This window comes from Tauraco erythrolophus, chromosome 4 (genome assembly GCF_009769465.1).
Source record: "Tauraco erythrolophus isolate bTauEry1 chromosome 4, bTauEry1.pri, whole genome shotgun sequence".
Classification (NCBI taxonomy): domain Eukaryota; kingdom Metazoa; phylum Chordata; class Aves; order Musophagiformes; family Musophagidae; genus Tauraco; species Tauraco erythrolophus.
The window spans coordinates 4,665,999-4,810,177 of NC_141468.1; the positions used below are offsets into that span (position 1 = coordinate 4,665,999).

Below are 144,179 nucleotides of genomic sequence, written 5' to 3' on the forward strand. Positions count from 1 at the left end.
TGGTGACTTTCCAGTTTAAGGCAAATTAGCTGTTTACCCAGAGTGAAATATTAATGGATTTTAGGTGTCTAACTTACTGAGAAACTTTGTAAATCCTATCAGACAATCAAATACCTCTGACAGTGTGGGTCAGGTCATCTCAGCTAGGACATGCATCTGCTAGATACTTCATCAAGGACAGGGTGTGTAACCATTTGCCTTGATTTCAGTGGTCACTGAGGGCACACAGCATCTCTAGGAGGTCTTCTGCGCCCTGCAGGACCAAATTATCAAGGGCTATGGCACATGGTTAACACGGTGGAGCTGGAGACCTTGAAAACCTTCTCAGAGCTGAGAGGCCATCACACCCCTGAGAGGTAGAAAAAGCCAGGGTTTGGTCATCCTGGCGTTGAGAAAAAAATGTGAGTGTGTATGGGAGCTGTGTTTTTGAGCTGGAAAGGGAAAAAGAGCTCTGAAACCAAAGGCAGCATTTTTCTTCAAGGTGGGAGAGAAGCATTCATGACAGCAGGAGGAAGGCAGGACAACCAGCCAGGGAACCATGGACACTCCCATAAGTTAACGCTTTAATCCAATTTCAGAGACTGGTGCTTGGGGCCTGCAGACCGGGAACTGGCTGATTCTGTCAACATAAGTGCTGAGGGGGCTGGGAAGGGAGCAGGGACCTGCCCATGGATCTGTTCAACCTGAATGAGTGCAAGCTCGAAAGAATCACAGAATCACAGAATGGTTTGGGTTGGAAGGGACCTTAAAGATCATCTAGTTCCAACCCCCTGCCATGGGCAGGGACACCTTCTACTAGACCAGGTTGCTCAAAACCAGTGCAGATGAAGATGCACAGGTACCACACACCCTTCAACCTCTTACTTTTGCTGCAGAAATGCCCATCCTTGGTCCTATGCCTGAAGAGAGGCCAACAACAGGTGCCTGCACACCCTTTGTGTGGGAGCAAAGTGGTCTGTGTCAATGTGCTGAAGTTCAGCATCCAACAGCCCAAAAGCAACAACAGGGTTGCTTCTCAGCCCTTCATAATGGACTTGGATAATCATGAGTTTAACACGTCACAGCGGTGGCCTTTTGTAGTTGATAACACAATAAACTTCAGGCCTGGATGCCAAATTCAGAACAAGGTGGGGAGAAGATGTGGCTTCACCAACATCATCGGTTTATCTGTGAAGTTGCATCAGCTCTGAATTTGACTCAGAACTGGGGCTGGACAAAAAAAAAAAACAAAACACAAACACTCTAGTGGCTTATACTTCTACTTAGCAAAGTAAAGTGACATTTTACCCTGACAAGATCAGGTTTCCAACATCTCCTTTGAAGTACATTACTCCAAAGCCTTGCTAATGTTCCCGAATTGAAATGAAACCCAGGCAAGAGTGAGTAGTTCCTTCTGATCTCTGCTCAAGCTGCAAGCAACAATCCAAGCATACTGTCCAACTAAACCACGCACAGTCCATTTTCCACTCGCTTAAGAAATTGCCCAAGATGTTCAGCTCTGCTTTTTTTGGAAGGCAACCAGTGCAACAGACAACAGTAGCCCAATCCCCTATTTCTTCCCAACCTGCAAACTGAAAGCAATAATAAAGCATTTACCACCCAAGGTAATTTTAGAATAAAGATTTCAGGTCATCATCTTCTCCAAAAGGACAGAGAGTGATAAACGAGACAACACCGAAGAACAATAAATTGAAAGACAAACGGTGAGGAGACAGAAACCTGAGGAAATAAAAGAGCTGGCGCAAGCTGAAATTAAAACTCTTTTTTTTTTTTTCTTTTTTTTTTTCTTTTAATACGTGAGTTTTAAATACGATTTAACTTCCCTGAACAATCAGCAGACTCCTGTGTTGCTCTCAGGGTCTGTGGCTGTCTGCTCCCCAACCATGCCTCCATGAGTAGTTAGCTGCCATAGGAATATCTACAGTTACAAGGACAATGGAGAAAGCAATGACATTTTTGCAACGTGTCCCAGGAAGAGTTAAACGTCTCTGACAAACCCCAGTGGACAGAAACTCTCAAGAAGACCAGGGCAGCAAAGGATGTTCAGAAGAAGGTGGACGTGGTAAGTAAAGGATCAGTGCTGGGATGCTATTTAGCAAACAGCCATTCTGTGTCCCTTCCTTGAAATGTCCTCCTGTGCCAGTGCTCCTGACAGCAGTCTTTTGGGAGCTATCACCTGCTGATAGATGTTCCACCAGCCATCAGAGGGACTGGGCTGAAGCGAGGAGCTGGGAGAAGCACCCTCCTTGTTTTTCTCAGCTGTGCTCTCATTTGGCTGGGCACAATCCTTTTGTCTTCAGAGACGAAACAAGAAGCAACATTTTTAGGGGACCCTAAGAGGGATTCAAAGCAGTTATCAAACCAGTTGCATGGGCGCAGTCCACATCCAGTCTAAACCACAGTTTTTTTGATGTCTGCACCACTACAGAACCCTATTCCTGGATTTCTGAGAAACAAAACAAAGCCATTTGATGGAGAGGTGACTACTTCTCTTCCCTTCAGTTGATTAAAACTTGAACAACAAGAACTTCAGTACAAGACAACAGCTGAAAACCGATCCGGTGCTGATCTCCCGCATAAGACATTTTTTGATGAAGTCTCAGGAGCTGGCAGGATCTGGTCCAGCCTGCAGTGGTTGCACCCATCACATTCCTCAGTGGCAAACCAGGAGATGCCTAAAAGACAGACTAGAAAGTCTCCAGTGTTGCATGGCAAATGGAGTCAATACTTCTTGCGTAACACATGCTCTAGGGCAGATTCAGATGTAGTCCAGAGTATTTATTTCTGAGGCTTTCCTTCTTTAATCCAAATAATTTAAGGAGGAAACTAATGAAGGAGAAAGCAGCAGCTATAGCCTGGTGTTGGTCAGTAGGTTTTTCTGAGCACACAGTGGTCAGCAGGATTATCTGATCCAAGTTTGCTGTCATCATATGGTAAGTGCTTGAGGTGGGGTTATCTGGCCATAAGAACTGCCTTCAGATTTAGGGCTAGAAATGGCATTTCTTTTTGAAGAGGTCTTCACTGAGTGGGCTTTGGCATCACAGCACTGTAACAGAGCTGTGTACAATTTCCAACCTGAGGTCCCTGAGGCCAGGGAACAGGGGCCAGTTTATGGTTTGAGAACCGAAGTCTGCTGAAGTCAGTGGCTTCCTATGAAGTCGGGCTAAATCTCAGCACGAACAATTCAGTTCACTTCTTTCAGGAGGGATTCACTTGCACCTTAAAGTCAGAGCAAAATTCAGACTTGGTCCCAGTTTGGTTCTTGGTTTTTGGAGAATTTTACACCAATGTGACGTCCCCAACCTCTGCTGAGTTACAACAGTTCAGGCGCAACACATAGAACTAATGGCGTCACACATCCCTGCAAAGTAAATGGAAAATACTTCTACAAATACAATTGAGGCAAATCCAAGGTGTCTGACCCACTTCTTCATCCTCTCTGGTGCTTAACCTGCTTGGCATGAAGCAAGCCCCCAGTTCCACTAGCCAGGGTGGCACTGGGACAATGTCAGGGCTTTATATAGACTGTGCAGGGCCAGACCTCAGCTGGTCTAAAGCATCGTGGCATACACAGCCTGAAAACATTGATGCTTTTTACTCCCACTTAGCAACCAGACTCATGAAGGTGCAAATGAAACCAGCACTCACTCAACAGTCTCATCATTAAATCTGAATAACCTTTTTGTTTTTCACCCCGTGGGGCTCAAAGTCAGCCCTTTAAAGTGACTTGGATTTCAGAGGATGGGCTTGACTATGGAGGCTTTCACGTGTTCCTTCACAAGAATGCAGTACTGTACAGACCCCATCACAGAGACTTTCAGCTCACTGTGCACAGCCAGCGCGGCTCAGGACGCGTTACTGCACACCAGGTCGTGTTCAACCCGTCAGTTCGCTGCAGCTTTGTCCGATACCATACAGATAAATCCCTCAGGAATAACAAATAACCTATGACTGGTATAGCATTTTTTTTTTTCCTTTTGTAAGACTGGAGAGACGGGAGAAAAAAAGCCCATTGATCGCCAAGACCAAATTTGCCGTAAATCCCAAGTTATGCTACAAACGATCACTTACATTTCAATATGAAAGAAGCGTGTCAGAGTTGACTAAAAGAAATGTTCATGTCCAGAAATTGACCTCGGCAAACCACGAGAGTTGTAGAACACTGGAACAGGTTGCCCAGAGAGGTGGTGGATGCTCCATCCCTGGAGACGTTCAAGGCCAGGTTGGACGAGGCCCTGAGCAACCTGATCTAGTTGGAGATATCCCTGTTCCTTGCAGGGGGGTTGGACTAGATGACCTTTGAAGGTCCCTTCCAGCCCTAACCATGCTATGATTCTATGATCATCATCCAGAAATGTCTGACCCTTCTCCTTGGGAATGCATCTTCCATCGGTAGCTTTGTTTTAACAAACAACAAACCATTGGATCCTTGCTGGCCTCGCACCACAGCGTAATGGGTTGGTGAGGCTCATGAGGAGAGATGCCAACAGTCTTTTGGTGTGCTTTACAAGTACAGAAAAATTAGTTCAATTTGTTGCTAGTTTTTTGTTGTTTGTTTTTTTTTTTTTTCTTCCTTCCCTACAGATTAATTCCCAGTGCTTCCAATTCCATGCGTTCTTGGAAAAGAAAAGCAATAGGGGGGGAATAAAAGACTTGAACAAGTTGAAGTGTTAAAAAAGAGAGGGAACAAGAAGGAGAAGAGCAAGAAACGGAGAAGTGCAGTCAGTTGGCGTACTGTGCATAGAAAGCAACTTTTACTCGCTCGATCTGGTGACAGAGTTTAATGGCTGGACCAAGCTTCAGCTCCATGCATTCTTGCACCGTGGGCAGTGTCAGCAACAGAAGGGCTTGGCCATCGATGTCCTGGGGAGGAAAAAACCAGCAATAATGGCTTTGTTTGTGGACTCTGGAGGGCAGAAAGCATAACCAGGTCTGGAGAAGCAAGAAGGGAAGTTTGCCCTAAAAATTAAAGGTGGTTTTGTCCTTTGCCCTTTCCTCCCACTTCGATGCTGCCCATACTAGGGGCAATGGATTTAAACTGAAAAAGGGCTGATTTAGATTAGATATAAGGAAGAAATTTTTCACTCAGAGGGTGGTGCAGCACTGGAACAGGTTGCCCAGAGATGTTGTGGTGCCCCATCCCTGGAAGTGTTCAAGGCCAGGTTGGATGAGGCTTTGGGCAACCTGGTGTAGTGGAGGGTGTCCCTGCCCATGGCAGGGGGGTTGGAACTAGATGATCTTTGAGGTCCCTTCCAACCCAAACCATTCTATGATTCTATCTCCCTTCTCTGGGATACATCATGCTTTTCAGAAGTGTCTTCATAGGCTCTCACCCTGCCCCCAGTTTGGGAAAAGCTTCCCAGCTGCTGAAATGCTGGATAAACTTCTACAGAAGCCCTGCAGGGTCCACAGAGATCTAATTAGTCCCATTTTATGACTGAGGAACTGAGGCAAGGGGGAAGCTGCAGAGAGCACACCAGGAGACACAGGAGAGAGCGAAATGAAGAAACTGAAGCTGGTCCGACTACCAAGTCAGACTCTTCCTTCACATCTTTTGGCCCATGATTTGCTCACCACAGGTTCTTATCTGCCTTGCTCTATGCTGTGTCCCCTGGTCCACCTGGGACCTGCCTTGTTCCACATCAGCTACCGAACAACCGAGACAGAGGGGCCTGGACCACCCAAAGCCCTTGCAATCTCTAATGTCCCAGAATCACAGAATGGTGTAGGCTGGAAGGGACCTCTGGAGGTCACACCTTTCCCTCAGGCATATTTATGTACCAAACTCCATGAACTAGCACCCCAGACGAAAGCTGTTTTACTAGGGATTTCTGTTGGCTTTATGGTCCTTTTCTTAATTAAGAACTCAAGTCCTCTTTATTCTTTAATGGACTGAGAAGCAGACGAGCAGGCTACAAAACTGCTTTTCACCCCTTGGGGAGGATCAGAGTCTAAGTGCAGAAAAAGTACTGTAACTCACAGGCAACAAAAACTCCCCAGGACGGCCCTGATTAGGTACCATTAAACACCAGGAGGATTTGGACACCTTCAGCACTGCTTTGATCAAGACCGTCCACAGCTCAGGTTCTTCCTCCACTGAAGCTTGACGGCATGGCCCATTGCACCAGAGCTTCCTTGCAAATCACAAGGAAAAGCTCCAGTCATCTGTGTTTGATTAAAGCCCCCATAAAACTCTTTGGCAAAGCAGAGGCGGGGTTGGCCTTGGAGCCCTGGCGTTATTCCAGGCTGATTAACAAACGGTCGGAGACCGTTGAGTGGTTCAGCCTTGCTCTGGACTCCCACTTCCACTTCTCCCAGTTGAAGCAGCTGTGCTCATGTACAGGGTTATTCATGGTGAAGAACCAGAGATACTTCAATGTGCAGTTGGCCATACCACTGACTGCCATCAGCCATGGTCTAATTAACCACACTTGCTTCTTTCTAACTATGATTTCTTCCTACTGCCCTTTATTTTCAGCAGTGGCTGTTACTCATTAGCCAAGGAATGGCTGTTTCGACATAAATTTTACATGTTCACACTGACTTGAGATGAAGGGCATTGGCTTCTGCTCCTGCAAACCTATCTGCTTAATGGGGAGATGCTTGGCATCTCCTAAAATTAGGTCATTCGAGGGTCTGACTGCCAGATCTTCAGAGGGATGTAGATGGGAATTCGGTGTCTACATACTTGAAGCATGTAGGTGTTAGTGACAAAATTCAGACGGCCAGTTTTGGGTTCAAGCAGCAGTTTTCTGCTTCCCAGGCCAGTATTTTAAAACAAGATGGAACCCATGTGGCCACAAGAGACAGCTTGCTAGGTACCAAATAACCACTATCTGTTGGTGCCTGTGTGACACCAGGATGGTGCTGTTGACCTTGGCATGAACAAGAAAGGTCTAAACCTCCTGCTTTTCACCAAGCACTCCAGCTGGGGTGTTTCTGTTCTCTCTGAGGATCTGGCAAGGCTCTCATTCAAGTTTCCAAGGGTTTCCATGCCTTGCCAAAATTTGTGCTATAGCTTGGCCTGAGGACAGCTAAAGTCTGATCGTAATCTCTTTGTCAAAGCCCCAGGGCCCAGCCAGCAAGGTGGTATGTGCTGCTCTTTTTTTTTTTTTTTGTGGTGCGAATAAGCACCATGGACACAAAGAGAACAGTTACATGAAGACCTCTACCTGCTCCTGAAATATTTTGGCAAGGGGTGCACAGTCGGTCAGTTTAATAAACCTCACGACATCAGTCACGGTCCACTCCAACGGATTACTGTCCAGGATGAGCTTCTCTTCCTCTTCTTGCTTCATTTCCTACAAAAAACCAAAAGCTCTCATAAAGAAAAATACCTTGTGTGGAGAATCAGGGCAGAGATGCCCTCCTCAGATGAGGACAGCTTGGCACTGAAGGTTAATTTAGGAAGAATATTGCTATTAATAGGGAGTGAAAGCCTATGGGCATACTCACTTCCTTGACTTGTGGGCACTTCTCCGACTCATTGTAGGAGTGGGGCTGCGGTCTCCGGCTCCGTCGGGCTCTCTCCATGGCAGGAGGTCGGTCCGACTCGGTGCTGCTCCGCAAGGTGACTGCTCGCCGGGGCCTGGCAGAGGGGATCTCAGCAGAGGAGGTATCCGTTTGGTCATCACGGAGCTCTGAGCTGGTTTCCTCGCTTCCCGTCTCGTCCTCCATCGCGTCCGGCTCATCATCTTCGGTCTCCTGCACAAAGACCATCGGGGAAACAGCATCCAGGCTCAGAGATTAATACAGCAGCAAATCGAAAGGCACTGGGTCAGACTGCATGGCTGTGCCCATGCTGGTCCAGGGTAACATTTATTTTAACTGAATTATCTCATTTTCATTACAGCGCTAAGTAGATTAGCCCTCAATTTAGATTTGTTACAAAACGCGGAAGGAAAAAATACATGGTGGATAAATCCTTTTTCTGTTTCTTACAAAAGGTCAACGGCAATAACTCATCTGGCACGAAATGTTCCTCTGTTGGGCTGGTATCTCAAACCTCGTGGCACCACAGATGTGCATGAGAAGGGGAAATGGAAAATACTAAACGGATAAAACGAAATTCGGGTTGCTTGAGATGAAACAAAATCAGAAATAGGCTTGGATTTACACCTTCGCCTTGTGTCAAATTTTCACGGGTGCCACTGGTATTGAAAGGAAGGGAATTTTGGTGTCTTTCAAAAATATCTAGATGTACCAATGTATACTTGTACTTGACTTCTTAGCTGGCGTTTCTGTAAAACCCAAGATAGAAGATTTCACCCAGATTTCCCTGCTTTCAGCCCAACACCTAACTGCTGAAGGTGAAGCACAAATTTCCATTTAAAGGATATTACACCAGATTCTTGTTATTTCTGTCACACAGAGCTTGTAAGGAAACATCAACTGATGGAAACTGTGTATTTTGAACTTTACATATACATAAGTGGCCCAAATGGCTTCAACAGCTTAGTTCTGATCAAAGTGTGAGCATGCATCCAAGCCATATGCTCAGTGAAAGAGCAATTTTAGACAAAGTTAGTTATATTGGCTGAAAGGTTGAAAAATTTGGCTAATGATTGATTTAGGCTCAACATTGAGTTTATTTCAGTTTAAACTCCTTTGAAGCAGGTATAATCTAAGGAAATGAAGCACAACTGCACCTAAATGAGGGCCAAGTCATGAAAATGAAAGCAATCAACTGAAAGCTGCCTAGCCTCCAGCTGAAGTTAAGAGAATTTAAGTAAATCAGTTTTATTTCACGTTGCACAAAGCAGCAGTCACTGGCACTCAGCTGAGGAAGCAAAACACACATGAACATTGTCTTTACCATCATGGGAAAACTACCTGGGAACGGTCCACACAAAACTAGGTCTGCTCAAGGTTTTATCTGGACATGAATCATTGCTGAAGCTGGGATCTTGTCATATCCCACAGCATACTCGAACAATTGAGGCCTCAAATACCATATATTTGGGACACAAACCATTTGCTTGCTTTCTAAAGCTACTAGAACATCTATTGCTTGATGTTGTGAACCAAAAATATTATGAATGATTAATGAAAAATTAAAAGCCCTTGAAACCATAATGGCCTGAGAGTTATTTTTATTTATTATAATATTTAGAGATCTTAGACATGGATCACAGATCTCCCCTTCGCTCTGCTAGATGCTGCACAAAGCATTTAACAGGCTCATCTGCCTGCCTACAGGTTTATAAGGAAACAAAAAAACCCAAAGATGTAATGCTATACAGCACGTTAGCTAGTCAGTACTACGAAGGTGGAAGCAAAAACTCTATTTTCTAATACTAGAATGGACAAGGGTGAAAGTCCCCAAAGCGTCCAAATAAAGCCAGTCTGATCTTAGAAGAACAGAGTAGCAGGAAGGGAATCAAAATAGAAAATGGAAGCATTGAGCTTTGCTGCGGAGTCCCTCAAAAGGAAGATGCGGATGGGGGGACAAAAAAGCACCAAGGGGCTTTTGCTGATTTATCCCAGGGCAACACATACCTCTGCAGAGCCTGCAGCATTCAAATCAACAGCTGATGACCTTCTTTTCTTCTGCACAAAGATGGATTTCCGCCTCTTCCTGCGTCTGGCTGGCTTGACATGCCCACTCTTCATGTTGTTATTTTCCCCAATTGGTGGCTTAATGATTTTTTTCCTCTTTCCATAATAATAAGCTGGAGAAATGAAGCAAAACACTCATTAAAAACTTTAACCACCAAGAGGAGGAAACTTTGGCATGCTTCTTGCTACTGATTCAGTACTGCACTCTAGATGCACTTTCATAAGAAACTTTAAAATACATTAATTTGGAAAAAATGTTCAGTGTAAATATGTCATCTCGGACCAGCTCAGAGTGTTACAGCTCTTATGTACACACATTTATTGGTGATGAGTGACAAGTTCAGAATTTAACCTTACAGTATGTACTTAGGCAAAGCTTCCACTAAGCCGAGCAGTGATTTGGAAGTAGAGAGGCCACCATGTTTCAGATTTGATCCAATGCCCTTCTGCATGAGTTAACAATCTTAGATACACTTTTGGTTGCTAATGTTTTCAGCAGAGTGAAGAGGACCAGCTATCCTGAATTATGTATGTTTGTTCAATGCACGAAGGAACGGGCTTTTATTACCATTGACTATTTCATGGCCCAATTTGAAATTAAGGATGTGAGAGTCCTCTGACCTTACATTAGGTGTTTGTGTTAGATGCTTTTTGACATGCTCTACAGCATCCTCTGGGGCTGACAGATACTCAGCCCTTCACCAGCTAAAGTATCCCAGGACAACTAAAACGGCACTTAGCACTCACGTCAAAGTTCATAACTGAACTGATCCTTTCATCAAATCAATGGAGTTTTGAGGAACAACTCATCCAGTCACATACAACCATCAACTCTGAGATGAGACAATCTCAGCTGGAGCTCTCCTAGCTGTATTCCTCCAGCTCTCCATTTGCTACCAGCGGGAGCTAGGAGTCTAGCTCAGGGGTAGACTTCCACAGAAGCCCATATTCAGTGAATATTCAGTGATCTGAATATCTCCCTGAGCCAATTTCTCCTGCTACTCTGGCTCTAAACAGAAGCTAAGTAGTTTAAATCAATGATATTGGTTTCTTGCAACCTTTATGGAAGAAGGACAGGGCTCACTTCCACTTTCCTGACCTAAGAGCCAACAATATCAGTAACCTTGACAACAAAGTGTTGAACACATTCTTAACTTCAGCCTTCCTGAATAGGTAGGAACATGTTTAAATATAAAACACCCTGAGCAGAGATAGTCAATTCTACCAAACTCCTTCCAGCACTTGGCACTGTGGTACTGGCCTGTGCTGCTGCTTGTCCCAGAAACTCTTCTCTGAGTTTCTGGCACAAGCTGATGCACAAGATTAATCTCAACTAACAAAGGTGTCTCAGATGTAGCAGTTTAAATTTCAGCTGGCCACTGCAGGTTCCTTTTTTATGTGCCCCTTATATTAAATTTACATAGAAAGAAAAGTCAAGACTTCCGAAAGAACCGACTTTCAAACAGATATATTAGGATGGAGTGAGATGGGACAGTTTTCTGGAGATGCCGATTTCTCTGTATAGAGTACTAAGGGAGCCTATGGTGGCCTGGTCAGGATTAAATAACTGCTCTTAGATGAGATGAATCCTACTCAATATTAATGTATTACACAACTCCTGTTCTTCACTAAGCTCATGCAGTCTCCCACTGCTCTCATCCCTGGCTAGCAACAAGAAGCATTTTCGCCAATACTCACTGTACTTGGTTTTAGTATGAATGGAGCAGTTCTCTGGACAGACTTCAGCCACCAGAACAGGACTGAACAAGTTGGGGCAGCACTCTAATTTTGCACAGACTCTTCTGCAGAAATCCGCTACCTGATCCGAGGTTCGCACAATCTTAACAGTCGCCCTGTATGTCTTCCCTCTGTATCTACAAAAGAGTATAACAAGAACCCATGTCAACAATCAAGCAATGTCCTTCATGCTACAGACCAGATTCTCTCTTCCCTAATGACTTTTTTGGAAGAGTGTCTCTTTGGGAAGGCAGGTAGAACAGGTCTACTTGTTTTAGTGGCTCCATTTCAGATGGGACTTGAAAAAGGAAAGACAAGGTGAAATGATCCTGGAATCAGAGATGTGGACATGATTTGGGGAGGAATGCATGGCAGGCTGGATATATCTGTAGATACAGCAAGACAGAAAAAAATCACAGTAGGCTTGGTGAGGATACTACGCAGGAGAGCAAGCCCATACTATGAACTGATGCATAGTTTTGGGGAAAGGGATGTAGTCTCTCTTCATATGTTGACCTGTGGGAAGAAGCTCATACACCTTGCAGAGCTTTCTGGTCACCACCTTATGTTTGGGCTGCACTAGAGACTGTCTCTATAAGACCCCAATACACCTTTGGTCTTCTCCATTGCCATCTTTCTCGGGGCAGCTCTCATAACACGTTCCAGCTCACGACAAGCCCACAATTTCATTGTGCCAACTGTGGTTAGTGAGATACACGCACTGCGTAGAAGTTTCTGAGTGAAACTGTACTGTCTGCCATACCAGGACCAAATGTCTTCAACACTACGAGATGTGGGCAACACAAAACCCACGACTAACCACGAGTCTCTTGAGTTGTTTAACGAGGCTGCAGGAACAGGCTCTAAAAACAGATTCCTACAGGGAATGCTTAGAGTAGCAATCTGCAATGAAAGGCTTGTCTTAAATTTGTTATCCATGTGCTCCTACAACATTTATTTCAGTGTTTTATATGAAGTGTTTCTGAGCGATAAATGGCTAAGAAAGATACAGTTACATCCCTTCTGTAATGCATTGTAGATGTGAACTCTGAAAAACCAATTATCCCCATAATTTATTAAACAGCAGAACCAAGCTATTGTAAACAGTGAGATAAGGTTTTTAAAACATCTCTTACACGTCCCGAGGAATGCAACACAAGAGACAATCACGCGAGCGCCTGGTGTTAAGGCATTTACAAATGTGCTCAGAGGAGAGAAAAGTAACACACACAAAAGAAAAAGCGGGAGAGACAGTGAAAGGAAGATTATTGGATGGGAGGCACTGAAAGACAAAGATACAGTCATCAGGAAAAAACAGACAAAGCATTTGTGAGTGTATTAAGACTCACAGTTCCCTAGCAGGGAATCAGCTGCTGATAGTCGGATACAGAAGAGGAAGAGGAAGAGGTGGTGAAACAAAGGAGATGTGGTCAGGGAGTTAAAATATGCAGTGTGCACCCCATCCCCAGTAACCCCATTCCCTCTCTGAAGGTTTTACTGAGTTGCACAAAGCAACTGAGAAACCATCTTTTGCTGCTCTCCACCTCAAAAGCTCATTCTGGAAACACAAGGGTATGGGAAAAGGGTTTGAAACTGTGGTATATGAAGTGTTATAGAGGGGTGCCCAAATGAAACTTGGGTCTGAGAACAGCCCAGTGCAAACAACCCCATGTCGCAAAAGACTTGATCCAAACTGTTACCTCAATGCAAAACTCTTCCATAACTCAAATGAGCATTTCTGCAAGGCACCAGGCTCTGACACCCCATTTGGTACCTGACCAGGGACCCCAGGTCATGAAGACAGTCCTGGATTCATTCATCCTTATGAATGAATGAATGAATGAATGAATGAATGAATGAATGAATGAATGAATGACTTAATTAGCGAACTCTTCATGCATCCTGATAGATCTGGACAGATGATGTAAAATGGAAAAAGTGTTCCTTCCAGATACAGAGCACTGCTGTCCAGCTTCCCTGTGAAACAGCTGCACAGTCAGGCTGGCTAAAGGGGGTTTGGCAAAACCTCATATCAAAAGAACAAATTCCAGAGGCATTTAAATATATCTACTTATAAACGTTTTGTATTTCTTTTCAATGTGTCTGAAAGTGTTCAAGGCCAAGTTGGATGAGGCTTTGGGCAACCTGGTGTAGTGGAGGGTTTCCCTGCCCATGGCAGGGGGGTTGGAACTAGATGATCTTTGAGGCCCCTTCCAACCCTAATCTATGATTCTACGATTCAAGTACTTCTCCAGGAGCCATTAAGTTTAATGACAGCCTATATCATTAGGCCAGTAAGTGTGACTCCTGTGACAGGCTGCAGAATTTGTGTTACCTTCAACTGAGCCCCAACAACTTTGGTAGGACTAAAGCATCACTGCCAGAAAAGCACCAGCCTCCCCTTGAGGGTCTCCACACTGGAAGAATGCTGGCAGCAGGAGCACCTGTACCTATACCTCATGAGCCTAAGCATCATTTTATGTCTGGATGTGTCTGGATTTAACTTACATTTATTTGTCCTTGTTCTGACTTTCACTGCTAGGATAAAAAGACTGCATCTGCTTTTGTTTCCTGGCAAAAGCACTGTAATCAAATCGTCTCTTGATCTTCTTTCTTATAAGCTAAGAAAGCTGCCTGATGGGTATTATTCAAGCATGGCTGACTTTTTCTAACTGTGTGCTTCCTATTGTGTTTGGCTGCCCAGAGAGGACCCATTGTACTAAAGTGCCTGGTGAAAGAAAAAGATGAAACCAGGAAAACGAACAACTGATTTCACAGTGTGGTTTGAACGCAATACACATGGCAATTAACAGAATGGATGGCAAAATGGAGATCAACATGGCTGCAGCAATCAGTCCCAATAACCCAAGGTGTTAGTACTGGCTGCAGTAATATTTTTTACATGATTTTGCCTTTGGCAGCACCTCTTTCAACTATAAACCAGGTTTTACTAATATTTTCCATATTTCTCGCACACTGAAGATTTTTAACACAAACACCACCAAATGTAATCCAAGCTGTTGTAGGACAGCCATGTGGAAAGAGGTCCTTTGGATATAGTCAGAAAACCCTTTTCCACTAGCATCACTCAAAAAATTACCAACTATTGATATTCCTATTGAGGTTTTTCATACTAGGACTCCTATCTTCCTAACCACTTTTAAGCAGTAACCAACCTGCATGCACAGCACGGCAGCACTGGAGATGGAAAATAGTTGTTTCAGTTTGCTTAGAAATCATTGTTCTTTTGAAAAAAAAAAAAAAAGAAATCAGCTGAAGTCAAAGAAATCCTCCTTTCCTCTCCCCCTTCCTCTGTCCTCAGATCTCAAAAATTAGAGCAACATTAATGGCTGGAACTACTTCCATGAAAAATACACTTGGGTTCTTTCCTGATCCATGAGCAACGATATGAGGCTAATAGCACTTTCCTGGCAATGCCACCCTTCTGTTGAAGCTTACTGTGGTCATAAAACAGATGAGAAGTTCATGAGAGCAAAATGTCTTCTAGGAGCTCCAGCTAGGGACCGTGTGTGATGATGTGAAAAGCCTCATGCTGAAGCCACTTCAAACAGCAAGAGCATTGAGACTACTCTCATTTTCAAAGGTCTTATCCCCAGTTCTGACAATAGTTGAGACTATTTTTAACAATTCAGTGGCTAAAAGCCTAAATTTCCTTTTGAGGGATCAAAAACGTCTATCTGTTCTTTTGCAAGAAATTTCCAATGTGTCTTACTAGCTTAAAGTCTGCCAAACATGAGGAATCTCCAGGAAACACTAGCTACCCACAGCACACAACTAAGCTACCCACAGCACACCTCTAAAATCTCTCTGCATCAGATCTACTAGGAGCAACTTACCAGCACAGCAGCAGAAATTGTCTACCATGCACTTCATCACGTTTGAATCAGACCCTGCCTGTATGGACCACTGCAACTGCCAATGATAGAAACCCCTAAAGTTTTCATTAAAAACCTGACATCCTTGAAGCTACTCAATGTATCTTGAATATCAACGATGTTGCAAATAATCTAAGTTTAGGTAAAATCAATAAAAATGTAGTAGTTATCTTCCTCCAAAGCTGTTTAATCATCCAGTGATATTTTGTACTCTTGAATGCAGGATTCAGAAAGGGCCCTGGAATTATTCTGGTTTTACGGACATGTCTCGTTATGTTTCCGCCTGATTTTAGAAGGAAAGGGTTTAAGTCATTCCACTGGTGCTAATGACTTCTGTCTCGAATATTTGGCAAGAAAGCCACCTGATCACACTCACTCACCCTTGCAGTGCCTCAAGAAGTATTGTGGCAGAGCTGATGCGGAAGACAAATCAGATTATATCAGCTGTAGCTTTGTACTGACCTTTGAGGAGCACCGTTAGTAAGTGACTGCCACTTGGACTTCATATCATTTCATTGCAACCCTCTGGGTTCAGTTGTCCAGCCAACTTTCCACTCATCACAAAGATATCCAATCCACATCTCCACAGCTTGGCTATAAGGACTCTATGGGAGACTGTGCTGAGAGCCTTGCTAAAATCAATGTAAATAACTTCCACTGCTTTTCCCCTAACCTCTAGTGACCTCATCACATCAGGCACAACTTGCCCTTCGTAAATCCATACTGGTTCTTCCCAGTCACCTGTTGGTCCTGCATGTTCTTGGAACTGGCTTCCAGGAGGATTTACCTAATAACCTTCCCAGGAAGGGGAAAAAGGGGGCCTACAGGAAAGTTGGAGAGGGACTTTTACAATGGCATGTAGTGACAGGACAAGGGGCAATGGCTTTAAATTGAAAGAGGGGAGATTTAGAATAGATATAAGGAAGACATTTTTCACTCAGAGGGTGGTGAGGCACTGGAACAGGTTGCCCAGAGAAGCTGTAGATGCCCCATCCCTGGAAGTGTTCAAGGCCAGGTTGGATGGGGCTTTGAGCAACCTGGTGTAGTGGAGGGTGTCCCTGCCCATGGCGGGGGGGTTGGAACTGGATGATCTTTGAGGTCCCTTCCAACCCAAACCATTCCATGATTCTATGATTCTATGAACATTAGGTTGACGGCCTGTAGTTACTTGGATTCTCCTTCTTGCCCCTCTTGAGGAAAGGTGTGATGTTTGCCTTTTTCCAGATATCAGGAAACTTCCCTGATCACCATCAACTTTCAAACACGACAGAGTGGCCTTGCAATGACACTAGCCAGTTGCCTCAAGAAGAGGTGGCTGCATTCCATCTGGCACCATGCACTTGTGCACATCCAGTTGGCTTATAGCATCTCTAGCTTCTTATCCATCTACCGTGGGTAACACTTCACTCCCTCAAACAGTAACAGGGACCTGGGAGGCCTGAGAACAACCTTTGCTAGCAGAGGCTGAGGCAAAGAAGACTTCGAACACCTCAGCATCACCTGTCACAAACGAAAGGCAGTATTCTAAAGCATCCATGGCGAAAAGACTTCCTTTGAAATTCAGCCTCATAAATAAGCAATGGTGTCTGTGATTCCTAGAGTTCAATTGCTGGATTTGGGCAACGCTCAAAATTTCTTGTAATGAAGGAGTCTAAGAACACTCATTTTTCTTTTTTTTTATTAACTGGGCTCCATACAAGACTCAGGAGAGAACTCTCTGTGCACACTGGTACTGTTAAAGTTCAAGGTCCTGCAAAATTGGCTAAGTCCAAACAGCCCCACTTACCGCCTTAGAAGTGAAAGCCCTTCCAAGGATAAAGTCCCTCAAGCATTTTACGCAAAATTGGGAAGCCAAATCTGGATGTTGGCACTGAACTTAAAAGTATCTATAAGAGTTGGATGCCCACGGCTTTAGCTGGCCCTCATGGGAATTCAGAAGATGGGGCCTGACACTTCTAACTCATCATCCCCAACAAATCAGGTTTGACTATTTTTCACGGGGAGCCAGCAGCGCTGATGGGAAGCGACTGCCATCACGCATTGCAGACACATCTCTTTGGACAATCTGGATTGTTTATCTTCTTTGCAAGGCTAGTGTAATTGATTCTGCGCCGGTCACTCATGACAGCAGAGTCAACTAAATGCAGGTTGCCTTAGGATGGAGATAATGCATTCCTGGCAGTGCACGATTTGGCGTTTGGGCCAGTGAGAAAAACAGCCTTTGATTCCCCGTCTTCCTCCCTCCCCTTTGCTCTACCCTACTGCAGCCATCGCCGCAAACAAACGGCAACATTGTCAAGATCCAAGGAGTTGTCAGTTTACATCAGAAGGAAGGCAGTGACACGCCATGTCACATTACAGCACAGACGCTCCAGCTGGCTGTAGAGCTGTCATCATTAGTGGCAAGACACCGATTGGAGCCGGTGTAGCTGGAACTCGGTGGAGACAGGCGTTTTTGCTCGTTACGGGTCTCTGTTTAAGATTCTGGAGCACAACTGGCTGTCAGACCTGATGTAATGTGGCATGTGCCGTTTGCGCATCCCAGGGTATCTGATTTCATGAGCATGTTTTCATTTCTGCTTCTGCACAACCAAATGCAATTAAAACCCCGATGTGCTTCTTGATGAAGCAGCTGAACCAAACTCAGGAAGGAAAAAAGAAGGAAGACCTAGGTCTTAGACATGTCTACCCTCTGTCACTCACTCTTACAAGTACTCAAACTACCCACAGGCAAGCTGGTATGACCAGCCAGCACCACTCTGTGAGCAGAACTCCAGCCTCAGAAACCAGAGGACAACGCCACACTGAACAAAAATACATTTCTATGCTTAGAAGTCGCTCCAAAACATGCTGTCCCAGCTCTGAGCCTGTAGTGACCCATTCTATGGCTTGATAAAGTTGAAAGATGCTCCTTGACTCCCTTCAGCTCTCTTCAGAGCTGAGATTGCTGTCTCTTGGGTTAGCCATCATGCAGGAACACGTAAACACGTACACAGCCTGTGACTGGCTGACCAACACAAAAAGCAAAAGCTCCTTGCTGGAAAGCACTGGTATACTTTTATCTGGCAGTCAATGTGGATATAAGGTATATTCCAGCAGGCTGGCTGCCCTGCTAAATAGACGGGAGGAGGAAACAGACAGAGGAATGAATGGGTAGAAGCATCATGGGGGAAGATAACGGAGATGGACGTGCTCGTTACAGTGAGATTACCACGAGGCAACAGTGAGGGAGGATAAGTGGTTGACGTGATATGGATGAGCGACAATCTCTAGCGGCCCATGTACTCATAACTGAGTTGGTCTTCCTGGTCTATGCACACCCCGGGTCAGGAAGCTGCCTGGGGTCTCAATGGATTGGGCTGTAGACACAGATGACTATCAGGAATAAGACATGTCTGCACTTGACAGTCAGTAAAACATTTGCCAGGCTGTCTCTCATTAGAAATAAGGATTGCAGCAGCCTCAAGAACTACATACTGCTGCTTTTGCGCAAGGTGCATCTCCACATTCAGATAAGAAATTCCAACAGTCCTCTTTTGGATGCTGCTAATAGGAAAACTGCCTGTAAGCTCAAGTCTTCGCAGGACAGGACATTAAGATGGAGCAGTACAACTTGATTTAACAACTGCTAAGTACCTGTAGAAGTCCATTATCTGTTTGCTAGTAGAAGGTGTGGGAGCCTGGAATCAGTGAAAACCAGGTCATGGACGATGACTTGCTTTTAATGAAAATCTGCATGTGCAAGGATGACTTTTAGATCTCCATCCACAAAATTTCAGTTGACAAACACAAAACCACATGGATGAAAGAAGCGAATTAAAAATAGGATTTTCTAGTAGCTTTTCATTTCTAATTGCAATGCCTTAGAAAAGCAGTTTTGAGTATGCAGAACAAAAGGTTCTCAATTCTCTCCCTCAACCAGAGCACACATGAGCCTTCTGCAATATCTGCATGGCCAAAGATCAAACACAATAGAAATCAGTAGTGCCATATTTGACGGCCAATCATTTCAAACAACTGAGAGAAAATTGCTTTTATTTGAAAAGGAGTAGCGGCGTTCAGTACAAATGGTGAGATTCACTGCATTTAACCTCAGTACTCAAAAAGTCAAGGTGACCAAGTTAGTTAATGGAGAGAGCAGTCTTCAAAGAACTATTTGCTGACATCTGTCTTGAAGTGGGAAGAATTGCTCTTTGGAGGGACCCTGGAGAGAGCTTTGGTGAGACTCTTCTCTTTCAGAGAGACAATGGTTGTTGAAATGCATCCTAAGTGTAGTGCTCATTATATAAAGAAGACATAAATGGGTAAATTTTGAAGTTGGAAGGGGAAATTGAGTATTTTCTAGATACGTAGTTTTCTTGAGTGTTGTTCAGAAGAGAATTGAAGCATATATTCTAGAAAGGCCTCAAATCTTGATTCGAATCCCAGATTTGTTAGTATTTTGTCCTAATCCCTTTCCTGCTTAAAACTGTGTCCCTGCTGTTTTGTTTGCACTTTTTTTGTGCCATTCATTCTTGCCAGGTTTTTCTGCATCAGAATGACAGGCTCTATATTAAAAGCAGTAATACTCCTACATTTAGGAAGCCAGGAATTGAGTTAATTCAGTAACAGCCAAGCTTATAGGAACGGCTTATCAAAAACCTCAGGACTTCACTGAATAAACATGGCATTTTTCATCAAAGTCTGGATGGCTGCTTGGAGAAAGACAATAGAAATGAACCATTCAGGTGAATATTTCATTTCTTCAAGTCACTATAGAACGAGTCAAACAATTCAACACAGCAAAATGATAATTAGAAAAGTAAAACTATCACAATAGAAAAAAATCTTTTGTTCTCCTTCTCCCACCCCCCACAATCAGTTCCTTTTTTGAAGCCTCTCAAATAAAACAGCACATGCTGAAGACTTACTTTGCTTTAAGGGTTTCTTCTTGGAAATTCCACTGAGGGTCTTCCACTAGCTGCAGTTCTCGTAAAACACTCCCTGGTTTGTAAGCTGCATTGATCACCATGCTGAGAACCTATGGAGAGACAAAACTGACAACACTGATGGGTTTAACAGCAGTCCTTGACCACGTCGAGCATGATCCCAGGTGCTGCATAGACAGGAGCAGCTTACAGGTGTCATCTCAGGTTCAAGGCTGCAAAGGGTGAGGGCTGGATGCAATGAGAAGAGGTCCCAGATTGGATCACTGTGCCAAACATATTGTAGATGACACATCGATCTGATATGGTGACTGCATTAAACGCTGCTAGCTAACCTCTGTTAATCAGTAATTTTTTTTTTGAGACAGACCCTCTCACTCAAAGCAGATTCCATTCCTTGCATTCACACTGGCTCAATTTAATAAAACATGAAAACACTTCTGATAGCTCAACCAGGTACAAAGTCATGTGTACTGTTACACACCAAATATTACAGGGGAAATTCACATACTTGAGGTCAGCAATATGCTTAAGCATCTGAGTGCTGCGTGCCTTAACTGTATTAACAGAATATTAATGAAGTCTACACAAAAAGAGTTCACAGGAGGTGTGCCTGAAACCCAGTGTGTATCCACTCTGTACAACAAAACACATGTGCCAATCCATTTAATCCAAAGTCTCTGAGAATAAAAATGATTCCTGCTATTGGCTCAGGGAATCCAAGCTTTAATAGTCTACACTTGGCCTAAGGAGATAAATACAAGAAAAACAAATCTCTTAACAGCACCAGACCATGTGTTTGAACACTCTGCATTGTACGTACATGAATGACCTCACAGTGAGTCTGGATTGGTTTTGATATAATTTAGCTCCTTACCTAATGCCTGTTCTTAATTCTTTGTGGGCGTGCAAATGATTTTGGTGTGGTGACTGTTACATTTCCCCAGCACCCATGAACGTGGTTCATCAGAAATGAAAAACTGGCTAGGTCATATTGCAAAGACTAATGTGTTTATGTTTGGGGTTTCTTTTCAGTTCTTTTTTTAAAAAAAAAAAATAAACCCAGCAATCTGAGGATTTGCTAGCATCTTAAAAACCTTGTAGGATTAAGCATTTTCAGGCAAGGGCTTCACTTAATGCTGCATAGTACCATGCAAAATGGCAGTGGTTTGAGTTGCTTGGCTAGGTTATTTACTAGAAGCAAAATTTGACTTATCGTTGGGCCCTTGGAAACGTTACTCGAACTAATCTTCCAAAAAGCACAATTAGAGACGCCTAAAGCAATGCCCAATAACAGCACCAATGTCTTATGCAGCTCTGACCATCTGCACTCTACCAGGAAGGGCAGGAGCAGACTCCCTATCTCATACAAGGGGAAACTCCAACACAGATTTACCCACAGCTCTCCAGTTGGTTCTCATCTCACCACTCAACCCACTATACTAGTTACTAAGCCATACTGATTCCCAAGAGAAGAAAAGAAGGCTTCTAGGTGAGCCTATCCAGTCGCTCATCCACATCTTTTCTTGCCTCCCTCTCACGGTACAAACTGATGGGGCACTGGCCTCTGACACAACTGACACCAAAACCAGATGCAGAGAAACCAAAGGTGGGCTTTCAAAAAACATCAAGTGCCTGGGTAGCTCCCACGCTCATTCACAACTCATCAGGCATATTCCCCTCCTGATTAGTTATTTAACACCTATGCAGGAGCTTGTTGGGAAAGCTCTCCTTCAGCACACTTTGTCACCTACCCTGCTTGGCAGTGGGAAAGTTGGGAGCAGAAAGCAAGCGTCTCTTGCTGAGCAATTCCTCCAAACATTGCTGTCCTGCTCCTTTATCAGGGTGATGGCGTTTGTATGACTTGTCAGAACAGTTAGGAAATGAGCAAGAAAAGAAAACCCAGCCCTGCAAACAACAGTGTGGCCACGTCTGGGCATTATCCCAGGCACCTAATCAACTCCAGCCCTGCAAAGACACCCACAACAGCAGGACTTTTCTCAAAGTTGGCTTCTCATCAGCAGGACTCTGTAAACTTCCAAACTCAGTTTAAAAAAAAAAGTGTGTTTTGTAAGAACAATCATTTCCCTTTAAGGGAAGAAAAAATATCTTAAAACCTCTGGCTTTTACTCTTCTTGTATCTCAAATGAGTCACTGGGTTTGGCATTTTACCCTACAGCAGAAGTTCATCATCATGTTAATAGTGTTAACTTCTAACAACATTATCGTTTCATATTACACCCTATTAAACACTTGGGAGAAACAAGAACACTGGTTCTTGTGGAAAAACTAACTGTGATTAAAGGAAAAACAGTGAAGAAACCTAGACCAGTTTCCAACTTTCTCTGGAGATAGAAAGTTACTTCACCCATATCAGACTGGTCAAATATTCATCTGATTCACTAAATTCCCTTTGGCTGGAGTGTGATCAGTCTGAGATTTTGAAAGTTTATTTTCAGCCCTCTCCATCAGGAATGGTTTGGGTGCAGCCAGCGATGCCTTAGAGCAGAGGGGTGGATTAGATAACACCAGCCTTTGCTGCTATACATCTGTGAGGTTTCATTTTGGTACTGCTGAACTTTGGATTTTCAGAGTCAAGTAGGCTGGAGTCACATCAGTGAGCATGAGCACACAGCACCACCACAAGACTCTACCCAACCTTATAAGCACCTGACATCGTAGCTATAAAGTTTTCCATGTCATAGATTTTCAAGTGCACAAGGGCCCTTTTCTGAGCACGTCTAGACGTGTATGGGCAGTTCAGCACCTTTCTTCCCATCACAGCTTTTTGGTATTCACACATTTCCCATCTCTCCAACCCTCTTTGTTAATGGTCCCAACCCTGGAGGAAGCTTTCTCAGGCAGTTTAAAATACCATCACACCTCTTCTCCTGTTCTAGAGCCCAATGATCAGCATCTTTATGAGCAGAAACTCAATTTCTCTCCTCTATCTGACATATGAGGCCACATCTCTCACCTAACAGGAGGAGTCTAACTCCCAGGCTAGCCTCAGGCAGGACAGTAAACAGTTATTTTTTTTACTTGGAATAATGATGTGTCTGTGGGACGGAGAGAGAAGCAAAAAAAAGTTTTCTGAGATTCTTTAAACAGATGATCAAAGATCTAGAAGTGAGCTTTTATCATAGTCAAGGTTGTAGCACTTAAGTGTTGACACGCTTACGACAGTCCATGACATTTCAAAAATACAGATGTCCAGATCCTAAGTTGGAGGAACTACTACAGATGAGCTGATGTCCACAGAGCAGTCTTGAGGAGGACATCAGTGAACCCTCTTGCAGAAATACGGTTTACATCTTTCCAGACTACAGAGGTTTCTGCAATTCCAACACCGTATCTGATCACTAATGATAACGCTATCTGCCCAGCTCAATCATACACCTAAGGCTCAGTACAAGCTACTTAATTTTCTGAGCACCATGATTTAATTATGCAAATTTTCCTAAGAAGTCGTGCTGTGCTCCAAAAACTTCAAGTTGCAGAGTGCAATAGGCTTCCGTCACAACTGTTGGCTGATTTCTCGTTTGCATCACTTGGACAGTCACGTTACCTTTAAGTCCATTTTATTTTTAAATAGAAAAAGAGCAAAGTGTCTTAAAAACAGCAAGAACAGTTAAGCAATGAGGCTAATTAATCTTTACAGCTTATTTCCCTAAGATATGGTGGGTTATAGATCACCCAAAGTCTTAAGAAGACACCTCATTTTGTTTTAGAGTGTTGCCATGGTAAGTTTTTGGCGTAGATGGAAGAACTGTTCAGATTTTTTAGATAATCTGACCCAAGAACTAAACCTAAGGCTGACAAGGTGTTTATTTTAATTTAACTTAAAGTTGGCATTTATTACATATCTTAGCTACGATACAGTCACTATTTCTCAGCCCAGATGCAGTTGTTGGACGGCAATAGTTGATGTCTCCACTGTATTTGGCTCCAAGTTTCAACTTCTTTTCCAAACAAGTATCCCAGGAATGAGATAAACTTTGCAGCTGATGTTAAACAACAGTCATTTCCACCTCACTTGCCTCTTGGGGGGAAAGAAACCACAATAAAACACTGGTCCCAGCAGAAACTTGTGCTGGCACCAGGAATAATGAACAGCTAGGCTTTTAAAATTTTTTGGCACTAGATAGCACAAGTTACTTGTCACTCACCTAAGGCTTTGCATGGATGCAAGCACACATGCACACAAACATGAACAGAATTAAAATCAGTATTTTTGATCATACTACCAAAGAAGTGGCAATTGCTCTCAAGATTTTGCTGGGAAACCTTGCTCAAGGGCTGCCACTCCTGAAGGCACCTTAGCAATTTCCTCCCTGCAGAGCTCACAACCTCTGAATTCAACACTAGGACAAAGCAATCGGGCAGAAATCGGGGGGCATACGGTAACAATGCAGAGCTTGGCAGAAATGCCTGTTCTGTTGGAAAAGAGATGCTGCACAAAAGCAAATCCATCCGTGCTGCTTCTCTCCCAACACCCCAGGTGAGAACAGCCCATACTTCTCAAATGGAAGGAGATGCTCCTACTCCACACTACAAAGGTGTCCCCTGATGTTGTTTAAACCAGAGCCAAGCGGTATTGATCGTAGCTTGCACACTATTAGCATGCAGGTGAGTAGCACCAGTTTGTTTGGAGCTGGATCCAGGATGATGCTTCACTGCATGATGGAGGTGATGGAGGTAAGGAAGGACAAGACCTTGGGGGAAAAGAGGGCTGAGGAGCATCATGAACTACAATTATGCTGCATTTTTTGATATAACCCTCATGGTTGAGTGTGGAGGAAGGCAGAGGATGGGGAGCTACTCCCTCAGCATCCAGCCAGGAGCAAGATCTCCCATCACCTGGTGCTTGTGGGGAGAGGACATCTGCTCTTTTCTTGCTGTAGGTAATCCAGGCCAGGGAACATGGCAGGAGCTGGTTGTTCAGTTGGTTTTAGTCTGGGGTTTCCATCAGAGCCAAACACAACAGCATCTCCGTCACGGAGACTGCTGCCCGCTGTGAACTGGCTGGCAACTGGCACAGATGTTTAACTGAAGCGTCGCTAAAGGCAGAGAGTTATGGCTGGAGACCAGGTTGATTTAAAAAGCTCTCACCAAACTGCTACCGACTCCGCTCCTCCTTCATAGCTGTTGTTTCGAGTTGTCTCTCCCACCCTCCCCTGTGTGTTGCCAAAGTAAAGCCCATGTATAATTTATCTATTCCAGACAAGTTATGCTGATGCATAATTTACAATGGCCTGCAATTTTCCTATATAGTGAGAGAGAGATAATTATAACGCATTTGCATTCTTGGGGCCACATCATCAGTCAGTGTAAAGCGAGACAAAGGCACTGAGCTCAGCACCAACACTCAGTTCGGAGGGATGGGGACCCTCGTGAGCTCTGCAGCTGTGGAAAGCCTTGTTGCTGTGGGCCTGGGGTGAAGGAGATACGTCCTGCACTGTTCTCACCACTCAGCTCTGCAGTCCTTTTGGGTGCTCCGGCAGCTGCTACAGATCTTCACCCTGATGGAGGGATGTTGTCTTTGCCACTTATTGCCTCCTCCACATGGCGGGTACTCCCATCCTCATCCCAGCCCATGGTTCTCTGAGCTGCTGACACCTCTCTTGTCTTGGCAGCAGCTGATAGGAACCAGGTGTACCTCTCCTGCAGCACTTCTCTTCACCCTTTCCAGAATTCAGATCTGGTCCTTGTGGCCAGAACGAATTTGAATTTATCTACAAAATAACACTGAGCAATGCTGGGCCATTGCCATTGTCCTGCTCCTTGGGAAATCATTCATGTCTCCATAAGCAAGATGTTCATGTCTCGTTGACACTGCTACTTGCTCCTTCAGCAAGCAATTCTGTAAGGAGGCACAGCAAGAGAAAAGAAGGTTTCTACAGGAAACTCAGGCTGGTTTCCACAGTTGGTAATTGGTCCCATTCTTGAGGAATTTGGAGAAGCTGGTGTTGGTCTATGCAGCAAAGCTCTAAGATACTGGGGAAGTACCTGGCAGAAGCTTTGCACTGGTTATGTTTTTAAGATCCAAATTCCAGGAGGAAAGAAGGAAGAAACGCGAGCGTAAGTATTAATTGTGAATGCCTCCTGTTTCCCCTTGTTGCTTTTTCATTGCCTGTTTTCCAAGTAGTAGCAGACCACCAACGCTCCCCACCAGCAAGCTGCTATGGACTTGCTTTCGAATTTGGCAGCTGTCATCCTTTGCTCTGCAGTCACTTGCTCCTGCTTTCTGCTGAGGGCTACTCTGGACTTGCTTCTTTGAGACCCAAGTGTCCCACTTGCACAGGCAGCTGGATTACTGGGCTGTCTTCACAGCCCAGCTTTCAACCATGCAAGATAACTGTATATGAAGCAGTGCACGTAGATGATGAAGTGAATGGGGACACAGGAGTCACCCTACAGTACAGTACGGAGATGTTTTCAAAAGTGGTGGGTGATTTAGGAGGAATCTCACCTTTAAGGTGTTTCTCTTGAGGGCTGGGATTCATCTCCTTTCAGACAACTGCAAACACCCTGAGCTGGGCACTGCGGGTCTTGCAAATACATCAGATAAACGGACACCTAGAAGTTCCCACGCTTTTCCACCAAGGGCAGAGGGAGCTCAGATATGCCCCAGCATCCACATCAACTGGAGTTCATATAGGTACAGACTTGAAAGCTGGAAGATCTGGATTTCTAGAAGACCCAAGTCAAACTGAAATTGCGTCCAAGACACCAATGGCACCCTGCTTATCCAACAGTACCATCTTGCTGTCCTCTGCCACCTGCAGTCATCTTTCATCTGTACACGGACTGTAATCTTTGTGGAAAATATTTATGTGTTTTTTCCAACAAGCTAGCTTTTCTCTGAGGTCAACAGCAAGCACTCAACACTCTGGATTTGCCTCAAAGCAAGCACTGATTGGGTCACAATGAAGTGAACAGAGTGGTGCTCTGCCATCCCTCCTGCATGGGATTAACCCACCCACGTTCAACAAGAGCTGGGCACACCACAGCTTCCACTCAGCACATGGCACACACCCCTGCTTGGTTTTCTATCCTGTTCACTTTTCATCTCAAGTAGATTGGGCTCCATCAGACCATGGTCACATATACGAAGATATCACCCATGCTGAATCTGCTGGTCCAACGCACTGTTGATGCTGAGAAACCGGCTAATGGCAACAACCACAGAGGTCCTCTCTGGGGATGGCTCCGGTCAGAACATGAGTTATCTTGCACATAGTTAGATGAAACTTGCTCCCAACCAACAGAACTCCTCATGTTTCAAAAATGTCACCTCTCCCATCAAAACCCGCAATGCATATACCTACCCTCTCTTCCCAGCTGGCGGTTTTGACTTATGGAAACTGCTACAGAGCTCCAGGACAATTTTTGGTTCATTCTTTTCAAATTCTGGGCCTGGCAACCCCTGACCCATGCTTTCCCCTGAAATCCCCCCAAAAGATAGCTGAGCCGTACCTCTTTGAGGACCAGCACGCACTTGCCAGGCCCGACAGACTGAGGTAGCTCTGCTATTCTGCCTTTGTTTAAATATGGACCTGAGAAGCAGCGGTGGTTGATGTAGAGCTGGGGGCAGCAGTATCTCCCATTGATGGTGCCTGCAAGGAGAAAGTAGCATTGATGTGCGTGTAGCACTTTTGTACAATAGATCAAGGGTCCTTCTTCTTCCTCCTAGATGTGGGAAGGAGGGGAGAAGAGTAAAGGAGGCACAAAAAGTCTTCCCTGAGATAGAAGGTAGAGGAGCCTCTGCTACTTGAACCTGTCTGACACGAGAAAAGCAAATGATTTAATAGCAACTGATTTGGCTGCACACCTCTACTAAAAAGAGAATCGAGGAAGGATTTCATTCATAACTTGACCTGAGGCTCTTTCATAACTCGCATGACAGATGGATGCGAGTGACTGACTTGTAACTTGCCAGAAAGGCAACGTATTAGCTGCCTCTCACAGATACGGAATCGGCTCAGGGAGAAAATTCAGGTGGAGAGCTCTACAAACCCCTCTTCAGCTACTGTCCAACCCAGTAAGCACTGTGGTGCCACTCCCCTGACCCCACATGGGTCTACAGAACAGTTTTCTTTATCTGGGCTAATTACTCTGAGCTCCTTTACAGCCCGCTGAGAGAAGTGGGTACTTCTAGATGGGGTTCGTGTGCTATCCAAGTGGTTATCTGCTTTTCGGTTATCATAACCAAAAAGAGCCTGTTTCTCCCCATCTGATTGTAACGGGGCCCTGGGATGTTGGCTCAGATGCCAACGTGTGTCCTGCAGTCTGCTGAAACAAAATGAGTTAAAACCTGCCCCTCCTGCTGAGTCTACACAATTAACTGGATGACCATTGCACTCTGAGAGCCTCCTGCCATCGCTAAGGGGGACAAAAATCTGCCTTTAGCAGAAGTAGCAGCCATGTCACACAGTCTTGATGCTAACACAGGGACCCATTAAGTCCTGGTGTAAGCAGTTTCATTGATGCCAATTAAAAAGTCACATCCATCTCCACCAGGGCTTCATTAGCCTGGCCCTAACATCGTTAGCTGAAATGGGCAAGCTGAAGGGGAGCTCCAATAACCCCCACGAGACACAACGTTCACACATGGAGGACCAGACCCTGACACGCTGTGTCTTAGAGACTCCTCGCACTGTTGGTGGGTCCTCACCACCTCACACTCCCTGAGGATGTGGTTCCATCTCCCCACCTGTATGACACATTTGCTTCCTTTTTGGGGTCATCTCCCTCCATATAGGCAACGGGTCCTTGAAATAGGGACCCTGGTGGTGCCGAGCAGCCTTACCTGTTGTGTCTGGCTGAGGAACCGGGCAGAGGTCATGAGGTATTTTCTCAACAGGCACTGTGGATGGTAACCTGTTAAACAGCAATTCAGTGTATTTAATAGTGTCAGACAGGGCAACGGGGCAGAATCAGCCTTCAGGCTGGACTGAGAGATACACCAGGACCTGCCTGGACCAAGGAATGGAGATAACTCAAATGCAACCCCCCTTCCACATCGTTTATTATAGCCCAGGGCCAATGCATGGCAGAAGAAGGAGCCAGATCCACCTCTCTTCCAAAAATATACTTTGGTCTGTGAGCTTTAGCCCTTCAGGCTGCAAATATTCACGCTTAAATCCCTTCAATTCTAGTTTCTAGAAACTGCAAAGGCTAGAGATGGGGAAATGCCCTCCCGGTCCATCTTCCATAAGCATCCCTTACTGGCCATCAGACACTGGCTACACAGTCCCAGCTAGTAAAATATTTCTTTTTCAAAGGCTTTCTTACACGTTCACACACATTTTGGATTCAAAGGAACCCTTTTGTCGACTCTGCTGCAGCACCTGGGCAGTAAGCAAAGTCACTCAGCTGCTGTGTGTTATCTCCCTGGGAAGACCCGATCCATCTCTGTAAAAATATCCCCTTAAACAACAAAAACTTACTGCTTTTCTGGTTGCACAACTGCAATTCTTCTCTTCCTTCGCACTGCAAAAATGAAGCAAGGAAGAAAAAAATAGTTTTGTACTCTTCTGTCCTATAAAGTATACCCATAATGCATAAAAAGCTGTATAAATGCACTGACTATAAAATGACTTCTAACACAATGAAATGGTACTTAATTACTATCGCCGTCTTTTCTCCGTGTTTTTTAAGTAAGTCACTACATCATTAAAACCTACTTTAAAGATGTAATAATACATTTAATCTTTCCTCTGGAACGCTAATATCGTGGTTTATGGGATCAGTATAAAAAACAAAAATTGAAATAAAAACACAAATATTTTTCCATACAGCAACACATATGGATAAGATCACATTTTACAAGCATGATTACCTCCAGCATAATTTATCCCCAGCTATAAATTGCGATAAGGCTGCATCATGTTGCCATAGCAGTACTCTCCCAAATTAGGCCCCGGCTGCCTGATTTTTAACTTAAGCATATTTAACTCTTCAAAAGGGTTGACACGTTTTAAATTTTGCCTTTCAGATGTTAATTAATATAAACAGCGAGGCTAATTTTTCGTCTGGTGGCTTGAGATGGGGGTTGGATAGTTTCCGAGAGGAAGAGGAGAACACCAAGTCGCTGAGCACTCAACAACTGCCTTCAAATGCAAACGGAAGGTCAGGAAATCAGTCTTAATATGCACTGGAGGCAGGAAAAACCGCCAAGGGCTTAATTGTGCCCAGAGAGATTTAAATTAAACACTAGGGAAATCTCTGAGCTGGTAAGGGCAGTGAAATAAAGGGACAAATACCCTGGGAAAGGGCAGAGACTCCACCACAGGACGCTAACAAACATTTCTCAATTTAGATGGATCAGATCGTGTTTTGGAGAGGGACCACCTGGACGGCCTCTTTATGTCCATTCCACCCTGTATTTTATGGATTTTTTTCCAATTTGAGGTCTGGCATCCCTAATTCGCTCAGCTGCCTGAGTGAACTTGGCTCAGCGCAACAAAACCCGGTTTCACTCCAACAACTCCATCTCAAACCCACAACCCACATCATGCAATCCCAAACCACGTAACAGCCTTTCCCAGTGTAAACAATCCCAGTTTTAGGTGGACTGATCACACAGGCAAGTACAAATTGCATAATACCAGTGCTGTAGAGTCTGGTCTCCAATTAGATTTATTACTATTTATTACAGTGCACTTGCAGCCTGGTTACCAGTCTGCTAGTTAGGCTGGTAGTTTCAAAAACAAGATTACAGATGTAAGACAAACCCGTTGATGCAACATCTATGCTGCTTGTGGTTTCCATATACTTACAAACAGCTTTGTGTGGTGGCGTTAGGTTATAAGCATTTGCTTCACACCAGCCAACGGGGAAAATGTCCATAGATTCTACATCAACTATGTACTCTGGAGAGGGCATCTGTAAACCTATAAACACAAATTTATAATGTAATTCAGACATGGGAATACCGAGCTCAGAGCCATTTGAGCATTCATCACGAACCAAGGGAAGCAAACGATGGAAAACACAAAAATAAATCTGCTTCCCTGCATCAAAATCAGGCATCATTTCATCTTCAATTTTGCACAGACAGCGATGATAAGGCTGTTGCATTTACAGCGCAATGTGATTCCAGAGAAAACCCCCATTAAGAGCCCTCTAAGAATGCAGTGAAGCAGCCAAAAGCCAGTAAGGCTAAACATGCATGACTTTCCCCAACAAGATGGCCTGAACGACCTCTTGAATTTTTTGTAGAGTTGCACAAGCAAGTTAGCAGAAGGGCAGCTGGGTGCTTCCTCTTACTCGTAAGGAAGTGTATTTGCACTTTAACATGATGGTGCCTAATGTGATAAGCCTTTATGCCTCAATGACCCCCCTCGGAGATTTTTCGTGTAGTTCTGCCCTTGAGTCACTGTTTTTAAAGGTGAGAGATGGCCACTCTTCTGTCCAGAGATGCCATGAATTCTCCTAGGGCTCCTCACTACAACGTGACCTGATAACCCAACAAGGGAGAGGCAGTATAAAAACCCCAAGTGGAACAGATGCACTACAGATAGTGCATCATATCTGGCACAACAGACTCCCAAACCCCACTGAAAATCTCTGCTTAAAGCAAATCTCTTCCAGTGTGGTTATTATGTCTGCTCTAGAAGACAGTCTCCTGTCTTGGTTTATGAGGGTTGCACTCAAAGCCCACTGCATCAAATTGAAATATCCCTGCTGGCTTTGAGGTCTTTTGAAAACAACTCTGGGTCCTGAGTCAAGATACCATTTAGTTACTCCAACTCAAGTCCATCTGCACTGACACAAGCCTGGCCAGCAAGTTCAACCCCCCTCTGCCATTTCCACCATAAGACCTATAGTTCCAGCACCAGCATGAGATGATTTCCTAATAAAAGAGACCAAAGGATCAGCAGCTTCCCCCGCAGCATCATCGCCTTTGCATCTGTTACAGCATCTTTGCCTCCTGCTTAATGCAGCAGTGTTTGACTCTGCACAGCTAGATGACTACGGGGATCTTCCCACTAATGAATGTTCATCAAGGGCTTGCAGCGTAATTGAAGCAGTAATTGAACTTTGTGATGGGAATGGCATCGAGGCTGAGACACAGCGTTTGGATCAATCTTGTCTCTAGTAATAAACTTGCTGCACTTCGAGAGTGGGTGGTTGTATGAAAACCCAAAAGAAGGAGGAAAAGAAGTGCTGGTGCTCACACTGCTGGAGGAAATAATTAAAAAAATGAAATCATGATGTCTGCATAGATTCATGGATGTCTTCACAGTATTCCTCTGAGACCTACATCATGTTCACAGATCATACATTGAAGATATAGTCCTTATTTCACCAGATACAGGGAAAGGAAGAGGATGGGATGAAGGCACATGACAGTGGACACAACCTGCTCATATGAGAAGCCGAGCCTTGACATGAAGTCTCAGCAGCTGGCATTCCCTGCAAAAACCATTTCCCTCCACGAGGAAATACCAAGAGGTCATTTCTCAGTTTGAACCTGACAGAAGCTGCACTCTCCAGCGGGCAAAATTTCACCTAAGGTCACAAATCCAGCCAAGAAATTGATGTGAGAACTGCTGAAGTCAGTGGCAAGACATGCATAAAGTCAGCAAGCCACGGATCAAGGGCTAAACAGAGCAAGAGAGCAACACAGTCCCCACTGAACTTTCACCAGATCTGGGAAAATCCACTATTTCCATTACTGCAACTGTTCTACGATGTTATTCTGACCCAATAAACACATCGAATGTACTTTCCAATAGATGCAACGGGAAAATTTTGGGTTTCCAGTAGCAGCTGCCCTGATGAACAAGGAAGCACCATAATGGCTGCTCTCCTTGCAACACCGTTACTCCTCTTGTAAGGCATGTTCACAGCTACCCTGTCCTCCCGGGCACTGCTTCCCCCCTCCGGCGATTGATAACCCTGCCTTCCACTTCCAACATCTTACTGCTTCGTTTGGCCTCGCTCATAGGAGTGGAGAACAGCTTGTTTGAGACTCATTAGTTTCGCTTGCTGCATTTTATGCTGCCATCTTCTCGGACTAAGAAATGTCCATGAGAGGTAAAATGGAAAAGAAGGGAACAGGGATGTTGGCAATAGGGTGAGGAAAACTTCCATCTCCTGCTATGAATCTTATAGGATGGGCGGAATAGAGCAGCAACTGTAGAAAACTCTCAAAGGGAAAATTATGGAAAATCTCCCCGGAGAAGTGATTAACAAAAGGGTTTTCCCTCAAATTCCTAGGCTGTGCAAGAGAGCGTACATTATGACTTGTATAAATTCACACTGGAAAGCTTCAGCTTTAAAATCTAAAACGAACCAGTAAAAATTAACAATGCAGATGATGAGTAATAAAGCAGCAGAAAGGGATGGGATGGGATGGGATGAGCACGGTCTCGGATCAGCCCTACGCTGCTTTTCCACCACGGAGGAACTATACTGCTGCTCATTAAAGGCTCGCCCTGAAGTTTCCAGAGTTTTGCTACTGTACCAAGCGTGATTTATTAAGCAACGTTCCCTCATGTCTAACTCCACGCTGCTTAAACTGCTGCGTCCTGCTTTATGGCTGTAGTTCAGACCATCAAACAGCAAAACTGGGAGGGCAACAATGAAAGCTTCAGCCGTGCCCATGACGGATGGTGGGACCCGAGGTCTTCAGCGAGGGGCTCCCATGGTAGTTGGGGTGTCTTGCTGCTACCAGAATATAAATAATCAGTGAGAAACAATAGCGTGTTAATGGAGTGAAAAAAAACCACACCACAGTTCAAGTCACGTTTATTTTACAGCTCTGCAAGCAGGGTTTTGTGGGTTTTTTTAATGCTAGTTTTAGCCTAACGCTGTGCATACTGTAGTCATGTATTTCAACAGAAGAAAAAGATTTCCTTTCATTTTTTGCAGTCTTTTGCATCTTTTCCTTTTACTACAGATCATTCTATTCCTGGTATTGAGATATAAACCAAGCGTGAAGTATCTATATATCAGAACTCAAAAGGCAAGGAGATGCACACAGGTTTTTTTATGACAAGTTGTAAAAAATGTCGTTTAAAAAATTAAAAGAGTAAAAGGCAGGGAGAAAGAGATGAGGGAGGGGAGCAAGGTGGGAATGTCTGGCCCTCTCCCTGCCTTTACCCAGGGTCTGGGGGACTAGTTGATTTAAAGATCCAAGAAACAGAACTTCCTATTCGCTATAAGAGTTTAGTGAACACTATTATATATTATATAATACTGAAAGCATTACAGCTTAGGGAAAAAACAACAAAAGGATTCTCAGCCCCCATAAAATCTGCATATAAAAGCGAAAGCACCTGGGTATTTAAAAAAGGGAGTTGCCAAAATGGGCTAGCTTCCTTGACCAGATCTGTGTAAATTCGACAACAGCCTTCGTGAGAACTGAATTTCAAACAAACTCTGACTCCAGCTCTTTAACAAAAATATCTGCCCCGTGTCCAGACCAGGCTGCAGATGAGCTTTTGCTACCTCAAGTCAGAAGGCAACCAGTCATCTTGGATGAAAAAACCAAAATGCATCATTGCACACAGCTCTACCCCAAACAAGAACAGAGATAACTGCAGAGACGACAAACTTCCTGGGGTGACCACTCTATGTCAGGAAAGGAGAAGAAGGACAACCCAGCTCTCCTACATCCCCCACCTCTGCTGCATTCGGGCACATACCTGCAGCTCTGCTCTCCCCAGATCTTAGCCAGCCCAAATCACGAGGATTAGCAGCAAAGACACGAGAAGCATCAATTATTTGGGCTGCCAACCTTTAGGTCAAGAGGAATCTCTCTTTAGGTAGCAACTGAGTTACAAATCTCTGAGAATGGGATTTATCACAGAGACGTTGGGAAAGCCTTGACTACCATATAATGGTACTTTTGTGGAGCTAAACACCACAGAACATCTGCACTTGTTATATTTTAGAGCAAGCTGCGAGCACAGATGAGGTTCTTGACAATGTTTTTACTAACCTTAAGGGCTTTGATTAGAGACCTTTCCTCTTGTACCAATGGCACTGCACATTGTCAGATGCTGAAATACTTCTTGGGTTATTACAATCACTGCAGCATGATGATGAAGGTGATGTGCCAGGTGATGATGAAGCAGTACAGTTAGTATCAATCTGTCTTCCACTGTCTTCCAGCCCCAAAATACTGACAGCTGAGCACCTTGCAGAGGAGTGAAGACGACTTTTTGTGCAGCTCAGGCTTGAGACTTCATCTCACGTGGGATTTCTGCAAAAACTCCTTGTCCAGATCCCTGTTCCTCTGCCCTTTCCTGAAATCATGTGCTCAACTACGTTTTGAACTCACATTAACCCTTTCTTAACTGTTTTACCCTGGAAGGGCCAAAATAAACTTGCATTAATCTCTGAGAATGAAGGTTCACACTGCATTTGCAGAAACAAGCTTGACAGCAGCCCAGCTTTAATGAACTTCAGAATTACTCCTGAGCCAGCATACTGACACCATGGGCCATCAGAGAAGACATGGGTCACTCCTTTCCTCCCTCCCACCTCCTGCTACAGAGCTCCCATGGAGCAAGCTCGTGTCACTGACTTTGGCAAAGGAAAGACTTGCTCTGTTTCCTTTTGATTCTGCTCTCTGCAGGACAACTCTGTAAGCTGGAGCCCAGCACAAGCTTCATTTCTCCCCATCCTTTCCTCCTCTTAAGAGTCTGGGATACCAACAACATGCACTGCTCCCTGGGCTGCAGAATATGACTATGCCTTGCTTTCCTCCCAGCTCACGAAGACAACATGCCATTATATTTCCTGAGGGTGTACATAGCAAGAGTTTAAGAGATGTTGCTCTTTCATCAGCCCAATCTCTCAGGGATTCCTTGAAACATCTAGTGGCACCTACCAAAAACGCATAAGCAGAGTTGCACAGCATCAACCTATCAGCATATGATTGCAAACAAAGGGGTGGAGGTATTTTTACATCATGTCTCCCTGAACCATCATAGAATCATAGAATGGTTTGGGTTGGAAGGGATCTTAAAGACCAACTAGTTCTGCCATGGAAGTTTAACCAAATGCATTTTATTTTGCAAATGGGAAGGTTCCAGCAAGGCGTTGCTTTTCGACTGTGTCAGGGCTGAGATCACAAGGGACGGCACGTCTGCCTTATGCTTCATCAGCAGGCAGAAGCACAGATCTTACAGAGGTGGGAGATGAGCAGAACTAAGGGCCACTAGAAGCGCCTTTGATATTTTCAGGGTTCTACAGAAGAAAGCAAAGGAGCATCTTACATTTGTAGCTGATGCTGACCCAATTACTATTGATTTCCAAGCGAAACTGAAGCTCTTATATCCCTTACAGATGAGGCCAGTAGCTTCAAACAATCGTGTGTTACCTTGATGGGTAAAAATTAAACTATGTTGTGACAATGATAGATGCTACAACAACTTTATCATTTATCACAGTGCCCATTAAAATACTTCAATGAGCATGGCTTTCTGATCTTGGCGACTTTACAAATAACATTGTTTTTAAAGCAATCACAAGAAGAATCCCTGTGTTGTTCTAAATGACACTTACTTAAGATGTCCTTGCCCAGATGAATGGAGAAAGTCTCAAAGCAAAGCCACATAAAACATGAGCTCATCTGTAGCAACCTCATTGCAAGAAAGGTGGAAATGGGAATTTTGATGTGGTATTATGCTCTGCTAGTTTTTCAGCACTCTCCTAATACTGCTTGTACAGTGATGGTGTTCTCCATGGGGTGATGGCTTTCTAAACTCTATACAATAGAGTTGTTGCCTGCAAGAGCCCGTGATGGCCATGGAGAGGAACAGCATATAGGGAAGGGAAGGGGAAGGGGAAGGGGAAGGGGAAGGGGAAGGGGAAGGGGAAGGGGAAGGGGAAGGGGAAGGGGAAGGGGAAGGGGAAGGGGAAGGGGAAGGGGAAGGGGAAGGGGAAGGGGAAGGGGAAGGGGAAGGGGAAGGGGAAGGGGAAGGGGAAGGGGAAGGGGAAGGGGAAGGGGAAGGGGAAGGGGAAGGGGAAGGGGAAGGGGAAGGAAGTTGCAACGGGGCAAGAGATTCCATTAGAGCACATTGGGAATCACAGTGGAAGTCTCAGCCACACAAGTAAGGCAAACATCCATTTCCAAGAAGGAGGTCTACCATGATGGCAGTAAGGAGTTTTTTGTCGTCAATGGAAATCATGCTGACAGAGTCCACGTGGATGGGAGTGTGGAAGGTCTTGTGGCTCCCTCATGGAGACAGCAGGGAAAGATAATTCTTTATAACATATTATTGATCAACGTGTATAAAAAGGAAATGATGGAGAAAAAAGTTCTGTGCAGAGGATGAAGGACAAATTTAAGAGAGTGTTTGAGTGAACCATACAAACACAAGAAGCCTTTACAGTACATACCTTCAAGGTGAAGCCACATTAACCGTCCTTTCACTGAGGTGATAGAAGCAACACATATCTCTGCAGGGTTCCTGGGGTTCACTGCCTCCAGCTTCATGTTCTTAGTAAAGCCACGACTGAAGGACGTCTGAAAGAGTCAAGGACCAACACTGAAGCATGGCACTGCAGTACTGCATGACTTTAATTAGGCTGTCCACTGGGAAACACAAATTTAGCACAGTGAGCTTTTCACTGGAAGTGTGTAGGCATCCAGATTCAAAATGGAGCTGCCCTGGATATCCATATGAAAAACAATGATGACAACAAATCAGGAAGCAATGTATTTTGTGGTTTACACCAATCCCTAACTCTCAGAGACTGGGAGGCAGTTATCCACCCCAGCTCCAAATGTATTTGAATGCTTGCTAGTGATGCATTTGCTGTCCATTGCTGTTTATGGGATATACATATATCAGAGGTTTCCCAGATCTGTTGTGCTTGAGAATCACTCACCTTGCTAGGAGAAACCTAGTAAAGCCAATAACCCATCTTGCCTGAGACCAGAGAAACTTCTTCACACGTTTAGCTGCCCAGGCTGACTGAGGCTGGAGAAACTGGAGTAACCTATTCAAGTATGTTTTTCTACATGGAATATTTTAAGCTCAAGGTACAAGGCCCTTCTCTGTAGACTACAGGTACATAAGTTCACTGGTTGCAGGTGGGTATAGATGGAGCCAGTTGTGTTTACTGCTACAGCAGTGCCTCTGTAGGCTTAAATACAGCACCAGAGAAACAGGTCTTTCACAGGTTATCTGAGGCCCTCACTTCTTCGCACTCTTCTCCAGTGAAGGCAAAGCCAGGCTAGATATTACAGCAATGATCCTCAAATGAGTGGTCCTCACCCCAAATAAGAAACACAGGACCAAAATGTGGGGTCATGAGCTTGTGAGAATGCAGCATTCCCCACTGTACAAAGAGTTTGGGAGCCTGAGAGAGGCTGCAGTTCAAGTAATTCAGGTACCACTGCTGTAGGCTGATGCCTTGGCAAACTGCTTCAGTCTGAGGTTGGCCTGGCCATGTGAAAACACACTAATGCAATACTTGTGGCCATGCTATGGCTTCCTTTCCTTGCACTTTCCTCCCCTCTGTCCCACCCATTCTGCAACACATCAGCTCTGAGTGCTTCCATCTCTCTGTTTGCACATAACAGCACAAAAAAGGTTCCCCTTTTTGGCTGAGTTTTTGGTTAATAATAATTAGGATGGATAATAATTGTCACTGACTCAAAAGGACACCAATCTCTCATCCAGTTAACAGGAAGCCAGATTCAAATTCGATTTTTCTGCTGTTTGTACAGCACATAGCACAATGGGCACTTCACCTTGAATAATCACTGGAAGCTCTTTATGAGACTAAAAACTTCTGGATTTTGTCTTTTTTTTTTTTTTTCATCAAAAGGCCTTTCGAGAACGTGCTGCTAGTCTCAAACATTGCTTGGACTGTGGCAAGCCTTGCTCAGCACACAGATCAGCTTCACCTTGCAAAAGCTGCCAACGGCCAGGACTGCAGAAAAGCAGGGTGAGTTTGTTTAAATGCCTTTTATGTTACCCAACAAGGAAACGTCATTTATCATCACGCTGGCTCCTTTCATTGCAATTTGGTGCTGGAGGCTAATTTACACAGAATCAATGGCAAAACAGTTAGCTGGGAGTTTATTTTACTAAGCATTTGGTCATGTCAATCCATTTCATAACTGCCTCTCTTTCTTAAATATGCCCTCCAGGAAAACGAGTTACAGCATATCCACTTCCAGCACCACGTCTGGCTGCACTAGGTGGAAGATGTGTTTGCAATACAGCTTCTATCAAAGAGCCGCTCACAGCCACGAAACGAATGGACCAACCTGCCAGCGGGGCTGCACAAGCAACAACAGGGAGATTACATCTCTCTGCAGAGAACTGTGTTATCGAGAGTGAAAGAATAACAGGCATATGTTCATCTAATGAATGTCTCCTTAAAAAAAAAAAAAGGGAAAAAAAAGTGCTCAGACCTGATTTAATCTTTGGAGGATATTACACAGAGACTATTCTGAAGGCTGCCAGTGTTGAGAGCACAGATCCATCACTCGACAAAATGAAAAGAGATATAAAGAAAAGGGAGAGGGGCTTGCAGAAGGAAAGAAATGCAGCAGTTGTCCCACTCTATCGGTGCGATGCAGCATTGTCCAGCTTCCCGCGGTGCTTTCAGAAATCTTCGCTAAAAGTCATAGAATCATAGAATCATCTGGTTGGAAGAGACCCTCAAGATCATCGAGTCCAACCATTCACCCTGCACTGTCAGGGTCCCTAAACCATGCTCCTCAACACCAAATCCACACGGTTTTTAAACACCTCCAGGGATGGGGACTCCACCACCTCCCTGGGCAGCCTGTTCCAATACTTCACAACCCTCTCTGTAAAGAAATTCTTCCTGATACCTAACCTAAATTTCCCCTGGCGTAACTTGAGGCCATTCCCTCTCGTCCTGTCATTCACAACGTGGGAGAAGAGACCGACCCCCATCTCCCTACAACTTCCTTTCAGGTAATTGTAGACAGCGAGGAATTAGAATTACTTTAGAATTGTGAAGTCCCTCGAGGCAAAGCAGTTTGTGTAGGATGGTATGATAAACAGGGCAAAGAAATTCTAACTCTGATTTGACTCCTAGGTCAAACTCCGTCGATGACACAGGTCTTCTAAATTAATCAACAAAAAGTGTTCAAATTCATCAATTCATCATCAAAGATCTGTTCCAAGCCAGGCTGCCCTTTGGCCACCACAGATGAGGAAGGCCATGCAGAAACACAGCTGGTGTCATAGAATCATAGAATGGTTTGGGTTGGAAGAGACCTCAAAGATCATCTAGTTCCAACCCCCTGCCATGCACAGGGATACTCTCCACTACACCAGGTTGCCCAAAGCCTCATCCAATCTGGCCTTGAACACCTCCAAGGATAGGGCATCCACAACTTCTCTGGGCAACCTGTTTCAGTACCTCACCACCCTCAATGTAAAGAATTTCTTTCTTATATCTAACCTAAATCATAGAATCATAGAATCATAGAATCGTTAGGGCTGGAAGGGACCTTCAAAGGTCATCTAGTCCAACCCCCCTGCAAGGAACAGGAATATCTCCAACTAGATCAGGTTGCTCAGGGCCTCATCCAACCGGGCCTTGAACGTCTCCAGGGATGGAGCATCCACCACCTCTCTGGGCAACCTGTTCCAGTGTTCTACAACTCTCATGGTAAAAAATTTTTTCCTAATATCCAACCTGAATCTACCTCCCTCTATTTTAAAACCATTACCCCTTGTCCTATCAAGGACAAATCTCCCCTCTTTCAGTTTAAATCCATTGACCCTTGTCTTATCACTACACATCCTTGTAAAAAGTCCCTCTCCAGCTTTCCTGTAGGCCCCCTTTAGGTACTGGAAAGCTGCAATAAGATCACCCCGGAGCCTTCTCTTCTTGTGAGACTGTCTCCATTCTGCTTTTGGAAAACACCCCATCCCCGAGTCTTGTGACTTGCAAGTAAAAGTGAAAGTGAAAGCCTATGTAACTCCCACAGGCACAGGCTCATCCACCAAAATAAATGGCTTTATTTTGCAAGCCCTTCTGCGCTCGTTTCAGGTACCACCACATTTTCTACTATTGACAGGATCTCAACTTTCACCAGTTGATGGAAGCATGAAGAAGAATACCAGGTTATTGGAAAAGGCAGAAGGCTACATGTGTCTTTCACCAAGTGATGAATACCAGTTGGATCGAGCCACGCCAGATTGTCATTGCCAGAAAACAGCCTGCAAAAGACTGTTTCCAAAGCTCTGAATCTTGATGGCCTCCAGCATCATGGTGTGCTGCTCACTCTCACATCACTGTTGCTGTATCAAGGAAGCCCATGAACTGTCCCAAAGACCAGAGCATCCATACAGGTTAATCGCTCTTCTTACACTCTGAGCTCAACAGTTCCAACTTTAGCTTTTAAACACATTTGGTTTGGTTAAACGTATCCTCCTGGCAACCAGAGAAAACATCCAAAATGTGAAAAGGGCCAGGTGATATCACGCAATTTTTTACCCAGTTTATTTTTCTTAAGTAGCACTTGAATTACTGGTACTCATCAGTTGAGATCCTTCTTGTGCTAGGTGCTGTACAAAATCAGAGAGGAGATGAAGAGCAGGAAATCTAAATGAATCAGATAAGCACAAGAGTAAGATAACGTTTTTTCTATTTTAGGAATGGAGATCTGAAACACTTCTCCAGCTTCCTTCCTCGGACAGACTCGTGGTGGTCTGGGGGAATCTCCCACAGCCTTGCTGCGGCTGTTCTGCGCAAGTTTCGCACGGATTGACAGGAGTCATGCAAGGGCAAAAAAAGAGCTTACGTTTCTAAAGCACAGGTGAGGCGCTGCCTCCGCTCCACACTGCTTCTGGTAGTCTGCCCAGTCAAAGTCCTGGCCAGAGTAACCTGCAGGATGACAAAACAGAAAGTGCCATCAGCCACCATTGCACACCAGAGAAAGGGCACAAAACCTGCCCCGAGCAGACGACCATTTGTGTTTGAGCATCCCATCCCACCTCAGCAAACTGTGCTGTATCAACAGGCAAGTTCTCTGGATGTCTGTTTATACACCATGAGAGCCAACGCTTCTCCAGCCCCCACTCACACATCTTCTGCATTTTGCTTTGAAAACTCCCTATCTGCCTTAAAAAGCAGTAAAATATATTTATTTTCCTTATTTTCCCTTTCCTATGAGCACCTCCCAGGCTTTAATAAAGCCATAACTATCAAGAAGTGCTACGGTCCCCAAATTCCAGGTGGGGCTAGTCATGGAGCTCTTTCTCGTTTCTTTAGCTATCTAAAAGATGGGGTTACGGAGATGGACATCAAGGGTCCCTCAGCAGCAGTCGGGGAGAGGACCAGCACAATCACAAGCTGATTCATTGTCTCTTTTGAAGCATGAGACAAATTCTCCCCTCTCTTCATTGATATGGATGTACCCTCCACGGCTGACTTTCCAGCAGCTCAGCATGCATGAGCTGAATCCAAGGTTGTATAGAAATCTGGAGCAGAGCAGGAAAAAGAACACAGATTTCCCAGCTCCCAGACTAAAGTCTCAGCAACTAGATGATCCCTTCAGCCTCCGCTTCCAGGAAAAAAACTGGAAGCAATTTTGATTTATATGAGCATCTCTCAAACGGTCCCATCATGGAGAGACAAAACACCTCTGCTCATCCATTCTTTTTACCTGGTTATTTAGGCAATAAACTCTAGGGATAGAGAGAGGGGGTTTAATTTGCTTTTCAGGGTTTTTTTTGTCTGCTTCTAAGTCTATATTTTGACAGTGCTTGAAGCCAATGAGTGCTAATCCTGCCCAGGGCCCTGTGACGATACTGTCGATACTCTAACAACATTATTGCAGAACTACTCTCACTGGAAAGTTTCAGGAGTCACCTCAAGGCCAAAACCTCCTCTCAATCTCCCTGCCTGGCATCTCAGCCTGGCCTCATTCCACAGAACACCCCCTAATGTCTTTTTCATTGATAGTCAAAAAGGGACACTCAAGATCAGATGGGAATGAATCATTTATGACAATGAAAATATGAATTTTTTTGTAGGCAAGAAAGGACTGGAATATTGAGTGGACTCACCTATCAGTCACTCAGATCCAAAAAAGGAGGTAAAAAATTTTGAAAATAAAGTCCCAAGCATACTGCTAAGATGCAAGTATCTGGGATAAGATGAACTTCTAATCGTAATGGCTGCATACATGACAAACAAATTAATGAGATAAAGCCTTGAGCTAAGATGCCTGTCTCTGTGGGGCATGAAAGTGCATAATAATTGGAAAGCTAGAAATAAACATTCATGGGGAAGTAAAAAAGGGCAATTACTTATAGAGAATGTTCATTTTTCATTGAAAAAAAAAAATCCTTGCACTGTTTTTTAACAAGCAATTTCTGCAACAGTGTTTTCTTCCCGCTTCTTCTCCATCTCCTTTTTTCTCTTCAGTTATTTGTTTGCCAAATACTTTTCAGCTTCATAAAATGAAATGGAAAACAGGAGAAGCACACATCGCTTCGCGTCAGAAGGGGATTCATCTGATCGTACACAGATGCTTGCAGTGGAAATGCCCGTAGCTGTCACCCTGGGTTCCCCAAAGAGTCAACAGAGAAATAGGCAGATCTAGCAATGATCTGTCTGTCCTCCTGCAGAAGGAGAAGAATTACCTATGAAAGTCCCTCTCACTCTCCACTGACTCCAGCAGAAGCCAGGGTGATGGGCTCAGGTGGGGACAGCCACGGCGTAGCTGTCTACATTAAATCACCTGGGGTTCGCCCCAGCAGCCAGAGCACGTTGCCTTCAGGGACCCAAAACACCTGCCCACATCTTGCACGTTCTCTCGTCTCCAATTTAAACCCCCTCATGGACAGGTTTTGAATCTTAATTACAGACTATGCAAAATCTCAGCAGAGTGGATGGAAGAGGCACACTGACAAGGTTGAAGTGAGGTATAAAAACCTAAAGTTGATGTCAACGCACCACCACCTGTTGGCTTGGCCCTGCACCATTGAAATTACTGGAAGACCTTTTGTTGTAGACTCCAGCAGGAACAAAACTCGGGAGGGCAGCTAGAGAGTTTGCCATAACTCACTTCAGCAGCCCAACCAGAACAACTTCAAGAGGACCAAACTCAGGAACTGGCTTCAAACAAGCCTGGACCTGTATATGGTCTTTTCATGGAGCATCACGATACAACGCTACATCCCTTAGCACACGGGGAGGTACCATGCCCCCAGTACCTCCATTTGCACACAGCATTCACACACTGTTATCCTTTGAGGTTCAGTCCAAGTAATAACAGTCAAAGATTTGCTTTGCATAATTCAAATGCTGCTCCTCAAATATGTAAAACCTCATTTCGTTTGCTCTCTCAACTCTCAGCATGGAAGAACCCAGCAGTCTAATCAGAAGCAAATATAACAATGCAAATGTACGGGAGGTTCTGGATGTGGCATTTCCTTGGTAAGCCTTACAACCAGGAGCACTACTGAAATGTTTTTCTCCCTCTTAATAGCTCATAAAAAGGAACAATGGTTGTTACTCTAAAGGGAAGTGGTCTATAAATCCAGCTCTAATAAATATAAACAGGGCTTGTTCAATGTTTATACAGCAGCAGTAAATGGGTATTCATTTTTGGCACTGTACAGGAAAACACCGCTCTCTATTTCTAGCAGCAAATGTTTGCACCTCCTGCTCATGACTCATCTACTGTGTGTTTGGCTTCAGAAAAGGCCTGATGGGCAAAAGGGCAAGAGAACGGATATCAGACAAATAAAGGACTCTGAACCCAAATACTCCAACCTGGCACACTCTTCTGACGAAACAAAATCAGTTAATTTTAAAATCTGAAAACTTCCTTGTCAACTATAAATTAACCAAAACCCCCAAGTCCAGAATACAGCAAAAAAAAATTTTGCTTTCACAAAAAGCAAAATAACTTCTTCCATTGTCACCTTTTGCTCCACGGGAACTTCTTGCCTTTCAACAGGGAGAGCCATTTGGGCAACGCTAGATATTTCTAACACTCTCCGTTAAGGGTGATGTTGGTCGGGAACGTGTGAGCTCTGGGGAAGCAGGAGGGTTGTGAAACCTGGTGCAAGGAGGGGCAATTCTGGAAACCGCAGGGTAGGTAGGGCTGTCCAGGGATTTGGGTGGAAAGGGTGGGATTTCCTCCTCCTTCTGCAGACCTGCTCATTAGCAGCCAGCTCACACTGCTGCCTTCCTCACTTTCGCAGCATTGCAGCCCTCTCATATCCATCCTGCTTATTTCTTTATCCAAAGCTGGTGTTAATTCTGCTCAGAAAAGACTGGCTCCATCAATGAGGGTTTGGATGCTTTTCACTTTCCCTCTGCTCTCTTTTTTGGTGGTTTGTGGCTTTTTGGTTTTGTTTTGTGGTGTGTTTTTTTTTTTTTTTAAAGAAATCATTCCAACGCCTGATTATGTTTTAGGGACTCAAAGAGCGTGTCTGCCAACGGAAAAGGTTTTTAATGCCAAAGGTGCTGGGATGCAGTTTGGGCATGCAGCCCTCAAACACAGCCTGAGAAATACAGCAATATATAGGGTTCATCTATCTGCCACTTGCCTTATGCCTTTTTTTTAATATCTTTCATCCAGGATTTCTGACCTGACAGCAGAAAGCAAACTTCATTTTCATCAGGGGAACGAGGGGAGACTTCCTACACTTTCTCAGGAGCCCAGGTGGACCCCAATCACCAGACCACATCAGATGACTACTTTTCCTTTAGACTTTACTGGCCAAGTTGAGAAACATAGATATGAGGTGGATACAGCTACTTCTAAAAATTCTGGCATCTAAAAGGGAGTTTGCGTGCACCTGACCCGGAAAACACCATCTCAGACAGGCTTTGTACCAGCACGGACTGGAAATTATTAGGCCATGACCCTGTAAAAAGAAATGTCTGCCCTATGGTCTACTTTAGTTAATTAGCTGGCCTGGGGGAAGCTGCATGTGAATTTGGGGTGGAAAAAAAACCAAAACACTCAATTTACTTTCATTTTTAGCAACTTTTCTGGCCAGTATCAGCGAGCACTTACACCGGCATTATCATTACCCGTGGATTTAAGGAGAGAGCTAAAGCATCCAGACAGCACATTTATTCAGTAAAGGCAACAGAGTAATCATGGATGCACTGTATGCAGCTGCACGCACAGGACTCCAGGACTTTGGTGGGAATTTCAAATTACCTGTGCTGAAGAGACACTCTGGATATACATAAGAAGACTCTGAATCTGGTAGAGAATAACCCTTCCCTTCCCTGGGTTTGGCAGCAACATACTTTTTCCAAAACTACGACAAATCTACGTGTGCAAAACTTGTTTTTTAGGCATTTCTTTTTCTCCCAAGCAACACCAAGTTTTGGCAAACGGTCAACATCCCAGCCAGCTTCAAAAATTTAAGATTCCAGAGAGCCAACACATTCTCCAAGTGAAGAAATATTGCTGGGGCACTGCGGGTGGTTGTCTGAAATTGCAAGTAATTAACTGCACTGCTATGAAGCTGGGAAATAGCACAGTTGGAGGCTGTTTCTCCTGGCTCTGACCTGACCACTGCTCGCAATTTGCCCTCGCCTGGGATTTTTTGAGACAGCTAAGGAAATGCCGACACGGTCCCGGGCAGACTCCTGTGAGTTTAGTTTAGACATTTAGATTTAGGAGCTTTGCTTGGCCTCGGCGTTGCACCAAGGTGGATGCTGTAGGGAGATGCCTGGTTTGCCTCTTGTATGATATGACTTTTAATGTTCTTTTTGCTCTCTACGAAGCATCGTAGATGCATCTTACAGGAATTCACTAGGCTTTGGTGCAGGCTGCTTCAGACTACAAAGCACACTGACATCAATTTATCAGCGAGACGTGTTTGCAGAGATGTTTGTGGGCTGGTATGAGACAGAACAGCCCCAGTGACTCAAGAGAGCTACTCTGGTTCAAGATACTTGAGGTGATGCTCTGCAGCAAACAGCTTCACGGTTTTAAAGGCAATAAGAACAGTCAAACTTCCTTCAGAGGAAACTTGCAAATCACTGAGAAGGAATACAAACCCTTGGGAGGTGTGAGATTGACTCCATTTTTAAGGCACCACTGTATTGGCAAGATCCCTAAGGAATCCGCATGGCAAAGCATTGAGATTTTGCTGGGTTCAGGTCTCAAGTCATCAATGGTCACTTGTAAATAATGATTGTTAAAAACCTAAGGGGAGAAAAAGAAGAAAACAAAATGGGAAGTTAAATTTGCTGTAACATTAGGAACCATGGAAAGCTGAAAACAGCCAGACCCTGGAATCAAACTACTCCTGAAAATAACTTGCTCTCACCTCAAACTTTTCATCTAAGTGTTTCTACCAAAGAGATCAAAGATTTGAGTTTTAGAGATGGGTAAACTGAGGCAAGGCAAAGCACTAGGGTTCAGGGTCACTTAGTGTGCCCATAGCTGAGTGGAGACTGGAGAAGACCCTAGAGACCCCGCAGTCTTCCTCTCTCTTGCCTTTGAGAGCGTGGATTAAATATCCAGCTACCCCTTTTGTCCAGCTGTTTTATTTCAAAAGTTTACCAGATGTGCGGGGAAAAGACATATACATGGAGGAGAGACAGATATAAAAGTGGGATCCCCTTTTGCTGCATGGAAGTGGCAGATAGACATGCTCATCCCCATCAGAGCTAAGTGCACATACAGCCATCTGGTGATGCTTGTTGAACAACAATCCATTAATTAGGAACATCCATGTATTTTAAAGTTATTTCTTACTGTGTTCTCCAGCCAATGAAGTAACACTCCTGAGTTTTCTTAAACGTGGTGGAAATCAGTAAGAGGTTCCTAATAAGCTCTTTTCATCCCTCCTTTCTGGAGACTCACCTTGGTCACTGATGCAGGACAGATATGAAATGGCTCCCTCATATTCACCGCCTCCAGCTTCATCCCCACAGTGAAGAAGTGGTTTCGCAAGTCAGCATGGTCCTGCAGGAAGAGATGGGGAAGAGGGACTCACCATGTGTCAGCGCCGTCCACTGAGGAGGGGTTGATACATTTGAAAAATCTATTTGAAATGTGTCCAGATGGATTTTGTCACTTAACTGATTACCAGACTGACTTCCAGCTCCAACTGGGCGCTCCTGGTGCTACGTTCTTTTCATGTCAACCCAAACACAGAGAGAGAGGGGACAGCCTCACTTCTATAGGACAGATCTGCAGGACCAAGCCCATCATATCTAAAGTACAACGTACATCCATTTCGGCAGCAGCATCTAACTTGAACTTAGTCAACAAGGAGACTGCGCTCACCAAAACGAGGACCTGTCTGAGAAATGGCTACTTGAAAGTCTCCCCTGGGCAGAGCCTCTTCACCTCCAACAGCCGCTACCATATGAGAGCAACCAGAAGTCCAGAGGTGTCAGGACTCAACCTGAGGTTCCCCAGGGCAATGCACAGCGTGAGTGGAAGTAGCCTAGGATGGCTCTGATTTACTCTGATGGATGTCCAGCTCCTGCACGGCATCAAAATAAGGACCTGGGCTGGTTTCCATGTGCTGCAAGATGGGAAGGTCTTTTCTCCAGCCAGGAGACTAAAGGTGGACTAAGGCCCAGACAAAGAACCGGGACCCAAAATGAGGGCAACGAGAGAACATGTTGGTGGGAAAATACACAACCTGTGTTCAAGTACATTCCCATTGCAACACTTTCACCCAGGATCAAGCCTGGCTGCACTCGGCAGCTTTGGGGATGGCAGCAGGATGCAGCCCTGAAACTCAGAAGCAACCCAGGTTCAACGCCCTGATTGGCCATCAGTTTAGTGTTTAACATCTACCAAACTACTCCGTCCCTCCTGATCCCTGTCTAATAGGTGTACGAGTTGGCATCGTAATTCCACAGTAATCATCATATTTTTTATTCATTCAACAAAAATGTCTCACAGTGTTTCTAAACCATCTGTGCATTAGCCAATACAAGTCTAAAAAGAGACAATGTTATATTTAACACACTCATAGAGACGACTTCAAAATACATGCAGAAAGCTTGCTACCTAGTAAGTGGTTAGCAGTGTCATTCCCATCTACATTCATTGCTACATGTTGTATTCTTGTTCTAAAATGTTTTTCTATTGATCTGAAGGAGTATGTCATTGTGCTTTCTTTTCCCAAGAACTGTCTTCGCTTGTAGACTTAACAATTTCTATTTTGGGATCTTACATTCCTGCTGCCATTAGAGATAAGAATTTTTACAAGTTCCAACCACAGCTAAATGAATTGTTGTTTTCATCTTACCAACCTGCAGTGTTACAGAGAGAACCAAAGAGCAGGTGAAAAAGAATCACAACGAATTTAGTCTCACAGCAGAAGTACATACTGATGGGGAAACTGAGGAAGATATAGCAATAATGGCCCAAAGCCCAGTGAATTAATGTCTGATGAAGGAGCAGACATGCAGGAGTTTGGGCATCCTTCAGTGTAGCATCACCATCAGCCATAGCTGCGCTTGCTGGCAGTTGCTTCCATATCCCTAAAGCCCCAGAGAGACAGGAGACCCATTTCTAGCAGCTTTACACAGAGAATGTTTCATTGAATAAAAGTCTGAAGCAGGGAAGAGAATCTGGCTCCTTGTACGCAGAGGTTGCATCGTACCAGGGATGCATCGGACGGACAGGTCATCTAAATTGTCATCGTTAATAATGAAAATGCTCAGCTGGGAAAAGATGATGGCTGCAAAAATCATAGAATCATAGAATGGTTTGGGTTGGAAGGGACCTCTAAGATCATCTAGTTCCAACTCCCCTGCCATGGGCAGGGAAACCCTCCACTACACCACGTTGCCCAAAGCCTCATCCAACCTGGCCTTGAACACTTCCAGGGATGGGGCATCCACAACTTCTCTGGGCAACCTGGTCCACTGTCTCACCACCCTCTGATCTCTGGGTGAAGAATTTCTTCCTTACATCCAATCTAAATCTCCCCTCTTTCAGTTTAAATCCATTGCCCCTTGTCCTGTCACTACATGCCCTTGGAAAAAGTCCCTCTCCAGCTTTCCTGTAGGCCCCCTTTAGGTACTGGAAAGCTGCTATAAGATCACCCTGGAGCCTTCTCTTCTCCAGGCTGAACAGCCCCAACTCTCTCAGCCTGTCTTCATAGCAGAGGTGTTCCAGCCCTTGGATCACCTTCAAGGCCCTTCTCTGGACCCGCTCCAGCAGCCCCATGTCCTTCTTGTGTTGGGGACTCCAGAGCTGAACACAGTATTCCAGGTGGGGTCTCACGAGAGCAGAGTAGAGGGGCAGAATCCCCTCCCTCCACCTGCTGGTCAGCCCTCACCAGCACTGAAACTTCAAATCTCCAGAGGCAAAAAGCATCTGGACTGGAGGGCTGCCTCCTCCTGCAGGAGGATCTGCACCCAGCATCTCTAAATCCTTAGGATGAGGTTGTGAAGAAAAGGCAACTTTGCGAAACGTACATCTGGAAGCAAGCTTACACTGCAGCATCTTCCCATCTAAAGTTCCATGATGCCATTCACACTCATATCCAGCTTCAGTACATAATAAGCCAAGATCCATCAAAGTACTTAAGCATGTTTATCTTTAAACATCCACGTAGTTTCATCAACTCAGTAAGTGATTTGTTGATTGAGACCAAAATATATCGAGACCAAACCATATCGCTTCTCATTTTTATGTGAATCATTTTCTTTGGTTCTTTTCCTTCTATGTGTTTTGGCCTTTTTCAAAGGAAAAAAAATAATCAGGTAGGGGGAAAAAAAAAGAAGCTAATAACATTTAAAGCTATTTTACTTCAAAAGCATATCCCCTTTTCTCCAGGCACTATGTACCTTAGGAACAAATCTCCCTTCTCTTTCAGCAGAGCATGTAAATAGCTTCCCCATTAAATTAATGGCAAGAGAGAACTCGCAAGGGGACTTCATGGGATCTCAGGTACGTCTCCCTTTTGAGGGTCAAAATCCTCTTTGAAGCAGGAACGTACATCTGTTTGGAGAAGGGCTGCAGAAGTAAAAAGCTTGTCTGTGTTAAATGTCATTTTTGAGATAGAAAAGCTTTCATGGAGAAAAAGCCTTTGTATTGTACCTCTCCAGCAAACGGTCAGGGTCTGGATATTTGATCTCTCTCACATATTTGCTAAAGACGAGCATCAAAATTTACTGAAGTAGTGTTAGATTTTTGCAGCCACAAAAGGAAAAAAAAAAAAAAAGATCCTGATGTCATTCTCCGGTTCCAGTGCTGGAGTCGCCTCAGCCACCAGGGAATTACTTTGGATTTGGCATACGCTCCTCTTCAAAACTCCAATTAATTTACATAATTTCTAAGAATAGGTTCCACAGAAGTGAAGGCAAAGCTTTTAATTAGTATTAGACTCAAAGTGATACACTGGATAATGAACTGCTCTCTCCTCCCTTTATTCACATTGACAGGAAAGATGCCTGTTTAATAAAAAGCAGCTACAAGAAGAGGACTAAAGAGATGAGACTTTCCCCTGGTCCCCACCAGCCTCTGCAGCCAAGCAAAAGAAATGTCTGAAATGATTATGGGTGGCAGAATTCGACCCTTTACTGCTATTTCACAGCGTTCAAAGCCACCAGGATGGCATCCACGAGGATGTCACCAGCCATTATTTTTTCCCAACTACTCTGAGTGAGTTTTCTTCGAAATGGAGATGAATAGGCAGATTATTTTTGGCCAACTGGAGCACTTAATAGCCTTGTGCATGATGAATCTTTACTCATATTGGCAGTCAATGCTTGCCAGGAGCAGCCCCACTGACCACACGGATTTACACCTGCAGATTGCCTGTCCTGGGCTTCACAAGCCCTAAGAGGGCGATGGAAATACGCTCTGACTGCTGCAGAGCAGCTAAACAAACTGAATCGACAACCCACAAGGATGCAGAAGAGCCCCTTACAGCAAAGTGAAAAATCACACCACGGAAAGTACAATGAGTTAACATGGTATGAGCACCATGGTCACTCGTTCAGAGGGTCACAACCTCTGACTTGATGGATTACAGCCTGCGACGGCGCTCACGGGTAACGAATGGAAAATTGTGTAACCCTCCCCTGAACGTCTGTCACTTACAGCCCAAACCTACTGGTGGAAGCCAGGGCTGTCGCAGGTCTCACTATGGACCCCAAGAAGCAATTAAACTCAGCCCCACACTCACAGTTTCAGAGCAGTACGCATTTGCAAATTTGCCAGCGTGCTTCGTACGGCACATGCTTCTGCAACCCTTCTGCAAAAATACTGATGGGCTTTGCAACGGCTCACGGCAACCAGCATCACCTGCAGGGCTGAAGGCTGAAACGTCCGAAGGTCAAATAACAAGTCAGCAACGGTGCTGGGAGGAGAACCAGGCTCCTAATTCCCAACCCTCTTCTTTTTAGGTACTGAGATAATTGCATAATTTTCTCCTTTGTAGCTAACGAGTCACTAGCAGCGCAGGCTTCAAAAATGTCAGGTGACTTGGGAGCCTGAATGTCATAGAACCATAGAATGGTTTGGGTTGGAAGGGACCTCAAAGATCATCTAGTTCCAACCCCCCTGCCATGGGCAGGGACACCCTCCACTACACCAGGTTGCCCAAAGCCTCATCCAACCTGGCCTTGAACACTGCCAGGGATGGGGCATCTACAACTTCTCTGGGCAACCTGGTCCAGTGCCTCACCACCCTCAGAGTGAAGAATTTCTTCCTTATATGATTCCAAAAAGAGATGCACAAATAGATTTACAAAAGCATTTAGGCTTTAGGGAAGTACCTGTGTGGGTGACATGTTTAAGTCCTAACAATAAAGTCATTGAGCATTGACTTTGGGTCTTGAACTCAACAAGACGTACTTCAAAATCATCATAGTCATTTACCCTTTCTGGTACCTACATACCTTGCTAAATCTGGCTTCTGAGTATTTCTACTCAACAAATGTCATTTAAGTGTAAACAAACTCAAATTTGTCCATGTCACAGCAGCATTCCAGCCACAGAAGGGTGGAGCTCGGATAATTTTACAGCGCATGGGGTAATGCAGACAGAGCAGGACGACTTGGCTAAGCTGCTTTCACCCATGGCATTCAAGGGAAGTCGTGCTACGGGCTGGTTGCTTTAGCTGTGTCCACAAATCCAAGGAAGGGCATTGCCTTCAGGTTGTGTAACGCTCATTTTTAGCCCATTCTGCTCAAGAGAACACTGGAGTCATCTCATTTTAAACAGTGTATAGATAAGAGGAAAAGGCTTTAATTTGAGCTCTAGCTTTCAAATATCCTAAAAGTCAGGGTTCTTTTGGTTCAGGATAGTCGGATTCACGCCAATTATAAGACTGCGACTTCGTGCAAAATTCAGAACTAAGTCTGAATGCTGAAAAGCTGCAAAGTTGAGACGCTGATTAGAAACACTAAGCACTTAATAAATGATTGACCTGAACCTTCTTTCATCCTCACCAACTGTAACAGCGTGAAACGCCATTGCCTTCAGTCACATCTCTCCTGTTTTACCCTACTAAAAGACACAGAAGAAGCAGGCCCCATCTGGTATGATACAAAACACACTATTTGATACAGTTTTTGTTTTCAAAGAAATAATTTCCCCCAGTGTTTTCTCTAATTCTCCAAGAAACTGGCTGCTTCCAATAGCCTAATTTTAATCATAAAGCTCATGTGTGGTAACCAGTCACAAACGCAGCAATAGCAGTGGTTAAATTGCCTCTACAGGAATCTGGCATTTGTGTTTTAATTGAGGACAAAAAAAAAAAAAACCACAAGAAACAAACCCTCCCAAATGCAATCCTCTGCATTATTTGCAGATGAATCAGTCTTGTTTGTGATTCCTCAACTTGCTTTGTTAAACATGGAGCAATCTTCCCTAAAGATACACTCTCTGCAGGGAGACAAAAATCCCCCAGTAACACACAACACAAGAAAATCGTCCCTTGGTTTGACAACTGCAGACACGGGAAGACCAAAACGTAAAGATGTGGGGTGGGATGAAGAGCAAAGAGTGCTGGGAGGGAGGCTTTAGAGATACTGTGACCCTGAAGTAATGAGCACGAGAGCCAGCTACGAACCGCACCGACTGAAGAGCCCCTTAAAAACTGCAGATGCTTCTGCCTAGGATCGAATTTAGCCCTACAGATTTTAAGCTCCTCTTGTTGAATAAAAAATAGTTACCATAGAAACAGCAACGTCGCAGAGTAGCCGGTCTAAATCCAAATACACCTTCTCCGTATGGCTTGGCCCGCCGCAGATGGCACTAGGGCACAGATCCCCTCCCACGCAGCGCCTGCTTTGATTTGCCTGGGCGATGGAAGCATGGGCAGAAGAGGTAAGAGAGACAGATATGCACCTATTCGAGGGGTTTGGGTTTGGTTTGGGTTTTTTTTAACGTCTTCCAGCATTCAGGACTGCCACGCCACTCCACAAGCATTCACTCACATATCCTTGTTGTGTCACACGCGCGGGTCTCATTTTGCAGGTGGGAAAGTCAAGCAGAAAGGATAACATAGATGTGAACACCAACTTGAGCGCTCAAAGCGAAACCATCAGTGCCTCTTTTCCCACCCCTAAGTAAGTACCTCAACCATGAAGAGGGACTGAGTCTTCACAGGCATTTTTTAGGATCGAGTCTGCCATCAGACTCGATGTGTTCTGGTTGAGAACTGATAAGTGTTCTGGTTGAGAAACTGATAACTGCTGGCCTGGACAGGCACACCCTCCTTTGGGTTAAAAACTGGCTGGATGGCCAGGCCCAAAGAGTGGTGGTAAATGGGGCTAAATCCGGCTGGAGGCTGGTCACCAGTGGGGTTCCCCAGGGCTCAGTGCTGGGTCCAGTTCTGTTTAACATCTTTATCAATGACCTCGATGAGGGGATTGAATGTACCCTCAGTAAATTTGCGGACGACACCAAGCTGGGAGGCTGTGTCGATCTGCTCGAGGGTAGAGAGGCCCTTCAGAGGGATTTGAACAGACTGGATCGTTGGGCTGAGGCCAATGGCATGAGCTTTAATAAGGCCAAGTGCAGAGTCCTTCACTTGGGGTATAAAAACCCCAAGCATCGCTATAGGCTCGGGGAAGAGTGGCTGGAGAGCTGCCTGGCGGAGAAGGACCTGGGGGTCTTGGTTGACTACCGGCTTGATATGAGCCAGCAGTGTGCCCAGGTGGCCAAAAAGGCCAATGGGATACTGGCATGTATCAAGAATAGTGTGACCAGCAGGAATAGGGAAGTGATCCTGCCCCTGTACTCGGCACTGGTGAGGCCGCACCTGGAATATTGTGCCCAGTTTTGGGCCCCTCGCTTTAAGAGAGATATTGAGCTCCTGGAGCAAGTCCAAAGAAGGGCGACTAAACTGGTCAAGGGGCTGGAAAATAAAACTTATGAGGAGCGGCTGAGGGAGTTGGGGCTGTTTAGCCTGGAGAAGAGGAGGCTGAGGGGAGACCTGATTACGGCCTATAAATACTTGAGAAAAGATGGTGGGGAGGTGGGGGAAGGGCTCTTTACATTAGTGATGGGTGATAGAACAAGAGGAAATGGGCATAAGCTTAGTCAGGGGAGATTCAGGTTGGATGTTAGGAAGTATTTCTTCTCTGAAAGGGTTGTCAGCCACTGGAATAGGCTGCCCAGGGTGGTGGTTGAGTCCCCATCCCTGGATGTGTTTAAGAATAGGGTGGATGATCTACTTGAGGATATGGTTTAATGGGGATTAGGGACGGTTGGACTCGATGATCTCTAAGGTCTTTTCCAACCTAGAAATCTATGAATCAGTAATGTCATGGCAGCAATTGCTATTGAGAAATCAATGGGAATTCGTTAGAGGATCAGGACAAATTCAGTTTAAACTGTGGGCTGCAACCACCCTGCAAAACAGCTACAGACCAGAGCCAGCCTTCGTTTTCTTTGGGAAAAATCATCCACCTTGGGACAGATGACTTTTAGGTATCACCCACCTGCTACATGGGAGCAGATTCTGACTGTAAGTGCACATCAGCCCATCCCAGTGTAAAACACTGCCATGCCCAAGGACGCAGGAGGCAAAAGCTCAGGTTGTTATGCACAAATTCCCCTGCACCAAGCCTGGATGCAGTAGGTAAACAGGATCAGGACCTTTTGCTAACCTCTCACCATCCTGAGAGATCCCAGCATGTACTGGAGAAAGAAAACCATACATGCTAAACGTATAGGCAGAGGGACAGGGAAAGCTGAGGGACCCAGTTTCCACTCACCCCATCTGCTTTGCTTGAACTGTCTCTGGCATTTCTCTTCCAATCCTGACTTTCATACCCTGCTGCCCAACAGACCCTTGGGGCATCTCAGATGGGGCTTGGCTTCATTCACCTCCTTGGATTGTTCTCTCCACTCGCTTCCTTGCAAAGCCCATGGTCAGGAGGGAGCTGTAGAGGAGTTAAAACTTTTCCCTGGTCCACAGAGAGACCACCAGACTCCATCTCACCTGAGCAGCACTTTTGGTATCAGAGAAGTCCTTGCTCCCAAGAGCTGTGACGGCAGCTATGTTTCTAAGGACCTCAGCAGTATACTCCTAACGATGGTTATTGGGTCTTACAAAGATAAATGGCTTTAACCAGCTGAGACAAGAGCAGGTCAAAAGGCAGCTGAACAACAGAGGGATCAGGACCTCGTGGACATCTCCCAGCCAGGCAAATAGCAGTCAGGGAGAAAGGCTGGTGAGTGCTACGGATGGAGAAGAACAGATGGAGTATAAATAATCTGGCAGCCTGCAAACAACATGGCGACTCGCGGGTTATTAAAGCACAGCATGTGAAACAAGGGCCAGCCAAGCCATCAGTCCATGAAGGGGCTGGGGATTGCTTATGTTGGGACTTGGCTTCCAAGTGAAACCAAAGGCACGTTCATTTTAAGCTACTGCATCAGCACGTGCCCATCTATTAGGGGGGCTGAAGACACAAAAACCCTGTTGGACTTGCACTCAGGTCATGATTGTCTCTGAGTAGAAATTAACTCTTGGGTTTCTCCATCTTACAGATCAGAGAGAAAACAATTTCGAGCTGGAAAAAAAAAGCAATCACAACTTTAGGAAAGGAGGACCAGAGGGTGGAGAGAAGAGGAATGGGACCAAAGGCTATAAATCAGGAACTGCCACCTGTCTTAGATAACACCTCTTTCTCCTAAGCATCTGTGCTCTTTCAAGCACTCAGGGTAGAGATATGGCTGGGGACAGTTCCACCCAAGTTAGTCATCAGGAGCCACTTTATAGCAATCAAAGGAAATGGGGAATAGGACACCCATATTCAACATCTATGGAAAGATGATGAGCATCCCAAATCCTGAGTAGGAATTAGTTGTCCAAACAGAGCTGTCCGGGGTGAGCTGAAAGACACCCAGGGATTCACAATATCTGCGTTGTGACAGAAACAGCACAGGAGCCCACAGGGACCATAGTGGGGTGTCAGAGAACATCCCCAGGATGCTACCTGCCTCTCTCTAGGAAACTAAATCCCATGATCTGTGTACAGCATTCATCTCACCCAAGCTACAGGGCTCTAACTCTAAAAAATGCCTTGATTCATAACATTAGGGCTAGAAGGTGCTGCGTTTGGAGTTTGGCTTCCTGATGGAAGGGTCTCTCTTGAAGAGCACCATCAATGCCATCACTGAAGCAAACCACCAATATTGTCACACTTAACCTGAAATCGGGCCCCCATAACAGTCCAAACACCTTTATTCATACCCAAAGCCCTGGCCATTTTCTCAGGTGTCCTCTGAAGCCTAAGCCATCATTTATGACCAATACCTAGCCAAGCAAGAGGGATCCCTACAGCACCCTGAAATCAGAGCAGAAAAAGCAAAGGACACATTTCCTTGGGTTGTGGCCTTTCAGAACAATTTGTGATGCTAAACTATTCAAATATCCTTGAAAATCCTGTCTGTATTTAGTTTTCTTTAGGGATCAACATGTTTTCTGAAAAGAACGGAATGACAAAATAGCAGGTGTGTTGCAAAAAGCTTTTGTGAAGAAAAAACTTATTCCAGGATGTGCAGTTTGCAAAACATTATGTTTAGTAGCTATATAATTGCAGCGTTTTCTGGCAGTTGAACATCATGTTCCTTCTCAAAGAATCCTAAAGCATTTTACAAACACTTTCAACATATGGCCAAGTGTAAAACAGTACCACAGAAAAAGAAGAACCTGTTTGTAGCCTTCCCTATCATTTTCTGTCACCAGCTCGTGTGGTCTGGTGGCTGGTGCTCTCTCCTTGGACACTAAGAGGGGATCAGCGCTGTACTTTTGTAAAGGAGTTTTGGATCTGCTGCTGAAGACCACCACACGTTAGTTCAGCTCTACCACACTTCTGAGCATTGATAATTCAGGCTCAAATCCACGGGTCTCAGGCAGAACCCAACCCCACTACACCAAAACCAAAGAGCATCACCACCAACAGCAATGATGGGCTGTTAGACCCGTAAGAGGAGCCACTTCTTGCACTACAAATGTGGATCTGCTTTCCCAGCACCACCATCTGGGACCAGTTTGATGGTGCATTAGTGACACTGCCCACAGTCACGTACAGCTCCAAAGGACAACAGTAATTTAAGTCATAATCCAGCCAAATGTGCACGTGCTCACCCTAGGGACTGCTCATGCCTGTAGAGCAAGCACACACTTATGCTTTCCTCAGTGATGGATTTCTGTAGGGAAATGTGGAAAACACGGAATATAATTGCTTGGTGTGCAATGTCCATGTCCGCCAAAGTAAACATTTCCAGCTTTCCAGATCTTTAACAGTTGCCAGCTGTCAAACCCTGTGTTTTATATCTCATCTAACACATGACAGTTACAGTAGCACGGAGCCCCAGGCACCATGTAGAGGCACTACTTCTGCTCTGGGATTGCAAGAAAAATTAAAAAAAAAAAAAAAAAAAAAAAATATTAAAAAAGGCACCTTCAGATTCGACACTTTTTGTTGGGATCTGGCATTCTCCTTGAAGGTTTCACACATAAATACTGGCTTATCTTGTAAGATCAGGCAAGTGTACTCTCATATAGTCTCCTAAAGCCTTTCCTTAACCCATGTTTAAGTCACTACTAGAGGAAGACATGCTCACAGGCACAGACAAGCTCTCTTATTTTTCTCCTTAAGAGGCACAAGATGGGGCAGACTCGCCCTAAATGGGCAAAATACAGCGATGCCCACACACAAATTCAGCCTCCTGCCTTCCCAGCCTCAGAACCAGGGGCTTAGCTTGTGCTCAGCTTTCACGTTACAAATCAAGAAGCCCTATTAACCTAATCCTGCCTTTTTGTCACATTTGGCCCCAAAGTAACTCTCCTCTGGGGCCGTTCAAATATTCCAATGTTTTGCACTGTCCTCTATCAGGAACATTTTTTGCAAGTTCCAACCGCACGGCACAGCAACTTGGATTTGCTGAATTTAAATTTATCACCCTCATGCAATAATTAAAATAAATGGGTATAAGGCTGGCATGCTGAGAAGAGGCAGTAAACCAGCTGTTAGTTACAAACTTTAAAAAAAAAAAAAAGTCACTGCCTATTAGCAAAGAGTTGCTTAATTAACGTTGCTAATTCAAGTGCATCTCAGCTGGGTGAGAAGCCTGGATTCTTCACGGGAAGCTGCAGAAAGGGTGAAGGTGGCACTGGGGTCTCGTGGCATGCCAGCCAGGATGGGACATGATGAATGCCTTCTTCCAATTACAGAACCATAGAGTCATATAGGTTGGAAAAGACCTTTAAGATCATTGAGTTCAATCACAAACCTAACGCTGCCAAGTCCACCACTAAACCATGTCCCCAGGTGCCACATCTACACATGAATTGCACCAATTGCATAAGTGTTTTGGGGCGTCCCAGTGCAATGTTGCTTAAGGGCAGGGAGGAACCCAGAGGTTCCTCATCCTGCAGGCTGGATGAGCCAGGACTGGTGGCGGGGAGGGCACCATGACCCACCAGGTGCCATGTAGGAGGTGACACTGGGGCACCGCTGTGCTTCAACACACCTCCTCGAGCATCCTCCCGCACCCACAGCCGTGCTGCCCATCACACCGCAGCAAGGATGTAAATGTTAGATGTAAGTGTTAGAAACCAGACGGGCACAGCAAGAAATCAGGATTATCTGGAGCTGTCATGATTAATAGCAGAGCAGATCTGGATGGGAAATTAAAGCTGGTGCCTCAGAGCTGAAGAACATCTCTAACTATTTAAAACCAGAGTGAGAAGGAAAAAAAAAAAATATATATGTAGGAGCAAAACTATCTCCCACTTCCACTATAGGTCTCTGAAGGAGGTTTATCTGCCTCGTGGCTTGTGATCAGATGAAAATTTTGGTGCAAGGCTTGCAGAAATCTGTCCAGCTTATGTCAACTTTCATATTCATAGCCTTACAATCTCACAGTTGTACACAACGTGTTTGCATAGGTCTAACAGAAGAAGACACGTTAAAAATAATGTTGGAGAAATCAGTGTTGATCACCCCCAGCCCCTAGAAAACACTGACTGCAAGATATCACTTCTCAGAATGGAATGTCTGCACGAAAAACTGCAATTTATACAAACATCTCACTTGTGACCTTTCATGGTGAGGTATCAGAGCAACGGCCTTTCCTGCAGAAGTTTAACGTAAGCCGCTAAACACTGCACGGTATTTATTCATCACGGGTTCTGTAAGTGAAGGAAAAATGTGTTATCTTTTACCTTGAACACTTCCATTGGAAGAGGAAAATTTGCTGCATCATTAAGGGATTTTTCCAGAGCGCATTTCCACTCAGATATAGTCTTCAGAGAACAGATATCTAAAGCAATGACAACAACAACAAAAAAAAACAAACAACAAAACCAAGAGGTGACTGTTTGGGGATCAAACATTTTTGAAAGACTTAAGTTCCTATGTCATAAAAACGAATAGTACAAGCCAAATGAACAGTGTGTATATTCCAAGCTGTACAGCGTGGATAAATTCAACACAAAAGCAACTAGCAGGGGCACGTTTGAAGAAGATTGTGTTTTGTATCCTCGAGTAAAACCCAGAAAAATACACATCCTTCATTTTGTGCTGAAGAAACGAGACTTGAAAACAACAAAAAACTCTCCTTTGATTTTCAATTCTCAAAATACCTGATGTTTTCTAGTTTGAGGAGCCTCAGGTCTTCAGCCAATATTAGTCATATTTGAACAAAACCAGAAATATCTTTACCAAGGCTTCTGTTCATTGGAAAGTCTTTTTTTTTTTTTTTTTTTCAATTGCAGGGTTAAGGGTTTTTTTTTGCGGTGAGTGGGGGTAGGTGTGGGAAGGAACATTTCAGCTGGATCTCTACCCGGACTCATTTGTTGGTACCACACTCAAACCAGACTATCACACCAATTCAAAGACTTACACTCAGGAATTTTCATCATTATGCATTTAAGCAACATCTTTGTGCAGCTTCACATTGCTTTCAGTGAGTTTCTTTAAATAGGTTTAATATTATTAAATCATTATATTAACAAGCCCTTTATGGTTCAGTGCAGTGAAATGTCTATGAATCATCAAAGGAAACAATGTAAGAAACAATACTACGAGGAAGAACATTATATTGGATTTACTTCTGCCCTAGAAAACATATTGTTATCCTGCACATAACAAGTTATTGCAGAACATTCATATCCAGGTCTTAAAGAGACAAGATAGGTAGATAGATCCCAACAATTATTAAAATGGAAATGAATATTTACTCAATAATAAACTTGAACCTAGATACAGAGTGAATAGCGTGAAGCTTTTCTTTTGTCAGTTTGGCTTCACACACATCACAGTTCAATTTGGCCCAATTTGCATTTAAATTCTGTACATCTAATAACCATATATATTTACTAGCTAGCAAAGATTTACTGCTGTATCTTACAATTCTGAAGGAAGAAATAAAAACATGTATAAAAAAAGGAATTGGCAAGCACTGTTTTCACCTAGCACTGACAGTACACGAGAATTTTATGCTCTGCTCTCAACAGATTTAAGACCTTATCAAAACAGGATTTGCAGAATCACTCACTGGAAGTGGGTGTATTTATACTTTCACTATATCAAACCTCACTACTTCAGAACAGACATCAAGGATATGCACAAGAATTTAAACACATTTAAAGGGAAATGTTAACCTTTCAGAGCTGTATTTTTAATTCCTCCCTGTCTGATTATTAATGGGAATAGACATTTCAAGTCTTTGTTTACCGCACGTGCAGCGGTCACAAGCGCTAAGAGGTGCACTCTTTATCTAATTGTTCATTATTTTATAGCCACGTTCCTCCAGTTCTCCCTTACTTGCAGGAGCTCTCATCACCTCGAAGCGCAGGGAGGGAAACGACTCACCTTGTTTCCTCCTTTTTGGCTCAAACGATGCCAAACAGGGAAACACTCAACACAACATGATTTTGCCCCAAGCTGCTCTTTCAACTAACAAAAGGTTTGAGTTTTGGAAAACCCCATGTGATGCTCCTCTGCTCCCCAGACAGAGCAAGCTGAAAACAGTCCCTCGTTTCCTACCAGGATGGCACTGAAGCATAGGAAAGAAGAAAGTGGCGTTTTGGGGGACTTTGCCCTAAATCAATGAAAACAAGCAGCAACTTCTCTGGGCAGTGTCAGCAAACTTCGAGAGATAAAGCAGCTCCAAGCAATATCATATATGCATTTAATTAGTGGCCACTAGCTTATGCTGGCAAGTATATAGACACTAAATCGCACGGTTAAAAGAGCATAAAGCATTTTGTTTAAGTGACAGGGTTGCAGGTAATTGAACAAAGTGTACTGTGTCAATTTGTACCGAGGTTAACAAGGAGAGAGCAATTAAAACGACTGCCAATTTGTCATTAAATAGAAAGTAACATAAAATGAGGCGATCTCTTCCTGCATAAGCAGTCGAGGCGAGACCATCAGTGGCTCTGTGTCAAGCAGCCTGTGCCAATTTGCACTAGGAAGGTTTATTTTGGATTCGGATATACATCAGAGGGGAAAAACACACTATGACCCCTCTGCCTCAGTTAAAAGGGCTTGTGAGAAAAAAGCCCCTGAAAGTTGCCATTTGGAGAAAATAGGATACTATTTCCTAAGAAGCCTCTTGTACATTCTTGTACGTTAAGAGGGTGATAGGATGTGGATGGCTTTAAGAAAGAGACTCAAAACGCGGCAGACATTTGGATCCATGGGATCTCCTTTATGTGAGATGCTCTTGAAAGACTGACCTCGAACTGCTGGGCAAGGTGAAATCCAACTTGACAGGTCCCACAGGGGGATCAACACAGAAAAATCACAGCCCAGACACAAAGAGGAATAAAGTTGAAGGTGCACATGGAGCATCCAAGTCAAGGGTAGGCAAAGAACTGTCACAACCTGCAGAACTGATGGGCAACTGAAAATCCTCACTTGATAGCAACTGAACACACAGCTGGATTTGGGAGGAGCTGCATGTCCTCAGCATCTATTCAGAAGAGATTCATAACAGCTGTGATAGACAGTCTAAGGCTGTTCCTGTTGTTAATCATGGAGTCATCTCAACTGGCTTCAGGTGTTCAAAAGTTAGACAACCAGGCCTGTGTTGATTTCTTTCAATCCTCTGAGCGCAAAAGATACGTTTATGAAGATGTCATTCCATCTGACCTATGTTACACATATCTTCAGCATCCCCTTTCCTCCACCGATCACAAAGAAAGCAATAGCTCATGCTGAACTGTCTTTTTGATGTCTATGCTACAGGTGAATCTAATCCCTCATGTGTAAAAAACCAATATACTGCCCACAAACTGTCTCTCTTTCCTAACAATGTCCATACTAGTGACACCAAACATCTTTTTAGTCCAAATCCTGTTTACTATAAAGTCAGTAGGAAGGATGTAAGCAGGCAGGGCTATATACCTGGCACATCCTCTTGGCCTGGGATTCTTAGGAAATCACATCCTGTGACGGTTTCTGGTTTAGTAGCTTCATCCCTGAGTTTCTTTAGAGCTGTCTGCTGTCAGCATCTCATCCTGACAACTCACTACTGCTTGCCTGCCTGCTTACTCCAAAATTTCTTTTGCAGACTCTTTAATGAGAAACACATCCCCTAAGACCAGCCACTTAGCTTTTTCCCTCTTCTTCCTCTGGGTTAATGTGATACCACAACTGTCTCATGAGCTTTATTCATCCATTGTGCTTTACAAACATGTTGATGTTGTTAGGTGGACACCAAACGGCCAATATAGTCCACCATGTCAAAAGTGGAACAACCAACATTCCTGTCTCCAAGAAACTCATCAGATTCCCATTTTGGACTGGATATTCCCTGGAGTGCAGAGCCTGACAACTGGGTAGACCAGAAGGAGAGATCAAAGAAAGATCCTTGGGGGCAATGTTGGGATCTCGTGAGAAAATGGAAGGGTTGAGACCAAAAGGGTCTTTCCTCAGCAAACTCCTGTGAGACACAACTTTAGGAAATGTAAAGTAATGACCACCTATTTAAGTCAATGGAAGTCAGGAAGAAGATCTGGGGCATTGAATTAATTAATAACAATGTTCACTAAAAAGTGAATGACCAGAGAAATGCCAAGAAGATGAAACAGATATCAGATGAAGACAGATGAGAACAAGAGAAAGACATTTTAAAAGCAGTTAAATCAAAGAGAGAGGAAAAAAACCCAAGTTTTTTGTTGTCTCTAGTTTTGCCTGTTGTCTCAAGTTTTTTGTTTTGTCTCTAAAACAAGTTTAGAGACAAATAACTAAAAAAAGAAAAAAAAAAGAAAAAAAAAAGGTGAGGGATGCAGAATCCATCGAGAAGGAAGCACAGCTGGATAAAAGGAGGAAAGAGTAGAAAGAGAATGGAATAAACAAAGAGGAAGCACAAATCTCATTTTGGCTGTTTCTGTATTGATTCACCAAACCTATACAGGCCAAGAGGGTTCAAAGACAGTCAATAGAAAAGTGTTTCTCTGTCACACAAACACTCTGTAAAATAACAGAGTGAGTGATATTCATGCTCTCCAGCATGTGCATCTAATTTAGAAGTGATAGGGAACACTGATTCCTACCTACCAGTGAAGAAAAACACATGCTTCCAAAAAGCATTTGAGACCCCAAGTTAGACCCAAGACCCAGACAGACTCGTGAACATGACAATTGCATGTATTGGGGTAACCTCTCTGAATCAGGTGCTACGGACAGAAGCCACATCAGAATTGTCTACCCAAGGGAGGGTGACCTTTCTGCCATTGTTTGATGCTCACGGAAAAACTTCACCCACAGCACAAGGAAAATGAGGCACGGATCTGGACAAGTTGTTCACCTACACAGGAAAAGGTGGAATAGGTCTGCTGGGTTGAAACCTGTGCGTTAACCAAGCACCTCATCTCTCAAGGGAAACGGTAGTCCTGGGGCATCCAGCTTGGAGGTGCAAACAGGGGTCATGCTCCACATGACTTGGTTAACAGCTTTGTGGCCCCAAGTATAAGCCACAGCTTTATGAAAAATACAGACACTGCACACTTTCTGCCCCAAAGAAGACCATGCACGCAACAGTCTAAGCTGTCATGTTTAACCAGATCCCCAAGTCCAAGAGAAGCCAAGTCAACCAACTTGACTCAATCAACTCAGCCAACTTGAGTCAGATCAACGCAGTGCCAGACGCCCTGAGTACAGAGAAACCCAATTACCCAGAAACTTTCACAAAGTTAATATTTCACCAATATTATTGGTGTGGTGGGGTTAATTCACCTCCCCCAGCCCTCCCCTGCTGTAACCAGGTGCAGCCTGGATGGAAGCACATCTCCCAAGCCAGCCCCAGAACCTGCCAGTGAATGTCTCTGCAAGCATTTCTCCAGGAAGCCGCAAGCAGCCCTGAGCCTCTGCTGCGTGCTGCGGTCCCTAGGCCTTATCCTGCTTGCTAAACCTCAGTAATCCTTAGTTTTCACGTATACTCAGCCTTGTACTCCTTCTTGCCCTGCTGATTTGATCCTGCTCCTTTTGCCAAACCCAGTCCCACTGTTAGGAGTTTGATTCCAGCCGACCCCTAAACTCTACTCTTGCCTAGCCTCCTTGTGCCCTACTCTTCTGCCTGGCTCCTGCCCCTTGAACCTCTCCTGCCCCTTTGTGACTTCCAGTTTCTGACCACAGTCTGGCTTAACTCCAGTCCCCTACCTCCCTCCTTCCAAGCTGGTTTGAACACTAAGCTCAACCCTAGAGAGCTTCTTCTTCAAGCTGCAATCTCCTGATGTTGAATCTGGTTTGACATACTTACAAAGACTTCACTCCCTTGGAGAAAATGCAGGACAAAACTTGTGGTCTTTTAAATCTGAAAGACCTCATCTACCCTTACTCAAAGTCACATTTTCTTAGCTTCTAGCAACAGACATCCCATAACTCCTCAATGGGCAGGTCGACACGGAGAGGGAGACAAACCTAGCACCCTCACTGCACCTTCTGAATTGTTACACACAAGGCAGGTCTCACTTGACAGCTGTACAGTGATGTTACAGCAGAAAAAGGAAGACCTGTGTTAGAGAGACCATGAGGGTTCAAAAACACTTTCTCCAGCCCCGGGAAATTTCATGAAGGTCTACCGCTACCCAAAAGAAACATGTGTGGCCATGGAAAGACAAACAGGCAAGATGTCTCTGAGTGAGGGGAAAGGAAATGGAGCCTAGAGGTGTCACTTAGGACTTGATTTGGACAGCAGAAGACTGGTTGCCAGTGAGGCCTCCACCAAGATGCATGCAGTATGGCCAGGAACACCTGGCCACTGAAAAGGGCTGGACAAGCAGGCACATCCTTGGACTATCCCCATCAGCTCTGCTTCTTGGTGGAAAATTGCATGAAACTGCTTTTATTGCACGCTGCTTCCTTCCAGGAGTGATGTAAGCTAAACTGAATTTATTCAATAAATTTAACATAGTTTACCTGACCCATTTTTAACCTAAATTAGATGACTCTCACATGCCATCTGCGTTACAGATAGAAACTACTGTCAAAGCAATGTGAATGCTGGAGAAGAAGAAATGGGTTGCACAAGTATCTCAAAAACATCAGTAAATGCCACAAACTGGGAGAGTATTTTTAGGAGGCTCTTTACCTGCAGGTGGGTCCATTCTGTATTTATTCTCTTGACACCAACCGACTGGTCGAAGTCTGCAATCCAAGTAAAACAACCACTGGTCATAGGATTCAGTCTCCTCCAATCCCACATAGCGAAGGCGTAATCTTCCTCCAACATTTTCAACCACACTAACTATCCAGTACTGAAAGGGATTCTGGGAATCCTGCAGCTCTATTAAGGAATCAACTGTAATGAGGTCTACAGGGTTTTTTCCTCGCAGAGGCTGTTTGAATAGAAGCAAAACTCCTTATTTTAAACTTTATTTGAAGACTTCTCAAGGAAACAGATGACAGCAGAAGATTATTTTTGTTTTTCACACCATCATCCAAGCGATCAGCAAACAGTCTGTTCTTCTTCTATTTTACCCAATGTCTTCCAAGTGCAAATTCAGAAGTAAAACAGAAAACAACAGTTGTGCTAATTTCTCAACCGACATCATCAACAACAACAAAAGAAGAATAATAAAAGGTGGAACAGCTCATAAGGCACATCCACTTAGGATGCTGCTGAACAACTCAAAGTCCAGTTTTATTGGAGGACTTCAAACCAAATTCTCATTGACTGCAGCTGGTAAGAACCAATCATGGGACTGGACACTGGCATTTACCTAAAAGATGACTACTTTGGGAACGACCCTAAAATTGTCCTTTGCGTGCTGGTCTTTCCCACCAAAGGCTTTATCTTGCTCCTGCTGGCACGTGGGGCAAATTACTCCCCAGTGCCACGGATGCAAGAGTCCACGGTGGTTATTCCAAAGCCCAAAGCCAATGGCAGGTTCCCATCAGCTGAAGTGGCCTTGGGATCAAAGCCCAAGGCGCACAGGATTTGCAGGATCAAGCCACCATGGCCAAGAAACCCCTGTAAATGAGGTTATCTGCTTACACACAGCATTTTCTGTGATCTCAGTTTTGCAACCATTTACACATCTGCTTAACTTTACACCTGCAAAGCTGCCAACTGCAGGCATTAAAAAACCATGAGATGCTTTGCAGAACGATACCTTTGGGGCTCAGTGCTTTTGTTTTGTGACTGTGAGCATCTCTGTGTTCCCTAGATTTTCTCCATTAATGTAACAGTCAGATTTCTTCAATTTTTTTTTAAGTGCAAGTTCCAATTCTTATGCAATTTCTCAATTCCAAGGCGTTAAGAGCAGCACTAATAAACACCCCAAGAGTTGGGAGGTTTGGTCCCCAAAGGAGATGCTAATCACAAGCAAAATATATTAAAAACGGGGACCTTTTTTTTCCCTGTGTGTTTGTGCCACTTCTACTTAATTAAACAATATAAAAATTTCACGGTATTTTTTAAAATATTAATTCTGTAAATCAGAGTAAGTCCAGGATGGTTCCTTCTAGGGGTGGCTAGGAATAAAAAAAAAAAAAAACCAAAAGCCTTATTTTACAAAAAAAGTTTTCTTTCATATTAAATTTTGAAAATATGCAGAATTTTGAAATGCAACCAATTTTGACTACATTTCTCTTAAGCCAAAAATGCAGGCAACAGAATGAGAATTTGGTATAAAATGTAACTAGAATTAACTACGATCTTATCACATGTACAGTTTTAACCAGCTCTGTGATTAATAGATATTTCTCAGAACAATATATTTGCCATTATAAGCCACTTGTATAAGCTGCAAGCACCTGTACAAGCTCTTCAAATATTATTTCATGGCAAAATGCAGTGTCAGAATTTAATAACATAACAGAAATCTACTTTAATGGGTTTTTCCCTCTCATACAACTGCTTCATTGCAACAAAACATTCTTTAATATGAAATGATGGTGTAATGATTTAACTTATTATAATAAATCCCTGGCTGCTTAAAAGAGAATATTGCTTTTCTGATTTGTGTGCTAAATTTTAAGCCAATGGGTTGTCACTTACTCCTGAGAACTGAATGGCCAAGATTAATAATTGGCTTGCATGAAATATTAACATTTACCATAACGCAAGAAACCTTTATATGCATAGCTAGCATGTAAAAAAAAAATAAAATTATCACTACATATTGATTTAACAGCATAACAACAATCTGCAGCACTCACGAACAGCAAATCTGCCGACGAGGGGTTACGTACATTGCACGACACAGACAGCACTAAGCACATATATTGCATAAAACAGCAGAAAAGGGTCAGAAACTGGTTTAAGCCAAAGCAGTTTTCTCTCTCTGCATTTCTGCCTGGGGCTGCCTCTTTTTTTCTGCCTGTGGAAGGGGAACGGAGAGGTTCATGACGGCACTGGCATACACCAGAGATGGGTGTTGGACACCACCAGCTTCTTCTATATGCCATTTGGGAGTGGTCCAGGAACAGGGATACAGCAGACGTGAGGATGTGCGTTATTTTGGGTGTGCAAGGGCTGCTCAGCTAACAGATTGGAAGAAAAAAAAAAAATCCCTGATGGTATGCTATTAACTCTCCCTGCCAGGCAGCTTGTGCTGCACAGGCATGTGGAAAAAGGATGCAGCTGTGGCTGGTGGGAGTGACCAGGGGCAAAATGATCAAAAATGGATGCACACTCACTTCCAAAAAGTCAACATGAGTGCTTACACAAAGGTAAACCACCTGTGTGCCTTCACTCTCAGCCTAAATACAAAGGGGCAGAGAGAATTATCTCCTGCAGGACTGTCTCCTTTCCAAAAGCCCGCACAGCATCCACAGAAGAGTGGGGTAGGACCCCATGGAGGAGGTGCTCCCCCTCCCATGGTTTCAAGGTGAATCTGCAGGATTTTTGTCCAAGATCTCAAGGATAGCCGAGGCTGCCCCAGGTGCAAGTCACCCTGTGAATATGCTGCACAGACTGGGCTCTTGGCCATATGGGCACATCTCAAAAACAAGACCCTTCTTCTCTTCTGACTACCGACAACTGAGGTCATCTCACCCAACTTCCCTGCTAAATCTGACCACTGTGTTTAGGTGGAGGGAATGTCCTTGGGGGAGCTATTTCTATATATACACAAATCTGACAGTGCTCCCCATCAACCTGCCAAATCCCTTCTCCAACCTGTGTCCTGACTTGAAAGCTCAGGTCACCAGTTTGGTGGATCTAATGGGGCACTGAAGGGCTGCATCCCCCTTCCTACAGAGTCCCTCCATGCTCTCCTTCACCACCCAACTTTCTAAGCACCACCCTCCAGCCTAAGGACCAAACGAAACACCCAGAAGCAGACTCAGGATGAGTCAAGGCAACGTTGCCAATGACTTTTGGCCAACGCTGGATCGGACTCCGCTGGCGGCACACGGATGCTGCAAGCACACGGCCCGACACGTCGGGAGCGCAAACACTGCTGTCGCACGCACACCGGGACACCGTATGGGATAGAAACTGCAATCTAATACATACGCCTTCCAGTAAATTCGCAGGTGCGGTCCGGGCGCCGGTCAAATCGTGTATGAGAAACTCCGTCCAGTCCATGTATTTCTCTTTGATTGCTGGGGAGAGCAAGGAAAGAAGAGAAACGCTTAGCACAGACTGCAACAGACTTGCCATGTGCGTTTTAGAGACATCTCCTTGGGGTTTACCAGCTCTGAAGTTTCAGACACAATTGCAATGCAGACCAGAAGAAAAGCTGGTTTGTTGCCCAGTTCCTTGCGGTTACATCCCAAAATAAGGGAAGGTGTTGCTCCACTGCAGTCATTGACAGTGATTTACAACAGCGTGGCTTATCATCTCCATCTCTCCCATTCAAAACTGGCCACTGCTTGCGTAACCACTCGTTTCCTGCTTACCACATACGCTCAGATACGATTTATAAAGTCCCTTTGTGTGTTCACTGATGACCTTGAGAGTAAAAAAAGTTGTGCAAACTTTCAGTTTCTCAACAGGACAACAGAAACTCCAGGTGCTTGCCCCCAACAAAGCACAAAAATCAACCTTCAGAACGTCATATGTCAGCTACTGAGTCAATACACTTTCAAGAAGATAACCTAAAGAATTTATCAGGAACTTCCATTTCTATTTTTAAAAAAATAAATTAATAACTTTTGAGCGAAACACTTTAAGCCTGTGTTTCTTTAGGGATTCGTATTCACATAGTTTCACAAGATTTGAACTGAAATGTATAAATGTTTCCTCTGGGACTCAAATTCTGGTTTAATTCTTGTTGAAATCAGTAAAAGTTGGGCACCAAAAGGCAATTCAGCAAATCTCAGCTTCAGAGATTCAGATGCTTCTTCAAGCACATTGTGCATCTGCAATTGGAAACTCAGGAACCAGACTGGAATTCCACCTGCCTGTAAATGGGAATTAAATTACATCAGAAACATTTTTCTCTACCCCCAAAAAATCTCACTTATACATTAGACTACCAACAGTAACACAGTCATGTAACTAACACAGCAACACCTATACAAGGGGAAAATCACAAACATTTGGAAACTGAAACCATTTCCTCTGAACAAACAACTGGATACATAATTTAAAGACCGTTACCCCACAAGGGAGGCCAGGAAGGGCTGTAATTAACCAGCATAGGTCCAAAATAACTAAATAATAGCAGCCCTCATGTTCTGCTCAAAGGAAGCGGAGTCCTTTGGTCCACACTTTAGGAAAATACCGCGTTGATCAATCGTCAACCAATCCAGCCTGAAGCACTGTGTGCTTTCACGCAGATCAGGGTGGGATTTCTCTGTGTTTTAAAAGCTCGGTGACTGTGACTTCTCAGCCCTTCCTGGAGATGGGTGTCAGTTACCACAATGCCTTGAGAATGTAGAACTTGAGGTGTGGGATCTCTGAGAAGGTGCAATCTCAGTGGTAAGAGCAGGAGGACTTCAGACTGCAAACGCAAACAGCAGTGTTGGCATGAACATTGCCACCATTACCTCCAGACAAGGAGACCAAACCTGAACCTTCTCAAAATGCATCCTCAAGCCATCTGCTGCCAAACTGAACAAAGAAATGCAAAGAGGGAGCATCAGGTTTGCCCAAAGACAGTTATATGACATTCACACAAAGCCTGCTCATGGTTGGGCTTGCTTCTAGCACGGGTGCTTGGCACGCTTGGACTCTGGCCCATACTCAGTTTACACCCTAAATACCTTAAGCAATCCACCTTAAGTTGGTCACAAAGTTGGCCACAAAGACAGAAGCCATGCCCAAGCAGACCATACGTTAGACCTCACGTCCAAGTTGTGCTCCTTCCCCAAAAGCTAGTTCGCCCTATGTTGCTTGAACTATACATTCGGTTTATAGATCTAGATTACTTTGAAAGTGCATTTAAATGTATTTAAAATCAGCAAACTTTAAAGTGCTGGACTTGAGTCTCTATAAAACAGTACTTAAACTTGCCTGGAACCACTCTAAGTCTTTCGCAGCACTGCTTTTGCATGATTTCCAGGAGATTTATGACCTTTACATTATTTAAGACGAAGGAACAGCCTGAGAAAAAATGGTTTATACATGGCACTTTCTCTCTCAACATTCCTGTTGCGCACACCTCATCGGTTCCTGTCCACCTACATTAGGATAAAGAAAACAAGCTTAATTTTGGCATCGGCGAGAACGTAGTAATTGCCATAATGAATGAGACTGGAGTTCCTCTAGTTCAGACTTTTGCCTCTCGCTGCGAACAGCACTGGATGCATCACAGAAAGGTGCAAGTTGAACATTTTGGCTCACACCCACAAAGTTGTCAGCCAAATTTTGAATGCCAGAGCTTCATTACTAAGGAATGACAAATGTGATAAAAAGAACACAGTTCAAACTTTCAAAGCTGGCAGCAGAGGGAAGAAAAAAAAATTGGATTTTCTAAGTTGACAACAGATTTCAGGGGCTTCCATTTCCAGATGTCCAATCTGAGAGATCTTAACGGTGCCTGATTCACAGATCTTGCTGTCCGTCAGTCAGTCGCCCTTCTAATGCCTCTCAAAAAAAAAAAAAAAACCAAACCAAACCTGTCCTTTTTAAAAAACCTGCACCTCACCTAAATAAGATGTTGCCCCTCTCAACACTCAAAGCTGGGTTACAGGCTTCCAAAATCCCAAAGTGCCAAGGTGACCTTGGTTTTCAGACTAAACAGACTCAGCTGAAACTCCCAGTTTCTGAGTGGTTTCAGAGCCATTCTCCCCAAATAAATCTAGTACCTGGTGTTTTGCTTTATTTCATTCTTCTTTTAAGGTGTAGATAAAGGGACTCTGGAAACCTCTGAGTGATAATAGCTTGCACTGGAAGTTTTAGGAACAGGGATTTGCACTTTTTTCTGTGCCTGCAGAGCACAATCAGCCTTCTCAGTACTGCAGTTCAAGTCACCACAATGCAAATATTAATTTTCGGTAGTAATGAAGTGAATCTGAATCATCACGATACCTGCAAAAGCCTTCGAGGACCAAGAACAACGTTAAACAAGAATATTCAAACAAAGGAAAATCCACTGGGTAAATGAGAATAGCCAGCAGTGTAATGCACGGGTGCCCAACCTGAGCATCCATCTCAAGAAACGCTGGCGCTTCTCTGGTGTATCAGACTCAGCACCTGTGAACCGACGCACTGATTTTCCATCGCTAATTCACATTTTCACTTGTTAGCTGCAGGAAAAGACCCAACTGAACCTCTCCTACTGCAGACAGGCTGGAAGAACTCTGCTTTTAGAGCCCATCTGTACCTGGCTGGCCAACCGGTGGGATGGGAAGGTGGACAGCACAAAGGATCCTGTTCCACAGGGACCTAAGCTCTACTAGTATTGATACTTTTAGAACAATTTTTCCTTCTTAAATAACTTCAGTGAGTCAGGAGTTGTACGCAGGGCTCAAATATCCATGTTTTCTCTACCTTTCAATGGATCCGTCTTCCCAGAAGACCTCTGTGAACTTCCCCCACCCAGAACCTGTCAAGCTGAACTCACCTCCAGGATCTCAGCCCAGGTCTGTGGTGCCGTGGGAGGCAGGGGAGACACACAAGAAATAAAGCAAAAGAAACCCCCTCATTGAATCCTTTCAGAGAGAACCATTTCATGCAGGGAGGTAGGTCTTCCTACAAAAGTCAAAAGCCACAGGGGACAAAATGTGTCCTTCAGACCTTCAAATGGAACTACTCTGACATGCCCCCTCCAGACACAAAGTGTGGTGGGCACAAGCAGTAATTTACAAGTGTGTGATTAATGTCACCCTAATTCCTACCACCCTAGCTCTCACTGAGCTGCACAGACTCAAAAGGCAAAAAGAAATCTTCATAGTAAGGAAGTCCCTGGTACTTCTGCCTGGATGGCACAGGTGGAAACATCCCTTGTTCTTTGCAAGTCAGCGAGTTGACAAAACTGGGAGAAAGACTTTGACCAAGGCATAAAATCCTCTCCAAGTAGGCGTAAGCACTGAAAGCTACCTGTCCCTTTGCACACCCACCCGTCCCTCACCAGGCAGAGCTCATTTGTGAAGATGGCACCTTGGAAAGAGATTGTCACCCACACCACAACGGGGCTCCAAATAGGCCCAATGACAAGAAAGCATTTGAGATATTCTAGCTACATTAAGGCTACTCTGGAAATTATATCCTAAAGAACGATGGCTTGCTCGACCAAGATAACAGCAACATCATCACACTGATTGGTCCTCTAAAGCATGTAGCTTTGATGCTTTATGAGGACACAGCTTGACCAAGAGTCCCACTATTGCTATGAGTAACAGACCCATCTTAGTGCCAGCTCCATGGTCCTGCACGGGGTCTGCTGTGCAGAGGAATGACCAATATGAGATTGAGAGCCTGGGGGCTGACTGCCATCGAATTTATCCCAGCGAGTGGAAATGATTCAAGAGAAGTAGAGACACAGTAGCAGAGAAAAAAAAAGACTCAGTTTAGTGATCCCACTGATGCAAAGGCCACAGTTTGAGCTGAACTGAATGATCAAACACTAGATAACCCAGAGAGGAGACAGGTATTAGCAACACTCCCACCATGGAAAAAGCACCGGTCAGAGCTTGCACCGTATCAGACACGGTTTGGCCCAAATACAAGGCATGCATCACATAAAGAGATGCTCCCAGAATGGCAATGCTTTTCTAACTGCTTTTCTTTCCCAGTTCAGCAGGCGACACCACAGCCCCGTTTGGAGCTGCAGCTTGTGTAGGCAGATGTGCCTGTTCCCTTTGGATCAGACTGAGCGCATCTTGGAGCCGGCATGGGTGGTTGTTTTCACACCTCCGCAGCTCCAAGGCCAAAGGCTTTAAAGCATCTTCCTGCCATAAAAATGCCATAGAACCACCTGCCTTAGAGCAAAGCAGCCCAAAACAGAGGCCAGATCTGCGCCTTGCTGGGCCAAGGTGTATCCATAGCAGAGCCAACAGCTCTGCTCCAGATAGCACTCATACAGGACTAACTGCACAGAGAGGAAAATCCATCTGGATCCAGATCACTACAGAAAGACCTGAGAAAGATCCCACATTTCTCTTCCCAATTCCTGAGGAGCAGTAGTAGCGGTACACCAGTTCCCAAGACTCAGCACTGGGCTGGGCTGGCTGAGGCTGAGCCCAGGCTTTGCCTCCTCCTAACAGACCTTGGTGAAATTATCCACATCTGCAAAAGTAAAAACCAAGCACCCCTGCTCCGCTGCAGTCTTGGCAGCACACTATCTTTGTGTTTCCTGCAGGAAAACGCAAAGCCCTCCTGCCTCCTTCAATGAAAAATACGCATTTGAGAGAGCAGATATTACAGCAGATTCTTAAATTGGAAAGAAAAGGGACTCTTCTACATTAAGACTCCATTTATTTCTGCAGAAGTGATGGTACAGGTTACAAAACTGAGCTCCTCTTCCACAGGGCTGAACTCCATCGAAAAACGGATCGCACCCAATATCCCTCAAATAATAATAATTCTTCCCACTTCTTTCCCTATTCAATTCACCCTGCCCCCCAATCTCTCTGACTCCCATTCCTCTCTCCCCTTTTGACTCCCTGCCGTTTTCTCACTTTTAGTCATTTGTTTCATTTTCCCAAACAAACGACTCCGGGTTGTGGCTGGACCTGACTGCTCCAAACCTGGGCACTGCGGTAGAAGCTGAGGACCAGGAGCTGCTGCAACCCTGGTGGATGTACGAAGTGCCGTTAGCATCACTCACCGTGCATCAGGTTTTCACCATCAGCTGCTCAAAACCAGCCCTTTCCCCCGGCACTGTGCATGCTGACCACAAAAGCAGTGGTCAAAAACTGCAAACAGTGGTCAAAAAGGGCCAGAGCGCTGCAACCCTGCATCACCGCATCCCCTGTAATCCCACTAACACCACACTGGAGAGCCAGGACAGTGGCTGCATTCCCGGTGTACTACCAGCTGCCCCTGCGATCCCGTAAAGCTCTATGCCCTGCCTCAGCCACAGCATATAATGGGTTCAGATTTATCTGCCTCTCTAGAGAAATAAGAGATTAAAAGAACATTTATGGTCCCATGAAAGCACTGAGTCATAGGCGCTGCGCTCAATAAATATGAGATACTATTATCACATTACCAACTCTTGGGATTTTATCTAGTCTCCTAGTAGTTGCTGCTTTTCTTAAAGCCACTTCTCCCAGGGTCATGTGTTTATATGAAAATCCTCATTTTCTCTACTTTTTTTTTCTTTTTCCTTGCAAGAACAGTACACTGCAAAGCACAGGAAAAACCTTGAAATCTGAAAGACAAAGAAAATAATGGAAAGAACACGCGCTTTTGTTTTTGCCTTTTTGTGATTTTTTTTTTTTTTTTTTACCTCCAAACCACTCCTTCGACTGCCAAGAGCAAGACTTGGGAATTCGAACTGCTGCATTGAGTAAAAGAAACGGAGAGCAGCACAAATACCTTATGGGGTTCCAGCACCTAAATAAGCTACTCCTTGGAAACACCTTTACGTACCCCGTGGTACAACACCCTTGCCCTTCCCAGCCACAACAGAAGACATCAAAAACACAAACAGAGGTAGAGTGGGCCAAGACCACGCTCCCAGCCATCAGTGACCATTGAGCAAGTGGTGTGCCATTCACTTGGAGTATTGCGTCCAGTTCTGGAGTCCCCAACATAAGGAGGACATGGACCAGTTGGAGAAGGTCCAGAGGAGGGCCACGAAGATGATAAGAGGGCTGGAGCACCTTTCCTATGAGGACAGGCTGAAAGAGTTGGGGCTGTTCAGCCTGGAGAAGAGGAGGCTCCGGGGTGACCTTATAGTGGTCTTCCAGTACCTCAAGGGGGCCTACAAGAAAGATGGGGAGAGGCTGTTCAGGAGGGCCAGTTGTGATAGGACAAGGGGTAATGGTTTTAAAATAGAGGGAGGTAGATTTAGGTTGGATATTAGGAAAAAATTTTTTACCATGAGAGTTGTAGAACACTGGAACAGGTTGCCCAGAGAGGTAGTGGATGCTCCATCCCTGGAGACGTTCAAGGCCCGGTTGGATGAGGCCCTGAGCAACCTGATCTAGTTGGAGATATCCTTGTTCCTTGCAGGGGGGGTTGGACTAGATGGCCTTTGAAGGTCCCTTCCAGCCCTAACGATTCGATTCTATTCTATTCTATTCTAATGCACGACAATACAAAATAAAATATAATGCATGATTGAATACCTGTGCCCACCTATCTACCTACCATTTCAGCATGTTGAGTACAAACCTGCAGGCATGAGGACAACCTAAGAGTAGTCCATCTGACAAGACCTGAGCTGTTGCCACCAGTAACAGCAATAATATCAAATTATGTTCATTTTTGTCTTTACTCAAAAAAAAAAAAAAAATTAGAAACAATGTTTTTCATGTGGTTTGGTTTTTTTAATAACCCAGGATCACCAGCAACCTGTCGACACCTCTACTGGAGAATCCCCACTGGACCCCATCGACCTCTAAACAACAGTTTTGGTTTTCTCATACGTGAAGAACAGCATCCTAGAAAGCTCTATAAAATGGTCTAAAATCTTTGGGATAAGTCTGCTAAGTGATAACACTCTCATTGTGGCAATTATTCTTATTAAAACTTTAACTTCCTAGCACTGCAATGAGCAGAAACAGTTCACTAAAGGAATTATAGCTGGACAGGACCTGGTCAATTCTTGTCACTGCATAACAAAAATAAGCTAAAATATTGGGATCTCATAAAAAAAAACAAATTTCTAAACAAGTCAGTCAGGATGTTCAAAAGTTTATGTATAGATACTATATTTTTTTAAGATATGTAGTTTTTTAAAAGGTAAATAGCATATTGCAAAAATACAGAAACTTTGTAATATTGATATTTTAATTTTAAAGTTGTCATGCATTTGAGGTAATATTTATATGTTATAAAAGTCTTAACATAAAAACGTTATAACTACGTTAAAAAGGTCTAAATTATAGAGTCAAAATGAGATGTCTTTATATCAGAATAACATAGAATGCTAAAACAATTTGTTTAGACTTCGCCCATCAAAACAATTTGTCAAAACTGACATGTTCCCACAAAATATTTCCATTTTGATAAAACAGCATTTTGACAGAAAATGGTTGAATCCAAACATTTTCATTCGGCTTGCTGAGCTACATACATCCTCGTGAACCAGACTGGGTGTGAAAACAGGATGGGGGTGGCGAGTGCTGTCCCTGCTCCTGTGCCCCTAAGCAAAGGGCTCCGGCTATGTCTTTGCTGCTTGTCCCTCCCTTCAGGGCAGGGAACATCCTCTGCCACAGTCTACGAAGCCAGACCTCCCATTAGGCATCCACAAAACAATATAAATAAAAAATAAGTTTTTAAAAAGCTACTTAGCGATTCAGTGGCATTTGCTATAAAAATGACTGCTTGTTTTGGATTCTTTTGGGAGCTCCCTGGAAAAAGCCAAATGGGGCTGGAGACATCTTCAAACAACTTTCTTACTTAAAACTTCAAACAATCTTCTGTTCTCCCACCAGCAGAGTTTCATAGAATTTCTAGGTTGGAAAAGACCTTAGAGATCATCCAGTCCAACCGTCCCTAATCCCCCATTAAACCATATCCCTAAGTAGTTCATCCACCCTTTTCTTAAAGACCTCCAGGGATGGGGACTCAAGCACATCCCTGGGCAGCCTATTCCAGTGGCTGACAACCCTTTCAGAGAAGAAATTCTAACATCCAACCTGAACCTCCCTTGACTAAGCTTATACCCATTTCCTCTTGTCCTATCATCACTAATGTAAAGTTCTGCAGTTTGAATCGGATTAAAAAATAATGAAAATACAATCCAAAAAAAGAAAAAAAAAAGTGCATCAAAAGATGTTGATCTGATTTCTTAACGATGCAGCCATAAATATCACGAGATATCAACTTCAGAGCTCAGGCATCACCTGTCTTAAATATGGAAAGCCTTCAAAGAAAATAATAGATATAGAGGATTTTCTGGGAAACTGGAAGTTATAAGCAACTGTCCATCAAAGAATACATCTGCTCAAAATACATTCCTAGAGCCAGCAGCACATTGTGGTCCCATTCATATGGATTTACAACAGGCTAAAAAACAAATGTTAGAAGGAAGTGTGATACACTCTTGTACTCTTGTTAGAAGATGCTGCTTTAAGCTGTCGATTGATCTACTAGCTCTTATAACTGTTAATTATCTCATAATTTTTAACAAATAAAACTGAAAATGTGGAAACTTCAATTTAAGGCTTTGTTTAGCCCACGTGAGATACTTCATCTAATAAGAATATTCTGCATGATTTTTCAATCATCTTCAAAACACACGGTGCGCTCTGTTTTTTCAGGCTATCCAAAACACCCTGATCCCATTTTTAAGAGAATACTACCCATGCTGCACTTGTAATGGTCTTGACCCGAAAAAGGGGCAATTGCACAGACTTTAATCCTTGCATACCCAATTCCGTATGCAAGAGCACACCTTGATTAGGAAGAGTAAAGAGAAGTAAAACTGAAGAAAGGCAGGAACACGTGCTTTAGGTTCTCATCTGAACTATTCCCTTATAGTTTTTTCTAAGCAATTACACTGAAATTCAGTATAACGTGACTATTATCTTTCCTGCTGCCATTCAAGGCATCCAGAAATGTTCCACTTACATTTTCTTGGTCAAAACAAGCAAGTTCAAGCACAAAAAATTGTCTCACTTTTCACAGGAGACTTTATTTCCTGACATCCTTTGAGTCCTTCACAGACGTGCACACTATTCCCCTTGGGTTTCTCTAGTCCTTAATTAACTGTTATCATTTTAACAATAAAAAAGCAGCAGGTGGTTTGGGAGTGGCTTTTCATTTCTTGAAGCTTGCTCTGGCCTGTGCTACGTCTCCAACCCAGCTGTGGGAACTACAGGTGGAAGAAAGGACGGACGTGGATGTGGGATGCTGTTGGAGAAAAGCGTCAGTGTGTGCAGACAGGGTGAGAGGATGCTATTACAATAAAGTTATTTCTTTGAAGGATGCAAGATCTTGCAGCAATGCTCTCCACTAACTCACTGCAGCTCAGGAAGCCCAGCAAGACACTTTGCCTAGCAAGGAATAACCAGCAGGAAGGTCACCACCAGCAACTGCTGAGGCACTTTCACATAGTAGGTTCAGCTGTCTTCACCCCAAACACAACATTATGGAAACAGACACACTCTTCCTGAGAGCCCGCTGCTACGGCTTTCTGCTTACCAGTTAAACTGCCCAAGATGGGAAGAGAAATTTGCCTGATGAATGCAAACAGCATGGTGTGCCATTAACCCGTATCAGCTTGCCCTGATCGACCGAGTCCAACGGCCTCAGGTACCCATCCTGCGTGCAAGTGGCAGTAAATGATCTACTCATAAGTACTGTGATTAATTACTTCCCTTCAGTTAAAGTCAATACTCTCCTTGCACTGGATCATTTAAAATTAAAAAAAGGGATAAAAAGGAGAGGTGTGTTGATAACGGGAAGCAGCTCTGCTCTGTCTTGGTGGTGTTACCTATCAATTGCAATGAGATTACGTAGATAAAGAACAGAAGCAAATTTATCAGCTCTGTTCACACTTTGTCACATCCCGTCGCAACACAAAGACTTCATGTAAGCGCAGCCAGGGACCACCGAAACACGGCACTGCTCTCCCTCGGGAGTACAGTGCAAGGTCCTGCACGTGGGTCGGGGCAATCCCAAGCACAAGTGCAGGCTGGATGGAGAATGGATTGAGAGCAGCCCTGAGGAGAAGGACTTGGGAGTGCTGGTGGGTGAGAAGCTCAACATGAGCCGGCAACGTGCGCTGGCAGCCCAGAAAGCCAACAATGTCCTGGGCTGCATCCAAAGCAGCGTGGGCAGCAGGTCGAGGGAGGGGATTCTGACCCTTTACTCTGCTCTCGTGAGACCCCACCTGGAATACTGTGTTCAGCTCTGGGGTCCTCAACACAAGAAGGACATGGAGCTGCTGGAGCAGGTCCAGAGGAGGTCACGAAGATGATCCGAGGGCTGGAGCACCTCTGCTGTGGAGACAGGCTGAGAGAGTTGGGGCTGTTCAGCCTGGAGAAGAGAAGGCTCCGGGTGATCTTATTGCAGCCTTCCAGTACTTAAAGGGGCCTACAGGAAAGCTGGAGAGGGACTTTTGACAAAGGCGTGTAGTGATAGGACAAGGGGCAATGGCTTTAAACTGAAAGAGGGGAGATTTAGATTGGATATAAGGAAGAAATTTTTCACTCTGAGGGTGGTGAGGCACTGGAACAGGTTGCCCAGAGAAGTTGTATATGCCCCATCCTTGGAAGTGTTCAAGGCCAGGTTGGATGAGGCTTTGGGCAACCTGGTGTAGTGGAGGGTTTCCCTGCCCATGGCAGGGGGGTTGGAACTGGATGATCTTTGAGGTCCCTTCCAACCCAAACCATTCTATGATTCTACAGGGACAGAGTAGGAGGGAGCGCAAGGCACAAGAGAGATGGAGATGGCAAGAGGTGAGGGGAACTCATCTCTTCCCAGCCTCAGTCTTCCAGGGATGAAAGCAATTCATTCACCTGGTCCCTCAGCATAACAAAAAGTCACCCTTGGCAATCCAGCCTCAACAGGGTGGTATTCAAGGAGGAAGCATTCAACTTTTTAGAGCATTTACCACACATAACCCTACTTATTTATTTTTTAAAGTGTTTTTACATTGATTTCACCTGGAACACAATTTTGAAACCTTGTTATCCAGACTAGGTACCAAACAACAGAAACACCCCCATTACGCCACCATGAATTGGGAAGAGCAGCTGCCTGGCAACTTACTCGGGAATGCAAAAGATCCTCCAGACATAAACAGTTGGGTCAATTATCTGCTCTCTTGTATCCGCAGGCATGAATGAAGGCAGATAATTCTCATTCTCCTATAGCATCCGATGTGGGAAAAAAAAGGACTATTTTATTCTCACTCACCTATGCAATAAATTAGGAGGGAACTTGATGAATAATGACAAAGCTCACGGTGTTTCACTCAGAGCAAGTGGTTTCTATTTCTCAAAAATTTCTTACTTTCACTCTTACCTAAACAGAGATTGTACACTCTTTACGCGTAGCAATAACATTGCTCTTTGTCCGATTCAATTCTAAGTACAAGGTAACTAAATTTCATTATTATCAACAACAGTATTAGAAATTAAGCAGGAAAGGCTGACTTAAATGGTCTCAGACTTGTACACATGCAGACAGAGCTCCGGGAAGGTATTTCTGAAAGCCAGGCAATGCCCAGCATTCGAAAGCTTTGAACAAACCATATAACCATAGGGGTTCCTCCATCATTAGTATCAATGTCCATTAGGGTGACGGCTCACTGTGAAAATGAGCATCCAAACTCCACGGCTCTCACCACTTAACCCCAAGCCTCCACACATATTCCTTGATTATTTTTTCCTCCGCTTGCATTAAGCGCCATGCTCAGCACGCAGAAGAGATGTATCGGGTGCGATGAGAGCTCAAACACCCAGTCTTCAGACCCAGGAGTCTTAACGAACACCTTGTCAAATCAGCAGTTCGGGAGCATGCAGGGAGGGGGAAACCTGGTGTTTTGACTGTAATTTCTAAAACCGTTTTTATCCCATAGAGATTAAAAAAAAAAAAATCATAAAATTGTAAGAGCTCTGTTTTCCAGGCAAAATCGGCACCTTAACCAAAGTGCTCAGAAGCAGCCCAGGTCATGGACCTCAGAGTTTGGCTGCAGAAGATGAGTTAAGCATGCAGCTAGATGAGACGCAGGTACATACACCAGATTCCCTGAAAAAAAAAATAGCAGGCAGTTGCTCAGCTATTTGCTTCCAAGCTGCAGCCTCTCTGGGTGAAAACCAAGAGGGCATTTAGAATCATAGAATCATAGAATCGTTAGGGCTGGAAGGGACCTTCAAAGGTCATCTAGTCCAACCCCCCTGCAAGGAACAGGGATATCTCCAACTAGATCAGGTTGCTCAGGGCCTCATCCAACCGGGCCTTGAACGTCTCCAGGGATGGAGCATCCACCACCTCTCTGGGCAACCTGTTCCAGTGTTCTACAACTCTCATGGTAAAAAATTTTTTCCTAATATCCAACCTGAATCTACCTCCCTCTATTTTAAAACCATTACCCCTTGTCCTATCACAACTGGCCCTCTTGAACAGCCTCTCCCCATCTTTCTTGTAGGCCCCCTTGAGGTACTGGAAGACCGCTATAAGGTCACCCCGGAGCCTCCTCTTCTCCAGGCTGAACAGCCCCAACTCTTTCAGCCTGTCCTCATAGGAAAGGTGCTCCAGCCCTCTTATCATCTTCGTGGCCCTCCTCTGGACCCTCTCCAACTGGTCCATGTCCTTCTTATGTTGGGGGCTCCAGAACTGGACGCAGTACTCCAAGTGAGGTCTCACGAGGGCAGAGTAGAGGGGGAGAATCACCTCCCTTGACCTGCTGGCCACGCTCCTCTTGATGCAGCCCAGGACGCGGTTGGCCTTCTGGGCCGCAAGAGCACATTGCCGGCTCATATTGAGCTTCTCGTCCACCAGTACTCCCAAGTCCTTCTCCTCAGGGCTGCTCTCGATCCATTCTCCGCCCAGTCTGTATTTGTGCCTGGGATTGCCACGACCCAGATGTAGGACCTTGCACTTGGCCTGGTTAAACTTCATGAGGTGGGTACGGGCCCACCTCTCCAGCCTGTCGAGGTCCCTCTGGATGGCATCCCTCCCTTCCAGCGTGTCGACGGCACCACACAGCTTGGTGTCATCGGCAAACTTGCTGAGGGTGCACTCCATGCCACTGTCCACGTCACCGACAAAGATGTTGAAGAGGGCCGGGCCCAATACGGACCCCTGAGGGACGCCACTCGTGACCGGTCTCCACATGGACATTGAGCCGTTGACCACTACTCTCTGAGTGCGGCCATTGAGCCAATTCCTTATCCACCGAGTGGTCCATCCATCAAACCCATGCCTCTCTAGTTTAGAGAGAAGAATGTCGTGCGGGACAGTGTCAAAAGCTTTGCACAAGTCCAGGTAGATGACATCCGTTGGTCGACCCTTGTCCACCGATGTTGTCACCCCATCATAAAAGGCCACCAAGTTGGTCAGGCACGATCTGCCTTTGGTGAAGCCATGTTGGCTGTCACCCACCACCTCCTTGCTCTCCATGTGCCTTAGCATGGTTCCCAGGAGAATCTGCTCCATGACCTTGCCAGGCACAGAGGTGAGGCTGACCGGCCTGTAGTTGCCCGGGTCCTCCTTGTTCCCCTTTTTAAAAATGGGGGTTATGTTCCCTCTCTTCCAGTCATCGGGGACCTCGCCAGACCGCCACGACTTCTCAAATACAATGGCCAGTGGCTTGGCAACTTCATCCGCCAGTTCCTTCAGGACCCGCGGATGGATCTCATCAGGTCCCATGGACTTGTGCACCTTCAAGTTCCTAGTCATTTAGTCATCTTTGCAGGCACAGAAATTTGCTGTTGCAGGTAGACAGAGATGCACAGACATTTCGTAAAATCCTGGTTTGAAAGTTTTGAAAGCCATTGGGGAGGACGCACACGTGCTGCTTGCCCATCGTCACCTGGTAAAGTCTACATGTAACACATGACCCCTGCGTAGTAGTTCCAGAAGAGAAATATAGAAAGAGGAAAAAACGTGTGCCTACAAAGCAAAATCCAGTATCATAGAATCATAGAATGGCATAGGCTGGAAGGGACCTCAGAGATCATCTAATCCAACCTCCCTGTCATGGGCAGGAACGCCTCTCAACTAAATCAGGCTACTCAAGGCTCCGTCCAACCCGGCCTTGAACACCTCCAGGGAGGGGGCATCCACCACTTCTCTGGGCAATTTATTCCAAAGTCTTACCACCCCCATACTGAAGAATTTCTTCCTAAGATCTAATCTAAATCTGTTCTCCTTCAACATAAACCCATTTCCCCTTGTCCTATCAGTGGACACTCTTGTAAAAAGTCCCTCCCCAGCCTTCCTGTAAGTTCCCTTCAGGTATTGGAAGGCAGCTATTAGGTCCCCTTGAAGTCTTCTCTTTTCAAGGCTGAACAATCTCAGCTCCCACAACCTGTCCTCGTAGCAGAGGTGCTTCAGCCCCTGGATCATCTTTGTGACCCTCCTCTGAACACGCTTCAACAGATCTATGTCTCTCTTATGGTGGGGACACCAGAACTGGACACAGTATTCGAGGTGGGGTCTCACAAGAGCAGAGTAGAGGGGGAGAATCACCTCTCTTGACCTGCTGACCACGCTTCTCTTGATACATCCCAGGATGCGGTTGGCCTTCTGGGCCGCATGAGCGCACTGCCGGCTCATGTTGAGCTTCTCAGTAATTGCTGGATAAATCCCCATCCAAGCCAGCATTCAGAATCACAGCCAGAACTACTGCAATATAGCTATCAGCTGAATTAGTACCTCTGACCACCGTTGGGCACACACCAGACCATCCCAATGGTTGTTGTGAATCAGTATGGGGGTCTTTCACATAATACTGCATTGCACCAGACCTCTCTGACGCTAGAAAGTGGAGCTGGTGAAGGAAAGGAGGTCTGGAGGTTGATCCTGATCCAAACGCCAACCGCTCTCCCCTCGGCTCATCTTTGCAAATGGACACGACAGGCATCGTTCTGTCCCGTCTCTTTGGGATCTCATAGGCCAGCCCCAAGTGGATCCTGTGGCATAACAACATCTAAAAGTTATGGGCCATTCTCTAAGGGGATGTCACTGCAGTATAAATATTGTGCCCAAGGCTCTGACCTCACGCCTCCAAACTCTATCCAATTATCTCACATAGTAAGTGCCTTTTCTCACTTCTAAATCCCACCGTCGCTTTCTGAAGGCTATTCTTTGGAGACAGCTCTGTAAAACGCAACAAATTTACAGCAGCACAATGTTCTTACAGAAAGCACAAACCAGTCCACTGCACAATTACCTTTTTTCCCTGGCAATGCCAACAGTCTACAGCAAATACCCACTACGAACAAAAGCATCAACACATAGAAGACATATAGAGGCACCCAATCACCAAGAAATCCATTCTGGCTTTGTTGTGTATGTTTTGTTTCTTTTTCTTTTTTTTCATTTTCCATCTTCTACAGAAAGATGGGAATTAGTGGGGATGATGCTTGCAGTTTATTATATGCATTGCATTGTTTAATACACTACAGAAGAATAATTAAGACAACTCTTTTGTAGCTCTAGTGGGAAACACCAATTAAAAATTAAAAGAAGTTTTGGTTAATGGTTAAAGGGTTTTTTTTACTATTAAATTCGTTGGATATGCATGAGACCCAGAAGATAGCCAAAAGCACATTTTTGACTTTTTCTGCCCTTAGACACTACAAGTCTACATTCACCTCACCCTACAAAATTTACATAAAATTTAAGTGCCTAGTCTCACATTATCAAAGACTATTAAGTTTTGTGGCTATAGACAGGTGAAACGCCCCTAGCTGTACAGCCACAGACACAAGCAGTGATGTGAAAGAAAAACACAAGCCGTTACCAGCTTCAGCCTGGACCCCCAACACAAGGGCAAAGATGCATCTCAGGGATGAGAGGCTGAGGGCTACCTTGGGGGAAAACCCTGGCAGGATTCAAGCAGGAGGCTGGGGCCACGTTGCTTGAGTCAGTGAGCAACAGTGCTGCGAGGTACAAACAGCAAAGCAGGACACACTAGGTCTAATTTAAGGATTTGCCCATGGTTCTCCCCATATCTCACGGTTCATGCCCAGAGCATGGGACACTACTGGAAATCTAGCCATCCCCATGACCCAAGAGCCAGCATACTCCCAAATTATCGCAGAAATAGCTATCAAGCCTCATTCACCATGACTTCATCTCCTGACTCCCACAAATCAGAAACATACATTAAAAAAACAAACAAAAACCAACAACAACAAAAAACACCAACAAAAGAAACTCCTTTTGCATTTGCAGTGCGTTCTGTAATTAATCAGAATTGTATTGCCAGCTTCTAATGATCGAATCCCATTTAATCATTTTGGGGTGTCCCAGCTGCATGATGTAAGCGCCACAAATGAGAAGCTAGGGGGGCCTTATGAGCATTCATCACACATCATTCCCAAAATTCATGGTGCAGTCTGAGCACAGCCAGGCCCCATGAGGTGCTTAACATCCTATGCACAAGATGTAAATTTGTAATCACCATCGCAACACCAAAGAAATACTCCATCAAGGCTCATTTTGCGCTTGCTAAACATGTGTTTTCCTTACTTGAATCTAGAAAAGGACTTGAACTATAAATCCCAAGATCAAAAAAATCCCCCAAACTTTGAAGAGTGTAGATCTGAATCGGAGATCAACATTGAACATCATGCAAGGCATCATCTGAAACAAGAATAACGGCGTGCTGCAGGATCTGAAATGCCAGCAGCTTTTCCACAGTGCTCCAAATCTCTTTTGAATTTTAAAACTTCAACTTCTCCATCACGCTGGGGCATGTTGAGTGGACATGACGATCCTCTGATGAGCCCAAATGCCTTCTCCGCTAAATTAAAGGACCCCAAATCTTAGTGCAGACCCACCGTTCCATCAGCTGGTTTGTGAGCGCTTAATCTCATTTTCAGCACACAATGTTCCCCCCAAGTTTTTTTTGGCATTGTTGTTTCTGAATAAATTTTGTAGATGTTCTACAGAAAAGAGAGCTTCCAAATGGAGCCACCTCTTGATGCCCAGGCTGACAAGTTCAAGGACAACAGTAGAATGGCTCAAATGGCTTTTTACAAGGGTGTGTAGTGATTGCACAAGGGGCAACAGATTTAAACTGAAAGAGGGCAGATTTAGGTTAGATATAAGAAAGAAATTCTTTACATTGAGGGTGGTGAGGTACTGGAACAGGTTGCCCAGAGAAGTTGTGGATGCCCCATCCCTGGCAGTGTTCAAGGCCAGGTTGGATGAGGCTTTGGGCAACCTGGTGTAGTGGAGGGTGTCCCTGCCCATGGCAGGGGGGTTGGAACTAGATGATCTTTGAGGTCCCTTCCAACCCAAACCATTCTGTGATTCTATGATTCAAAGTAAAGCAAGACCCTATGGAAGAGTTAGCCTCACTAGTCAAGTGCCCATGGTGTGGATGTCTCACCGTGGCCAGGGACTCCTCAGTGACCTTCCCAAGGTTGCTTAGCACAGGAGAATTACAGGATTTCTCTTTAGGCTTTATCCTCATCAAGGCACAGCCTCTTCAGTAAAACATATACAATACATAGCAGGACAGTTTCAATACGCCAAAGTCTTCCCTGGATATATCTTCTAGATCAACTCCAGCACTTTAGTGTAGCCGCATTTTTAGACCATGACCTGAAAATGCTGACTTTCCCCTTATTTCTTCATCCGTTTCCAACAGTGATTGTGTGGGGAAAAAGCGCTTTTTTTGCTACAAATACAGGCGGTGGATGCTCTGCCTCACAACACAAAATAAATCATCAATCAGGAAGGATTTCAGCATGTCCTTAAGCTTATTTGCTTGGGTTGTTTTTTTTTTTTTCCTTTTGTGACCAAAATCAAATAGAAATGAGAGCACACATAGAGACATTGAAACAAATAATTTCACAATTCAGAGCAAAAGTTTGCCAATGTCATGTAAAAGGGACGGAATAGACCCAGAATTTGGAATCTGGGTTAGAGGAATTGATTTTTAATTGTCATCAGGAAAGCGCTTTATAGGAGCATCACTTGAATCTCTGCACTGCGTAACAGCTACCTCCGTAGCCTTCAGGAGCATATGGTCTGCTTCAGGAAGCAAGCCCTCTTCCAGAGTGACTGGGAGCCCACATTATCATGTTTAATAAGGGAAAAATCAAGTGCAAGTCACAGCTGGCTCGGGATCATGCTGGTACATGCATCTGCCACTAGCAGCTTCCCAAGTTCACTATATACGTGCTCCTCACGAGCAAAATCTGAGGTGTCCCTAGGTGCATCTGAAGGAACGCTCTGCTGAAGGCATGACATTAGACACGTTGACTTGTCCTTGGCCTAAAAGAACATGTAAAATCCTCTCACGTCTGCTCAGCTCTAACAGATATAATTTAATCTTCAACCTGATCAAAAAAGTTCCACCAAAGAAACATGTACATCAACTTCAGGATGCTCTGGATCAAGTCCTTTGTGCCATTTACCCTTCCCACCTCCTTCAGGAGTGCACAGAAAGTGCTCTCTGATACAGAGACTCAAAACTGTGCCTAACTTAGAATACGGATGGTAGGGGGGTTTTAAGTCTCCACAGATGTCTCCACTGGCAATTATTTAAGTCTGTCGATGTTTTACTTATTCTATCACCACGTTAAGCCTAGACAGTTGAGGTGGCATTTCCACTCCAAAACTCCTCTGGGAGAAATTACAGGAGTCTGAAGAAGGAAAATTACCCACAATTACTAACAACAGCTCTTTATAACCTCTCGATTATTATTTGTAAAGAACACTTTATAAAAAACGCACTCAGTTGGACATCAGTTAAGTTGACCATGTCAAAAAAAGAGTCGTTTGCATCCAGTGTTATGCTTTCAGGGTCAATCTTCCCATTTTCTTACAGTTTCTGTGTCTTCTAGCTCGACAGCTTCAGAGCACATGCCCCAGGAGTAAGCGTGGGAGAACATCTCAAAAAAGGCACTGCTGGATATGCAAGGTGTAGAGATCTCCACAGTCATGACTGAGGTGCACAGCTCATGGCTCTCTGTTTGAATAAGGGTGTTGTTCCTCAATGAGAACTCACCAAGACACAGATCTCAACTGTTACACATTTCGTTCTATATTCATACAGTTTGCACCAAATAGTTGGACAACGTCAAATGGTGGCTCAACACAGAGCCCCAGAGCCAGTACTTCTAAAACTTACTGTCTTCTCAACCAAGTTTTTTATTAGGAGCTTCTTTGGGACTTTAACAGTAAAATAATTTATATCTTTCCATCCCTTGGCACTTAAATGCCTTGAGAGGAGGATTTTGTGGGTTTGTGCAATGGATGGAAAGGGGTTTTTGCAACAATTATCCAAGGGAGTTTTTACCTGAAATTGTCTCAAAGGTACCTTCCAAAAATCATTTCACCTGCTGCTAAAGAACAAGGAAATCTCAGGAAATCTCTACCACAGAAAAGCCTGATGTCTGCTCACAGCCTTTTCCTGCAATATTTCCTTGGAAATACAGCTCCTCATTCTCAGTCTCTGCCTCACGCTGCAATTACTCCTTTCCTTCTGTATCTTTGTTCCTCCAGCACGACTTGTACTAAATGTCAGCTCCAAAACCAACGGGTTTAGTCACAGCAGCGGCTGCAGTGTTATCCTGTGGACTGTGACGAGAATTGCAAGCAGCAGAAGGCAAAGCTGTGGGGTCTCAACTGCTCATCTTGAGCCCTTCGAGCATCCTGAACAGAGCTTGAGTCCCAACAAAATGTGCTTTCCTTGCAGGAGGTCGGGAGCTGCAGCAGAAATTCATTCTGCCAACACTTTGGGCTGGATCAGTCAACTACTGCAGCTCAGCACTACTGCAAGGAGTTTTGTTCCATCAGCCATTGCCAAAGATGAGCCCTTTCGCTGTGCAAAGGGCTTGGGTTTTGATCTATATAGACTTAATCTCACATATTGCCTAACGTTAAAAAAAAAATATATATATATATAAAAAATACAGATCTACATGGGTTTGGACAATCAAAGCTTCCTTAGTTTCCAATGCAACCTGTCTTTTTTGTCACTGCCCATAGTGTTGCACAAACCTCATGGGAACATACTCCATTCAGCCAAGAGGGATAAATTTCAGCCCAAAGCTGCCCAAGTACACAAATATGTGGTTCGAGATCAGTGGTTGTGGGGAAAAAAAAAATAAAATACACTTTCTACTTCTTTTCACGGCAAAAGAAGGTGAGAAATGCCCCATTCCATGCACCACTGTCCAACTCCATCACCCCACGCAAAGGTGCATCAGTGTCCAAGTTTGAGCAGATCCTCAGCTCGTTTAGCAGCACTACCCACAGATGCCTTCCCGAAGTCAGCTTTCCTCCTCTGATCACCCTTGCTTTTACCTCCCTGCTGTGTCCTAGTTGCTGTTCACTTGCAAGGTCCAGCTGTGAAAGAATCAATTGGCTACAGTCCTGCTGTTCCCAAGGAAAAAATCAGGATTTTTTTTTTTAAGTATTGCAAAGATATAGAGCACAGAGCTAATACATATCCCGATCTCCTCCTGGCCATTTATTGTGACTGTCATCCATAAAACAATGGCACTAGACACCCAAGCCCCAGCTTTGCCAATAGCCTGAGCTGGAGGAGCATTTCGACCTCCCTGCATAAATCTGTGCAGCAATCCATTGCAGAAGTGTACAAGTCTCACTGCCCACATGAGGCCAGAATCCAGAGCACTTTTGGCTAGTTCTAGTTCTTCAAGCAGCAGCAAACTGGGTGCTGAAGACTTCCAAAACCCAAACCATGCCCATTTGCTTGCGTTCAGAAACAACCAACACACTGAAGTGATCTCCCTTCTGCATAAAGAAACCTCAGCTGGGGTCCCGTAACACTTCTGGCTGTGATGGGACACCATAACAACATCCACCTGTAGAGGATGGCTGACTCCTCAAGTTGTAGGTAAGGAGAAAGTCAGACTGCACTCTCTACCTTGACATCCCAGGTGTGCACCATAGGGGCAGGATGAAACAAATCATCCTTTGATACTCAAGCATCTTCCAAACAGGAGGACAGGTACCAGGAGAACACACACAGATCTGAGTACAGTGCTGTGTACAGTAATGAACTAATATCAAGCTTGACTGAAAAAGTTGATTAAATTAGTTTAATTTAAAAGCCCAAACAAACCCTGAAGGAGGTTCTTTGTTTATTGCTTTTTACCAACAGCATGCGTTACTGAAGAAGCACCATGTGGGCATGAAATATTTATTCATTAAATCTTTCATAAAGCTCCACGCTATTGGTTTCACTCAGGATATATTTATAACTTGTCAAAGTCCACAAAAATCACTGCTTGTCTTTTCCCCACCTCCATCCTCCTCCAGACTGTTTGTAAAAGGATCAGGCTTTCAGTTTTCATTGCAATAAGCCTGATCCTCAGCTCCACTGTTGCTTGTACACAAGGTGCTGCTTCTTTAATCATAACAGGACAGTTGTAGTTAAAATAGTTCAGCCTTCTCCATACCACCCAACAGGGACCATCACAGTGCTGCAAACCGTAATGCTGCTTTACCACATTCCTGCCATGGGAATGGCAACATCATTTACCAGTGGAGGAAAGCACCATGCACCAGTAGTAACACATGGAAATAAAGGATGGACAGACAGTTCACTTCAGTATCGCTATGTCCAAGCCATTTGTTATCAAACCTCATTCCATGGGTGAAACCCCTTCTTGAACCCTTCCTTGGCTGTCGGCCAACCTACAGATTACATCCATGCTCCAGGTTGAGTTAATAACACAGCAGTGTAAACAGTGCTATGTTATCCTCAATGTTAGCTATAAAACCACATAATATTGTTTTACTAGGTTTAGTGACGACATAACTCAGCCCAGTACAGGAATAAGGACAGGTTGTACTTATAAAAGAAAGTATTTTCCACCCATAAACGTGCAAAAATCCAGAATTTGCATTAGGACTGTGCAGGGACAATCGCATCAGTGAAACTGTCACCTCTCTAAGAAGTTGCACTGATACCTAATAGCAGTGATGGCCCCAAATAATCCTGAGCAATTAAAAAAGCACCCCAAAATAGATGCTGAGCAGGCACTTTAGGTGCATGGCAGGGTCCCGTGCAGTTTTGGTGGCCGCAGTCACTGCGTGCATCCCTGCTTCGTTGGACCACGGGCCATCTGGTCAGGCCTGCTCCTGTTTCCCTTACTCCATTTGTTTGTGAGAATAAATAAATATAAATACAGCATAAGCAGATGTTGTTGTCCCTGGAAACCAGGCTTGCTGGGTATGTTTCTGCTGAAACGGCTACTTACTGGAAAATTAGGTTTTGATTAAAGTGTGTTGTTTTCTGGCTTTTAATAAACAGAGCCTACTCCATTGCAAGCTTCAGGCTTTTTTTTTTTTTTTTTTTTAACTGGAATCCTAAACAATCTTGCATGACTTTGGTTTTTCAAATGTCTGATCCTCAGCAAGAGCTGGGTTCCCCACAAACAAGAGCACCTCGTGGGGCATCGAGAAGAAGACATCTCAGGATGACTCCACAAGGAGAGACCAGACCCTCATCAGAGAATGTCTAACCAGGCAAAAGGGCAAGGAGAGACCAGCACCCATGTATGAATCCCGTAAGGCAGTGCTGCAAATGAAGACAACATTTAACCTCAGAAATAACTGTCCTCACATTTTTGAGGAGAAAAATGACAACTTTTTTTCCCAAAGGAATACACTGATGAAAACAAAGCAGAAGCTTCACATTTATGGTTTCTGTGAAGGGGGAAAAGTCATTCCACCAAAAACTCAATAGAGAATCGTAGAACGATTAGGGTTGGAAGGGACCTTAAAGATCATCTAGTTCCAACCCCACTGCCATGGGCAGGGAAATCCTCCACTACACCAGGTTGCCCAAAGACTCATCCAACCTGGCCTTGAACACTTTCAGGGATGGGGCAGCCACAACTTCTCTGGGCAACCTTTTCCAGTGCCTCACCACCCTCAGAGTGAAAAATTTCTTCCTTATATCTAATCTAAATCTCCGCTCTTTCAATTTAAATCCTTTGCCCCTTGTCCTATCACTACACACCCTTGGAAAAAGTCCCTCTCCAGCTTTCCTGTAGGCCCCCTTGAAGTACTGGAAGGCTGCTATAAGATCACCCCAGAGCCTTCTCTTCTCCAGGCTGAACAGCCCCAGCTCTCCCAAGCCTGTCTTCATAGCAGAGGTGCTCCAGCCCTCGGATCATCTTTGTGGCCCTCCTCTGGACCCGCTCCAGTAGCTCCATGTCCTTATGCTGGGGACTCCAGAAGCACAAAGAGTGACCCCACCTGATGAGGCTTCACCCCAAGGGAAATCTTCCTCTTAGCAGAGAGCCTGACAGTGCCCCATGATCACGTACCTAAACCGCAGGGCACTGCAGAGCCAAGGTTGGGACCCTCGTGGCAGCTATGTTCCCTAAGGACCACCTTCACCGCGCTCCCAAAGAACTTAAACAAGAGGACCTATGTTTAACCAAACATTGATTTTTCCCCTTGATAGCCTCCATCCCTCACGTCGGTCCCAGCTAAAGCCAGACCAGCGCACACCTCACGTTTCCCACTCCCACAGTATTTCTTTGTCTTGAGTCTCACAACAGAAACACCAGGATAAATCATTTACTCCTGAGTCCACCTTACAAACCAGCCGGCATCTCATCCCTCCAAGGTTCTCTGCAACTATGCTTCTAAATCTAAAAAACTATATTAAAAGGAAAATCAAAACAGAAAAGGTTGACCTCCAGTCCAGCAGACCTGGAGATGCTCGAAAGCTCTGCATTTGATAAAGTCTACAACTCAAAATTTTTTGCAAAGCCTGTCCCACTGGCCAGGCTGTGCTGCATTTGCACAGTAGCACAACAATTACTTAGATTCCCAAAAGACACGTGGGGGCCTATTACACTCAGTTTACCCCAAAAGGGCCTCACCTGGCAATATTAAGTCTTCTGAAAGTAACTAAAGCCAGCAGCACATGCAAAAGATTGGCAGTTCCACACCATAGTGAAAAGACCATTTTCTCTATCAAGACAACAACATCCTGATGCCACACGAGGAACAGGCTAACTCTTGGATTTTCACATCCCAGACTGAGCGATCTGAGCCATGTCAAGGAAGGGAAGGAAAAACTATGGTAGGTGCTGTAATGAAAATTCATAGATTCATAGATTTCTAGGTTGGAAAAGACCTTAGAGATCATCAAGTCCAACCATCCCTAATCCCCATTAAACCATATCGCTAAGTAGACCATCCACCCTATTCTTAAACACATCCAGGGATGGGGACTCAACCACCTCCCTGGGCAGCCTATTCCAGTGGCTGACAACCCTTTCAGAGAAGGAATATGTTCTTCTCGGGAGCGAGTCTGCAAGGGGCTACGTGGGGCTGGCGAGATGCCAAGCCATGATATGCCCCAGCAATTTCCAGCTGCTGCAAGCTCCCAAGGGACAGCAGAGTCAACTGCCACGGCCCCTACTAGGGCAAATTTCAGCCCAAAGCACTCCAGGCTCTTCAATCAGAGCTGGCATTATTTTTACCTCCCCTCTGCCATCATTAGGAGACTAAAGAAAAAAAATGCTATTTTTTATACGCTCGTTAAGTATAATCTGCTAAATGTTCTATGCCAAAGCATAAAGCTGCCTACTATGCTAATAGAATATTTAATTGACATTTATTTGCTGACTAGTTATTTATGCTAATGTCACCCCTGCATAATTAATGGTCTGCTAAAGTCGACTTGAAAAGCACACACAAACCACTGTACTAGGAGTCATTTGCAGTATTTAAAATAAAGAAATCCTGCAATCCATTTACATTAGGTTAGTCTAAATTTGGTTTTGATGGAATAAGAGGATAAGGATCGGGCAAAGAAGATATAAAATAAAAAAAAAAAAAATAAACCTATATACTACTTCAGAAATATCCACAGTCTTTGACAGCACAGCCTGCCAAAGAAGATTTCCAAGTTTCATTTTGCTTGGCTCGAGGGCCCAGTTCTTAGCTGATGTAAAACAGCATAAACTCAGTGAATGCCTACTGATTTTCTCCAGCCTCAAGCTCCTAGGAAGTAATATTTTAGGTGAGCCTTCACTGAAAGAGCTAAACCGGGGCCAGATCTGCTCTCAATTACTCCAGTTGAAGAGCAAACTCATCTCAGATAAGTCAGTGGAGGCAAGCCAGCTCCTCACAAACATAAAAGGAGAAGTCCACCCTGCCCATCTGATACATCTACCTGCACTATTATCATCACCTGCAGGTACAATTGAAGTTTTGTTTCCTCTGAGATGAGATTACCAGGGGAAAGCTGGCTTTCGTTTAAAAAAAAACCAACCATGTGTAACCGCATTTTCTGACAGAGAAGCTCCGGAGGCCTTCATCTACTTCCAGAAGCATTATCTGTCACTCTGAAGAACCTGTGGACAAGCTTTGTGGACACAAGTGATCTCCAAGATCGATGCTGAAAGGCAAGTGTATGGGCCGCATCTCCAACACCAGCCCCAGCTGTGCCCCTCAAAAAAGCCTCCTGCGCACCCAAGGAGTCCTGAATGACACCAAGTTCACATCCCAAGCAGAAAGTGATTGTGCAAGGCTTGCTCTTCTCTTTGCTCCTGTCTCACCATTTCCCCTGACTGCTCCTGTTCCCATCCCCTGCACTCTATTTTCTCTCAATCCCACTACTTTCTGCTGTAGTCCAGCCTCTGTGTCTGTTCTAACCACTACATCAAACCATCGATGGAGGTAGTGGTTACACTAACCACTAACCAGACTAACAAACATCTACCCCAGCACAAGTATAGGCTGAGTGGAGAACGGATTGAGAGCAGTCCTGAGGAGAAGGACTTGGGGTGTTGGTCGATTAGAAGCTCAACATGAGCTGGCAATGTGCACTGACAGCCCAGAAAGCCAACCATGTCCTGGGCTGCATCAAAAGAAGCGTGGGCAGCGGGTCGAGGGAGGGGATTCTGCCCCTTTACTCTGCTCTTGTGAGATCCCACCTAGAATACTGTGTTCAGCTCTGGGGTCCCCAACATAAGAAGGACATGGAGCTGCTGGAGCAGGTCCAGAGGAGGCCACTAAGATGATCCGAGGGCTGGAGCACCTCTGCTATGGAGACAGGCTGAGAGAGCTGGGGTTGTGTAGCCTGGAGAAGAGAAGGCTCCCGGGAGATAGATATTCTAGCAGCCTTCCAGTACTTCAAGGGGGCCTACAGGAAAGCTGGAGAGGGGCTTTTGACAAGGGCATGTAGGGATAAGACAAAGGGTAATGGCTTTAAATTGAAAGAAGGCAGATTTAGATGTGATTTAGAGCAGATTTAGGAAGAAGTTTCTTACAACGAGGGTGGTGAAACACTGGAGCAGGTTGCCCGGAGAAGTTGGGGATGCCTCAACCCTGAAGGTGTTCAAGGCCAGGCTGGATGAGGCTTTCAGTAGCTTGATCTAGTGGAAGGTGTCCCTGCCCATGGCAGGGGGGTTGGAACTAGATGATCTTTAAGGTCCCTTCCAACCTACACCATTCTATGATTCTATGATCGAAAAATTGTGTCAAAGTTAACTTATTTCTTCCATCTATCTATTCATCTATCAGACATCTCGCACACAAATCAGCTGTGCAACACAGACGATGACCTTTTGACTCTGGTGAGTACTCATGCCACAAGTTTTGACACGGTCAACCAGACCCACTTCTCCCCTCCCTTATAGCAGCAATCTAAAACAGCAGGATTTGGCTCTGTGATCGATTCAGATAGTAGTGTATATAAAAAAAAAAGTTGTCATTTGAAGGCAACCTGGTTTACTGTGGCACAAGTTTTATCTCCTTTTTCATCCATATCCTGCCCAGAATCAGATCCAGCACTGTGAATGTGAGTGAAATTCCCCTCCTTTGGCCCGGATCTAGGATAAAAGTTAACCTGATCTGAGTGAAACACAGAAACCTATTTCAAACAGCGACCAAATGATGATGTTGGTCATCACAGAAAGTCTGGGCAGGCAAAATGCTTTATGCCCACCACTCTTAAATGGCATATTTCACTTGACGAAGCTCAGAGCCATTCCAAAGGGACTTGCTTCACCCCAAAACCAGGCTTTTCAGCTTTAATCTTCCTTACATTGATGTAACAGAGAAGCAAAGGCTGCATTCCTACACATTATTGCAGTACAATTGATCATCTTGATCGGCAAAATCCAGGCATAGGTGGTGTTCAGAGGCTTTCCCATCTGTACCAGTTCATTGTAAAATCAAAATATAGACCTTGTTCTCTCCCCACTGTATTTCTTTACATCTCCAGTCTCCTCCATCTCCTGGTTTACACGGCAAGCAGACTCAAGCGGAGCCGCACACAGAAATGCCCTATTTGAATTTCCATCTGTCAATAACATTACAGCAGAACCACGGCGGCAATTACAAGTGTACACAATAATCTTGTCCCGTGTCTTTAGCGCATCTCAGAATGCATTAAGATAGTGCCAGGGGAGATTTGGCTCTGTTGGCTCAGCTGTAAATCTGCAATCTGTACAAAAACACCCAAGCGTCAATCAAAAGACGTTCCTGCTCTCCGCGTGGTTCACAATGCATAATTTAGCTACTACGCTTGTCAGGTTCTCCACGCTGCTCTTCTACGCGATGGTAAACGTGTTCACAAACCCAACTGTCATCAACAAAGGAAAACAGCACATGGAGATAAGGGGCTAAAAGAGGCAAAAGACCTCTTTCCTTTCACAGTTAAAGGAATCGCTAGAAAGGGGAAGTTTAGTTAGACTTTAATTTTTAATGCTCAATGGGTGAAACATCCCAAGGGATGGAGGATGTTGAAAAACAACCACATCGGCTCAGCGCTGAGGAGGAGGACACTGCATGGGTACGACATAGGAGGGGATAAAGCCTGTCCTTGTTTCCATGCAGGCTAATATAAAGGGGAAATTCTAACTAACTGATGGAAAGTCTATGTCACATCCCACCCCTACAGTGCAGAAAACAAATCCTACTATACCACTACAGCCCTGCCACTGTCAACGAACTTCCAAGCAGGTTGTCCTTCCTCATCTGAATTACAATTGCTGAGGGGCCTTGTCAGAAAGGATGAAAATTTCACACTCAGCTACATCAGACAGAAGCTACCCACTGCTCTACACCACAGTTAATACGCAATAAAAAAAGAAATCTCTGTCCCAGGACGTGACTTTTGAGCTGATCAGTGCCAAAGCTACAGACCATAAGGACAGCTTCACACTTGCCTCAGCTAGTTCATGAATAAACATCCAATCCATTCAAATGAGTTCTATATTAACTAATTTAAATAATTTTCATTTTGCTTTGAATGGTAAACAGATCTATTCTGCCAGGATAGTTGAGTTTGCAATTCAAATTACACACCGATTTGTAATGAGAAAAATATAATTAATGGCAAAGCTTGAAGTAACTACAATTCCAGTCCTTTGATTTCCGGCAGGGAAGGAGGGAGCGGAGGGTGAAGCTCGCAGGCGCACACGCACTCGCACCATCCTTTCATAAGCCAATACATTTTACTGCAAACTCAAGTATTTGGCTTGAGCAACCCTAGTCTAGTGCACTGCACCATGATGTCATGGGAGGACATAACATGACTTGACATTATACTCACAGGCACCATGATGCAATACTAACGTCACTCAATAAATAATCGTGTAATAACAGCTTGTAAATTAAATGACTTCCTTCTATTGGGGTCATAAACAATAATTATTTGGCAGCTGCCCCTTAAAAGCTCTGTGTGTGCTGAGCACTAAATCAAGCTCTATTGATTTGCTAAACTGGACCAGCCCGTTTTTTTTTGCGTCTCTCCCCCGTTTAATGAAATTCTTCGTCCTATCACTCTGTACCATTCTTGCCTGGCATTGCATTTATAAGATGAGCACCCATCAGTCCAATCTGATTCATAAGCAGAACCAGAGCATTGTGCCAGTGCTGGTATTTTGCCCCTTAAGCAAGTCCTTCTTAGCAGATCTGCTTTTAAACCAAAGCCTTCAGTGCCTGATTAAAATCAAACCCTAATGACAGATAACTGGCCCTGGCCATGCTGCTTGCATGGTCTTGCCAACAGATATCCTCATTGTAGTCAAGATGTACAGAATCAAGACCTTAGAAAATGAGTTCATGCAATATGAAGGTGGCACTCGGTTCTTCCAAAGGTTTGGTAACAAAATAGTGTGCAATGCTAAAAAGGCAAGCACACCTCCACGGAGTTCATAGAGAACATCACTTTCTCCGTAACCAATGCAAAGTCTGATCCTGCAGGCTTCATCAGCTAAAACTCTCAGCACTGCAGTGAAGTTTGGCTCGTTAAGATACATCCACTGATCAGCAAAGCAATTAAGCACAGGACAAACTCCAGACATTTGCATACGATAAGTCTAGTACTCACAAGCTACTTTTAAAAGCTGGTCAGAGCTCAGTTCTCGCTACGGAAGACAAGGAACACTCAAAAATTCAACTTCTTCCCTACGGTGTCCCAATGGGAGCTATGATCTTTTGAAAACCCACCTTTGAACCCTGTGGCCAAACACCCAGAGCAGCTCTGCGATTTATGAGCACATTTAGGACCTCTCTCTTTTCCAAGTAAGAGAAGTCCTGAAAGCTCAAATCCTCCTGGGCACTTTAGATAACTCATACCAAAATACAACTCAGGTTCTTAAATGCTTAATTTTTTTTGGAATTACAACCTACGCATTTAATTTATTCTTTCTGAAAACTATACTAAGACATATTCAATAGAGTTTATTCACTAAGAAAGGGAGTGGGGGGAAAAAAAAGCCAACAAAACAACACAAAACGGGGCAGCTGCTCAAATTTAAGACCCTGGTATACAGTTACATCACCCAGCCAGAGGACAAAGGAGGTATGACGCAGGTATGACACACTGCACGTTTGCAGTCATTCAAGCAAGACAATTCACACTAAGTAGCCACAACCCAAAGAGCAGATTCCAACGCTTCCATCAAAAGCAGTTGCCTCTGGTTATAAAACAATCATTATTTTCTACTACCACAGTCAGTAAGATCTCTTACCCCTTGACCCTGGCATTTTGAGATTTAGTTTACAGCACTGTACACCTTTCTGGTAACATTGATTATAATCCACATAATACAAGGTAGTTTAAGAGACCCATAAAATAAAATACCTAACCCTTCTCACATCAGTTTGACTTACTCATGCTAAGCCAACAGATTTCTCAGCCATATTCTGTTTATTCAAAAGACACAGACCAGAACAAAAAGATAAGTTTAGTTCAGAGTTCAGCACACACAAGGCAGGAAAAAGCCCATTCAGCTCTGATTCAAAGACCACGTCTACAACTCACTTCAGTGGCAAGTCAGGAAACATCTACACCAGGAGAAATCACACATGGCACACAAACAGCACATATACTTTTTTCAACCGTCGCATGCTGTGATAGTTTGATGTGTGGGGGGGTGTTCTGGTGGCAGGGGAGGGGATTTGCTCCCTGTGCCACCAGATCTGAGTCCCATCCCCCCCCGGGGGAGGTTGAGCCAAGGCGGCGCCTCTGCGAATTGCCCTATTTAAGTTGGGACAAAGGGGCGGGAAAGGGCTTTTTGCTCAGGAGCGAGGAGAGAGCAGGAGGGCGCTGCCCTCGCTCCCGGCTCCCGGCCGAGCGGCCGCTCGGGCCCGGGGCCGGCGCCATGTGCTCAAGATGGCGCCGGGGAAGCCGCATGGGGGACTCGGTAAGCGCCCCACTCCCGGGGTGCCCGCCGGGCCGAGCTTCCCCAGAGAGGATTAATATCTAAGAGAAGACAATTACAACGACCGGGTCAGCAAAGATGGAGCAGGAGGAGGTGTACTGGAGCTGAGGCTTCCCTTGCAAATCGGTGTGAGATGGCAGGCGGCCCCCCTGCAGCCAGGGTGTACTCGGCGGAGCAGCGGCCCACTCGTGGCCTGTGGAGAAACCCACGTCGGGAAGGAGATGCCTGAGCCCAGGAGAGGTCGTGGAGCAGGGGATGCGCGACCAGGTACTGTTGATAATGGGGCATGGAATGCACGACGAGGTCGTGGAGGCATCTGGAGACCGTGGGACGACCCACGCCGACGCGAGTGGCAGCAGCTCCCTAAGAGGCCGAGACTGGTAAAGCCCGAACTGGTGCGATCCATGGGGAGGATTGCAATCCTGCGGGCAGGACTTACTTTGGAAAAGTTTGGGGACTTTTTCTTTGTGAGTAGGGGATCCACCGAAGCAAGGTAAAAATGGTGTAAGGACTCCTCCTCCTTTAAGAAAGAGGCGGCAGTGAACAACATGGATGAACTGACCTGTACTCCCTTATTCCCTGTCCCCCTGCGCCGCTGGGGGGAAGGCAGAGCCAGGAACGAAAGGAAAATAGGGGGTGGGGAGGTGTTGTTTTAAGATCGGGCCTCGTTTTCTCTTCTTCCTCTCAAGTAACCGGTTTTCTTGTTCCCTTGTGTCTCTTGTAATTGTTAATAAATTATTTCGTTTTAAGAAGTAAGCCTGAGTCATGTTTTGCCCGAGACCATGGTTGGTGGGTGCTCCCTTTCGGTTCTTGTCTCGACCCTCAGTCCAAAAAAAAAAAAACCACGACAATTTTGGCGCCCAACGTGGGGCTGAGGAATTCGAGATAAGAATAGTGATTGGGAGAGGTAACGGGCAAAACATGGACTCCAGAGTGGTGAAAACAGAAGGACCTTGGGAAACTTTGATTGTTGTGTTTGGTGAAGGGACTAGGGGTGGATTGTTTGTGAAATGTGTGTTCTTGTTTAATGTTTTAAGTGAAGTTGTGCCTGAATAGGGAATTCGCAGAGGCGAGGGGTGGAATGTGATAGTTTGATGTGTGGGGGGGTGTTCTGGTGGCAGGGGAGGGGATTTGCTCCCTGTGCCACCAGATCTGAGTCCCATCCCCCCCCGGGGGAGGTTGAGCCAAGGCGGCGCCTCTGCGAATTGCCCTATTTAAGTTGGGACAAAGGGGCGGGAAAGGGCTTTTTGCTCAGGAGCGAGGAGAGAGCAGGAGGGCGCTGCCCTCGCTCCCGGCTCCCGGCCGAGCGGCCGCTCGGGCCCGGGGCCGGCGCCATGTGCTCAAGATGGCGCCGGGGAAGCCGCATGGGGGACTCGGTAAGCGCCCCACTCCCGGGGTGCCCGCCGGGCCGAGCTTCCCCAGAGAGGATTAATATCTAAGAGAAGACAATTACAACGACCGGGTCAGCAAAGATGGAGCAGGAGGAGGTGTACTGGAGCTGAGGCTTCCCTTGCAAATCGGTGTGAGATGGCAGGCGGCCCCCCTGCAGCCAGGGTGTACTCGGCGGAGCAGCGGCCCACTCGTGGCCTGTGGAGAAACCCACGTCGGGAAGGAGATGCCTGAGCCCAGGAGAGGTCGTGGAGCAGGGGATGCGCGACCAGGTACTGTTGATAATGGGGCATGGAATGCACGACGAGGTCGTGGAGGCATCTGGAGACCGTGGGACGACCCACGCCGACGCGAGTGGCAGCAGCTCCCTAAGAGGCCGAGACTGGTAAAGCCCGAACTGGTGCGATCCATGGGGAGGATTGCAATCCTGCGGGCAGGACTTACTTTGGAAAAGTTTGGGGACTTTTTCTTTGTGAGTAGGGGATCCACCGAAGCAAGGTAAAAATGGTGTAAGGACTCCTCCTCCTTTAAGAAAGAGGCGGCAGTGAACAACATGGATGAACTGACCTGTACTCCCTTATTCCCTGTCCCCCTGCGCCGCTGGGGGGAAGGCAGAGCCAGGAACGAAAGGAAAATAGGGGGTGGGGAGGTGTTGTTTTAAGATCGGGCCTCGTTTTCTCTTCTTCCTCTCAAGTAACCGGTTTTCTTGTTCCCTTGTGTCTCTTGTAATTGTTAATAAATTATTTCGTTTTAAGAAGTAAGCCTGAGTCATGTTTTGCCCGAGACCATGGTTGGTGGGTGCTCCCTTTCGGTTCTTGTCTCGACCCTCAGTCCAAAAAAAAAAAAACCACGACACATGCAACAGAAAGTAAAAGAGTAACTTCAGCAGCAGAATCCCTAAATGAGACTTTTCTTAAATGCATGCACAAGCTGGAGGCTGAATATTCATCTCTTCTTGCCCTGATCCAGAACAAATGGGATATATGGTGGGAACACGCATGAGCAGCAGTGACAAGTATGCCTCTGCTTGGAGCTATGTAGAGGTAAGGATACACAGCTGTTCCATTGCTGTATGCAGCCAAAAACCCACACATTTTTCTTAGCACTGGGGATCACAACATATTACTAACAAACTGTTCCACATGGGCCACTCAGTAACCTACAGCATTCAGCTTTTGTGCACCTAAAAGCTGATAATCAGGACATGCCCTAACCTACGACAACCAAATTTTGCTATCTTTAATGATGTGTATCCACCATTGGCATTAAAAGCTGCAAGAATCTGTCAATGGAAGGTTTTAAACTTTCAAGGCAAAACACTCGAGTGCACAGCCAACGTCTAATTTTGGCTACAGCCAAACTGATCTTGCTTATTTTAGGTTATTCTCACTCTGAATTTCATCCCTCCTTCCTACAAGAACGGGACAATTTTCTGCCCTATCTGAAAATCACAGCTTTGCAATTTAGCAGTACATTTCCTTGCTAAGACAGCTTCCTACAGAAACGCCTTCTGTTGTTACCAAATAGAGCAAAAGCGCCTTTGCTAGAGGCCGACTGGCAAACTGAATCACTCATTGACCCGTGGGGACCTGACTCTGACTCCATCACCCAACACTAGTTGAGGATCTGGAGTACCCATTCCAGATCAAGTGCAAGTCTGGAGATAAACCACCAGCCCCATACTAGACCTTGACCCTAACAAAACACACAGAACTCACCATCTGGAGGCATCAGGACCTTGTTATTCTGCGTACACCAGCCAACGGGGTGAAGATCTGCCGTCATCACGTCACACCAGAAATCCGCCCTGCGGTCATCTCCATAGCCACAGTAACGAAGCAGTAGGAGCTGTCCACACGTTGTAATGATCGTAGCCACCCAATATGTGTCCGGATTGCTCTTGTTGGCCACTTCTAATTTCATCCCTGGTTGGAAACTGCTTTGAAGGCTGATTTCAACCTTACAAAATGAGAAAGGCATGGTGTTACCTTTTCTTCTTTGCAGGGAGACCCCCCTCCCCAGCTAAGCAAGATAATGCTGCCCTGACAGAGCAGCTTCAGGATAGGGTATGAGCTGACCGCGCTCCTTAATCCAACCGTCTCCTTCACAATCTGTCTGGGCAGGACCATTCCTACTTCACTGGCATATACTCCATCATGCAGGGTCCTGCATGCTCTAAAGAGACCCTCCAGCAGCAGTAACGTCAGCTGCACTACATCTGAGAGAGGACTGGTACCCATCTTAGCATCATAAATCTCACTCATGCCTGGGAAAAGGTAGTATAACTCAAGTGAAGTTGCGTTTCCCACTGCACATCTCCATCAGGCAAATCACAGGACACATGCAAAGTAGAAAGGCAGGTACTAAGCACAGAACGGTTTGGGTTGGAAGGACCCTAAAGATCATCTAGTTCCAACCACAAGCACCTCTAGGAGTTAAGCCCAACTATAATAACTAGTCATGTAACAACACTGAATCACCTCTTGAGGCCTGACAGGCATCAAAGGCTGAATGCTGCCCCAGGCAGACCAAGGAGAGCATTTCCACACAATGCATATCCAGCAGCTCAAGCCTCAACCAATTCGCTCTCCCAGCACTCTGGTAAATAAGGTATGTTGATCCCTCGTTGAAAGCAGCAAATGGTTTGAGTCGCTGTCTTGCCATCTGATGGAGATGTCACTTCCATTTATCTCACCAGTGACACGTCACATGTCACTGGACTTGGGACACTGGAGGTGCCAGCACATCTCTTCCAGGACACTGCAGGCACTGCTGTTAAACCCTAGGCCCTGCTGTAGGCACACGGTAATGTATCTTCCAAGGGCCAGTGGGATGTCTTTAGCTGTTGTTGATAAAGAAGAGGTGGATCTAGGTGCTAGCCTTGTATTCAGAAGACCATCCAAAACGTAGCCTGTTACTCCCTATGAGATGCTTCAGGACAGGTTCTTACAGGTTTCTTACTACCTTACCTCCTACTGAAACCAGAGATTATAAAGTCTGGTTTAAGCCCATCTCTGATTAACTTCTCATTTAAATGACAGGTTAAAACACCTCTTTTACTCACAAACATAAATATAATACGGTCTACTTGGTCACCTAAGGACTTCTCAGGCTTGGGGATGTCACACTGCAGAGAAAACACTGAGCTTCTCTGGGATGTCAGCAGTACTTCCTCAATCATCCCACTCCATCTTACGATACGAGTGCTGCCTAGCCAAAGCCATTTACTATTTGCAAGTAACAACACTCCATGTGCCTTACTTGTAGGGGTACTTCCATCAGTGTCAATGCCTGGAGTCACAGAATAGTTGAGGTTGGAAGGGACCTCTGGAGATCATCTAAGATTGAAGAACATCTGTGACATTTACTACTTTATTTAGTGATCTTAGCTCTTGTGATGCTAAGGGTCCTCATAAACAATCCAGGACATATGTAGTTTTTCTCCTTGTGCTCACCATAAGTAAACACCAAAGCAGTAATATGGAGGGGCAAGGGACGTGTGACTGGAAATCACATGAAAAGTGGAATCAGAGAGATAAGAAAATTTTCTCTGACGGCTTTCAGTTTCCTGGCCAACTCAGGGTTTTTTGAGGATCAAGTTTCAGATTGTGAAGCATAGTCACAAAGGACTGTTCCCAGCACTAGCTTGTCTCACATCAACAGTCCCAGGATTTGAAGTGCTGTGAGACACCACAATCAGCAGGATGAGGTGGGCAAAAAAATGGAAGCAAAATACAGAATGGAGGATTGTATTATTTTTTCTGATGTAGTTGGAAGAGAGGTTTTTCATCACTGCAGCTCATTACCCCTTCAAAACAAGCCAAGAAATCACCTGAAGACAAAGGTTTAACAGAATGACAGCATTCATCCAAATAAAGACTTCTTTTAAAGTAGCTTCTTCCGGAAGCTTTCCCACTGTGGCACAACTACACTATTCCCAAAGGACATCTCAGCCAGTAGTCAGACTCAGTGTAAGACAACCCAGAGCAACACAGCTAAAACCCCTCTCTTCCTGCCGAAGATCACAGAATCATAGAATGCTTTGGGTTGGAGGGAGCTCAAAGATCATCCAGTTCCAACACCCCTGCCATGGGCAAGGAAACCTACACCAGATTGCCCAAAGCCTCATCCAACCTGGCCTTGAACACTTCCAGGGATGGGGCAGCCACAACTTCTCTGGGCAACCTGGTCCACTGTCTCAGCACTCTCAGAGTGAAAAAAAAAAATTTCTTCCTTATATCCAATCTAAATCTCCCCTCTTTCAGTTTAAAGCCATTGCCCCTTGTCCTATCACTACACACCCTTTTCAAAAGTTCCTCTCCAGCTTTCCTGTAGGCCCCTTTAAGTACTGGAAGGCTGCTATAAGATCACCCCGGAGCCTTCTCTTCTCCAGGCTGAACAGCCCCAACTCTCTCAGCCTGTCTCCAGAGCAGAGGTGCTCCAGCCCTCAGATCATCTTCACGCCCTCCTCTGGACCTGCTCCAGCAGCTCCATGTCCTTCTTGTGTTGGGGACTCCAGAGCTGAATGCAGTATTCCAGGTGGGGTCTCACGAGAGCAGAGCAGAGGGGCAGAATCCCCTCCCTCAACCTGCTGCCCATGCTTCTTTTGATGCAGCCCAGGACACGGTTGGCTTTCTGGGCTGCCAGTGCACCGTGCCGGCTCATGTTGAGCTTCTCATCCACCAGCACTCCCAAGTCCTTCTCCTCAGGGCTGCTCTCAATCCATTCTCCACCCAGCCTGTACTTGTGCTTGGGATTGCCCCGACCCACGTGCAGGACCTTGCACTTGGCATGGTTGCATCCTTCAGATGTCCGCATCCTTCAGAGCATGCAGACCAGCCAAGTGAAGCCGGGAGAGGAGTCAGCACAACTGATGAGCAGCTGCAGCAGAACAGGCTGCCACCTACATTTGATGGGTCAGGTAGGAGGATGAGCAGCACTATCCTCATGGGACTTGCAGCTGAGGACAGAGAACCACCACTGCTTGTTGTGGCTTGACACGGATGAAGGCATCACATCACCCTCCCACTAGGTTCCAGCATCTCTGACAGCACAGTCTTGTGGCTGAATGACAAAAGATGTCCCGGAAAAATCTACCAATGTGGCCACATGTGCACACCCTTGACTGTGATGAAGAACTCATATATCAGCTTCATTTCTGTCCCATGTCCTCATGTGACATCACACACATGAAGCTGAATAGAAGAGGTTTAACAACTGGTGGTGGATGGAGAAGCTGGTCCCAAACAACAATATCCTTGACTGTGATGGGCTCTGCTTGGAGATAGAGTCCTTTCTTCAAAGTATGTTCTGATCTTCTTCTGTCAAGATTTCAGACACCTTGAACACTACTTGCACTAACGTGGACCAGAGCCACAGACAACACTGTCACTATCATAGCTGTCTATATCAGCCATGTTCACCCAGGAAGAGGGTGAACACCTACCCAAATACTTGGTTCTCATGCTCCTGAAACAGCATCTCCAGGCAGGAGGCTAAGAGATGGTTTCCTATGGGCCATGCTGGGCTCTAGTGCTGGGTGACCCTGCTAGTCAGTAAACCACACGTTAAAAGGACAACTTTGGAGAAATAAGGCACTCGTATGAGATGAATCTCTACAGGTTGAGATGGACAGCAATGAACAGAGAATCAAAAACAGATGAAGATTAAAAAAAAGAGTGCATTTTAAGTGAAAGAGCAACAGAAGCCCTCAAATCAGAAAATCTGAAGCCAAGGCAGAGGGTAAGGCAGTGGCATAGACAGTGCTGTGAGCTGTGACTGTAGATGATGCAAACACACCAAGTTCACCTAACAGCAGACGGGGGGACATTCCTACGTAGGTTGCTGCAAGCATAGAGGGGCGATTTCTCCCCAGAATGGTCAGACCCCCCCCTTCAGCTCTCCAGGGACCCCCTGAAAACCAGAAGAGGGAACATGTGCAATGTCCGCGAGGCTCAGACGAAGCACGTACGTGTTTGAAGGAGGTGTGGGGAGCAGCGCTGGCTCCTGTTTCCTCCAGGAACTCGTCCCAGTTGAAGTCTGCGTCCTCAATACTGGAGCCCTCATCTGTTCAAAATTTAAAAAAAAAAAAAAAAAGAAAGAAAAGCAGCCTAAAACACAGCCAAAGAAGGCAAAAGTTGTGTCAAAGAGTTCAGGGTGAGAATAGCAACCAGTATAAACATCAACACAAGGGAAAACAGAAAGCTTGTTCTAAAGATCTGTGCTTAGCTGTTTTGACCAGCTCTCACTACACTTTAAGCAGGCTTTGGGACTTTAGGAGCCAGCACGTTGAGACTCAAAATGACTCTGCTTTCATGGCAGCGGGGGGAACAAACCCATCATACTGCAATGGGCACTTGTGCTCTTTTATTTCGTATTTGATGACTTGCTTGCTGCAAAGGAGGTGGCTGCCTGTCCACCATCACCAGGGTGCAATGGCCTTGCTCATGCCACAGAAGTGAGTCACCAGCATTGTTAATTACAGCAGTGTCCTAGCGGTAGTATTAGAAGTTGCTTCAGTGGGCTGAACAGTGTGTAGAGCAAACACCCCAACCTTTGGGGCTGGGGAGATCCATTTTCAGCCCTGCCATCCTTTCTCTCCTTCCTCAGCACCCCCCCGCCCAGAAATCTCAGCCGAGGCCCCCACGCTTTCCTCTCCCCCCAAAATCACAGCTGCCTTCCCCCAAATCCCCCAGTACCCCTCACCAGACCATTATTGCCTTCTTGCTACCCGCACTTGTCCTCGCCCCATTTCAGATTTGAGGGTCTGCATCATGCCTCCCCCATCCACACCACTGCCCCACACGATCCTTCTCCATGGTGAAGGACTTGACATTACTACTCTTTCTTTTATTTAGTCTTTTTTAATAATCTCACTGAGTAGAGCAGAGCTGAGGCCTCAAACCGCCACCGAAACACACCCACAGCAATAATTAAAAATAAATCTTCTTTCACTTACAGAAAAATCAGCCAAATCTGATTGTTTTCATTTTGCTCCCGAGCAATCTCGCAAACCCAGTTGCACCCCCAGAGCAAAAAATATTTACAGTCTAGCAACGAGCTCTCTGCAATAAGCATTTATCAGGCAAACTCTGCGAGACCCTTACCTGCCCGCACATTCATCAGCGTGGTCATGATGCAATTAAAGTGACTCATGACAAACTGAATTAAGAAACCTCCCCAGACAGTTTTATGAAGAAAACGGCGGGGTTAATTTATTGCAATTATTGCTACAGGTCTCTAGTTTTCAGGACCAGAAAATTATGTTGTGCAATGGGAATCTCTCATTATTAAAAGGGGAAGACACAGGTTTTATTTCCTGCCTAGGGAGCCAGACGGACATCGGCAAGGGGAAAAAGTGGATCAGAAAAGGGTTTTTGAGACAGAGCTGGTGGGGGGTAAAGATCTGTCTGGGAGTTCAAAGAGGAGTGCTGAGATGTCATCGCTGTCACACACTTTGCACACTGCTGCATCAAGTCTAAGGTCTGACTCCCTGCCTTAAACTCCATTAACCTGCTTAAATAACGAAGATGTAAATCAACATCTGCTCCTGTGATAAAGTGGCTACCAGATGACCTTCCAACTCAGCAAGACAAGCAATAACCCAACCTGACTACAACCTGAAAACAGACAAACTCAACGCAGAATAAGGGATGGGCTTTGTTTTGTTTCTTGCAACCATTGCAAAAACCTCCAGGCAATAGGAGCTGGCTCTACTTGAGGTATTTGGCCCAAAATGAAGGGTTTGTTCATTCTTGACTGAAAGATTAGCCACAGTTGAACCAAAAGGTAGGAGCTTAGTGCAAAAATTACCAAAAGTTCCCCTCATCTGTATCATGCGGGAAGGCAACTTAGAAGACTAGGGAAGTTTTTCAGCCTTAATGTCCACAACCCTGTGAAGTTAATGTTTTGGAGAAGAGCCAGGTCCAGAGATTTCAAAGGCTGAGCTTCTAAAATAAATTATGCTAGTCCGTGAGTAGATGGGCAGATTTGGTTAGCCATCAAAGGCTTAAAATTGCTCCTATGATTAAGCAACTTTTTACCCTGAGCACAATCAATCCCTGTCCCACTAAAAGTCAGAAGCATCCGACATGAAAAGCCAAAAGCACATCCCTTCTGCCTGGTTGCTCCCTGCTTCTGCATCCATCTGCGCATGTGGTGTTGGGATGGGCTGCCCAACAACCCCAAGGACATCTTCACCTCAGGACATCTGACAATGGACAGGATATTTCCAGTTCAGCCCTGGGCTCTCTTCTCTTCTGCTTAGATACTTTCATTTCAGAGCATGAAATATTGTATATCTCCGTACATTCTCAGTTTTTATTCCTGCTTTTTGCTCTAACCCACTGGTTGAGTCCAGGCAAGTATCTCCTCTTCTCCAGCCTTCCTTGGCAGTCCTGTGGGAAGGAGTTATTCCACAGAGCACTGGAAGCAGTCATTTTTAGGCAGTTCAGTACACAACCTCCAGCCCTTGCAGGCAGCAATGTCTCCAGGGTGGCAAAACCTTCTCCAGAATTTGGCAACAGTACGTTAATTACGTTAGCATTACAGATGCTAGTTACGGACACAACAAGTCATCCTCTGCTTCACAATCTTATTACCCATGACCTACCCTGTGCCAACACACTGGCCTCACTGTCCCCACGGCCCCACTGGCAAGTTCATTCACACGAAGTCCAGCAAAACTCACCACGGCACCTGTTCTAAAAAAATATCACCCAGATTTCTCCTTTCTAAACCCAAACAGAGAGGCCCCAGGACCCCAGGAGGAGGCAGCGTGAGAGCTGCAGCCTTCCCTCCCTGTCAGTTCATTTCTCTCTGACACATCACAAGTCTGACTCCTCTACCGTGTTTTATCTGCAGACTTTATCAGGAAATTACTTTTACAAGGTCTGTAAAAATAATGTCAGAGTACTCATTTATCACTGCATCAGTGTTTTATTTTGCTTTATTTTATCACAGAAGATTTTGAAGAGACTGCAAGTTTCTGAAATGTTTTTTGTCCCCATGGACTTTGCTCCCTTATGAAATCTGGCAAGGGGGCATCTAAAACACAGACAGTGTGGCCCAGAGATGAGACCACTCAAAGAGACTCAACCCCATCCACGCATGTAACAGGACTGTGCACAAATTTTCTTATCTATCAGAAAAGCCCAACTGCTGAGGAGCAGAGGACACCTCTTCCCAATCTCTCTCAATTGCCTAGAGATCATAGAACCATAGAATGGTTCGGGTTGGAAGGGACCTCAAAGACCATCTAGTTCCAACCCCCCTGCCATGGGCAGGGACACCCTCCACTACACCAGGTTGCTCAAAGCTTCATCCAACCTGGCCTTGAGCACTTCCAGGGATGGGGCATCTACAGCTTCTCTGGGCAACCTGTTCCAGTGCCTCACCACCCTCATTGTAAAAAATCTCTTCCTTATATCTAAACTAAATTTGCCCTCTTTCAGTTTAAAGCCATTGCCCCTTGTCTTATCACTATATACCCTTAAAAAAAAACGAAAACCAACCAAAACCCAATTAACAGGCAGACAGAAATACAAAGTCTCTTAACACACGACACGGAAGGCTGTGCCCGCTCAAGTAGCGGTTATCACACAGCCAGGCTGTTTGTCGCTCCTCAAGTCACCGGCTGGAAGAACCAAGTCCTGGCTCTGATGGAGAGCTGCCAAACCCCAGGTGCCAGCATTCCACAGAGCGCCCTGGAGGTGATAAATTTGGCATTCAGCCTATTTTACGTATCAGCTCCCTTTCCAATTACTGGTACTTAGGCCCAGTGCTCGCTCTTAATGAAAGAGTCAAGGCTGGCTAGCCTACAATATGGTGATGTATAAACAAGCCTAGGATGGCAAATAAAATCAACAAGTCATTATCTGTGAGCCTCTCAATGGCTTTAAAGTGCTCACACATTGACACTGTAAGAATGCAACTGTTGCAGCTGTTAACAGCCTCCCGGGATGTTTGGCTATAGGAAATAAAGGGGATAAATAGACCCAAAACCTGCGGCTCCAGAAACAGATTTTTTTTCCCAAGCTTCACTGAACCAGAACGTGTTTGTGGCAAACTGCTTAGCCATCTTATTTGTAGCACATAGATCCACTCATGACTTTTTGAGTGAATAGACAACTGAAATGCTTTAGCACCAAGTGAGGCGGGGGCAAGGGACCTCATCAACCACAAACCTCCAGCATGGCCTTCGGAGAGTGATCAAGATCCATATCCCCAAGGAAATTTAGGCACCACAGGCCAGTTCTTCTCATTGCAAAATTATAGCTGGCCAATTGAATCTCATCCTAGAGGCTCCCATCTCTCTGCCATAGATATAAATGGATCCAACAGTGACTAGATCAGGCTGCAGTTGTCCACTCTGGAAATGTCGGAGTTATAGGACACGAATCCCACCTCGAGAGAGGGGTCTGCATCACGTAAGCAACAAGGATCAAGATGCTCCCCTTTGCTCCATCCAGGGTTAACTTTCAGTGGGGAGAAACAGGCAGCTCCAGACAGCAACTCAACCCAAAGGCAACCCAGCACCTGTGTTAAAATGGGATGACTTGCTTTCTGGAGCTGTATTTTTCTCTTCACTGGTGACACAGGCAGCATCAGATGACTAGGTTTTGTAAAGTGTTTCAAGACACCTCAGCTCCAGATTCAGATGCTTATCTCTAGAGGACCCTCAGTAGCCATTTCTATGAGTCACACCGTAGAATGGAGGCTCCTTCTCTTTCATGTCAATGGGAGAACCCAGGGCAATATTTATGTTTCTTATCTAAGGTAACATAGAATCATAGAATCATAGAATGGTTAGGGCTGGAAGGGACCTTCAAAGGTCATCTAGTCCAACCCCCCTGCAAGGAACAGGGATATCTCCAACTAGATCAGGTTGCTCAGGGCCTCATCCAACCTGGCCTTGAACGTCTCCAGGGATGGAGCATCCACCACCTCTCTGGGCAACCTGTTCCAGTGTTCTACAACTCTCATGGTAAAAAATTTTTTTCCTAATATCCAACCTGAATCTACCTCCCTCTATTTTAAAACCATTACCCCTTGTCCTATCACAACAGGCCCTCCTGAACAGCCTCTCCCCATCTTTCCTGTAGGCCCCCTTGAGGTACTGGAAGACCGCTATAAGGTCATCCCGGAGCCTCCTCTTCTCCAGGCTGAACAGCCCCAACTCTTTCACCCTGGAAAAGACATAGGAGAAACAAAACACACATAGGAGTGTCCTGCTTCCTTTAGGTGAGATGAATCTATATTTCTCATCACAATCTCTCCACATCTACATGTCCTCCCCTTCACAGAGACAGCGCACTTCTCCTGTATGCTTTCCTCCTCCTAGAAGCCCAGAGACATCCATTAGATGAGGGCAACTGTGTGCAACACTTCCCTCCAGTTAAGTTCCTATCATGCAACTATTTCTAGTTCAGGGGTTTCCTTGAGACAAACATGGGTTCTAAGCCAACAGTACATTGCATCTTTCTTCCACAAGCACGTCCAATTTCCCTTTGCAGCCATCTGAAACAGCCAGAACTATTGCATATACTATGGAAAAAACACAAAATTTTGACTGGGCTAACAACCCCATAGCACAGGAAAGTTTCCACCTCTCTGTATTCCAACTGACATGTAGAGCTTAAGAGCCCAGTTGAACCTATAAGCATCAGAGCAAGACCAACGGGATTACCCCACATCTCAAACACGTTTTCAGTGCAACACAGTTAGTTTGCATTTTTATAGGACATCCATCTCACTTCTCCCTATCCCTGCTGACCTCTTGAAAGCCCACCTGCATTTCCATCTCAATTGCACTAACATAATGCAGTTGCTTGCTAAGAGGTGCCCAGGTCGGCACGGGACAACTTGCAGGCCAAATGTGCCACCCTTGTTTATTATTTTAATGGCAAAATTTGTAGAAGATGGTCGCACTGCACAAGGGGCTGTGCAAAACAGCCCATCCTCACCCTAAAAAGCTTACAAAGTCACCTCAAGGACCACAGCTCATAGTTTAACTGGCATGATCTTACATTGCTGTGAGCCTTCCTCCCACAATTTATCAGCGAACGTTCAAAGATTCAAAGGCCAGTCACAGGTTTCCAATGGGTTGTACCCAGGGAAACAGGAAAATCACTGAGTCCCTACAAGAATGAAGAAACTAAAGGCTGGGTGGCCAAATTTCTGATGTGCTGAGGAAGGAACAGTGAAAAGCGGACCAAAGATGCAGCTTTGCAAAGGACTTCAGCACAGCACTGACCAACAAAGCACAAACAGCACCACCAGAGAGAAAAGATGCAAAAGACACTCAAGACAAAGCATGCAGAGTTTTTAAGCAGTCATCTCAAAGAGGGTAGAGTTAGATTAGATATAAGGAAGAAACTCTTCACTCTGAGGGTGGTGAGACACTGGAACAGGTTGCCCAGAGAAGTTGTAGATGCCCCATCCCTGGAAGTGTTCAAGGCCAGATTGGATGAGGCTTTGAGCAACCTGGTGTAGTGGAGGGTGTCCCTGCCCATGGCAGGGGGGTTGGAACTAGCTGATCTTTGAGGTCCCTTCCAACCCAAACCATTCTATGATTCAAGAAGCGTTGAATCGGTGATCCATCACTGGTGAGGGCACCTATTTACATGAAAGTAGATTTTAGGCAGCCCTTTAAGAGGCCCGCCTGCAAGCACAGATTTTCATCTGCCATTTACATCTCAGGATCCTTTTGTCAAGAATAGCTCTTACAGAAACACAAGCCAGTTCTGGAAGAGCATTCCAGCATATGAGCACCAACACAAGTACCACAACAGAAAAACGAACCCTTTTGCACAGATTAACTGACTGATAGCCCAGTGTTGTTCTCCACAAGTTGATCGGTTGGGCTGTCCCAGGAAAATATAGAGCCAGGATGAAGTTACAAGTTATAGCTGAGCCAAAATAACAATTCAGTGCCACTGGGAGAGGTCCAATTCCCACCAGCATGTGCTCTGGCTCTTCCTCTTCCTCCAGCCAGTTCAAGTCACAAAGCAGGTAGAAAATTACTCACTTCATTTTTTTTCTGGATTACCAAGTTGATTGACTCAGCCCAGATGTGATGGGCAGCAGAGGTAGTGCAAGAGAAGAGATGGTATAAAGAGCTGTGGTCCCATTTTGGCATCAGAAAGAATCACAGAATGGTTTGGGTTGGAAGGGACCTCAAAGAACATCTAGTTCCAGCCCCCCTGCCATGGTAGACTGGGTCTAGCCATAACGTGCAACTCACCATAAGATACAGTCTCCTCCTATGGGAAGTTAAGGCACCTGATTCCAGCAGAAATCACAGAAGCTAGCACTTATTTTTCTACATCTATGGTGACAATGCCCAAATTTAGCACAGTGAATCCTCACCTTTAGGTGCCCATCCCAGAGCATTACCAAGCATCCAGTCATAGCCATGAGCACAAGGACAACATGCGACCAGCTCTCTGCTGGCTGGTCTAACGTTTGTGAAGCCCTCTCACCTGAAGCGCTCAAAAATATTGTGAAGGAAATGAGGGTGAAAGTCAAAACAAAGAATAAATGCTGTAATTTCTGAATGTTCATTTCCTCTCTCTCACCACAAAACTTCAACAAAAGAAAAAAGGGTGGCGAAACTGGAGGAACACAATATGATGCCCTGGAGAAGGTTTTCCATTGCTTTTTGTTTAAATTTTGAATAGCTGCTATGAACTGTAGAAGAGATCCAGAAGAAGAAAAAGCTCAGATCTCCCAACCCATCAACAATGGGACACAGTCCAATCTATAACTCAAAAAAAGGCCTTCAAGCTGTACAACCATTCCCAATGCTCCCCTGGCAACACGGCTGTCCCCACATCTACTGGTGATCAGTTGGAGGGCTGTAACAGTGAAGGCAACCCATGGGGGTGAAGGAGAGCTCACCTGAATCAAACTGCTCCATGTCACCGTTGGCCGGGCTCTGACCCTTCTCTGGGGAGAGATGCTGAGTCTCTTGCATGGTGGTGATGAAAGATGCCCTTGTCTCCATGGTTCGGAGGAAGAGGCCTTGCCTTCCTACTTCATCCTGTAGCAGGGAGTGCCTAGAGGACAAGCTAAAAGAAACAGAAAAAAAACAATGGGTGATTTGTTTTGCCTACACCAACCCATTCCCTCAGCCTTTCCTAATGGTTTTCAAGTTATTTTATGCTGATTGTAAGCCTTTGGTCCTGCTCTCTTCTCCATGGTGAAGCTACAGTTGGATGAGGAACCACAACAAAGGATCTTAGTGGCAATAATACTATAACAGCAATACCAACAATAAGAACAGCAGAGAGATAATGAGGCAATAAACATCAATTCACATCTGAAAGTTCAGTCCAGCTCCCTGTATCATCCACAAAGAAAGAAAGACCAGCCCATAGAATCATAGAACGGTTTGGGTTGGAAGGGACCTCAAAGATCAGCTAGTTCCAAACCCCCTGCCATAGGCAGGGACACCTTCCACCACACCAGCTTGCTCAAAGCCTCATCCAACCTGGCCTTGACCAGAAGGTGGTACAACCCATGCCAAAAAAATAAAAGGTAAGAAAGGCCAACTCAACTATCCTCCAGCAAGTCCAGCCCTTGTCTTCCAACTTCTTCAGGTCTAACATTGTGTGAGATATCTCTCACTCCACAAATATTCAAACTTCCAAAGGGGGACATTTGTGATAATGAAACAGAGGAAACACTGCAAGGAAAATACTTGGGAGAGACTGGAATAACTCTAGAAAATCAAGTTCTGCATGCAAAATGCCAATACCCTAATGAAATAGCGCTGGCTGCAACTGTTTTTTGAATGAAGACCAAGTTAAGGTAACTGCACCAGTTAGTACCATGCAGGGTAGCAAATATTAATTCAGTTGTACATTGGGTTATGTTGGCAGAGGAGATTCTTCTAGAAGGAATGGCCACAGTAAATACAAGGTGGAATAAAAACATGCTGAGATGAAAAATGACGCGAGAAAGGGAATACAGACTGACTAGATGTTGAATTAGACACCAGACTAAATGAGAACTGTATTTCTAGCTACAGTAAGCCACTAGACAAGCAATACCCAGAGATACACCTTTAGGAGTAGATTAAAAAGAACTCCAAAGTGAGCTTTTCAGTAAAACTCTCAAAGATGGTGATGAATTACGAGGTGCCAAAGCAGGACTGAAAAAGAGAAACCAAGAGCTCACGTTATGGGCACAGAGGGAACCAGCTATTCACACAAGATATGCTAAAGCAAAGACAGATAGTAGGGAAGGTGGGTGTCCAGAGCACGGGATGTGGAGGACTGGTCCTGCTTGTTAGTGGATGCCTCCAAGACCTGCATGACAGAGATGACTACACTGGCACTGACCCCAAACGCTCTGCAAGAAGCGTGACTAAAAGTAGGAAAAAAGTTTATTGCCAGAGGCCAGGCAAAGCAGAAGGTAATAAGATTGTAAAAATATTAGGGGATTTTTTCAACTTTTACTACTCAGGAAGACCAGATATGGTGGTTATAAAATAGAAAGAGGGAGAGTGTTCTGTCATAGATTTTCCGTTCCCAGTTTTTAAGGCTGTTCCAATGAAAATTGCGAGGAAAAAATGGATGTGGGTGAGCAGTTATAGGAGGAACTGAAAAAGATGAGGAGCATGTCAAGTCCAAGTGCGATATCCATTAACTGAACCATGGTGGGACTGTCTGCTGAAGCAATCACAACAGTATCTTGGTGTCTGCAATTAAACCATGCTAAAACCACGAGTGTTTCACAAAGCATCACTGGTGAAAGCAAATTACCAAGGCAGGTGGTACAACCCGCAACTGAAGGCTGTCCGGGCAAAATTAGACCCCCCATCAGCAATTTGTGTTCCCCACCCCAAAGGAACATGCTAATGAAAGGAAAAAAAATATTTTTCTAAAAAGGAGACTGTAATCCAATTCAGAGCAATATGCTTGTTGGTCTCTTTGCAAAGTGCTTAGTATAGTTTGAGCACTCCATAAATAATAATGATCACTTCCCCGCTGCAATGGCCACTACGGCACTTCATCTTTATTCTTTGTTGACATGAGACTTGCTAATGAATTAAGTGTATTATATACAATGAGTATTTTGAGTGCAGCTAACCTCAGAGCACATATATCACTCATCCCCCGTGTACATTAAGTTTCAATTAACAGTGGAACTAGAAGCAAACAGTCTACTGAAAGTCAAAAAACACTTCTCCTTGGGTAGAGAAGACTTCCATAAATATCATTAATAATAAATTGGTTAAGTATCAGGATTTTCCGTCAAGCTTGTTAATTGTGAGAGGGGGGGAAGAGTCAGCAGAAGCTAAATGTCGGGGGGATTCAGCTGTTTTCATTTTTGCCTAGGACCAGACGATGACAGAAGGTAATCTTGGTCTATTAAAAAAAAATTCAAAGAACTGAGAGATCAATTTAAACACAACAAATCAATCATCTTAAACGGAACTCAGGGGTAATAATATAAATACCAAGAAGAAAGATAAGCCTCTTGGTAGTGTAGTTAAATCTTACGACGCTCCTATGAAGCTGGTAAGACAAAGTTATGAGCTGATGAAAAGCTGGAGGTGTCCAAACAGACGATGACAGTATTTGTTGTTTCTTACGCAGTCAAGCCCCAAATCTGCCACCAGAGCCATGAGAAAGGCTCTCCCTCTGGGTCAGGGAATTTCCCCCATCAGAAACAGAAAACGGATGGGAAAACCAGCAGGAACCTGTTCGAGGTGTTTGCAACACAGCTGGGACCCATCCTCGGTGGCATATCTGGGGCTGGGCTTGAGCCCACTTCGATCAAAAGAAGGCAATGCAGAATCTCTCAGCCAGACTCGGCAATGTCATCCACGTTTTTGTTTGTTTAACTCTATTTTAAGATATTTTTTGCTTAAGCTACAGACAACTTCCTGTTTTCTGAAATGCCACTTCGAGAGCATCCACATCCCAAGAAAACCGTGTCTGACAGAGGCCATAGCTTATCTTCTTATTTTGGGAATAACTAGTTTGCCATCTGCGGCAGGAGAGCACTTAAGTATTTTCCCACTACTATGTGACAACCAGACCAAACTCATATGCAAACATAAGCTTCAAGATAGCTCTGAGCCTTGGTGTTGATATAACTAACTAGCAAAGAAAGCTGACATAGGGTATTAATTTTTCACTTCTTATTAATTGCTGCTAATTAACACTTCAAACAGAGTCCCCAGCCATACTGTTAACAGTAGCATGCAACCATCAACAAGCAGCACACACCGCCCCGCTCCGATTTCTCCGTCAGTCTGAAGAAACACGTGTCCACTGGAAACCAAGTTAAGGACCACAAGCCACATGGCCAGCCTGGAAACCAGGGGATGGGAAACAACAGCAGAAGAGGCTTAAGGTGACACTGTGCTAGGCAGGAACACAATGAAAAAATATTATGAAATGCATCTGAAAGAGCGGGGAGGGGGGAAATTCCCTGGTTTCAGATCCCTTGTTCATTGTTTCTGCACAGTGGTGGTTCAAATCGATCCGATTCTTCCCCCACGCAGCTCCCATTCCCCTGGTATTTAATTCAGATCCAGACTCTTAATTCACAGGCAGAAAAAAAAGCCAGCAATATAAAAAAAATAATCTCTTTTATTTCCTTCTCACGGCTGTCAGTCTCAGCCGCACCATTATCCCAAACACGCTGCCTTGTCATCTCCATCAATATTGGCTCTCTGTAAAACTGCTGGCATTGACCTCCTCCCATCATTTCACGTTTCTTGTCTTCTCTTGACTCCACCCTGCTTGTCCTTCCTTTGGAGTAAGACCCTGTAGGAAGAGGTCCCCTACCCACACACACACACAAAACCAGCACCCTAGGGCTCTCCTTCAGAGTTAGTCCTGAAAAACTTAACTTCTCCCTCCAACACATGCTTGGTTAATTGGGACTGACATAAAAAAGGCAAGCTACTGGAACAGACGACACAAAAAAGATCCTACATCCTTGAAGCTTCCTGTCTGGATAATGCATCAGTTCTGCCAATATACCGCTGAGTCCTGAATGATGGAGAAGTAGAAATCCCGTTGTTTTATTAGCCTAGGTAGGACATAGGTGATATTGGACCAGGTCCTGTTGACTTCATTGACTTCATTGTTGACTTCACCTTGGGGTTTTCCAGCACAGCGAATCCCCATGGAAGAGCACTACAAGAAATGATGCCCACCAATCCTACCCACCTCAGATAGGATTTGCCTCACCTAGTCAACCATTTGCAGCTAACCAAGAGAAAGCACCTCCAAAGGACAGTTTGTGTGGTCTAGGTCAGACATGCAAAGTTCGGATGAGATGAACAACCCTCAGGGGGTGCCTGTGCTTGCACAGCACCTGCTAAGATTTTAGGCATCCAAATTTGCCAGCAAACAAACTGAAGAAGTGAGATGCTCAGATGCTATATGGTACCAACCCTGTATGAGGCGCAGGGTGAGGGGGCTTTCAGCCCCATGGTACTAAATCTAGGATGCATGAGAGTCAGCTGCCACAAGACTGGTACTGAATCACGCCCTCCCTCCTCAGGTGACCCACCAAGGTATCTTCTCTCCCACAGGACACAATATAAGGCCAGGAATCATCTGAGAGTCAGGGCAAAAAATATCAAGTTGGTAACATGCCCACCTTCTAACACTCTTCTCCACAGCATCTTCTTTCCCTTTTAGGACTCTGCCCTTCATCAGGAGGGTCTGACCCAACACTGTAATCCTGCAGCCCTTCTGGCTGCTTCCATTGCCTGCCAGCCTGGAGATACTCATGTCCCAGTGGATCCCAGCCCCAGTAAACATGGTGATCAGTTTTCCCAGTAGCCACACTGAAAATCATAACACACACACAATCTCTAATTTTTATAGCTCAAGTCAACTCAACAGCATTCTCTTCTGGATCTAAAAGTCTAGATCTCCATCCCTTGCTTTAAGCAACGCAGGCAAGCTTTTCCGACATGTGGACATCACCCCCAAGAGCATGCAGGCAATGCAAGGCAATAAATGCAGTCTCCAGCTCCCCAAAAAGCTACTTCATGGGCAATGCCACAAATCATCCCCCATTGCATTTACCACGAGGATGCACAGGACTAACACTACAGCTGAGAAGAAAGTCTGCTCCTCTCGGCAGAGGTCCCTAAATAAAACCATCCTTCACGCAGGACCGCTAGTGGCAGCCTGCCACGATATTTACACCCCCCGAGCATCTGCACAATGCAAATGGAGGCTCATTTGGAAGGGCTATTGAACACATCAAGGAGCAGCTTTCACCTCCTAGAGAAAAGGGCCTGTCTCTCTTCTCAAAGCACCAGTTGGAAACCTTTGAAGGATCACTTCTTCCAAATTCCTGTCTTTTTTCTATTATTATTATTTATTTGAGAGCTTCCCTCGCCAAATGTTTTCACTTATATCAAGTGACAATTTCTCTTTCATATTGAACATCCCACAGGATTTTATTAGGGGAAAATTACTGCACTGAACAGCGCTGTGTTGGTTTAGATGTACTCTGGGGTGGAAGAAACAAATCCCATCTAATCTGGAGAACTAGGAATGTTCACAATATTCTATTATATAAAAAACAGCTGAATGGAGAAAAAGTATAATCTGTTTTCCATGTTCTTGGTGGATTGAAGAGGAAGGCTTCGGTTTAAACTTCAGGAGGGGGCATTTGATTTGAGCATGAGAAAGATAATAGCTAATATATAATGAATCTGGTGAAGAACTGGAATAGAATGAGGGAAGGGCACGGAGCCTCCATTTTTGGAAGGGTTAAAATGCTGATCTGTCCAGAAACAGACCTTGGTACATTTAATCCTCCCCTGGAGTAAGAGAAGATCTGTACAAGCCATGGAGGTCCCTTCCAGCCCTCCTGCTCCAGCCACTCAACAGGGCTGATCTTTCTGCTCTTGAAGTCAAGCATCAGAACTATTTGTGCAGCAGCACAGAAAATAAATGACTGAGCCTGGAGGGAAAACATGCAAAAAATGGGAAACTAGAGGAACCATCAGAGCAGGGATGGTCTGGATTGTCCTTCTTGAAGAGGAAGAAGGACAGGAACCAAACTTCTCTGAAGACACATGGTGGAAAGGGATTATGCAAGGTGGTAACAGCTCTCTGTAACTCAGCAGGTCTCTGCTCTCCTCCCTTCCTGCACTGGTGCCGAACATCTCATGGTTTTTATGTCAACAGGGACAAACCTGTTTCACAAAGCAATTTTCTCATCCTCCCTACCACAGAATCCAGGATACGCACAGTGATAAAAAGCAGTAAGATAAGATAACAGAAAGTAAAATAAACCTAATTAGAGAAACTAACTTGTTTACAGCAAAAAGCCCTGCAGTATTAGGGGGGAGAAAAAAAAAAGGAGATAGGCAGGCACACAGGTGTCTGACTTAGGTACACATCCCACCCTTAGCAGCCGTAGGTGTTAAGTACAATCTAAAGACCTAGAGCTGGACTTAAAGCAAATCCTACCACAAACTTCACTGAGGACAAGATCAAACCTCTAAAATTAAAAGCACTTTGGGTCGGGGCAATCCCAAGCACAAGTACAGGCTGGGCAGAGAATGGATTAAGAGCAGCCCTGAAGAGAAGGACTTGGGGGCACTGGTTGATGAGAAGCTCAACATGAGCTGGCACCGTGCGCTGGCAGCCCAGAAAGCCAACCGCGTCCTGGGCTGCATCCACAGCAGCGTGAGGGAGGGGATTCTGCCCCTCTGCTCTGCTCTCGTGAGATCCCATCTGGAATACTGCATTCAGCTCTGGGGTCCCCAGCACAAGAGGGACACGGAGCTGTTGGAGAGGGTCCAGAGGAGGCCACGAAGATGATCCGAGGGCTGGAGCACCTCTGCTATGGAGACAGGCTGAGTTGGGGCTGTTCAGTCTGGAGAAGAGAGGGCTCCGGGGAGACCTTCTAGCAGCCTTCCAGTACATAAAGGGAGCCTACAGGAAAGCTGGAGAGGGACTTTTTACAAGGGTGTGTAGTGACAGGACAAGGGGCAATGGCTTTAAACTGAAAGAGGGCAGATTTCAATTAGATATAAGGAAGAAATTTTTTACATTGAGGGTGGTGAGGCACTGGAACAGGTTGCCCAGAGAAGTTGTGGCTGCCCCATCCCTCGAAGTGTTCAAGGCCAGGCTGGATGAGGCTTTAAGCGACATGATCTAATGGAAGATGTCCCTGCCCATGGCAGGGGGGTTGGAACTAAATGATCTTTGAGACCCTTTCCAACCCAAACCATTCTATGATTCTATGGCATTGCTGCCACACCCATAACCTTCACCATCACCCCTGCTAACCCAGGACATCCCCGCCTTGAGCGCCCCACGCAGCACACGTGTGGCACAATCCTGTCCTCAGTTCCCACATCAGTTGGCTGGAAGAGCCGCCCAGGTTTGTATGCCAATGGCAGAATCCAGCCCCGAACCGCCCCACAGAGGAGCCACGAACAGCCAGGCAAGGCGATGAGGTGCCTCTCCCCTGCCCTGTGCTTCCATTACTGATGGTCTTTCCAAGCAGCTGTAAAATCCCCTCCTGTCACAGCACTGATATTTTACATCCTCTTTGCATAGATACAAATGTCAGCATAAGGCTTCAGGACAGGGAGAGGGAGTTCGCCATGTCTCATCTCCAGCTGTTCTGTCACCTACTAGGTGGCTATCACCTTTTCCATGATTCAACAAGCAATTTCCATGATGTAGCCTCACTTCTACCCATGCTAAGGACCAAACACACACCAACTAATTTGGAAATACAGCATATTTAAGATTAGGCATATTCTAAAGCTCTCAGCTGAATCAGGGCCATGAAGAAGATCAAATCAACATCCCCCAGGCCCTTTGCAACAGGCAAAAATCCTGCAGGGAAGAAGCACAGCAGCAACATCAACCATCTGCAACACCCTATCTTCTCCCGGTGCCGTGTTTGAAACAGAGCTGAAATGAAGAAGTCTTTTAGATGGGTAACTTGAACACGCGCAGCTGCTTATCATGCCAAAACATCTCATCTGATGCTCATCATCTCCAAACACCGGCCACATGGATCAAAAAAAACCCTCAGTCAGACCTCCTGAACAGGACCCACCAGCCAAGCGATAGAAGGCACCAAGCAGGAAACACAAAACCTTGTTTTTATGGATTTAATTTAGGGCCCAATTCAGAAGACCCTCATCAGCCAAAATTCCCATCGCCTGGGGCAATCAGTTCTGTCTTCTATGTTGCGGTGTTTTGTAGCAGTCAGAGCCATTTTCCAAGAAAAAAAAACAAAAACGAGATGCAAACCAGAATCCAGGAAACATCTGCCATCTGAGTCCAACGCTTTTTAGGAAAAATGACATTTTAGGTCTTGGCACTGTTTGGTTCATTTAAACAGCACAGCTGATCAGCATTTGGGCTTAGTCCTACACACACTTACATCTCTCTCAGTGCTTTACATCCAGAAGCAGCTTCACCAACTGGCAGGATCTGCCAAAAAATGAAATCCAGCCCTTGCCACCATCTCCCACCACTCCTCAGTACAAGAGGAGGAAGAGGAGGACCCTTCCCTTTGCCAAGGGCATGTGAGGGCAGCCAGCAGTCCCCTGCCAAGGTCTATCCAGAACTAAATTCCACAAGACGTTTTAACTCATAGTTCTGCAAGTCACATTTACAGGGATAGTTCCACCCGTTTCTCTAAGACAAATTGGATTCTCTTTCATTCCACAAGTGGCCTCTAAGGTAATCCATGGTGAAGATGTGAGCTGCTCCAGGACATCCAAGTTTACATCCCACCATCACCCATACAATGTGCACTGTGGAGTCTGGTCTTACATCTGCACCTTGCTCAAAATACCTTCCAAGAGACAGTTAAATATTATTATTTTTCTTCTCCTTTCTTTAAAAGGATATTTTTAAGACATCGAGGAAAGCTTTGCCTTCCAACCAAAAGTCCTGGCAAGCGACTTACAGCTCCTTAGACTTTAAGGATCCTTAGCCCGTGGTCATCTTGTTTGATCTCCTACACTGCGGGGGCAAGAAGAATGTCACCTCCAGGATTTTAGTGGAGGGAATTCATCTTCTTTGCTAAGCAAATACATGCAAGACTTCCCAATAACATATATATATTTGCCCAGAGAAGTTGTGGATGTCCCATTCCTGAAGTGTTCAAGGCCAGGTTGGATGAGGCTTTGAGCAACCTGGTGTAGTGGAAGGTGTCCCTGCCCATGGCAGGGGGTTGGAACTAGATGATCTTTGAGGTCCCTTCCAACCCAAACCATTCTATGATTCTATATATATTTTCAAACTGAGTCTCAGGATTTCACCCAAGAAAATGAGACTCCCTTGCACAAGCCACCCAGTGATGCTAAGAGTATTAATCATGAAAGTAAGAATCATGAGTGAAAGTAAAAATAGCAAAGATTCTGCATATTCCTTTTTTTAAGCCTCACACCTACTCAGAAAACATCTCTTGGTCAGCTGTCAAGAACTGCTTGTTGGGTTTTTCTTCCCCTTTCTTTTTATTACTATTTAATTTTAGAACAAATGCTTCTGATTCATAAAAACGGAGGCACTGTGAACACGTTTTCCAAACCAGCCCTCTCAAGAATGCTTTGTTTAGGTCTTGCAAAAGGCCAATCTCAAAATAAACTTTTTCAGGAGTTTTTTAAATGTCAGTGACAGAGTGCTCATACTTCTGCATTCTCTTGTTTTGCAACCCAAACATTTTTCATCATCGTAGGAGTCGTATCTGAGACGCAGAAAATAAAGTAAAGACAAATCTTCTGGCAGAAAACTCATAAAATGGATTTGACTGGTTTCAGCAGAGATGACTGTCGTGCACAGATCAATAGTTCCAAATGATGAGATTTAAAAATTGGCAAAGTACCATCGGCTACTCTAATCCTAAAAAAAAACCTGCTCCTGGGGACCAGCACATTACAATGACAGAACACACTCAGTATTTGCAAATAGCATCACTATTAACAACAGTGACAGCGTTTCACTTTCAGCGCTGAAGACCCTGTTGCACCAGCTGATGTACTCTGTATGTGTCAATATTCACAGGAATAAAAGACCTCTGAGGTCATCTGAAAGATGAATAAAAGACCTCTGAGGTCATCATCATTGCCTTCAGGTCATCTGAAACACGGCCCCTGTGGTCACCACGTTAATTTTCTCTGTGCATCTTCAGAAACGTGCCTCTGGCTCCTCTGCTTCAAGTTTTGGCCACTTGCCGAAGGTTTTGGACCTTTCCACAACTCCTTTACTTTGTCACTTGGACACAGCAAGGGACCAGCCACCTCCTTCAACCACCACCACCCTTGAAAACCTCCTCGGATGTTCTCCATGCTTCCCTTTCCCCCACGCCAACATGAATTTAGCAAAAAGTCCTTAAAGACACAAGTCAGCACCTTCTCTACCATGTCCTGTCCTTCAGCGAGGTAACGTCACATCCCCTCACTGATGCTCTCACTACATCAGGCCAGAAACCCCATGGCTGCAAAATGGCCAGAGAACAGACTCAGAACATACGTATGTATTTAATGGATCAGTAGCACATTCAACACAGCTGAAGGGTGGGGGGAAAAGCATCCTCAGCCTAAGGAGTCAACAGTTGAGGTGTTTATTCTATTTCTAGAATCACTACCATAAAGTTTTAATAAATGCTTCATTAAAACATCAACTGTCTGTCCAGCCAGTCAATTACCACTCATAATCACAGCTATATAACTATATATTGTCTTCTACAGATGTTCTTACATCTGTGCGAAAAGCACTCTCCACCTCAGCAACATCCTTATTACATCTGTTGAATATATCTATATGTTTTCTCATTATATAAATGAAATGACATTGTCTTGCTTCTAATGCATCTACTGTCCCACTACCCCATACAACCCCTAAAAAATCAGTAAAAAGGCATTTCCTTGTTGTTTACAATGTACGAGTCTCTCGATAGCTTTTTGCTGTATCTATTTAAATGGCTTTTAGATTTTCACTTAGTAACAGATTACACCAAGCCTCCATCTTATCAAAGGAGTTATTAGGACCTAATCCTTTATAAGTACTGAAGTTATTAGACTTGTGAGAATATTTTCTTCCCTTCCATAAATAATCTGTTGGAGAAAAAAAAAAAAAAAAAAAAGGAGAAAAAAAAGCCACCTGCATCCCTGCTCACCCAGGCAACAATCCCAACCCCGGAGAGAAAATCTGCCTCGCCTGCTCCTCCGTTTCCCCCAGCAAAGGAAATGAAATTTGTTTGCACCTAGAGGTTTCTTGGGCAGAAAAAACAAATTGCACTAAATCTTGGCCAGCTACACCTCTGCCACTGCAGGGAAGAAGTCCAAGGAGGAGGTCTGCCTGGTGCAACCAGAGCTAACCCTAATGCAGCCTTGCTGGTGCAGTAGGAGGGGTGCACGAGGCGGCTGCTGGGGCTTTTGGCAGCAACAGGACCCCCCTCTCTTTGAGGGAAATAGGAGCAAAGACAGGGGGAACAAAGCGATCCCATAAATACAGCCCCTTTGGATGAGGTGGGTGGCCCCTGGCTGTCAAAGAGTCAAGGGTGGGGTGTCGGTTGCAGAGCCTGAAACAGGCAACACTGACATAAAGCAAGGTGTTCCCACCAGAAAGCACAGTTTGCAAGGAAAAAGCCATTTTAGGCTGCTTATCCCAGTTTTAAGCAACTCCCTCTGAGGCAAAGAAACAAAAAAGTGAAGTGAGGGAAAAGGGGCAAGACCCCAGGCACAAGGGGATCTACAGAGACCTTTGCAACCCCCCTCCATCCCCACGTCCACAGCACCAGGTCTCTCTACTACAACATTTTCCTCCCCAGAGCACCAGGTTTCAAGTCAGCAAACTGATTTTAAAAGCCATCCTGCCTGAGGGGCAGCAAACTTGGGGGTGGAGAGACACACGGAGAGGGGATTGCTTCCATTTTGCAACGGCTCCATCCCTTCCCACCCCACAGAAAACCCCACAGGCTGACACCACTCCACTGCAGCTCTTGGATTTTGCCACCCAAGTCCCACCACTGTTTGCCAGCTGCCTTCCCAAGCCGCTCTGGCTATAATTAATGCTCTTTTCTGCTATTTTGTAAGAAATCACAATCCTCCCCCATCAGCCTTCTCCTCTGGCCCCCTCCCCACCACCATATCCTGGGACATGAGCTTGCTGGGCTGGCTGAGCAGCAAAGCTTGGTCCTGGCAGGGGATGGAGAAAGGGGAGGGAGGGGGGGGAATGGGGTGGAAAGATGGAGCAGAGCCCTTTGGAAAGGGAAACTTTAACCTGCATGACAAGGTGTGCAAACAGCATCTCTAGCAGCTCCTGCTAAGTAAAAGCACGGTGGGTTTCTGGAGAGCATCTCCAAGAGGTGCAGGAAAATGAGGCAAGGCAGAGCAGCTCTCCTCCCCTCTCCAACCCCCACCCCACCCCCACCCCCATCCTCCCTGGCTCCTCCATCCCCACCCGGGCACTGACAGCCAGTGATGCTGGAGCTTCCCATCGCCTCGCACGGTCCCAAAACACAGATGCTCCCAAGTTAACATCTTGCAACCAGGGTGAAACAGCCTCAGCAGAGCACCAACAAAGTGCTCTCTGCACGGGAACAAGGAAGTTTTCTCCCGCCTCTGAGGTTGCTTCACTCCTCCGCTGCCCTGGAAAATACATTTGCAAAAGGCAGCTGGGAAAGGCACAAACAACTCCCTGCAAACTCCCAGCAAACTCTCAGTTTCTTGCTTTGCAAAAGCTGCAATTCGCCTTCGTCATCGCTTTTTAGGGTCTCTGCAAAAGAGACGCTCGTTGCGGCACGCACGGGTACGGTCACTTGTCTGGCAGCCCAAATTTCCACGCGTAGCAATTTTCAGAGTGTTCTTCCTAAACAACAGAAAAAAAAAAAAAACCAAACAAAAAACACCAAACCAACCCACATCCCTGGTTGACTGCGCCGAGGCGAGCAGGGAAGAAGCCTTGACACTTCCAACAGGACATCTCATCCCACGACATGCACACTGATAGTGCAAAATAAATCATCGCCGTGTCTCTTGGCTTTTTTTTTTTTTTCCCCCCCTCACGGCATGTCTGCAATTTTGGCATTCAAAGGCAAATCGGCCAGGGCTTCGAAGTCCGCACGCCCCTTCCCATGGTTTCTTCCCAGCACACACAAATACCCTTTACTTTTCCCATCACTAAGTCCTACGGGGGTGGGGGGGGGACCCCGAGGACGGACCCCATCCCCTTCCCTTGGCGTTTGATCCACCAGCGCACCCTCTCCGACCAACAAAAGAGAGTTGAAGCAAACGCGTGACACCGCAGCTTTTCCTCTTTTTTTCTCCTCTCCAAATGTTTCTTTTCAGTTTTTAAAGACACCTTAACCCGCCATGTTGAACTGACAAGCTTTATAAATATTCATTTACCGCAGTTCGGGAGCGCGACGGGAAAATATGTACAGATCCGGGCTGCACGTTTTGGCACAGCTGATTGCTTTCTGTTCTTTTTTTCTTTTCTTCCTCCTCGCCTTTTGCAGTAGCTTTTTTTTTTTTTCCCTCCCTTCCCCTCTCCCTTGCAGATTCAGAAAAAAAAAAACACACCCGCACACCTAAAATAACTCCGAGACGTGCATCAGCCCAGTCAATTTGAAAGGAGGTCGCAGAAGCGTTTCTCAGGAAAGCACCAAAAAGATAGATATTACTCAAAAAAAAAAAAAGACATTAAAGCATCTAAAATGCGATACGCTGTAGGAAAAAGAAAAAACCTGCACGCCTGCGATTAACTGCCCAGGCACCGCAAACCCTGCCCGTGACAACTCCGTGCCCTGCCCAGGGAAGGCAGCGCGGGTACCAGCTCCCGCCGGGCGATGTGCCCGAGCCGCCCCGCTACCCGCCCGCCAACACTTCCCAACAACTCCACCGCCTTCTTCCCCTTTGGACGGGGGAGCAAAAAATAAATAAATAAATAAAATTAGAAATCCACACCTAGCTTCCTCCGCTTAAAAAAAAAAAAATAAAATTAAAAGCTTTTTGATAAATCCTGGAAGGGGAAAAGCGACTCTGTCCACCCAAGCGGTGCAAAATCAAAAAAAAAAAAGGAAACGCCAACCGGGAGGGTTATTCTTTTTTTTTTTTTTTTTTTTGGGGAGGAGGGGTGCCGGGCGCGGTACCTTACCTGAGCAAGTTTGGCTTTTTGTGGGTGTTTTTCTTTTTTTTTTTTTTTTTTTCCCCGCGCCTCAGCAGCGAGACCCCCGCGGTGCGCGGCGCTGCGCGGAGCAGAGCGGAGCCGACCCGTCCCTCTGCCCGCACTCGCGGCAGACTCATTCCAATATGGCATCCGCACAGTGCGCATGCCTGCCGCTCTTTTTAGGGCTTTTTTTTTTTTTTTTTTTTTTCAAATTTAGCAGCCAACTCCTTCGGTGACCTTTTTCAGCAGTTTCAGGGAAAAAAAAAATAAAAAAAATAAAAAAAAAGCACATACACATCCCAACCACCGTTGCCACGGCTCCGCCGTGCTGCGCGCCCGCGGTGCCTCCGCGCCCCGAGCCGTGCCTCCGCCGGGGAAATGGACTAAATAACCGAGGGGGAGGGATTGAAATTCACTCGGGAAATTGATGCGGTTCCTCCGCGGTCCGCGGTGCAGGGCAGCGCGCAGCGGTAACGCCGTCCGCGCGTTAAACGCCATAAAATACCAACAAAGCATTTTATACCAATAAATACCAATAAAGCCAGCAAAGTGGGAGCTCTCCCTCCGCTCTTCCCCTCCCCACCGCTCTCCGCAACCTTTTATTTCGGTTTCTCCCCTTATTTCGTGCCGCGAGGAAACTTCCAGGGTGGGAGACGGGGAAAAGAAGGAAAAGCAAAAAATGCCCCGTGTCCCCTCCAGCCCGCCCGTCCCCTCCGCTTCGCCAGGCTCCTGCTTTACCTGTTTATTCCTTGTTGCAGAAAATAAATAAAAAAAAAAAAAAAAAAGGAAAAAAGAAAGCAGACGAAGGCACAAGGCAGATGCAGAAGCAACCGGTGCGCACCCCTCCCGGCGCGCAACTTTCTGTCGTTTGCTCGTTAGGTTATTTTATGGTTATTTATTTCGTATTCAGCGGTTGCAGGGGATTCACGGCAGAATTGCGCTGAACGTCGGTGTGGGCGGCTGTGCCGGGGGGGGGGGGGGAGGGTATCACGTACAGCCACACTGCGGGATTTTTCTGAATTTTTTTTTCTCCCCCCCTTTCGAGAAAATGGGCCCCGAGGCAGGACTGGAAAATCTGGCCCCTGCCCCACGCCCCGACCGTTCCTGCTCCCGGAGATGCCAGTAAAATCCCCCGGGGATGCCAGTAAAAGCCCCCTCTGCAGCCAGGGTTATTGGGGATGCTCTGACCGGTGGTACCCGGCCGACTCCGGAGGTTTCCTTATCCGGGTTCGGGACATGGGTGTATTTCCTCCCTCTCGCAATGGGGCTATGGGTGCATTTTGCCAAAATTTCACTCCCTTTCTTGCAGCCCTGCCCAGGGGCTGCATAGTGCTTCTTGCTGGGGATTTCTGGAGCCCCAAACCCCTTGTCCTTGCAGACAGGCAAAGGCTGCATCCCTGATAGGGCTGAGGATGCAGGCGGATGCCTTTGGAGCACCCTCTGGGATGGGAGCTGACGCAGACCACAGATATTCAACAGGTGGGGTGGAGAGTGGAGGGAAGGGATGTTGTTTCTGTGGGGCAGCAACCAGTCCTGGACTTTGTCTTTTCCACCATGAACTTCACCCCAAACGCTGGTGCGTCTGCCCCCACGCCCGGGCTGTCAAGTTTGCATTTCATCCCGCTGGTTCGGATGCAATCATTGTCCCCACTTGCTTTTCTCTGATCATTTCTGAGCTGAGGTTTGAAGTTTCCAGGTGATCTTGTGAGCATCCCTCCTTGTAGGGGCAGGGGAGCACTGCTGGGAGGGTGATCTCACACCTCGGGACCTCCCCATCCCCTTTCTCTTCCACTCTCCTTTCTTTTCCACTAGCCCCTCATAAACACACCAGCACAGCACAGGATTCTTGTGCAAGAAGACAAGTGAGGAGTGGAATAGAGGTGAATAAAGGTGTGATTTTTTTCTGGGATATGTTCATGGAGAAGATACCAAAGACTGGAGAAAAGAGCAAATATTGCAGACGGTGCATTTCTTCACCACAATCCACCTTCTTGCCATTCACAGCCCGTCTCTGAAAGGTCATGGAGATGGGTTCAGCACCTCCTGTTCCAGCAGAGTTCCTGTGAAACACACAAATCAAGCAGTTCATATTTTTCAGGCTTTGGGTTGGATGGGATTTCGAAACAGCGAGGGAACACTGTCAGAACTTCAAAATAAGACCAAAAACCCAACAGATGCCAGGGAAGCACTGAAGTCCCGTTTCTCCAGATGATCATGGAAGTGGTTGACATTTTCAGCACGGTGACATTTCAGACTTTCAACATACTTTTGAAAAGAAGATGCTCTGCAAACACGATGTCTGTGTTCTCGCTCCTTTTAACCTGCTCTAAATCAGGTTACACCGAGAATCCTCTCGCTGCAGCATGTTTCCATCTCAAGCTGCTGGCAGGTGACACTACCGTCATCCAGCTTAGGGACACAGCCACAGCAGCTCTCACAACATTCCAGATGTTTCTCCATCTTCTTTCCATTAACATCAGATGCCTTTGTGCTTTATTTCCGTTCACACATAAGTGCTCTTTGTAGGAGCTTCGGTTCCACTGGCCTCTCTGGAGCATCTTCTTCCCTCTTGGCCTTGGTTTTCTCTGTCCTTCCTTCTTCTATTTTTATTTAGAAACTATTTCTGAACCACTGACAGTGCATTTGGCCCTGTGCATAGAGATGTAGAAGAAAAGATCATCCTTGTCCAAAGAGTTTGTGATCTAAATTAGCTCTGTGTACAGTGTCCAAAGAAGTTAATTAAAAAAAAAAAATAATAATCAAGGCTGAAGAAGAAAATCCCTTTGGCTGCTACAATAAGACTTTCAGATATGAATGAAAAGGTGCAGATTTATATCAGGTCTGATCTGAGGATGACTGTAACAGCTCCTGTTGGCAGCAAAGACTTTGGATCTTGCTCATAGCTGAGAATACAAATTGGTTTAGCAGACATGAACTGCAGTAATAGCTGAGAGATTTCCTTTTAATGCTGACTTTTAGAGCATCACAGGGAAAAAGAAAGCACTTTGAGAAATACTGATTTGTCCCAGCACAGTATCCCAAGACATAAAATGGATTTAATCCCTGGTGAAAAAAAACACGCTGAGGTTAGCCATGGTTTTAGTCTCAGTGACACGATGTTCTCAGGGATGTACCTCCAACTGACTAAAAGCAACTCGGCTCCATTAATCTCACTGTTGTTTATTGCTCTGTGCTGTTTAATGCCACATCTGTTGGCAACCACGACACCTGAACTTCTATTTCAAGTTGGGAATAGAAGGTTCACATCTGAAGTTCGGTGCTGCTGTTGTTTTTAACAAAAATACTCTCATGTAAATAGCACTGATTAAAATCGAGATTTACCTGAGCACCGAGTACCCAAACTGCAAAGATCATCCATCTGCCCTCACCTCTGATGATCACCTCTAAAGGACATAACTGTTCACATCCCAAGTTTTACATAGTTGAACAAGAGAAACATGTCCAATCCAACGAAATTCAGCCAGTCTCATTACTTTAGATCAGCAGTTCCTGATCTCTAGGGTAGATTATCAATACGCAAAACCTCTCCTGTTTTCCAGGTTCAGGTTTTTGGAGGAGAGGTGAGGATGTAAAAAGATCCCTTACACAAAGAGACACAAGCATGTACACACACACACAGATGTTATGGCATTAACACTCCCAATTTCTCTCCTTTCTGCTGGCTCAGGAAGATAAATGTCCTGGGGGACATTATAGGATTTGTAGATGGACGTGTGTCTGGGCATCCATTTCTGGCCCCAGTTTCACCAAGTGCTTGAAGGACTCTGAGTATTCCACAATCTTAACGTGGTGCTGAGATGAGGTCTGTGTTTGCTCACAGCATCTAGAGGTGTTCACAAACATGAGTAAATGGCATTAACTTTGCAGGTAGTGCAAACAATAGGATCTGAGCCATCCTCTCCACCGGTGAAACGGCAAAACTCAGGCTCTGGAGGTTCATCTGTGATAAATGCCGTCAGACTGGGCAGAAGTTATTTGACAGCAGCCAGGTTTATACCCAAAGGAGCTCCATTTTGGGGAGATAGTCACCTGCTTTGGGATGCTGCTATCAAGTCACACCACACTGTCAAAGGGGTTGTCAAAAGACTGTGCAGCTGTCACTGGTGAGTTATTTGGGGATGTCTACAGGTATCCAACCTGAGTGAGCTGAAGCAGGGAGACTGCCTAACAGGAGCTTGGTGTCAGAGAGGAGACCTATGGAATGTCATCTGAGGTCATCTCCGTCAGCAAGTGCAGCTGCTATTACTTCTTCCTCTGCCATAGACATCTCCTCTCTGCGGGATGGCTCCTGGGTTCATAGTGGAATCACTCTGCACTTTCTCCTATCCATGCAACAAACCATGGCCCTCACCTCCTCTTACAGTACTCAACCCACCTTATACTCAATCTTTGCAAGAGGAAAAGGCACCATAAGGTATTTATTTCATGCCAGCTGAGGCTGCTGTTTTGTCTCAGGGCCAGGGCTGTCCCTTGCTTACACCTTTGTTTGTCTTCTTTTTACTCATCAGCCCTGGTTCAGAGAGAAGTTGGTCCCTGGAAGCTGGGACTGGGATGCTGAAAGACTAGTTTCGCAGTGCCATCTCCTGGACAGCGATGTCATATGTAAACTGCATTTTGCAGACACCTTTTTTCGCCCCATTTACTGTTGCGTGCCCTGCACTTTGAGGGCAGGTGTTTAAGGCATGATCTAAACAAGAGATTAGCGTAAATGAAGTTAATTAAATTTTGAACACCCTCGTTACTCTTTGCAGTACAAGTCCTGCTTCTGTGAACAGCAATGAGGTTACTGGCTTGGGATTCATAAAACCCTCACCGGATTATAGTCTCACGCTGCTTTGCACCTCTTCCTTGACATCACCAGCCCTGCGTGCAGTGGTTGCAGGGACAAAAAGTCAGTCCCTTGCTGTACCCCTTCTCCTGGAGCAGCTCAGGGTATCCCACAGCAAAAGGATCATCGCCTCTCAAATGGGAAGTCTCAGGGCTGGGCATCCCCACAACCTCCAGTACCAGCTGCCCTGCAGCCCCCTGCCTGGGACACACACAGCACGTGGAGACCCACATATCAAGCCCACAGACCAAAGAAGTCTTCATTGCAGCTTACCTACCGAATTTTATTTATTTTTATTTGCCTGTCGATTAGAAATTGCTGTATAGAGGTTGTGACTATTCAGCAGAGGGGCAATGACTGGCTTTAACATTAACTGGAAAAACCGAGCCAGTGCATCACGTCTGCAGCTGAAGAATGCCTAGAAAGCGTGGTCTCAGAGCTGAACAATAGCTCTTCCACCTTAGCAGTAAATGAAAAGGAAGCACAGGTTATATCCAATAAATCACAGCCCTGAGGTTCGATACTGAGGCTCAAAGCTATGAGTCTTATTGATCAAGTCTGCACTATGGAAGAGATCCACTCCTGTATCAAGAACTAGCTCATTTCTACCATTTATTAACAGCTTCCTTATTTATTTGGATTACTTACAGGCTTTTTCTCAGCAGGAAAATACCTCCTGGTTTGTTTAGCCTCCACGAGCTGTTGAGAAGGGAGGCTGGGGAAACTGAGGCAGGAGGAGCTGAGCTCTCACACACAGACCTGCAGTCCCAGGGAAAGGCTGCAGCAATGGAAAAGGATGAAGACCTCAGATGCAGGGCAGCATGGAGCAGTCGTTATAGTTTTCACTTAACGGGGGCATTTCTGCCAAACTCTGTGATGCTAAACAAGTAATTTCTCCATTTCTCTCCCCTTTAATACAGGAGTCTCTGCAATGGCAGAACAAGACCAAAACCTCTGACTGACAAGGATGACCAGGAGCTCACATCTAATTAAAAAATGTAAATTGTGCCTCACGTCTGCATTTCTCATCATTGCTGCAGCACCCTGATGGGCGTTCAGAGCAGTTGCTGCACGTTGAGTGAATTCTGTACCATAGGATGCAAAATATTGTGTCGTTCTGGCTCTCCACGTGCCCTGCTTGCACAGCGGACTGGAAAGCCAGCCCAGGCACTTCCACAGTGTTAGCACTGAATGAGATTTATGAGCTGGTCAGTTGTGAGTAGAAATGCCCTGGCACATTCTCCTAACAGCCTGGAAAACCATCCACAACATGCTTTGTGCTCAAGTTTCTCTGGCAAACGCCTCCTCTTGCAACTAATCTTGCAATTATACACTCAACCTTCTCCCTTCTCCTTCCAGCCCCCGTTCATCACCACCCCCAAAATAACAGTGAAGAATTAATGGGGCATATAAGTGATTCTTTTTTATTTACAAAACAAAGATGCAAATGATGCATTTGGAAGCATTTTTCTGAAGCTGGCTGTGAAACGGCCTTGTGGATGGCTTCTACTCTTGTAAGGGCTCCTTCTGTGTTGAGGAGGAAGATTAAGAACAAAATGCCACTAATTGCACATAAAGACCCCGGCTTCCACAACAGTGTAAACGTACATTGTATTCAGCTTAATCTCCATCTGCCCCTAAGAGCATAATTGATTTTTTATTTTAATTTGAAGAAGCTGACACTTCTATTTCTTCACTGCCAGGTTGTTAAGCACATTTAATAAGAATGCATATGAGTGGAAGAGTCTATAATACGTCATTAAAGGTAATAGGTAACATATTTAAGGTCATGATGAGCTTGGGACTAAGTATCTCAGTCCATGGATCAGGGGAGAAGGTGTATAAATACTTTCCTTACCAGGACTCTGTTGAGCAAGACATGGCTGTGGGTTAATGAATAAAGAAGGAAACAGAGTTTTTTTTCATGAAGTGGATTTTCTCATCTCATTTCAGACCATGCCCCTTTGGTAGTTCAGCTCCTGCCACCAGGCAATCATGGTTTTACTCCTGACTGGCTGATCTCTGACAAGTGACAGCCTCCTTGCCTCAGTTTCCCCATCTCTAAAACAGAGAGGGGAATAGTGCCCGGGCTTTATAAACTGCTTGAAGAATTCAATGCTGAAAAATGCCAGTATCCTGTTCCTTATAACTGAGTCTTCCCAACCCAGTGAGCCTTTTACTGCAAAGCAAATCCTGCAGCCCCTCTCCTGTTCCATCGCTCTTCTCCACTCTCCAGCTAAGTGGGATCCACTCCTTCCTGAAATAATGTAAAATCAATGATATATTCCTAAAACCACATCTTTTTTAAAAGCATCATGTGCTCATAGGTCTTACCTACACCTCTGATAACTCATAAGCCTTAAAAATACAGTTTATTGAAAAGAACGATTTAAAAAAACTAATATTCCTGGCCAATTTGCGTGCATGGATAATTCTCAGCTGCAGCACTTTTCCTTTTCCTCAGTCTTGGCTAAAGTTTCCTGCTGGGCAGCTCATTGAGGTGTGCAGGGCTCGGGAGGTCAGTGAAGATGAGGAAGGCGCCAGTTATGATGACTTACATCAGCTTTCAGCCTTTATAGATAATTAAAAAAAAAAAAAAAAAAACAGAAAATAAAATACATCCCTGTTAAATGAGACATATTCTCATTCCCATTTGAAGCTAGAGGATACAGGACTGAGGTCATCCATCACACATCCCTACACACAGTTTGCAGTTTGTGACTTCCCTTTCATTGCACCCTGGAGATCTCTATGGACTGCTGGAGAATCATAGAATTCTATGATTCTATGACTGTTGGAGAATCAAACCAAACCAATTTAGTTTCAATGGCAAATACAGTACAGGACACTTGCAGCAAGAGCTCAATTCTGCTCCGGTGCTGCTTGGACCCAAAGGAATGAACAGTTCTTGCTTCCCTCAAAATTTTGCCTTTAGAAAAGAAGCACTGTACAGGTTGGAGACTGAAATCTAGGCGAATTAAAAGACAGATCCGTAGAGGTATTTAAAAATTTAAATCCTTCCTTGATTTTCTTTTGTAAACAACAGGTTTTAGGAATGTAGGAATATTTTTAAGAAATCCAAAAGGCTGCAACCAGCTGTGGATGAGACCCCAGGACCTCACCTTCTAGGCAAGCATCTTTGCTCAAGGCAGTTCCTCAAAATCTCTACTTTTATTGTGACATTAATACCCTTTTTTCCACTCTTGGACTCTTAATAAGCCTGCCCAGGACACGTCTGGTTACATTCAAGCACCCCCAGGCTTGCAGGGAGCCTTAGTAAGATTTGGTCCGATAGCAGCATCTGGTCTGTTGGAAATTCGCACTCGCTCTGAAATCATGCAGAGTCTCAGCTCCTATGTCTGTCACAAAGCTGTAGCCAAACCCAACAAAATTCAAGCTTGAAAAAAAGTTGTAGCTGCTGTCACATGTAGAGTCAGGCAGCCAGAGAAGGGTGAAAAACCACAGTACCCATCCTGGCTTCCCAGAAATACCTGCAAAGGGGATGAGATACAACTTCACCCCAAAGGCAGGACTCCTTCCTGTGTAACCCCCCAGTGAAAAGTGACTTGGGTTTTGCTAAACCTCAGCGGGCACAATAAAGGCTGTGCTCTCCCATAACCCACACATGGACCCTGCAAGGACCATGGAAAGAAAGCTGGATTTTGGCTGTGTGCAGGCATCCTTACCCAGAGCCTGTGGCGACAGCAGAAGGAGATGCCAGCAGTCACCCAGCCGTGCCATCTGAGTCAACCACTCTGGTTTATACGATGGCACTGATCTGACACGGCACGGGACGTGGTCAGTGAGAGTTGATGACATTCAATAAGATGTAGATTTTGTGCAGTTCAACCGTAGCGCTGCTTCCCTTTTGATTTCATAAACTGTCACAACTGAAGGCTAGGAATGACAGAGGGATCTCTGCACAGTGCTGTTCGTCCAGCTGCTTTGCAGTTGACCAGTGGGCACATCTGGTCATCTCCTAAATCCTGACTTGAAGCCAAAAAGCAGGGCAGGAACATCTTCTGACATTTATGCTAGCTCTACTTTTCCATGGGCTTAGCTGTACTGTGAAAAAACCTACATTCCCAGCATGTTCCTGCCTCTCTTACACCATAAACATTGACCAGCTACACACCATAAACATTGACCAGCTACACACCATAAATATTGACCAGCTACACGCCATAAATATTAATTCTCTCCCAGGTTTTCTTCTGGATGGAACCAACCAGTTCCCTGTGAGATGAAACCTGGTTGCGTTCAGGATTTGCTCATACAATTTTCCTTTGTAGGCAGTATGATCCACGATAAATTTACCTCCCTATGTCCCACACAGTTCTCCAGTGTTTCCCAGCAAGACCTAACCTTGAGCGCCCTTAGGACAGTCTGGCAGGATCCCATGGGAGGGATGCACCACGTAAGTGCCATGCTGGTGGGCTGCTTTTTCAGGCATTTCGCACTTAAAATTAACTCTTATCTTAGGGCCAGAGAGATGCCATGTGAATCTCTGAGGAGATCGTGGCCAAGATTTTTTTGAGTCTCCACTGGGGAAGGTGTGCTACCAACAGCTATGATGTTTTAACATGAAAAATTTCTTCTCCCTCTCCTCTTATTGACCAGCTCACATTATAAATGTGAGGTATAAATGTAAAACCTTCATGGCATGGTGTTTCGAGAAAATAATTGGGTTCAGTATTCTGAAAAAAAGTCTTTGTCTGAAGGAACATGTCTCTTTACACAGGGGGAATCACATTTCTCTTTGCTCAGCACAAACAACTTCAGTTTTCTTCTTCACATCTACAATTTCATATTGTAAAATGCGAGAAGGTTTTACCCTTAGTGCTCATCTCAATGTCCTTTAATTTGCCTCCTTACAAACAAAAGGATGTTGCCCAGCCCTGTCAAGAGGAGCTGCTTGCTGACAAGCATTGGATTTAAAAGTAGTGTTTAGACAAACAAATCACGCTCGCAGCCTAGAATTAATTGATTACGTTACCGTCTATGAAATACCTTATTTATCCAGGACCCACAAAAGGCAGCTCATTACATTAGCATAAACAAAGAGTGTAAAGCAGGAGCCATGGCAAAGGGGGACTTTGGAAGAGATGCCAACAAGACAGGCCCAGGGCAAATATTTTCTGTTTGAAAAGCAAGCAGTTGGAAATGTCAGGGATGAAAGCTCGTGTGACAATGCCTTCTTCAACTGGCAAATGTAATGTCACTGTCGCATAATTGGGATGTGTCAACGGAAGGGCTTGAAAGGTTTATTTGGGTGGGTTGCACCTCCATCAGTGCAACACAGGTTTCACAGCCAGTGCTCTTGACTCCTGTTTGGCTTTACAAGAAGCATGTCTACAAACACTGCCAGTGTTTGTAATGATGCCTTCTAACAAGGTTTCTCCAAGCATGATCCCACGATAAGCAGCAAAGAAGCTTCACATATTTATAACCAGGGAAGGAGGTGTTTTCTCTTAGCATGACCAGCCCCAATTGGCCTAGAAAACCTTCTGGAGAGCAAGACAGAGCAGGTAGTGAGGGAAAGGGGTGATGCTGGCTCTTGGCAGGTCACCCTGCATTGCCCAACTACCTCCATTGACTTGTTACGGAGTCTGAACAATCAGTCTGACGAGTTTCCTGAGATGCAGCTCCACATTATCACACCTAAATCTAAGTGTCATCAATGTAGGCACCACCCTGTGAGTCAGGAGATGGATTCAAATGCCTCAATGGAGATGTCCAGTGCTGTTAGATTTGTCTCAGGGTGTCCAACTACTGCTCTGAAAGGGTTGGATCTCTGACATGTCTTCTGCCACATCTGCTAGAAAGTCTTCTAGTTCAGGTCACCAAAAACCATCCCAGGGATCCACCTCAAAGTCAACGCAGATTCAGCAGCCAGTTGGTTAGTGGGATCTGGAGAACAACAGAGCTGAGCAAATGCAGGTACCCAACTCGGGGATGCACTGAACTGCTCTCTGGACTTGACTGGCTACATTGACCAGGTATCTACCAAGTATGATGGGAGGTCAGGCAGATAGGTCATATGAAGATATCACAAGTTGATTCTTCAAATTAATGTCACTCCTTACATACTTCAGTAACATCTTTGAGAGCTTCTGGGGTACTCAAGACTGTATCCCAGAAGCAGGAATTTGGAATCTGTTCTGGAGAAATGTCAGTGATTTAAGGATATCTTCGTACTTTATTATGAGCACTGTGAAAAATCAGGCAACTGAAGTAACTGGGGCCTTTGGTCTTACTCTTCTTACATTCTTCTGTTCTTATAAAATTACTTGGGTCCAGTCCAGTGGTAGGTTGGGACTGGCAAACTATGGCCATGGAGACAGATCCCAATCTGATCAACGTGACAGCACAGGGTAGAGAATTCATGTTTCTCCTCTGCTGAGACACAGCAGGAGCCAAGGTAGGGAAGGAATTTGATTTTCCTCACAACAAGCTTTAAAATGGACGTGTTTTTCAGCTCAAATTTTCAAAAAATCAAGTCACCAGACATAGCTCTTCAGGCACAGATGGGACCCCACCTCCTGGCAGAACTGCCTCCAAAGACATTTCTCCAGTGAAAAGGCAGAAAACACAGCATGTAAAGTCGTTGAAAGGTGTTTGCACAGCAAAAGCAAAATTTTCAAAGGAGCCAGAGCAAATTTATACCCAGTCAGAGAAGGGCAACATTTCCTTTGGACTGCTTGGAAAATCCTCACTGTGTGTGCTTAGAAAGATGGCCCTTGTGAGGGCAAACCATGCATGTACTGAGCAATTTCATAGAATCATAGAATGGTTTGGGTTGGAAGGGACATCAAAGATCATCCAGTTCCAACCCCCCTGCCATGGGTAGGGAAAACCTCCACTACACCAGGTTGCCCAAAGCCTCATCCAACCTGGCCTTGAACACTGCCAGGGATGGGGCATTCAAAACTCTTCTAGGCAACCTGTTCCAGTGTTTCACCACCTTCACTGTAAAAAGTTTTTTCCTTAGACCTAATCTAAGTCTCCCCTCTTTCAGTTTAAAGCCATTGCCCCTTGTCCTATCACTACACACCCTTGTAAAATGTCCTTCTCCAGCTTTCCTGTAGGCCCCCTTTAAGTACTGGAAGGCTGCTAGAAGATCACCCCGGAGCCTTCTCTTCTCCAGGCTGAACAGCCCCAACTCTCTCAGCCTGTCTCAATAGCAGAGGTGCTCCAGCCCTCGGATCATCTTCGTGGCCCTCCTCTGGACCCGCTCCAGCAACTCCATGTCCTTCTTGTGCTGGGGACTCCAGAGCTGAACGCAGTATTCTAGGTGGGTCTCATGAGAGCAGAGCAGAGGGGCAGAATCCCCTCCCTCGACCTGCTGCCCACGCTTCCTTCGATGCAGCCCAATTCCCAAAAAAGATGACTGCCAGCACTTGCACATTGAAGGCACAGAAAGGTGACTTTCCCACACAACTGGTCCCGGCGCAATGATCCATCATAAGGTCACTCTGCCTCCCTATTTTTCATCTCACCAGGTAGTTTTAATGTTCATCTTCTTAAATGCCTTTTTACAGCTGGTAGCTGGAGACTAGTTGAGTTAAGGAACCTTTACAGTCGTACGGTCGCTTACAGGGCTGCTTTAAGACACGGCATATATTGTGTATGAAGCTTTATAACAACCATCTGTATCAGAGCTGATGGAGAACATGAACACAACACAGCTGCGCTCCTTCCTACAGCACTTTGTTACAGGTGACAAGAGACAGGAGATCCAAAGACTGAGTAAAAACAGTAGCAGGAAATTATTTTCCTAAGAGACTCATGAAGAATGTAATGATAAATAAGACTTATCAAATTAATCACTGCAGCTTTCCACTAGTATATAATTGCCTGATCTAAGCTGTCCAGATGGCCATTATGGTTAAACAGGCACCTCCAGAGAGTGATCTCAAGCACTTCTACATATTTGTCCCACACAGGAGGAATTACATGCTGAAGGTAT

At 45.1% G+C, this 144,179-nt stretch overlaps 1 protein-coding gene across 1 annotated transcript; it reads right to left on the reverse strand.

The window, feature by feature from the left end:
• Positions 1-4,722: 4,722 nt before the first annotated feature.
• On the reverse strand, positions 4,723-117,230 carry SFMBT2 (Scm like with four mbt domains 2). The gene is made up of 20 exons (XM_086610041.1): positions 117,125-117,230; positions 109,197-109,291; positions 104,944-105,184; positions 70,482-70,570; positions 67,110-67,356; positions 60,733-60,830; positions 47,931-48,032; positions 47,120-47,267; positions 41,883-41,965; positions 37,481-37,607; positions 30,901-31,014; positions 29,569-29,611; positions 28,929-28,999; positions 27,596-27,735; positions 20,102-20,211; positions 11,257-11,432; positions 9,499-9,671; positions 7,456-7,704; positions 7,173-7,301; positions 4,723-4,863 (listed from the first exon to the last, which is right to left on the reverse strand). Exons 1-20 carry the CDS (start codon positions 117,228-117,230, stop codon positions 4,723-4,725), a joined length of 2,682 nt encoding a protein of 893 aa, XP_086466167.1.
• Between the last annotated feature and the right edge of the window lie 26,949 nt (positions 117,231-144,179).

What these genes read in the sequence shown, in the direction of transcription:
- SFMBT2 (XM_086610041.1), bottom strand. Translation starts at nt 117,230, where the DNA reads ATGGAGACAAGGGCATCTTTCATCACCACCATGCAAGAGACTCAGCAT. An exon ending in GCCACCACACAAAGCTGTTT is followed by an intron (nt 29,612 to 30,900) that starts GTAAGTATATGG and finishes TCATTTTTGCAG; the next exon opens with TGCGAAGGAAGAGAAGAATT. An exon ending in TCCTCAGCCAGACACAACAG is followed by an intron (nt 27,736 to 28,928) that starts GTAAGGCTGCTC and finishes TTCTCCTTGCAG; the next exon opens with GCACCATCAATGGGAGATAC.